The 144,179-nt window shown below is 37.5% G+C and overlaps 3 protein-coding genes across 5 annotated transcripts in view; 1 reads left to right on the top strand and 2 right to left on the bottom strand.

The window, feature by feature from the left end:
- LOC139710839 (potassium voltage-gated channel subfamily KQT member 1-like) overlaps positions 1–47,077 on the bottom strand; it is a 160,907-nt gene extending 113,830 nt beyond the window's left edge. Inside the window, exon 1 of the mRNA XM_071622759.1 lies at positions 46,583–47,077. Within this exon, the coding sequence (XP_071478860.1) occupies positions 46,583–46,935 (353 nt within the window). The 5' untranslated portion in view covers positions 46,936–47,077. The remainder of the gene's footprint in view (positions 1–46,582) is intronic.
- A 20,907-nt stretch (positions 47,078–67,984) lies between these two features.
- Positions 67,985–76,632, top strand: LOC139710820 (synaptotagmin-1-like). Its single transcript, XM_071622739.1, has 6 exons — positions 67,985–68,144; positions 68,673–68,812; positions 70,751–71,012; positions 71,564–71,808; positions 74,378–74,492; positions 76,301–76,632. The coding sequence occupies exons 1-6, from the start codon at positions 67,985–67,987 to the stop codon at positions 76,630–76,632; spliced, it is 1,254 nt and encodes a 417-aa protein (XP_071478840.1).
- Positions 76,633–86,131: 9,499 nt separating this feature from the next.
- LOC139710840 (cryptochrome-1-like) lies at positions 86,132–140,887 on the bottom strand. 3 transcript variants are annotated; one of them, XM_071622761.1, is made up of 12 exons: positions 140,493–140,887; positions 123,013–123,180; positions 120,848–120,987; positions 119,427–119,569; positions 113,092–113,267; positions 106,312–106,412; positions 104,176–104,316; positions 98,815–98,982; positions 97,358–97,498; positions 95,449–95,606; positions 89,274–89,467; positions 86,132–86,470 (listed from the first exon to the last, which is right to left on the bottom strand). In XM_071622761.1, exons 2-12 carry the CDS (start codon positions 123,140–123,142, stop codon positions 86,346–86,348), a joined length of 1,617 nt encoding a protein of 538 aa, XP_071478862.1. In that variant the 5' UTR covers positions 123,143–123,180; positions 140,493–140,887; the 3' UTR covers positions 86,132–86,345. The 3 variants fall into 3 exon arrangements, with proteins under 3 accessions (XP_071478862.1, XP_071478861.1, XP_071478863.1); XM_071622760.1 differs by lacking the exon at positions 140,493–140,887 and adding an exon at positions 140,379–140,399; XM_071622762.1 differs by lacking the exon at positions 140,493–140,887 and adding an exon at positions 140,379–140,399 and having other exon boundaries at positions 89,299–89,467.
- Positions 140,888–144,179: the final 3,292 nt, after the last annotated feature.

The raw sequence follows: 144,179 nt of genomic DNA, 5'->3' as shown, positions 1-144,179 counted from the left end.
TATATAGTAATAAATGCCACTGGCAATTCGCGAAAATTTCATGCCAAGAAATAGGTTGCCGGCTCTATTATGTGTTAAATTTCATGTCACGAAAATTTGTTTTACAGTATGCAGTTCATGTGTAGAAATGTATAGATGCTGTTTAGAGGTCAAACTATTCAGATTACAATGTGCATCCGGAACTGAGCAGAGCCTGATTTGGAAAACACCTCAGTCCGCAACTTGCATTTGCAAACTGAAATGCATGTCTTGGATAAAGAAAATTCAAGTTTGCTTTCAGGCAAATTTACAATGTAACTAATTAATCATGATGAATGTTGCTAAGATATTAGATGTGCTTTTTAAAATGTACCAGATCAAAGGGGCTCATACCCACTCAGTCTTTCTGTCTGCATATGTCTTTGTCTTTCAGTTATATCTATAGCACAAGCATAAAGACCTATTGTATATGTGGAACATGTTCTGGAAAAAAAAGAAATCTGCTATTGTTATGTCAAAATAAATAATGCTGAGAAGTATACTTATAGAAGTAGAATTCAAGAAAACCATGTCCGCTAGTTGTGAGCCACATGAATGAATTTATTTTCAATACACTGATAAATATCCTTAATAATAATTATACATCTTACTCATTAATCAGTCTTACACAATTTCTACATTTAAGGCCAAGTAAAAAAAATGAGTAGTTTCTCGTCCGGGTTTTTTGAGCAAGGCGATGAGGGAGGTCCTTACTATTTGATATCTTACTATTTTTTCGAGGATTGTCAAAATGAAAGTAATATGTGTTTCTCGTCCGGTAATTCTGAGAAAGGTAACGAGAGAGGGCTTTACTATTTTCTATATCCAATTTATGAAATGAAATATCACTCTGGTAGCTGTGTTATGAGAGACCTGGGGGGCATTTCATGAAGCATTTTGGTCGGATATTTTTCTGACAAACTGTTACAAGCTATCGAAATCCTTGCATCTGATTGGCTGAGAGCCCAATTTGTCCGACAACTTGTCAGACAAAATGCTTCATGAAATGCCCCCCAGGTCCCAAGTGTATGTCTTGCCTGCACTCTGTGCATTTTCAAACAAACAGATTATGTACCATACTTGAAATGAAACTTCATGCATGCAGAAATACATTTGCTTTTTCTTTCCACTACAGATGTCAAGGAAAAATGACCATCTTAATACTGGTATTTAGTGTTGTAATGGCATTTCTGATACCAGTGTACTTGCAATTCTGATGTATTGTGCTATTTAGAAACAGGTATAAAACATGTCTTTCAACAAACAATGTACGACTGAAATAAATTCCATGATATTCAAAACACTGCTTTATTCATCATTGGTGTTTGTGACTTTTTGTGTCCACACAGCTGGTATGTATCTGCATTTCTTCACAGTACGTAGCACATTTAACTGGAAACTGTTGTACAATTGCAGATGGATGTCAAAATGATACTGATATGGCATTATAGCATTAAACATTTAAAGATGTTTCTTCATGCTCTAAAAAGACATTTGAAAATCACTCATCATTTGGATGATGAATGATTGTATAGATAAGGTCTACCACACTACAGATGATACGACTCACGGCCGTGTCCGTGAATTTACATCGTAAAGAAAAGTATCCCGCAGAAATACGAGACAAACCAGAATCCGTGGAAAAGTTATTTATTTTGTAGATACACCCATTTGATAATTCTACATTTGCTGGAAAAGCGCATTCATTTTCTCATCAAAATAGAACAATAAATCGCCGTCAGCGATGCAATGTTACAGAGCAGAGTGTACGGGCTTCTACACATTCGAATGTGTTCATGCGTGCGTGCAGACAGCTGACAGACCAGGGGAGCTGATGGTACCGGTGACCGACCCTGGACAGCTACAGACACGCACACTTTGCCAATACGGTGCAGCACGGCCACTGCACCGGCACCGTACCTTCCGACACTGCACACACATGCACATACAATTGTAGTCACAATGACATGAAAATGTACATACAAACTCGATACAATCCTCACAAGCATTTGTACAGTACAATTCATCCGCTTGAAATATGAGAAACGGGGAAAAATACGAACAAGGCGCGAAATATGCGTGGAATATCAGCGATTGATCGCAAAAAATGTTGCCGCTATCGCGTTCACGACGTACCGAGTGCGCTGTACATCACAGCTAGCCCAGGCCCGCGCCCGCGCCCATCCAACTACAGTTCGACTGCTTTGTGGGTCATTCCTTCTTGCCGAGCTCGCAGTGTGAAATGCATGCGTTATACATACCAGAAGCTACAGCTGTACTACAGCTAAGTGGAGGACGCAAGGCGTAATTAGAAATGAGACATCACGATTGGTAGGTGAATTGTCGATTTTCTTTTCGGCGGCCGAAAAATTAGTAAATATCAAAAAAGTCGATGCGGCAACTGAAAATCGATGCGGGCGGGGAGCGGGCTGGGACGAGAATTATGAATTTCTTGGTATTTTCAGCGCCATTTTTAAAATAGTAAATAGTAAAAAAATCGATGCGGCGGCCAAAATCGATGCGCGCGAGGACGAGAAACTGGTTTCTTTTTTTACTTGGCCTAATCACTGCACATATTTCAATAAATCAAGACCTTTTCAACTGATTAGCAAATAAAAGACAAAAAAACATTCACATATTATGCTGGGTGACATAGTCACATTTATACCCTCATATAGCACGCATCTACAGTCTATATGAATGAAATAGTCATATTACACCAATGCACATAGTTGTTCCTTAGAAGAAATAGTCTTTGTAATAAAAATCATGTACTCTCTTTCAATACCTCCTAATCTTATCATTATTCTACATGAAGGGGAGAGAAAATGGTGGTCTGGTCTCATATGTTGCAAGTAGCTCCCTACAGCATAAGAATTAATGAAATAAACTTATGTCACCAAAGGCCTATAAACCATCTGAATACAGATGGAAAGTTTTATCAAAGAGAAGGAAAATACTCTTATGTACAATATAAGACTAGCAACACTAAAAAAAATAAAAAATGATTCCCTGCCTAGCTAATGCAAAAATCTATGTATGAAAGCATTTGAATTATAAATGGACCGTACATACTCCTGGTATTCTAGTTACCAATTTTGCTGTCATAAATCTTCTTAAATCCATTTAAATCACATACCTCTATATGTATTCATTAATTCAGCAGCAGCTTAAGTAAAAATCCATTGATTTGAAACCAATAGAAGGGAGCAGTTGCAGGCAAACACAGGTAGGAAAGAAAATAGATTTTAAAATAATGTGACAAAATTCAGCAATGTGGCTGTGTGTGAAAGCTGTCAAAAACACATATAACTCGAACCTTTGAAAAGCCTCAGAAGAAAGCTGGCACTCTCATCCATAATACCCATTCCAATTTCACAAATTGGAAAGTGTTACCTGGTCTTGAGACAAACGAATATGCCAGTGCACTATTGGAGGAGAAAAAAAAGGGAGGTTGGGGGAGAATGCAAAGCAATAAAGTGATGGTGATGGTTGCGCTTTCTGATCTCTTGTCCAGAACCAGAGCATGTACACATCCCCGCCACCTTTAAGCTCAGAAATATGGCCGGTGGCATATCGCTCAGAGCCGCATCCAATTACGCCACAATAGAAACTGGAATCATGTTCTCTGCCCAGCAATTGATCTCATAACAGACATCCTCCCTACCCCTCCCCCACCTTCTACTTCCCACACACACAAAAAGGTGTTGGCAGCCTGTGCTATTTAATATCAATGACAGTATGTGTGTGTTGACACAGCACCTTAGAAGCTAAGCTTAAAGGGTCCTTCAGCAAAGATAGGCTTGTGTTGTTCCCACACTGTAGCAGGCTCAAAATATCCCTACATTCACAAGAGGCATGAACATAAAGTTCTGAAACACACATCTGCTCATTGCACTGTAATTTTTGTTAACTCTTCAAAAGTGGTTAAATAAATCAAAATACATGTTCACATTTGTAGAAATAATGAATTTCAAGCAATTTTCTCAGATGGATACTATACAATTTAAAATAAGTAGTCTTCAATAGTTTATTTATTTCCATCATCACAAAGAAAAGAAAAGAAAAAGTTGACATAATCCAAAGTGATACAATTTTTTTTCATTTCTCTTACACTCGTCCGATAAAGGATTTTTTCAATACAATATAAAGTATATTATACACGAATGATGTCGTAAAAAAGAAACAATGCACTTTGTCATGGCAACAAAAATAGTAAATAATCACAATGATGGAAAACAGTGTTCCACTAAAAAAGCCACGCTTGTAAAATGTGGAACACTGGAACAAAATAACAACAGCACCAATTTGTTATACCAATAAGACATATTCATTTTAAATTCTTCTATATACTATTGTACATTTTACTCATTGATATAATGATGTTGATACTATGAACAATACTTACTAGGATTTTAGGATGCAAACGTATAAACTATATAACATATCACATTTGTGGCACAGACACTATGGGGCCAGGTGTGCCAGGAAAATTGAACGGAAAGGAAGATATGCAATCGGCCACAAAAAACATAACGACGACAACAACAACAACAATAACACAATACACAGAAATAACAGAATTTGAGGAAATGCACTCAGACAGATACTGGACAACGAAGAACGAGGAAAAAGGAGCAGGGAAGAATAGAGAAGGAAAAGGAGAGGGATGGAAAAGGTCTGTGGACACACTACAAAATCTCAAGGAAAAGTGAAACATGACGGGTTTTTTCATTGAACAGAATTAACTGGTATATTTAGAAAACAAATATTTTTTGAGTTTATACTTAAATGTAATTAACTTCACAGATTCTTTTAGATCTTTATCTAAGCTATTCCAAAATCTGGGTCCGGTATAAACAAATGTATTTTGAGTGTGTACAGTTCTAACTAAGGGAAGATGAAATTCTTTAGATTGTCTAGTGGGATAATTATGTACGTGACTGTTACGGTGAAATAAAGAATAAAATATTTTGGGTAGATGATTGCAGTTGTAATTAAACATAAATTGACCAAGTTGAAACAAATACAACTCTTTTATTTTCAGAATTTTGTGCTCAAGGAAAAGCTTGTCAGTATGTGCTCGGATATGAAGGTTAAAAACGATTCTGAGCGCCATCTTTTGCAGAAGAAAAAGTTTATCTAACAATGTCGAATATGTATTCCCCCAAGCAAGAATTCCGTAATTCAAGTACGGCAATACCAAACTTGAATAAAGCGTAATCAAAGCCGAAGAAGAAAGATAATATTTCAATCTATTCATTATGCCTATGTAACGTGCAATTACTTTACAAATATTGTTTATGTGACACTTCCATGATAACTTATTATCAACACAAACACCTAGTCTAGATTCCCTTAACCCGTTGAGGACAAGTCCCGAGTATACTCGGGCAGGTGTCTATGGAAAATGATTGTTGTAGCAAAATCAGTCTGTCCTCAACGGGTTAATTAACTTAATGATTTATAGTTTGTGCCAGTGACTCATCTTTCACAGTACTTCACGTATCTAGCATGAAATAAACAATAGAATGTGTGTGCACCACTCAACAGAACAATAAATGGAAATTTTGAAATGAGAATCAGGATAGTATAGAAATAATGCAGTCCAGAGTGAGTTAGTGCAAAGTCAGTGCACATGAGGTTCCTTTAGATTGGAGCTGCTTCTATGCACAAGTCACTAGTCGCTAGTAAACCAGTGATCCTGACTTTACACCAAATTCCATAAATTGCATTTCATATGAGTTTATTACAGTGTTCCAATAGTCTCATGAAACTTTGACTCTTCACTTTAATAATGCTGATTACTGAAAATCCAACATATACATGAACATCACATGAACATTTGCTGTAGATAGTTTGGTATAAATACCTTAGATTAAGTATAAATAGATATCAGATCAAGACTGCACTTACCTAATTGCAATAAAGATTACTCATTCTATGATTACCTGTGTAACACAGATCTCCATGTGCACATGGGTAAAAAATTACTATGAGAGGTCTCGATCTGTAGACATTCAATCTTTCTATTTATTCAGCTCTCTGGAAAAAAAAACACTGCACTCCAACAGTTAAATGTATATTGGCTGAAAGATGACTGTGTTTTTATTAAGTCTGTAAAAGTGCCTTGGACTCATCTAGACACAATTTTTTTTTTTAAATTAGGTAAGAGTGTGTGTTTTGAGTTTGTTTTTTTTTTTTTTAAATAAACCATGGCAGCCAGAGATTTAGTATTGGTATGTGCATGCATGCATACTGTATGTACAATTTATCATGTGCCTAAACCTCAAAAACTATACTGTATAACTGTGCCTTATTTGTGAGCATATCATTTTGTTGAAGAGAGACTTGTAAGACAACTTTACAAGTGGTTATTCTCACATTTTCACAAAACTATAACCTTACAGATGAGATACATAGCATGTTGTATTACATGAGGCAATATTTTGGCAATATTTTGCCAATTCAGAAAACTTGCAAATGTAAAATCATCTAGAATAATGTGTGGCAAACGGTATTGCACCTTAAGGTTTTATGTACTTGTGCAAGTATGTTCGTGGTTTAATAGAGTAAAAAAAAAACAAGCAAAAGGAGTATCCTCTCCTGTCGAGGCGGAAAATTTTGCTGAAACATCTTTTCAATGACAAATCATGCGCGAGAATTCCAACACGCAAAGATTCGGGTGAGACTATTAGTCTGTTACAGCTAGAAGGGCAACTGAACACAGAGCCTTTAACTGGCAGTAAACACCCTGGGAATTTGAAGTTCCATGCCTGCTAATTCAATTAGGGTTGCTCCCATCCTACAGAAACTTTCATCTCTGACTAAACTCTGACCGGCCCTAAGACAGTCACCTCATCAAAGAGTGTGACTCACAACCTAGACAGATTAGTGCAAATTTTTTCTGAACTTTTACTACAAAGGTTATAGGCAAGAAAGGCTTCAATATATATCTGATCAATGCAACCACAATCAACAGAATGAGGATATCTACTATAGACAGTAAACTATTTGCTCTTTTAACTCTTTATGTGCCACATTCACATGCCTAACTCAGTTTATGGTGTGCTTTTTTTTATTTCGCGTATTTTGCTCAAATGCACAAACCCACCCACACCGATTGATAAATCGTCAAATGCCACAGTGGGTGATTTCAAGTTCGGAGCTATTGCTATTGCTAGTGCTAGTGCTATCTCAGCACTAGCACCACTATGAAACCGAATTTGAAATCATGTTGGTGTTGGGAGTTGACCTCAAAATTATGACATATTTCCGGTTGCTGGTGCTGTATGGGCTTGGCGTTGAATGTTAACTGCTGAACCGAGCTCTGTCGTTTGTGTTAGCAATTGATGTGCTTTTTCCCCATCGACTAACACTAGCCCCTAGGGATAATCCTCTTCGTAATTTCAAGTTTGGTGCTGGTGTTAGCGTTGCGTGTGAGACCCGCATTCACTTCTATAACAGATGCATGTTTTACATGCAAAGTCTATGCTAATACAATGGTCACCCACGTAGCGTACATGAACGCTCTAGACGTGGCTACATAAATCTGAGACTGGGAGCAGAATTAAGATCGTTTTGTGTTGTTGAAGGGATGAAATTTGTGGCATTTTATACTGTCTTCCTCATTATGTATCTGTGACTAAGCAGTCATGGCTACATCTTGTAATATTTGACTGTGATCACGCGCAATAATTGTTTTTGTCGATGCTAGCACCTTGTGTTGAGATCGATGATTTTGATCGGTATCGCTTCGTTAATCTGGCCATCAGTGTTGAAGCTTGATTTAAGGCAGTTGGATGGGAGATGGCACTAGCACTAGCACCGAACTTGAAATCACCCAGTAAATGATAAAGATATAAAACATAATTTTTTCCGCAGCATGCCCGCATTGCCATCTAAGAATAATGTGGCACGTACACAGGGGGTCTACAACGTGGCGCATAAAGAGTTAACAAAAGCTTATTCACTGATTGCTTGACATTATTGTTGAGATTCACAATTGTAATAACATGCACAACATTTAATTTGGAAACTTGTATAAAGCATGTATGTCAGGCTAGCCTACATAACATGAACATATTGAGCTGCCAGTTTGCTGGTTTCTATGTTGTGCTCACAAGCTTCAGGTCATAAGAGTGTTGGTAATGTATTTACATAGGCTGCTAATATGCACCACAACGGGTATCCCTTATAAACAAGCTATCTATGACTAACTTCAAGAAATCTTGTAGTTAAAAAGTGTTGAGTTAACTTTAAAATAAGTCCAAGTTGGGAAACTACAAGAGGTATCACTCAGATACCAAGCTAATGCCAATCTCATTTGATGGTATCTTCTGCTGATATGTACACTGTAGGTCTTCACATCACAAATTAAGGAATTGTTTGATTAAAATGTGAACTGAAATTTTCAAATATCTAATTTGCCCTTTTTTCATTTTTTTCATGGAAACTTCTTTATGTCTTTTTCTATGCATGCTTACACTTGCAAAATTTGGGAAATGATTCTTTCTTTGACAAAGTGTTGAAGAAGAAGCAGTGAGTGGAAGAACCAATCAGGAAGGAATTGATGTGTGACAAGGGTTAGTCTTCCTCCCCTCTACAATGGCCAACCATACTTCAAAACTTTCTTGTAATTATCAAGAAAGTATGATGTGTCACACACCAACATATTCCTGTTCTTTCTGCAACTTTCATAAAACAACACAGAATGAAAACTTACCTGATTATTGCACGACATACGAATCTAATAGATGAGACCAGTGTTCCTTCTTAGAAAAGGTAATAAACCTGGTATTTGAGCCATATTACATGGCATGATATCTTCCTTTTTTTTGAAAGCCACAAAGAATACGATAAGGAGAGAGCTGATAAGATGATTTTCTTGTACTCTGGTCATGACTGGACCAATTGGAAGTAAAATAAATACTCTTGTACAGAATACCAGGAACAACTAATGGGCAAAACTGAACATAAAGAACAATTCAAATGACAGTGTTCTCAATGATGGCCATGAATCATTATGTAACATAGACATTTTATAAAATAGCACGCAGACTGCAATATGAACTGGGTGTTTGCAAAACAACATGCATTTGAAGTGTCAGAAATTACTTCAATCTTCTGCTCTCTCTCTTAATATAATAGATGAAGTAAAACAACATAAGGCCCCTTTTAAGAATTCATAATGTGATAAATCTGTTTTGATTTTTTGTCGATCAAAGTATGGTTTGAAAGCAGGCACAATACCACCAGTGAACTGATACTATGTTGCAATTTTGTGTGCTATACGCAACTTGTATGTCTTATTCTTCCTATTTTATGGGTTGTTTTTGTTTTTGTTTTGACTAATCTGATTTCAGCAGCTTCAGAGGAAATATGTAATGAATTAGTGCACTTTCTGCGTGGGTCACTAACTTGGGTAGATTAAAATTTAATCTTGTACCTGTGCATATCATTTAATATCAACATGTGATTAATACTTCATGTACTGTCCTTGGCTATTTGATATGAGTAGTAGGCCTACATTGTAATTCAACACTCAAGGTATATGAAGGCAGTCACATGAGAGCAATCTTTTACAAGGCATCATAAGGGGGAAGGCTGAAAAGCCTGGAGGGATGTGTGTTGCCAAGGAGAGATCTCCAACTTCAGCTGTTTATGAGGAATTTGCCATTTTTTTCCAAATGAATTTGACTTCTATTTATTATTGTTTGCATAGGAAATGATAATTAGTATAGGAGTATCCAACACATCGAACTGATAAGTATGCCATAATGTTTTCAGGTCGTCTTTTCCTACTTTTATCCATCCATCCATTCTACATCCCCTTATTACGTTTTTAGAAAGTTGGATTTTGTTGATACTTGATTCAGGTGGGCTACAAGAAAATATGTAGATGTGCTGATGAAATTATTGGGAAAAATCCCTCCAGGTCAAAGGTCAATGGACAGTGAGCTTTAGACAAAATGACATTTTTCAGTTGTGACCTCATCTGGAAATGTCCAGTGGTCATACAAGTAGGGAAGGAAAGATGCAAATAGATAAACAATCATTTTAAGCATGGACATGATATTGTTACTGGCTCAATATCAAGATAAATTGTCAATACACTTTGGTTTAAATGTCATTCTCAAGGTGTAACTTCAGATAGGAATGTTCACTTGGTAATGTCAACATGTAATTGCATGAAATGACACTGAGATAAAGACTTTGAATGCATGAATTGAATATTTCTGTTTTGCTGTCTAACTTCCCATTCATTGTGCAGAGAAATAGAATCTGACACCTGAACAAACCTAACACAAATTTCTCTATGGGTGGATCATAAAAATTTACTTAGCATACAAGTAAAAGCTTCTCCTTCTTTCCTTTTCTTTCTTCTTCTTCTCTTGAGCTCTCACTTCACTCCAGTAGCATGCACTTTATTCTGAGAGAGCAAATCTTTCATAAATGAAAGCTGACAATGTAACTGAGACAGGTCTTACGATGTAAGCTGGCAAATTCTTCTCCTGTCTTATCTATGCCGAAGTTCCAATCTACTCACTGAATAATGCATTGATTGGTTATGATAGGTTTTGACTCAATGAATTCTCCAACCACTACCTTTCAGGCCACTGGAGGATTTACCTGCCAAGGAGACTACAACGGGGGAGAGAATGGTTCTATCAGTGATCTCCTAAATTTGAGGTGATCAGAACATCTACACATACAGAGACACACTCTCCCCTATTCTTAAAGATGTGCTCCTCAATCCGCCATCTCTCATATGACACACAGCCGCACGCTAGAGCTCATCTCATCACTCAACAGCTATCACATTCCGGTCCACCTTGCATTTTGCTAACAGAAAAGATGAGTCCCTAAGCAAGACTGGAAGAAGTAAGACCCCTCCATCCTGTCTCTTTGCTCACTAGACACATGGAATATCGTGCTTGGTATCTTGGTATTTGACTCAATGTTAAAAGTTTACATGCCACATCATCTACAATGTATTACTATACCATCCATTAAAAAAATAGAAAAAAAAACCTACCATATGCTGGTATTTTTGTTTCAACTTGTCTCCTTTAGAATACTGCACATGCATTGCATGGTTTATACTTTTAGTACTTCAAGAATAATATACAAATAGTGAATGGTCACGAGTGCAATTCGCCTTGTTGAATAGAGCGCCTCTATCTTTCACCTCGTGCGAAATCTCGTTCCATTGCACGAGTAAAGACCATACACTGTTTGTTTTATACAACGTCCAAGTAGATCTTTTTGGTTGGAGGATTGTTAGGTAGGTCTAAGTAGGCCTAGAAGTATGAAAAATACAGCCACACGTACAATTTTTTACATGTGGATCCACTGCGATTCTCTTTCTGGCAGGCTTATGCAATCAGTGTAGATACAGGTCGCTCATACACATACACTAGCACTACGTAGGCCTACATACGTGCATGCATGTACCACACACGTACACTGCGCTAGCTGCATGCGATCCTCAATATGCAACACACAGTCATGCAGTACCGTAAAATTTCTCGAACCCTGGAATAGAACGAAAAAATCGAACCCAGTTGCACGCAAAAATAGAACCAAAATTGCACAGCGCGTTGAATGGAGTAGTTATTGAATATCACGTCACCAACAATCCTCCAATCAAATTACAAGGATCTACTTGGATGTTGCATAATATACAAGCTTTCAGCTTTCACCTGGCCAGTGATGTTTTCTGAAAGTGCGTCATAAGAGCCTGCCACATGTGACAACACAAGTCTAGATAATTTTACACAACTTTGCTTTGTGTTACAAGCTTAAACCAAGTAGTCATATTTTCAAAGACTCACAAGATAAATCACATGATCCCAAAGCACCAGGTGGATTAAATTGGCCTTCACATGTGCCAACCATTTTCTGCTAGATGACTACTGCAAGCATCTACTTTTCCTCAATATCAAGGCCTCTACTAAGACTGATATACCATATAGATGTCATCCCTGGGAATCAATCTCACAACCAATCAGGTATGGCAGAGGCCTCCAATAATGTCACTTTTGGGCTTATTCTGCTCCACTCAATTCATTTGGTTACATAAATGTGAGTCACAAATAAATCTTTCTCCACAAACAGAGAAAATCACCAGAAAGAGAGAGAGAGAAAAAAAAAGAAACAAACAAACAGTACAAGCACAAAGAAAATAGCAATCTATCTGTAATAAAAATAACGACTCAGATGTTGAGAAAGATGGAAATGAATCTAAGTGCTTTGACATACATATCACTAAAGAGATTACTCTCTTGTGCTATATGATTGAGTTAGAGGAGACGTGATTAGAATATTTATATAAAAAGAAAGATAATAGAACAGATATTTAGAATATATACTCCTGTAGTGACATGACAAGATTACATACATTTATATACAAATGATGCACAGGATAGAGTGCGTTCGCCGAGTGCATGTTGCACTACATTGTAAATACCCGAGAGTGAGCTACTCTCCACTAATGCCATGAAATAATCCTGTGGATCATTTGTTTTATAAAATGGGTCGAAAACTAACAGCATTTTTCACGTACCTTTGTGGGTCAATACCAGTCAGCTACATGTAGCACTCGCTCAAGTCAAAAAGTCAAGATGTCCGAAGATGTTTGTCCCAAACATTTACGCACGTCATACTCGGAAATCCCGCACATATAAGTACTGTACGTGTAAGAGTATACGTACGCCACATGTTATGCACAAGAAAGGCCGACCGGCAGCCCAAACTAGAAGTTCTATACAGGATTGACAGCGTGTATAGTAGCGCGCGACGCACTTGTAACAACTGATTGAGTGCGCACTGCTAGTGTAAACATTGCGACGCCAGGCTGTGCATGTTATTGAGAAATTAATGCACGCACACGTGACTCATTTCAGCGCTTCCAATTGGCTACATTCTTGAACCCATTTTATAACGTACATTAATGTACATTAGATGATTGATTACACCTGTTATCATGAGAATGACATGTACAATGTACTCTATATTGCAGGAAGAAATGCTTCCTGTTTTATTTTGTCTATCCTGTGATTGCATTTGTCACTTTTAACTTTGATGCCCCATCGGGACAGAGTCTCTGCAAATGTCACTATTTTCCCCACTGCTATACTGATGTAAGACCATTCCAAACTATAAACTGATGTACGATTTTTTTCTTCTTATTATTATTGTCATTTTAGATGTACATGTAAGACATCAAAATAGTGAAAGCCTGTGACTATTCAATCAAAGATAGCATTGACAAATCATCTAAAAAAATTGAAATTATACAAAATCTGAAACTGATGAAATTGATTTCAGGGTAGACATATTAATTACAAAGTAAAGGTACAAAAGTCAATCATTGCATGTGGACTTACTGTTTTAAATTCTGAAGATGGTTCACGTCCATTCCTGGATGCTTCATCAGTTTGTCAGACATGAAACCGTCTTTGAAATGTAAAACAAAAATTCTTTGCAAGTCCTGATGCAATGATTTATTAAATTTTGTACCTTCATTGAATGTTACCTGAATAAATCAGAACTTATATCAATTATAAAGTACCTATTTTGCACAAAGGAACTAAAAAAGGTCAATTTTCAAGAATTACTTTTATTGTGTTTGCTATCATTGCATTATATTGATTAACTTTCATTTCAAATATCATGAAAGGAATGAGAACTGTGAAAACTGCATGGCAAAAAACAAAAAAAAAAGATAAAAAGCTTCAGTATTATGCCAGCAATACATAACAGTTTAACTCCTATCGAGAAAACTAATTTCTCGTATGTATATGAAAAGAATAAATGAGAATTTGAATAATTGATATCAGCATTGCCACTTCCATATGAAGCTATGCCATTATGAATTCTCAAATTTTACCATGTTCAGTATGCCAATGAACAAAATTTCAAACATTTTCTTGAAGACCAAGCATCTCCTATGTGTAAGGAATAGATCTGAAATGTTCAGAAATAAAAAGACTGTGGATGTCTGCTAAAGATAATGCAGTTGTGACTTATGATTGTTTCTTACTACAAAGCAGTCAATGTCTTAATACTTTTATTGAAACTCAATACTACTTTAATAGCTATCATATGGTCAGGAATCCAATGGAAACAAAAACTATAACCTCCCCAAAGTCCATTGTTTTTATTTGTCACATTTGCTGCACATTGTATTGGTCTGCAAGTGTTAGATATTTGGTAGAGAACTGCCATTTGACCTCTGTGAATGTCTGCAGTCCCACTGGATGGCATTGATTAAACAGATTGCTGTAGCATGACTTCCCAATAAACTCTGGGAAGTTACCCTCAAAGTTACAACCCTGGGAAAGGAATTATAATGGGGCAGCTGTTAGCTTTATCCATCAAGATCATCTCCGCTGGGTGAACTTGGTTTCTCTGGGCAGTCTGGTGCAGCTGAGCTGTTAATACATGTCTGCAAACATAGCCTCTGGGCAGATCAGTGCAGAGTTGACACAGGTATCTTTATCTGGACTTAAAGGGCTTTTACATCTAAAAATATCTCATTTGTCCAGTTTAAAATCTGAATGCATTCCATTCTCATCAGGATTTTTTTTATTAAATCTGAATTCATATTTGAATTCCTATGTAATATGGGATATCAAATCAATACTGTCAACTGCTATCCCAAGATTCCAGAGATCCTTTTCTTTTTTTGCCCAATTGTAGATACTGTCCATATATCCTGAATTGTATAACCACTATAACTTAATTGGGGAGGAAGAACCTGGTAAGACCTAATAGTAACTTCAGTCATGGTAAAATGTACTCTTGCGTGTAAGCAAATCTAGATGTATTTGTTTGATTGACAGACTTTGGAGTTTGTGACACAACTGGTAAAATCAAATGTTGTTTGCAATAAGTCATCAGTGAGGAAAAATATCTTTGCATCAAAATCCTCAGCAATTCCTAGGCATTGTGAATTACACGTACTTTCAGGAACATGCTTACACGCTTGTAAAGTGTGAAACCCATTTGTGCTGCCACAATGATCGTTGGAGGGTATGACAACTTGCATCAGGTTTGCAGATACATTTTGCACAACAAAGGAGATTTTTTTTAAAATTCTCTTCCTGCCCTATGCCAGTGTGTATCCACCAAATATTTGCAATAATTCAGACCGCAAACAAGACTCTTTAGCTGCATTCACACACAACTAGGAGTCATTGGTTTTTTGCAACCCGACACAAAAATTGATTTTATTTGCCACCGTTCACACAAATTGTCAAGAGAGTTTATATTAAAAAAAAAAAAAATCAACAGTGATCAGAACATGACGGCATGGCATCCACAATCTACTGTGGCAAGTTGCATTATGGAATTAAAAAGATGAATAAAGTTTCTGCATGCATGCTGTTCACACAAACAAATCATGACTGATTTTTGCATCATCATATGGATTGGGATAATTAACAACTTTTGGAGTCCATACACACAAATCATGGTTTTTTAAATTGATTCTCAAAAACAATTGATTTTGAGTGTGTGTGATTGCGGCTTTTGTGTGAGTTTGAATGACATCATCAAAGAACACATGGAATTATCCAATTTATTGTATCATTAAAGGTAGTCAGCGCTACTTGGCAAGTATATTCAATGTCAATAATATTTGGTATATATCCACTCGTCATACATTTTAAATCACATTTCTCCTCCCTTGGCAAAAAGAAATTTGTAAAAATTCAGTGACTTTTGTAGGAATTTTTTTCATGAGGAGCCCTATTATCTTCGAATCACAATCGGGTTTGCGCCCACATGAACAAACTGAAATTCTATCATATTAGGGATGTTAGCTGCCAAGTTTGGTGAAAATCTGTCGTTTAATGAGGAAGTTGAATGTGTAAAAAGATTATGCACGACGTACAACAGGTGCAGGAAAATGACGTCAATAGCACCTTGAGTTTTTGGCTCTGGTGATCTAGCAATAACACCAAACAAGATAGGCCTACCTGGCAAGCTAAAGAAATTTACTACTACATCAGAATATTTTGTTGTTATTGTCATTGAGTATGTATTACCAAATTTCTTACAAAACACCAACGGTATTAACTTGTTTGATTAGTCTTTACATTACAAATGATGTTATCATCATTTATGGCTTACATTAACCCTTGTTAGAATTTGACACAGAGTGCTTGTTACAAAGGTAAAAAAATACAGATATGGCACACACAAAAAAAAAGAAAAGAAAAGAAAGGAAGCTTTAAAGCTATATTTGCTTATGACATACTTACAAAACAATGCAACATCACTGCATGCCTGACGTGGTGGTTGCTATTAAAGTGGTGTCAAAAAATGGAAAACAAAAATAGACAGGCACCAGCCTGTAGATAGACTGATAGACAGGCTCTAGCATGGGATTGCCTTCTAATCTCTCCAAAGGAGAGAAAAAAGTCAACTCAACAAAATGCAGCCATCAATCCCATACACACATCGAAGATAAAATGAAGGCGAGTGTTTTTCATCTATTTGTGTATATCAAGGCAACCCCCTCCAACTGCCTGGGTCCCATTAATGGGTTAATGAGCCATTTTAATGGCTTGGCTTGGATACTCTAGTGGTTACCACATGGCCTAGGAGGCATTCCCAGTAAGACAGGGGAAAAGGGAAGAAGGCATATGACCTTTTTCTGGTACAACTTACTGCCTTTTAACAGTCCATGTGGCCTTACTCTGCCCCTTTCAGTCATACAGAAATACTTTGCAAATGACACCAATTAGGCATTTCTGTCCAGACACCAACCCACTTCACACATTTCATCCTCACATTTTCCTTCCAAAGGAAAAGATGAACACAACTTCATACAAGAATCAGTTTTCTTATGGCAGCATTTGCTGAATGTGTGTCCAACTGAACATAAGAAGCAAACTGTGTATGAACACATGCTTTCTTAGATCAATGTAGGAGTGAACACTGACCACATGATGTGGTAGGTCATAGGTACATTGACCTTATGTGACATCCACAACTGGGATTGATACCAGATGGAAATAACTTGTGTCTATGTGTTCGAAATAACAATTGAATGAATATGCATGATTACACAATAAATCTATCACATTTCAGTCATATCTATGTCAAGTAGGGCAATTTGTACTCTTATCTAATCTCTTTCTGGTAATATTCACCTAATTACTCATCATAAATTTTCAACAGGATTTTTTTCCTAGTTTTAAGTCAGTATATTCTCTTGGGGCTTCATCCTGCAGTGGGCATTTACAAAAATGTCAAGGAAAGGTTTGGAAGTGAGAAAATGGAAATTTTTTTATATGGGTCGCTATATTTCATTTCTTTAGTCATAAGATGCATGCCTTTCATTGTGTAGGACATCTTTCTTTCATTATTTGTGATAATCCACATAATTTTGGCTACATCGTTGGTTCGTTTCTTTTTGTTTTATATCTGTTATAAACATACATAGAGATATATAAAGAATTCAAAAGGTACAAGGAAAATGATACATGCATCGTAAAAATGAAACATATAGCAAATGAAAAGTATCCTCGACACATCATTGATATACGAAAAAGAATAGAATGCAGGATTAGAAAATGATAATGGAAGGATAGCCCATACTGAGCTGCACTTTTCTCTTGCTGCTGGTCTTCCATGGGGTCCAGTTATAAAGGGGCAAGGAAGAAAATAGATTGTAAAGGTTACATATAAAAATAAAAAATTATAATATTCTCATGAAATATTTTTATTGCAATATTGTAGAAGATCTCAATGCAATATGACTAGCAGATCTTTGTTAGATATGAGTGTTGTGGTCAGATCATCACATGCATAATGACATTAAACATTTTACATTTAACAGACTAGATGGGATGGATTGAGTTCTAAATTGATATATCAACTACATGTTGAATTGAATAAACACACAGTCACAAAAACACACTTAGTCAGCACACATACTTACAAATCTTTAAGGCGAATGAAACCAAAGTATACATGACAATAGATACAGTGAATGTAGCAATATTAGTAAAGCACATCAATGGAATTTGAAGAAAATCAGACAATCCATTAAAAAGTTATGAATTTTTAGTTTTGATGCAACAATTGCTTTATGAAAAGACTACTACAGTTTGTGTGTATCTAAATGAAAATATAAAGTGAATTCCACAAAATTTAATTTCTTATCAAAAGTACACATCCCTTTGACTTGTCAGTAACATTTAATTGGGAAATATTATTCCCTCTGCTTCCTGATAGAAGAAAGTCAAGTGCTCTTTCACTATGCTAGAAAGGTGCAAATATGTGGAATTTTCTTCATGTTTTTTCTATATATTGTTGTACGTATGTGATTCATGAAACTGTAGTAGTCTTCTCATCCAGTGATGGCTGTATCAAATGTAAAATTATGACTTGTATGTTGTGTTCCACTAATATTGCTGCATTCCCTCACTTTACATACTGGTATATATTTGCTTTTCATTCTCCTTTAACTTTGTGGTCTTTCCTACTAGTGATGGGAGGATTACAAAGAGTGAATGGATAGAGGAAAATGCAAAAAGGGAAAATCTTTTCTTCAAAAGTACATTACTGAATTCCTCATTATGAAGACAAAGAAAATCAGGGGATAGATGAGTGCATATTGTGCTCATATCACTAGTACTCTAATTCCTAAGATTCAATCATACTGATCATTGAAACCAATCAGCTATCGAAGATATTTGTGGTTTTTTAACTGCGTTATATCAACAAGTAAGGATTTGATTTAGACAAAGAAACACACATACGGTTCAGAGAGAGAATTGGACAGAAGGCTAGATTCATGCTTGTGTGAATGTAAGTTAGTCTGCAATTAGAGAAAGGGGCTTGCAGGGTAGACTAGGCAGCTTTCAAGGTCCACACATGTCATTACTACTATTACTCTGTGTGTGTGTGTGTGTGTGTGTGTGTGTGTGTGTGTGTATTTGCATCTCTTCTCAACGAGCGAACAGTCAATTACTGTTACAAACATTCTGCACTCACACATAAGTGCGCACAAACACACAGACACACATAATACACAAACACATTCAACACTTCCTTACATTGGTTTTAACTGATTCATGATACACATTTCATTAACTACGCATTTAATCTAAATGCCTATGAGACAGGACACCTTTAGAAGCAGCGTTCATTTAGAAAGTAGATTCAACATGAAAGTCTTTTTTCTCGATAGTGGTTTTGGCATGCATGACTATTATACCATAATGTAAAAAAAAAAATGCTTCTCTGATTGTATAATCACAGAAAAATAGTTGATTATCCTTGCAAAATAAAGTAAATTTATGAACTTATGCAATTTGATCTTTATTGCCCTTTTATTCATTGAAGCAACATTGGAATAGATGGATCACTTTCATATATTACATTCAGTTGTCACTGATGAATGGCATACAGCCAATCCCCTTCACTATGGCAGTCCATCCTCTAGGGAGATCCACTCTGCTGTGGTGATTCCGAGCCCTCCTGAAAAACCCAGAAATGGATAGGTGGGACTAATGAGGCCTGACACTATTAGATTTGGCCACACTACAGAGGCTGGAGGGGCTATTAGCCTCTCAGGAAGAAAAAAAAAGTAAAGAGAGAGAGAAAAAATCCCCCTTGATCCTTGCACCTTGCACTGAAGAATTTATGGAGACATCCATTCTGCAGTCAAAGCAAGAGCCATGCCACTGAGAACAGCTGACCGAAAATAATCCCAATGACATTCTTTCAAACCCCTTGAATCAATTCAGATATATATTTGCTTCCCTAAAGACTCACACACAAATGGCTAGTGCGTGCCCAGTAAAGATGTAAGTTAATGTACAACTGTACATTGTAGATAAGGGCAGATTATTTGCATATGACATGAACAAGAGCCGATATTTTTGCACAATAAAATCTTTGCGATGAGCAGCTCAAAAGCATATTTGCGGGTTCTTGAATTCACACTGCACAACTCCTTTCTCATATGATTTCTGCCATATCACAGAAAGACAGAAATTGATATGACATAATTTCCATGCATGAATATCAGTGTTATGCACTGTGCACAATGCATTAACTCACTCTAGACAATTACATATTTAGTTGATTACATTGTACACACAAACGACCCATTGTACAGCCTGCACAGTGAAAGCTACTGGCAAACACACATGCTGTCAAATAGATATAGGACACAAACACACCCACACACAGAAACACACATGTGCTACTAATGAAGTACTTTATCAGCTGGTGAAGAACATGATTCAACCCATTCAAAATGTGTAAAAAATAAAGAAGATGTTTTGAATGCTTTAAAATTCACTACCGTGGTACATGCAAGTGTTAAGGTAGTGCGAAATTGGGAAAATGAATGTACCGCAAATATTTCTGTATTCACAGTACATGACAGTGCATAAGAGGTCAAAGGCTAGGGTCAGAGTTAACTGTACTTTGGTTAACAAGGTGATTTTCCAGCTGCAACTTCTGCTTTGACTGTCGAGTTGTTATTTTATCTTGTAAGAAGGTAAATCAATGAGTTTCCTGAAATGACTGGGCATGATAGGTTAGAAGTCAAGTTCAAATGTCAAAGGCCACCAATATTCAAAAAGCTGTTTTGCGGCTTCATATGCCATCAAGTAACCTCAATATTATATTACTTGGTGTAATGGATTAAAGTAAACTTGACACTGAGCCATTCATCAAGCGACCTTATTGTGATGTGCTAACTATAGGTTTCATATCACATGGCCACAAAAGTTTGAATTTATCTAATTCAACTTTCTTCCTATTGCTACATAAAAAGTAATTTATGATTACTTTTTAGATTCAGAAATCATATGGACCTACAATTGTAACTCTGTTTAATGTGTAGGCATGGTGTTTACATCACTTCTATTCATCTACACATCTATCAGATTTTCCAGGCACAAGCTCCAGCTTGTTACACAGTACAGTTTTTTCAGTGCTGCTATAAAACCAAATTTACCCAGGTTTAGAGCACTAATCAGTTCCACCTTGCAGAATAATATAATAGTCTATCAAAATACTTCATTAAAAAATCACATCCAAACCACCTTTCCAGTTATAAAATCAGTTATACAACTTAACAGCTTTTACAGATAATTTTCGGCATACCCGCTGCTAATTGTATGATACATGTAGATCTCAGAGATGTAGCACAGAATGGCACCAAAAAGAGAAAAGTAATTTTGCGAGTCACGCTGAACATCAGGGACAGAAAGGTTGTATATGAACAGCAAATTTTTAATTTCAGCAGCAACAACCCTGGCATTAGCGATACCTGCTTGCCAGACACTGATTAAGTACTTCTCAATAGAAGCCAAAGTGAGCTGTTTACATGATGCACAGGGAGAAGGCAAAGACGCTGTGATGGTGGCGAGTAGATTAGCGTGGAGATAAGCTCCAGCCGATTATTAATGATGATGATGAATGGAGCTGGTGAATTAAGACTGATTTTTTGATGGAGCTAAAACTCTGATGAGTAAATGTCGCTGGCTTTCCAGTTTCCTGCCTGAGAGGATATGACAAGGGTGGTAATATCACGGGAGGGAGGGAGAGAGGAGGGCTTCGGCAGTGAAGCAGAAGCAGAGAGGAGTTACACACCATCCAATCAAACAGTTGACAATCATGTGTTGGCAAGCTGGTTTTTGCATGTACCGCCAAAAGACTTACCAGTGAGAAGTAGTTGTATTAAAGGTTGCTTTCAGCTAAGCGTTTGACCTACATGCCACAATCAAAGTAAGACATGTGTCATATGGAGTGAGGGGGGGGGGGGGTGTGAGGGGAGAAAGAGAGTGAAAGAAAGAGAGGGAGAGAGAGAGATACCATAAGAGAATGTCAGAGCCTGGCAAAAGGAGAGGTGAGTGGGAGCAACAACAACAAAAAAAACCAACACAGTTTGGAATACCAGCAAAAAGCAGTACAAAAAGTAAACAGGGCACAGAATGCACCAATGATGTTTGTTTTTCCAAAGGTTCCATAATCTGAAAACAAATTAATGTTTGTTATTTTGAAGGTTTGTTTAGTATTCTCAAACAAAAAGTCTGTATTCCTAGAGGTTCCTTAATCCCAAAATGAAAAGAAGTTGCATACTAATGAACTTTTCACATTAAGAACCTCATCTAATTTTTCCTTATTTCAATTTCAGTTTAAAGAACCTTCACTATAATAAACTTTATATCATTTTCGGATTAAAGAACCTTCAGAATAAGAAACCTTGTTTATTTTTGGATTAACGAACCCTTGGAATAACAAACTGTAACCACTCATGTACATGTTGTGTGCAATTGTTTTGATCGCTTGTTGTTTTTATAATTGACATATAATATGTAAAATTAAATTAAACTTTCAGTGTGGTCATAAATATATTTTATAATATTTCTCTGGATATTGGAACAAATTATGGCCGACAATGACAAAGTAAATTGGAAACAAAGAGGTTTTGGTTTTGATCATCATTTGAAGGGATGAAGAGATTTTTCAGGGGGTGAGAAGAACTTCCAGATGGGAGAAGATAGTGTACAACAAGATCGTCTTGACTCTTGCAGATTTGGGATACACTACAACAGCAAACAAAGTGAAAATCAAAATCTACAGGCAGAAAGCACAATGCAAAGATTGTGTTGAGCAGTAACAAACCATCAGGAAGAGGGTCCCCCCCCCAAAAAAAAAAAAAAAAAAAAAATTGCACTGGTTGCAGTTGGCCGGAATGTTTTGACTTCGAAAAATAAATTACTTGAAACCTTTCAGTAAGTTGCAAGGTGTTTAAACTTTCAAACAATAACATAACTTCAATCAAATTTGTTCACATCTGTACTGTGAACATTACACAATTATAGCATACAGTCAAACCTCTCCATAGCGGCTACCCAAGGGAAACAACAAAAGTGGCAACTATAGACAGGTTGGTGGCCATTTTGAATTTCAACATTTGCATTGTATGATAGCATAAGATACCATATAATGCTATTCTTGAAAAAACAGCAAATAAGTTTGCATGACCAGCTATAACGATGGGATTTTTTTTGTACAATTTATTTCATTTTAAATTTCCTTTAAGCCTTCTTCTATTCTTTTGATTTTTAAAATAACATTTTGAGCCTGAGGAACTGGTTTGGTTTTGCATGAATGGGTTCACAAGCAAGTTCTAGGGAATCAATAATGTGCAAAGCTGACATAAACAACAAACAATACCCAGACAAGTATCCCATTGTCATTATTCAAAGGGATTTAAATCACCAATTATTCAGCATTTTGGTAAAATTCTAAGATGTCACTACAAGCTGTCTTTGCCTTTGTAGCATCTATTCAGAGCATCATTACTGAAGCCTACATTTAGTCAAGTCAGTGGTAAGACAGCTCTTCACAGCAAAGAACTGCATTTGTTAATCATGTCTGTGTGATTGTGACTGAGCTAGAACTCAGTAGAATTCACGCAAAAGGTAAAAGCCAACGTATTCATGGCTGGGTTAATGGTTCAGGTAAACTTTTGTGGCTGCTATACGCAGTTAGACAGTCACTATGGGATACAAAATGAGTGGCCGCTGGCCACATTAGACAGGTGATAGCTATATAAAGGGTCTATAATACAGAGATTTCATGCATGGGATTTTTCAGTGGCTGCTGTAAGCAGGCGACCACTATAGACATGTGGCTACTTAATAGCTGCAGACAAGTTTCAGGGGGATTTGTTTGATGAATTTAACAGCCTCTAAAGCTATGATTAGTTGGTTGATTTGCTGCAGGGGGGGGGGGGGGGTGTTGCTTTGTACCGTTCTGTTTGTTGTCAAAAGGAAACCAAAATCTGTGGTGGCCTTGTGCAAGGCAAGTGCTTGCTATCACAGGTCTTAAATACATATTTTCTTTGCATGGGATTTCCATGTGATCACTATGAACAGAAAATTGTGACAGGTGGTTGCTAGAACAGGTTTGACGGTATACGATATGCGACTGTCGGCATATTGTCTTACTGTTATTGCTATGCAGTTGAGCAGTGCAGTGGTTTGCTTTATAATCTCAATGCTTCTTTTTTTTTTCTTTTAAACACCAGTGGGAAGAGGGAGTACATAACACATCACCTATGTTTGTGGTTAAGGAAAAAATAGTGTTGTGAATCCCAATTTCTTTTATATAGGCCCTACTCTTACCAAAGTATACCTTATCAATGCATGTCAATAATTGTTTCACATCTTCTTATGATGTCTGGATTGTTAGCTGCTTTACTGGCAGTCAAATTCAAGAAGTGTTAAAACTGCTTAACACACATACCACATGATTAAGAGTTGTATTACTAATGGTGCCATATATGCTTCAGAGTGGCAAATATGTCTGCAAAGTAACACCAAAGAGGCTGAGGGTCATGAAAAGGGCTCAAGGTAATAGGATGGGAGAAAAGTATTTGATGAGAAATGACGAACCTTGAAGGCTATCTTAGCCTCTATCCAGTTCATGAGTGTCTCATCATTCTACCCTAGACCCAGGCCTCTTCTTCCTGGCCAAATGCTAATTTCACGCTGTGGAAGTCGTGAATCAATCAGCACCGACGAGAGGCTTGCAATAAAAAGGAAAATACGAGAATACGAGAGGAAGAGAGGGAAAGAGAGAGAAAAAGAAAGAAAAAGCGGGTCTAGTTTGCTTTCTCATGGAGGCCTTTATGCCACCACTCTTAATATGAGCCTGAGCGGATAAGTGTGCCCATCTCACTCACATCATTAGCAAATAATATGATAGCCACTTGCTAAATTCTGGCCTATTTTCAGCTTGTGCTGCTGTCTGTACACAACTATGACAATGTACAATGTAAGGGGCATGGAGTAATTCAATGTAGTACAAGTGACATCTCATTTTTTTTTTTTTTTTTTTTAGCAGCTGCAACATAACATTGCTTCTATACCATAAATAATTTTAGGACACATAGCCCTCTATAGATACCAAATTTCAACCTTGCACCAGTGCAAATGTGCCACGTGTATGAGCATAACACAGACATGCATAGACTCTCTCTTGTGATCAATTTTATTTCCTATGAACCTGAGCAGGGGTGTTATTGGAAGTGTTAAACATAACCACTTGCTTTGATTTCTGTTGCTACACTAGTCATTGTTCAAAGCCATATCAAATCTCTCTAGCTGCAAAAACACTTCCACTCTAAAATCTTACACCTGCTCATATGCATATTCTGATAGCTTAAATCTCTTGATGTGTGAACGATTGTGTGTCATATCACTGACTTAAAATTAAAATTTTAGAAAAGTACTGTATCCAACAACTGATGTGTTAATCATACAGAAATTTAATGAACATGATAAATGAAATGAAAATAAATGTGCACACACACACTCTATAAATCATTTGCACTGAAACACAAGCATGAAATAGATCTTGAGACTTGTTTTGGTTCAACACAATGGCACAAAGCAGTGGTAGTAGAATCATATCATGCAAATTAGGCAAGGGAACAATGTCATTGCCTCACAACTTTTCACATTGGTTTGTGTAAAAAGATTATACAATCTTTATACAATTATTTTGGTCAATAAACCAAGAACTATGAGGTAATTACTGCCACACCATTTCAAATCAAAAGATTGATGCGATGCATATGATATATACTCTTAATGCGGAGTGAATTTTGAGTGAAAATGTTCATTTTCACTCATTTTGGACTGACCTCAGGGATCACTCCACTCATTTTGGAGTGACCTCAGGGATCACTCCAAAATCTTTGAGTGATCCTTGTGGTCACTCTAAGATGTGTGAAAATGTCATAAAAGTGTTATTCTCATGACAACAAATTTGGGTCGTGATCAGGGTCAATCACCTTTTGGTATTAATGAACAGTACCATAATAGAGAATTGTACCTCATAGTGTTTTGTACAGATAGTAGATGAAACATGGTGCTTAGGGTGGAAAATATGGATATGCCTAATGACTAGTTAAACATGCAAGAGTTAAATGCAGGATCATATACAACATTTAGCTTACAATGGTTACATTAACATTTCAAAATCTACCAAATTAACTGTTACCCAAAGAGCGCCATCTTATGCTTGGCTACAAAAAGTGGATACAATTTTTATGTTTTATGTATTAAACCATAGCTTCCTTTCCAACTACAGTAAACCTCTACTGGGAAGTGTGACTTAAGACCCCTACCCTCTTGACCTCATGGCTACATCACATCTTTTTATATCCTCATTCAGACTTTCCAATTACTCCTCAAGGAGTCTGAGCAAAACCTCACTCTCTTTCTCTCCTGCTCTCTTACCCAAGGCATGGATACTTTCCCCCACTTACATGCAACACACAGCTACAGACATACAGGGCACCCTAAACAGCCACATGAAGCCAATATGTGCCAGGGACTCTTTCCTATCTCCCTGACCCTCCTCACCAAAATCTTTATTTCCAAACACTACAATCATGAGAATAACATACAAGTGGGGACTTTTGCAGAATTTCTCTCCCACAGTGATATGATTTAGTGAACTTTGTTTTTGTTGCATTTTTATAAATGGGAATTTTTGCATCATATAAAAAAGTAGTATGTGATACATGTGTAGTTCAGTGTAACACGAAGTTCATGGAAATTTCCACACTTCCATACATTTCACACTTACAGCACACTGCAGCCCAGCCTTGCCATGTATACTGATTGTATTTATTCATCATCAATTTATTCTGACTTAATGACATTTAACTTCAACTTTCCTTGAATTGCTTTGGGCTATCTAGAGACATTAAAGGCATGTGGGGGGGGGGGGGAATCAAGTTTTTTTGATCTCGTATGCAGCTACATTTTATATGAAAACATTCTGCATTATAAATTTATCAAGATTCTTCTGATATCAAATATCAGTCAGTCAATATTCATTTTTATAACAAATAATCCTTACAGTTTGCATGGAATAAAACTTCCCCTTCTGCAAGGGGGGGGGGGGGTTGCAAAGAGTGCATGGTATTGCAAATTTCCAATGGCTAAACTTCCTGAAAAACAACTGAAAGACAACAAAGTTCATCTGCAACACCTGCAGAATTGGGCAGCATGCATGTCTGGTGTTTGAGGTTGAAGAGAGTCATCTTCCTCAGCCTTTACTTCATTCCCTTCACTGGTTTCCTATTCAACAGCATATTATTTTCAAACTACTTCTATCCGACATGAAATCCTTCAGCAACTAGGCCCCTAAGTAACTGAATGCATAACTGTATGCATCCCTGGTAGAAATCTCAGATCCTCAAATGACAATCCTCAGCTCAGCTAAGCTACCCAATCACCCGTAATCTTGCTGGTGATAGTAGCTTTAAGGTTACTGCATTAAAGCTGAAAACATTTATTTCAAATCCAATCTCTAGCTCTGCACAGGTTTATGTGCATCTGTATGTGTACATACAGATGTAAAATATGTGTATGTGTATATGAATTGTGTACAGTTACCATATGTAGTGTGTATATGCCTGTGTGGACCTACCGTGTGGCATCCAAATGATGGATCTAAAGTTGATCAAAATGGCTTTTTAAAAATTAATTTACTATTCTGCATTCTCTTCATAAATGCTTCCATTTCTTTAATTCTGTAAGTGCTCTGAGCCTCATGGGAAGAGCATATTAAGTACTTCTATGTACGGACATCTTATTGAATTGCTGATTAACCCATTACTGCTTGTATTTTTGTTCGATTGATTTTTTAGTACATTTCAATGACATGTTAATATGCAATATGAATGGAAACTTATTACTAACTACTGGGTAAAAGCAGATATCTTAATATAAGGTTTAATAATGTCAAATATAGACAAAAGGAGGGGAATATAATAGTACAGGTATGCCAAAAGAGTCAACATGAGGAGTTTTCGATCAATACCATCACATTGTATACATGTACCTATCAAGTGAAACACACGTCATCTATAATCCTTGCCTGCTATCATCATAAGAGCCATAAAATGAAAATCACTTAGGCAGGGAGACATCATTCACAAATAAGCACAGCCATCCAAAAAGCACACCAAGCTCTACTTTCAAATGGTGATAGATGGCCTATCAATCCTGATGAACTACAACTCAAAATTGGACTCTGTCTGCTAATAAATTATCTTCCTTTTTAATTGATGAGAGGGGCTCAGGTATGAAGCAAAGAAACAACTGAGTTTGTCCCAAGTCCACTTCCCCCCAGTGCGTGTGGCTGAATTTCAATATATATAACAACATGCCTTTCCTCTGACAAGAATATGAGTTTAAACAAGTGCATCAATTCTGACAGACATTTCATGTAGATTACAGAAAGCAGGCAAGTTGAAGTAAAAAATTGCTCTCGTATTCTACTTACTTTTTTCCCCTTCCTCACACATAGTAAACCAGCAATGTATCAGAAAATATTTACAGTGCAAAGCCTTTGAACAGTTGATTTTCAGTTGACTTTTATAAACAGCTAAAACACACGATGATAGAGGTTTCATAAATTGGATAAGTGAAAACATTGCAAATTTTGGAAGTTTACATTTTCACAAAACAGTGATTATAGTCACATATGCAAATTAGTGGTAATGTCAGCCATCACATAACATATCTCCCACTGACCTACCTACAAATTTTGTACATTTCACCTTTAAATGAAAACAATGAAAACTGTACCATAATCAAATATGCTGAAATAAAGTGAAATAAAACAGATCATCAATTACACATTGTATGAGGCAATGTAGCAGTGCATTAACCCATTGAGGACGGTTTGCTCTTGCTAGAACACGCATTTCCCATAGACACCTGCTCAAGTATACTCGGGATTCGTCCCCAACGGGTTGAAAAGCATTTTTCTTCCCTGATTGATTTGCTTGTGTGATATCAGAGTATCAATGAAACAACAAATTCCCCATGCTAGTGTAGTAAAGTGGCCATGCAGTAATACCAGTATACATCATATTTTGTCTCATCTATCTGCTAAGTGTGTGAAGACTTTCTACGTTGTAAGTGAACATCTGTATGTATAAAAACTCTTGCTACATTAAGAGCAAGTCTGAACTTTGTGCAGTACAAATATTGTATATCAAATTCTAGTAACTGCTTTTTACAGTTGATGCCTTTTCTTGATAATGATAATAGATAACTATATCAAATTGCACTATTTCACGGATTATCAGGGAAAATTGCACTCCGCATTGGGCTAGTACGTACACCTGTCCTAATCTTGGATTTGTGCCACATTGGTCCTAAATTGTGCAATAATCATTGCCATCCAATGTAATTATTATCAATACAAGGCATTTTGGTCATGTAGGGTAAATGGGAATAGAACCCGAATCAATTTGATTGTGAGGCAGACACACTTCTGACTGAGCTGCATCACTGCACTGTAAAATGAAATGTAAATCTTCATCATGTTTTCAATATACAGACCAAATGAAGAGTAGCGAGGTGGTGACATCACCTCATCTAATCTGCATACATGTGTTTGCAACAAATGCTGTTTGATTTAAAATTGGCAGGCCTAAAACCATTTGATTTAACTGCTAATTCACTCCTTTCCTTTGATTATAATCTACATTACAGTTACAGTTGACTTGAATAAATAGACTAGTTTTTCATGGAAAATTTTCGGCATTATTAGTGAGGTGAGCTTTTTTCAATTCTTTCTTTCCTATCATGGACAAATATGTAGAAAACTACTCTCAAACTGTTAATAACAGCCAATTTGATGGGTTTGCTCCACGTAACTTTAATTCAAACTCTATGTACATTGAAATGACGTTCATCTGTTATTTAGTTGTATTTAGTGTCACACTGACTTCATAATGTCACATCATGGCCATATCTACATAGGTAGCTTGAAGAGAACCTTTTTTCTTTTTAAATTGTAAAAGTTTTCTTTTTCTCTCTCTCTCTCTAGATACTTCCTCCCAAAACTGCTTCAAATCTAGAATGTTAAATGGAGGGGCAAATCTACTGCTCCTGGTGAGGTTAACAACCTTCTATCCTGAGGTGGTGTCATTTCTCTTTAGTTATGATCATTATCATTATCGAAAAGTGTAATTTTACCATTCTAACGAAACTCTGACCTCTGTCCCAAAACTTCCAAAGAAAATTGGCAATATCAGGCAATACATGTTAAGTACTGTGTTTCATGATTACACAGTGAGCGATTTCCAAGATACAGAAGATAAAGGTGACATTTTGTCATTTTAACTTGACCTATGACCTTATGACCCACAATTGCACAAATGGTCCAATTTTCTTTAACTTCTCCGATGTGTTTGACTAATATTGCTGTATTTGCTCAATCCATAATGGTTTTATTCCACTAAGTATTAATAAATTTAAGCTGACTTAGGCTACCATGCATAAGGCTTTGCAGCTCCCTGTATAAGTTATATGTAACCACATTAATCCTCGTGACCCAGTGAGCTTTGACTACTGACCTTCTGATGGTCGCTCTTTGCATGGCCATGCATGCTTTAATGCCAAGTTGATTTCTATACCTCCAGTCATTTTCAAATCTCTCTGACAAGCAAATATAATTACAGGCAGAGAGAAGCACACTTTCATGTTTTTGACTGTGCTTTCATCTTGTGAGCATCACAATGACATTTAATTTATGCCTACTGGCAGGTAATTATTTCATGTAACATGCACACAATTTGGTGCAGAACATCTTGACAAGGGGGGGGGGGACAGGGAGTTTCAGTGAAATATTCAGAGCATATGGATTATTGATTTACAATATCCTCCCATTACTGACAGCTCAAGTGACATCATTAGTCATGGCTGTCTTATATCATTCAGTAGTCCCTGAATGCATGCAATAATCACTGAGAAATCATGCACTCAATATTTTATGACACTTTTCTCATATGACCTTTGGAACATTATGACACGCAGACCTGCATAAATGCAATAATGTAATATTTTCAGGATGATGTTGCATTGCCTAGTAACAAAGGAATTTGGGTAAAGAACACCTAAACAGACAGAAAACTCTATCACATAGGAATACAAATGTTATATTTCTCGGAGTGAGACACAATGCAATGCATACCGATAGTTAAGGATTTCAGAGTACCCATACTTCTGCTCCAAAGCATTACAACTGAGGCAGATGTAAAATTCAATTTGATGGAATATCTAGTTTAATGGAAAACACAAAATGGATAGAGAGTGACTTTGTCAAGGTGTTTTAAACCAGTGTCCCTCGTGTCATAAGCCATTCTAGTCCAGGCTAGGCTCCATAGAAAGTGCACCTAACCTTGTTTTTCGATATATACAAGGTTTTTTTTATGGTTTCTGGTCAATTCCATGGTGCTGATTCCAAATCCCATTGATGCCACTCGCGGAAACTTGAGCATTTTCAGCAAAATGCAAAAATCCAAAATGGCCACCAGATATGCTAATTTGGCCATGATAATCCCATTTATGTCAATTTCATGACCGATTATTCCATCAAACTTTTTAAAATTTTTGTTCCTTGAGTAATTCTATTTGCACATGCAAGACAATTTTCATTTAATGTAGGTACATTTAGTATTTTAAGCTTATTTTCTATTCAAAATGGCCACCATTCCTATACTCATGTACTTTATGAATGGCAAAAAAATATGCATAGAAATAGAAGACAAATTTGCTGTTTTTCCAGTCACATACCTACGCTGTTATCAAGTTTTGTATGTAATGCAAATCTGATAATTGCCACTTGCAACACAAGCAAACAAACAAATAAACAAACAGAAAATATATTCTTTGTAATCTTATATGTTCTTATTAACATAAAAATTCAAAATGAATGCCACTCATACACCCCTGTACAATATGAACGATAAAATGCGCACAGAAATAAACGAATTTTCTCTTTTTTTCTGTCATGCAGCAACACTGTTTATCAATTTGGATGCTGATTAGAAATCAGAAGAAATCAGAAGGTTGTTTAGGGCTGTTTTATTTGTGATGCAATCATCCAAATCTGGTTCCTCAATCTGGATTTTTCACAAGGAATTTGGGAAAAACCCCAACAAAACTTGAATTGATGCCAACATCACGATCGTTTATCAGGAATTATTAAACATGAACATTTGATACTTGAGATGTTCAACATCATAAAATTTACTCTGATTTACTAAAGCTAAATCTCAGATGATAACACAAATGAAATTTCCAAATAACTGTCTAAAATATCGAACTACCTAAAATAACTCTAATCTAAAAGTGATACTATACAAACTGTTCAATCCCCTCTTCCGAGAAAGAACATGAGGCAGGGGAAAGTTGAAGAAAGGACCACCTCACTTCCTTCCCTCAAATCTCTGATATTTAAAAAAAAAAATTTCATGTACACCCAGAGTATTTATTTGCATGAAATTACAAATGGCAAATGACCTTCTGTCTGATCTGTATGAAGTAGATCAGATTTACCACTGATTCTGTGATGGCGTGATTTTACACTTATTTGCTCAAGGTTGGTTAAAATGTAACAGCATGAACTTGTGTACTTGCCACTGTAAAACTGGTTACAGCTCGTTATTCCAAAGGTTTGTTATTCCGAAGGTTTGTTATTCCGAAGGCTCTTTAATCTGAAGATTTGTTAGTCCGAGATTCATTTTTCCGAATTTCATTTTCGGATTAATGAATCTTCAGAATGACGAACCTTCGGAATAACGCCACAAATGTTCGGATTAACGAACCCTTTTTCATTTTCGAATTAACAAACCTCTAGATATAGGGAATTTGTGTTTTGGATTGACGACCCTTTGGATTAACGAACCCTTTTTCATTTTCGGATAAACGAACCTCTAGGTATAGGGAATTTGTGTGTTTCGGATTGACGACCCTTCGGAATAACGAACCCTCGAAATAGCGAATCTTCGGAATAACGAACAGCACCCGTAAAATTGACACATTTTTGTGTCTATAGATGAGTACACTGCTCTTACCTTTCCTTCAGTGATGAATTGTGAAATTATTGAATATTTACCAATGTTAGTACAATGCAGGTGATTCATGATGAATATAATGGGATGAGTTCATATTAGTCAAGGGGCTTGTTTTACACCTGTTTGCCCCCACCTCTGCTGCTGCCCAGCCCTGCCCGACAGCGACCCCTGCAATCCTGCAATTGCCTTCAACAAGGTACTTAGCGGTCACTCGGTGATCTTGCCGTAGAAAGAAGGTAAAGACGTGGGGACTTGCTTGAGCACTCCTTTACAGAAGATCCAAAGCCCAACCTTATTGTCAGCAACCATCCACAGAGCTATCTGACAATAGACTCACTGACATTGATGCATAAATGTAGCCATGATGGGTGAAAGGTTTAACTGTTCTCACGATAGATGGATTTTATCACCAGTTTTCTCGGAGTGAATGTCTTTGCGTATGATGTCTAGGGATGCTCCAAGATTTCTAAAGTGCTGCCTCATTCTGAAAGCAGTGCTATAACAACTTCACACTGCTTGTCTTTAATCTTCAGCACTTGCAGCTTCAGGATGTCGCAGACCAACTGACTTAGGACTCTGAATGATGGCCTCCTCCAGGGTGGCTATAAACTAACTCCACTCCTTTTAACATGGTGACATGATAATAACCGGGGGGCCAAAAGCTAAAAACAGAGGTCGAGTTGCACTCTCTCTACAAACTAAGTAGACCATGCTTATTTTCAAGTTTTTATTGTAACAAACAACATTCCACTGGTCTACCTCAAAAAATTTGTTGCGAAAGCCTCCAAATCCAAGATGGCGTCCAAGATGGCCGCCATATTTACTGAATTTGTTATTTGAAAGATAGAATTTGATTGAAAGATCAGATTTCAACAAATGTGATGTCATATGAAAGAGAATAAAATTTTCTACAAGTTGATACCATTTTTGTGGGTTATTGTGATAAGTGGATTGAGATTTTAAGGAAAAAACACTCCTTTTTTGATATTTTTCTGAAAAAAGGAAAATCATGAAAATGCTTGATTCAGCATAAATCAGAGAAAGACTGAAGGATTATCTTGAAACGTTTCAAGAATTTTGTTTGACATATAATTAATATTTGGAGAAAATTAGGGGTCAGTACCGTTTTTGATTCAGGAGTTATAATGTCTCAAACTTCAAAACTCACTATGTAAAAATGGCCACTTTAGTTGTGACAATACCTTGTTGGTCGTAAAAAGAGCCTGCGCGCGCCAAGACTACTACACGCACCACTGACACTGGCGCTTGTAGTAGTGCCAGTGGTGCGTGTAGTAGTCTTGGCAAACGCAGACATTTTCTTTGACAAACAAGGGTTTGTGCCTGCAAACTAACTTTTCATACCAAGTGGTAGTTCAGGTGACGCTGATTGCTATTATTTCAAAGTAGATTGTTCTGAAGCAGATGAGATGAAGCAAAAATATCTTTCAAATAGAGGTAGAAGCTTGAAACAACCTTGCTATAGAAAGTTTAAAACAAAATCTGGATCAATCACTCAAAAAATTCAAGATTGCAGGCCATCAAAGCTGACATAGTGTATAAAATTGCGCCAAAGCAAATGTATTATTTCGTTTTTGATACAATTTTGTCTGTTGTGCTATCTTAAACCGTCTTAGGTTTTTATGGACACATTTTTAAAACCAGTGATATTCTACTCTCCGAGAAAGAAAAAAGAAACAAATCGAGTGGAAGTTTTTGCTTTTGATGTGAGGAGTGAATAACAAGAAAACGGTGAATTTAGAGTGAAATTGGAGTGACTTTTGAGTGAAAATGTTCATTTTAGAGTGACCTTAATAGGCAGGGCTCCAAACTAACTTTTATTTTTTGGTGGCCCAAAGGCAAATATCCGATCTTTTTTGGTGGCCCGATCAGGCCACCTATGTTCTTCATTTCTGACATTTTGGTGGCCCAACGTGCGTTTTTGGTGGCCCCGGGCCACCGGACCACCGTTAGTATCGAGCCCTGCCTTAGGGATCACTCGTCACTCTTCGAGTGATCCCCGAGGTCACTCTAAAATGAATGAAAATGAACATTTTCACTCTCGAGTGATCCTGATATCTAATATGGGAAAGCATCTACCAATGGCATAAGCTCAGATCAATTGTGACACTATAACCCACATGAAATCAGCCTAAAAACAATGTAAGAAAAATCTGGTAACAGAAAATACAGTTTCAGCATGCTTATTTGTAAATGTGAATATACAGCACGAATAATCAATTTGGACAATTTTATTCGAACAATATACTGAAAAGTAATTTTGCACAACACATTTCGCACAACAAAGTTGAGAAATTGCCGCCATGTCGGATTTTTTTTTTTTTTTTTGGGGGGGGGGGTTCGGATCAGAAGGGCTTTCAAGGACACCTACGGATCAGACATTATTACACATAATAATACCATCATCATTCAGGCGTTTCTACAACAGCAGAGTAACATACAAGTAAAAAAGCATATCTTTGATACAGAAGCATTTCTTTTTTATCAAAGATTGGGCCTTACCCTAACACTGGAATGAGCTCCACCTCCCCCCCCCCCCCCAAAAAAAAGAAAGGACCCTCAATATGGTTTACACTAGCACAATATCGTTCGGATGTATAGGAACATGTAATAGACAGCAATATAAGAAGATTAAAAAATATATATCAAATTATAAGTTATAAGTTGAGATTTAACTTTGACGCAACACACTAAAGGTATTCTACCATTGGGAGAGATATCACATTCGATTTATATGTGCAGGTTAGTTGTATTACAAAACATTCTACCATGTAAAAAAGATATAATAAAGCCTAAAACATACGGAGATATCACCATTGCTTTTCAAGAAACCATAGCCATAACTGTTGACAATTTAGTATATAAAAACATTCTTATCAGATCTATTTAGTATATCTAACAATATTTAGCATTAATTATACTGATTTCAGTTTGTACATTAGTTGTTCTATCCCTAACTCACAGTTTAGAACTACAATGTAGTTTGAGGAATTAATTAAAGCTGGGTTTTTGTTTTACGTGCACTAATGGTAAATAATGCCTTGAACGACAACCTCGATTAATTACCGGCACCTTGAATTTTGTGTGGATACTATTTTTATCGCTAAATATTACACATTGGCAAAATTTGTGCCAAATTCCAAGCTCATATCTCTTTTTGGAAAATACTTTCTGTTCAATTTTATCTGCCTCAGAACAATCTAATATGATGAAATGCTACAGTAATAGCGATCAGCGTCACCTACCACTTGGCATGAAAAGTTAGTTTGCAGGTACTTGCAAGTCACTAGACCGTTACAGTATTACATGTGACCATGTAAACACATTGTATGCAAAATTTATAATGTATAAATGTAATTTTTTCAAGTTTTAGGCGTTAACTTGTCAATAGTGTATGATATTGGCTGTAATTCCAGAAATATGAATTTTGTCCTCAATCTCAGTAAATCTCAATCTCAATCGCAGGTTTCAAAATAATTCTTCAGTTCTTCTTTGATAAATACTAAATCATGCATTTTCACATTTCTTCCTTTTTTCAAAACAATATAAAAATATGGATTCCCCCCCCCCCAATTTATCACAATACACAGATAAAGTGGTATCAACTTTTAGGAAGTTTTACTCTCCTTCATATGACATCAAATGTGTTGCAATCCAATGTCTATAAAGGGCTTTTCACACTTGTGTTTCTTAACCCCGGACTTTCTCTGACCCAGGACTATCATTAGTCCCGTACCATTTTTTTCAGCTTTTTACACTGGCCAATTAGTGCCGTACTATCTCTTGTCCGGGGCTAAGGAGAAAACTGACCTTTTTACACTCGTATTTCTTAGCCCCGGACTTTCCAAACCACATGAATATTCATGATTACGCTGTGCACTGTACACGTACACGCACGCACCGGCAGCACTTGATTACCTCATTTCTGATTGGTCAGTGGGGGTCGGACTTCGTCTCCGTCGCTTAGCCCCGGATTATTTTTTCGTTCTGTTTACACTCACTCGCTTGGCACCGCAATTGCGGTGCTAATCCTGCTATTTTGCAGGGCCAGATAGTACCGGACTATCGGTGGGGCTAGCCCACTTTGGCAAAAACGAGTGTAAACAGAAAGTGGGCTAAGGATAGTCCCGTACCAACGGTGGGGCTAAGGCCCCCCCCCCCTCCTCCCCCCCCCCCCCCCCCTTAGCACCACCGTTGGTACGGGACTAAGCAAAAATTTACAAGTGTAAAAAGACCTTATCAAATTTTATGTTTGAAATGTTAACTTCAATAAAAATTGCGGCCATATTGGACTGCATCTGTACTTTGGAGGTTTTTGCAACAAATCTATTGAGGTGTACTTACGGAACATTGCTTAGTATGCTTTGGTCTTATTTATAGAGAGAGTGGAACTCGAAAGTAAGCACGATCTTGGATTTGACCCTCTGTGACGTCTTTGGGAACAGATGCGTGTAAATGCATATTATGTAAAATGGGATTTCAAGTTTGAGACATTATAACTCCTGAACCAAATACAATACTGACCTCTAATTTTCTCCAAATATTGATTATATGGGAAAGATGTTAATTTCTGCATGGTTTTCATAAACATTTTTAATTTAATTTTTTTTTACTTTTTAGAGAAATATTCATGGTGCATTCTGAAAAAATGTCTCCGTAAAAACCTAAGATGGTTTGAAATAGCATGTTCAGAATATATAAAAACCATATAAATAGACAGCAAAACAGACAAAATTGTATCAAAAACGAAATAATACATTTACTTTGGCGCAATTTTATACACTATGTCAGCTTTGATGGCCTGCAATGTTGAATTTTTTGAGTGATTGATCCAGATTTTGTTTTAAACTTTCTATAGCAAGGTTGTTTCAAGCTCCTACCTCTATTTGAAAGATATTTTTGCTTCATCTCATCTGCTTCAGAACAATCTACTTTGAAATAATAGCAATCAGCGTCACCTGAGCTACCACTTGGTATGAAAAGTTAGTTTGCAGGCACAAACCCTTGTTCGTCAAAGAAAATGTCTGCGTTTGCCAAGACTACTACACGCACCACTGGCACTGCTACAAGCGCCAGTGTCAGTGGTGCGTGTAGTAGTCTTGGCGCGCGCAGGCTCTTTTTACGACCAACAAGGTATTCAATTCAATCATAGTTTATTTCCAATCAACGAAAATCAAAAACATAGTACAATGTATACATGTCATTAACTGATATTGTTCAAACGCTTGCAAAAGATTCATGTAATATACGAGACAAATTATAGAACAACATATATGTACAATAATAAAGAGGAACACTGTACAAATACTACGTGGGCGAGCGGAAAGTAAATTCGATCATGGAAAATAGTGATCCACTAAAAAGCAAAGCTTGTCGGACGTGGATCGCTAGATAAATAATGAGTGAATGATATACTATTCTATAACAATATATAGGTATTGTCACAACTAAAGTGGCCATTTTTACATAGTGAGTTTTGAAGTTTGAGACATTATAACTCCTGAACCAAAAACGGTACTGACCCCTAATTTTCTCCAAATATCAATTATATGTCAAACCAAATTCTTGAAACGTTTCAAGATAATCCTTCAGTCTTTCTCTGATTTATGCTGAATCAAGCATTTTCATGATTTTCCTTTTTTCAGAAAAATATCAAAAAATGAGTGTTTTTTCCTTAAAATCTCAATCCATTTATCACAATAACCCACAAAAAGGGTATCAACTTGTAGAAAATTTTATTCTCTTTCATATGACATCACATTTGTTGAAATCTGATCTTTCAATCAAATTCTATTTTTCAAATAACAAATTCAGTAAACATGGCGGCCATCTTGGACGCCATCTTGGATTTGGAGGTTTTCGCAACAAATTTTTTGAGGTAGACCAGTGGAATGTTGTTTGTTACGATAAAAACTTGAAAATAAGCATGGTCTACTTAGTTTGTAGAGAGAGTGCAACTCACTCGTTAAGTAAGCGACTTTTTGGGGTTTGGCCCTCCGGTTATAATCACTTCATGAAGGAAGTTTGCTCATGCAGATGATGTTACCCTTACTTCTCATAGAAGGTCCTTGGATGACATTAGCCGAGTACTGACCCATCTCGAGACAATAGAGGAGTAATTCTCCTTTTGGAGACTTTGCCTCAACCTTTACAAGATTACCATGAGGCCCATGCCTTCCATCTTAGCAACCATCTTGCAAACACTATATGTTCAAGGTAGCTTTCTGTGGCAGGCAGGCATACATTGTAGGCTAAGGAAGTCTACCCTCCTTAACTGGTGCTCAATCACTCTCCCTCCTTACGCTGGAAGGAAAGGATGACAAGTGTCCCCAGTGCTGTCTACGCATACCCTGATCTTGGCTTCCAATCATGTTAACCTGATAACCTGACCTGGGGGCATTTCATGAAGCGTTTTGTCTGACAGATTTGTTCTCAACCAATCAGATGCACTGGTTTTAGGCTTACAGCAGTTTGTCCAATCCCACAAACCAATCTAGATCTCCCTCAACCTCCCCCCCCCCCCCCCCCCCCCCCTCCCCCCATCACTGACAGCTTTGACCCCAAAACCGGATGGTGCAAATGCTGGTTTGAGGCCATGGACCATTCAAGTTACCAACAATACGGTCTCTGGCATGGCAACAAAACCAGACAGCTTCAACGGGCTTTCATCCTGGTCCTATGGCAAATAATCACCCTCTGACCCTTGAGGAAGTCATGGAAGTGCTGAACATCATTAGATGTGGTTGCAACTAAGGCAATTGCAGGACTGATTTGCATCTTTAGCCCTAGAAACCTGCAAATCTGTCGCCTGCTGCCAAACATCAAATTAAAGAGATCTTTGAAGACAATAAAAAAGAACAGTTTTGGTTTTAAGACGAGAATGAATGACCTCATGATGTTAAAGTATAATAATTAACACATGGGAAGTGTGACAAAACTGAAAGAGGTACTTCACATTGGTCCTTGGTTTTGAATAGTTTGAAAGGTATTGCATCTGGACAGTGTTGTTTATACCTTCACCAGTGTTTGTTGTTGTTTTAATTCAAGAAGAAAATCAAGTTTGTTCGATAACATCAAGGCGGTACTCTTAAATTATATCATATAAAAGTGATGAAAGTTATGATCCATTTCAGGCCCTATATATTGTACATGGCACCCAATATATTTGGATTGCACACGCAACACTTTATAACAGCGTAGGAACGGGACTGGAAATACAGTAAATTTGCTCTATATTTCCATGCATTTTTTTACCATTCATATTGTACATGATCATAGGAATGGTGGCCATTTTGAATTGAAAATGAGCTTTAAATACCAAATAAACCTATACGAAATGAAAATTCTCTTGCAAATACAGATGGAGTAACTCTAGGAAAGGAAATGTACAAAGTTTGGCAGAATAATTGGTAATAGAATGTGCCTTATTCTGATTATCACGGCCAAATTAGCATATTTGGTGGCCATTTGGATTTTTGCATTTTGCCGAAAATGCTCAAGGTTACGCAAGTGGCATCAATCGGATTTGGAATCAGCACCCTCGAATTGACAAGAAACCATCAAAAAACATTGTATATATCAAAAAACAAGGTTAGGTGCCTTCTAGCCTGGACTATTCCCCATGACTGGACGGCTTCTCAACCATTTCTACTTTCAGTAAACACAATTAGCTGCTGTCAATACACTGTCCTTGAAGCCCAATGTGAGTGGTAGTTATGTACATACTGTAAAAGTAGATATTTTCGCGCGACTAATTTTTCACACTTGGCCTGGTAAGAAGAGTTTCGCATGTTTTTAGTTCCGCGGAATCAAGACATCACGCACAGACATATGGCAAGCAAAAATATTTGTGTGCTTTTATTTTCGCACTAGTTTCTGGTTGCGCGAAATCGCGAAAATTTCAACACCGAGAAAATTTCCACTTTTACAGTAGTTAGACAGTGAGTCAGCTATAGGATTTCTGGAAAGGTCTTGAACTCACAATTACATTTTGTATACATGTACAAGTGTGTAGCCCCAGGTTGGAGCAAACTACAGAACATTCAAGAAGGGGTAAATGGACCTATATAAGCCACAGAAATTCTGAGGTAGGCAGAGTACCACGTCCAGTCACCTTTGCTCTGAGAGTTACGTCACTTATGGCCCTGAAGCGACTTGTTGTACAAGGGTAGTCAGTCCTGTGTTACTTGCTGACCTGCTATATTTGTGGAGATAAGGCCTGGGAGACATTTTGCCTGCAGAGAATTGATTTGCCTACATTGGTGACAGACTCCATTTTCATGTCAATGGACATTGCGACGTCAAAGCTGTGATGGGCTGGATTCCTAGCTGGATATTATTTGCTGGATTATCATTCACGCATTGACTGGACGTGGTCATCATAACGTCTGGATCCTACATGTGTCGCTGTGGATTTATATGGTGGATTTTACCTGGATAATACCTTGGATTATCGTAACCTGCGAGGTTCGTGGATTTGTGTGGCGCAGTGCTGGTCACCTGACTTACGATATAGCACACGTCACGTGATGCCTCGGGGGAAGATTCACCCCACGAGTGTCTTAACAGACACTATCGCCGGATAGCCTCCGGCGGTTCACCTGAGGCTAGTCCGCGTCTACCCTTGTCGATCGAAGGGTAAGGTTTCGCCCGAGGCTATTCCGTGGCTACCCCGAGGCTGTCCACTGTGTTGCGTCTTAACAGACACAGGGGAAGATTCTTCACCCGAGGCTACCCCGCGTTTTTAAAGACTTCGCCCGAGACTACCCCGCGGCTACCCCGAGCCTGTCCACTGTGTTGCGTCTTAAAAGGCACAATCTTCCCAGGGGAAGATTCTTCACCCGAGGCTACCCCGAGGCTACCCTGCGTTTTGTGGCCTGTTAAGACAGGGTACAAGAGTTACATACTTGAAATATCATTGTACAAAATCAAGGTCTAGTATTGGCTCCCTATAAAGTCAAAAGAAAAGAGTTTTAAACAATGGTAGGGGAGGGGGAACAGAAGTAGAAATACCAAAGTATGAGGAAAGGACGAAGTGTTCATCAGATGAAGATGTTAACATACTGTAAAACCAGAAATTTAGGGGATCTACTGAGTTACTATGCAGCAGGTATGGGCATTTTACACATTAATCTCAATCTACATTTTCCTTTTTTATCATGTATAAAACAGTTTTGGAGATAAAGATAGTGCTCAGTGCTCACATGCTATTTAAACCAAATACAGCTTGTGCTATATACCAGCACAACAATGCCAATTCAATATCATGGAAATTGTAGCTAATTACATCTTTATGCAATAGGGAGAATGCATTGCTGATTCACTGGCAACACCAAAATCTTACTTTCATTTTCTGTCAACAATACACTACATTATGATGTGCCTTATCTCACCGACTTTTCTTCAGTGTTGAGCAGTGTATAATGTGCTGCGGTGTCATTTCAGATTTTGTGTGCTGAGGCTCTTACAGTGCAATTACACGCTTGCATTCTGTAAAAGAGGAGCAGGGAGAAACAGTTCTGCCTAGTTTTATTAAGCATACAGGGGTATGATGCACTGTAGCACTTTCTCATTAACAGGCATCTGACAGAACTAACAGTGTGAGAAACTTAATCCTCACAGCTAATAAGACGAGATGGAGTTGAGGTATTGCAACTGGTAAGCAGCGCCACTAGGGTTTTCTGATTGGATACGGCTGCCAGAATGTTCTCAACAAGAAGTACTTCGTTAAAATTCGATACAAGAAGTGGTTGTGTGTTTTCTTTTTTTTTCCCCTGGTACCATTAAATAACTCTGATACACATCAGCTGAAATTGTGCTCTCATGGAACTGATTATTCAAACAATGTTTCTATTGTCAAATATTTACCTAGAATACAAAATATTGGTACAGTGTGTTCATGAAAACACACACACAAACACACACATGCACATTTCTACACACTTTCACTTCAATGTCAGAGAACAACAATTAGATTTGGACATTCTGATATGAAATGAAACCATCAGGCACTGATGTTTACTGATAATGCTCAATATCATTATATTGGTCTTTGGAATCAGTACTTTCACTTGCAGAGTATTTTGTCAAAAAAGACAGAACTTGTCTAGTTGCTTCTCCTTGGTAATTCTAGTTGACAAAGATGGAAAAACCAAGCAGATGAATCCAAATGAAAACTGAGGACAGGATACACCCTTTCTGGAAAGATTCCTGCTTATAAAGAGTTCCCTGCACTGTAAAGGGACAAAGCTCCTAACAACCAAATGCTTAAAGCTCAAATTCTGTTCCTTTTCTCTACATGGGTAACACATGAGGGTAAAAAACAAAGAGGCATGTTTAGTGCTACTTTGCCTCCTATATTGGAGGACCAGTAGACCCCCAAAAACCCTGACATTAATAGACACCATATTTATAAGTCTTCCCAAGGGTAATTTCCCCAGGGAAAAACTAATCAAATTTCACACAAAGGCAAGAAAGGTGTCAGGGAAATGGGTAATTCCTCTAATTGAATTAGACGTCTACGAACAGCAAAAAATTCCTCTCGGATAAGTACTGGAAATGTCAAACATCCTATTATATCACGGAACACAAATGGCACCCTTACGTTGTAAACAGTGCAAATAGGAGGTGGGGAAAAACAAAAATGTATTCATGATGTGGAGATCACTCTTCTACATCTAGAATTCAAGTGCATGAAAAGCATGTACCACACTGATTCCACTAGATAACTGATGTCTTTAGGAATAGTTGGGAAGGTACTTGTAGATTGAAGATGGCAGCTTGATCATTTTTCATTTATAACAGCACAGTAAATTGTGACAAATTATTTCAAGATTATTGACAAAGGTGTTAGAAACTGGTGTTGAAAGTAACACCAGTGTAAAGGTTAGAAGGAAAAAGAATCCATTCATATCTATATGGATGTGTACATGCATTTACTGCATTCTGAATGAAAAGAGTATTCTCTTCATCACACAAGGAAGAGTTCCATTTCAACACAATATTCAACTAAAAATACACTTACTAGACTATATGATTATGTTGACATGTATCACCAATTAAAGTAAATACTTCCAAACCACATGCCAGTCTGTTTTTAGTACCTGGCATTTGTGATCACAGGATACAGTACCCGTTGGTACTAAAAAAACATCATTCCACTTTTTCTATTTGTGCATTATGCGTGTTTCACTGAAGTAATGATTCATACATTGTGTATTACTTCTTATGTTTTATTATTTTTATCTTCATAGCATTATTAGTATTCAGACTGACAGCACATCATACCAAAATGGAATAAAGTAAGGACCTTGATGTGTTTTACAGTTCAGGTTACTTCTCCACAGGTCCTAACAGACCTGTCAGTTACATTGCGCGTACCGGTACTAAACAGCTATTTGGGTTTTCTTTTTCTACAAGGTCTACCTGTGGTCACTGAAAAACAAAAACAAACAAAGAAACAGATCCTTCCAATATCATTTAATTACTACACTTTGCAAAGAGGATAAATAACAATTATTTGGGGGATTGTGAGTTGGTCGTTTCATTATCTCATCTTAATTGATTGTATGGTATGACCAATACAGTCTATTCAAGAAAATTTATTATGAATGTGAAACATCGAAAACAACGTAAATATTTTTAAAAGATGCTTTTAATTCATGTCTGCCTTTTGATGGAACTTGTACTATTTTGTTTTTATGACTTTACTCTATATGTGACCATGCATCAGAAAACTAAGCAAAAAGTTGCACACCCTTATTTTACATGCTGACTCAAAATAGGTAAAATGGGCCACCCTAGTTAATTTTCTAAACTTTAGAGCCATTCTTCTAGAGTTCTAAAATTTGGGATCATAAAATGAATGAGATATTGTTTTGGGGTTTTTTCAGTTTTTCTAGAACATTTAGAAAAAGTGTGCTTAAATTATATTATATCATATAGGCACCTATTCATTTCTTAAGTGCCATTTACTCCGCAATTTCACCTCCTACATGTATGATAAATTCTGAGAGGATTGTGCTACTGTATTTACTGTTGGTATCAGATATTGATATGATGTACTTAATGAGTGTGAAAATTTTCAGCTAAATCTGATTCTTTATTGTGTTTTTACAGGATTTTACATTCCTGTTTTTGTCCCTTTCATTGCATACGGCAGCACAGTGAGATTAAGCACTTAAATAGGTCTACCCTTAACTTCAAGGCCTACTTTCTCAGCAAACACTTTTTCAGAATGTGTACTTTCTTTTCATTACTTATAATAGGCTAGGAATGTTTAGTTGTATTGATTATACATGTACGGTATATCATTTTAAAGCTAAGAGTCTGCTCTTTCAGAATCTGTCCTTAACGAAAAATCCATGTCTGCTAACTTTTTGGTACCGGTACCGGTAGTTTCGTGGTGCAGGGGCATAAAGTTGAGGATGTGGAATTGCACCCTCAGTTGGATAGATGCTATGCACGACTTAGATACAATGATCTATCGCGATCAAAATATAAGTCCTATAGTAGTGCTTTCATCTTTAATTTAGCCTATTTCAAAATGACATTAAAAACTGCTATGCAACATGCAAGTCATGATTGATACAAAGAAAGTACGGAAATGAAAAAAATCCACTGTTATTATGACTGAATTTAAAGAAAAAGTTTCAAAAAATTTATGATCCTTTCTTGTTTGCTATGCGATCAGTCTTGAATGGAGTTTACCAAATCTTATTCATTATTATCAACTGCTGTGGTAGTCATCATTAAATTGCTTTACACGTAGGCCTACATACATGTACTCTTGGCATAGGCCTAAATGTGCCTGAGCGTGCATGCTCTTACACACAGAGAGTCCGACTACTAGTAGTACCTGGTACTAGAACTCTATACTAAATGGGTTAGTCAAATACCAGTTAGTGATTGGCTAAACACAGTCACATGATGGAGGCACATTGGTCATGTTCGCCCATGGGCAGAACATTTTTGTAATGTTCTCCCATGGGAAAGCATTTTCACATAACAAATGACAAACGATACCATATGATTGAACTATCATATTTTTCATGCAATCGATAGGATACATTTGCCTATTCCATACAATATGAAAAAGCAGATTCAATGACTAACTCATAAAATATAACAGATGATGACTTTTGTTGTTCGGGAACATGTATCAAATTTTCCACCCTCAGGGTTTGAAATGCTATTTTGGGGGGCTATCTAAGTCCCTCGACTTCGTCTCGGGACTTATAACCTCCCTCAATAGCATTTCAAACCCTTCGGGTGGAACATTCGGTATGTTCCCTCCCCCGCCAGTCATCATCTATAGGCCCTATAATGTACCTCTCTAGTCTAGCTGTAACACTGTCACTGAGTGCTAAATATTTTTTTCCCCCCCCCAAAGGACATGTCTACCACACTAGTCGGTAAAGGAAAGCAATCAAGCAACAACCAATTGTAAGTGTTGCAACCATAATTTTCATCACTGCATCTTATATCGATTAAAAATGGTTACTGACACCATCATGGGTAAAGTTACTCTTTAGGAGGATTAGATCTAACATTGCAATACACACAGCTCAAGCGAAAAAAACAAAAACAAACAACACAACAACTTACACTGCAAAATGGTAGGCAAAGCATTTCCATCCTGACGGTCTCTCCAGAAAGTTGTAGACTCTTCCCTGAAAACTCATTCGGACTGACGGTCTCTTGCTAACATGCTCCGAGTACTTTCTTTCAAACTCCTTGTCAGTTTGTACGCTGTTGTTCAGGTTTATGTTCTGAACGTTCTGAACCAGCGGATTGCGCGACGAGCTATCGGCCTGCTGGGTGTACACGGCGGGAGCAGTCCCGGCGCTGCTCCCCATGTCCGATGAAGTGCTGACTGGATCCATTTCAACAACGCTGGAGTATGAATACGTTTTACTCGTCGTTTGATTTCGGGATTTTACACTGTCCTTTTCTGCCATTTTCTACTACACAACTGCAGCTTTCAGTATATCCTATACATATTTAACGAACGTGCCTTGCTTTATCTTTTTTCCTCCTTGGCGTTATAAGATAAGGACTCATCAGTCACAGGTGGACAGATGGAATACACGACCCGACGCGTTCGTGTTCTACTATGCAAGTGCGTTTATGTCGCAGTTGACTGAGTGAGCTACGCCTCGATCAACTCGTCAAACAGTCTCTCTTGTTCTGGCAATCGGCTATTAGGAATGCACGTGTAGATGGGCCCTCGAACTCTTCAGTCAACAATTGTTGCTCATTAGCCAGTATATCGTTGCTTTTTAATATTGTCTTGGACTACCCGCGCTAGACATGAGTTTGCTTTAATACTCTCGGTATAAATATTAGAGTACACTGCTGACCCAATCCCATCACTGATCCATTCAGCGTTATAGCGGAGCTAGCTAGCTACCTAGCAGCCCACACTCGACTAGCGACTCCGTAGAGGGCATGAATCAGCGCAGCATACCAGAACCTTGCTGTAAAAGTGGAATTTTTCGCGGTGTTGAAATTTTCGCGCATTTCGCGCAACCAGAAACTAGCGCGAAAATTAAAGCACGCGAATTATTTTTGCTTGCCATATGTTCCTGTGCGTCATGTCTTAATTCCGCGGAATTAAAAACACGCGAAACTCTTCTTACCCGGCCAAGCGCGAAAAATTACTCGCGCGAAAATATCCACTTTTACAGTAGAAGGCTCTGCAGCATACCAAGTTTGACGCCGCAATAATATTTATGAAAACGTAGATGGCGAGATAGCAAAACTTGCGCTATCCACATCATGTCATAAGAGAAGATAATGATTTTGGTGTCTGATGCTTCAAAAGAACTATGCTAACCCACAAACCAAGCAGCCATGGTCTTATAACGAAAATGGTCAACAATGAAAGATAAATTCGATTCGACTATTATGGTGTACAGAATCATGAACGACCTTGTTGCAATTCATCCAGATATACATTTTTTACAATCAACTCGTTTAAAACCAGGAAAAATCACGACACGTGCCTCCAAACATACCGCCCCAGGGGCATCATCGACAAATTTGCATGTGCCCAGAGATCCATACCTGAATGGAACAAACTTCCAAGCTCTGTAGTTTGTGCAGTCTCACCTGAGCAGTCCAAGGAGCTTTTAATGACCCACCTTAAAATCACACCTTGTGATTATAGTAAGCCCACACCCCTCCTCTCATCGTGCACATAAGTTGTATTCATCTTCGTGATAGGCTGCATTTTATAGCCCTTTGAAGATTATAGAAGAAGAAGAAGAAGAAGAAGAAGAAGAAGAAGAAGAAGAAGACGAAGAAGAAGAAGAAGACGAAGAAGAAGAAGAAGAAGAAGAAGAAGAATTGCAAAAGAAGAAGAAGAAATTGTATAGGTTCTATTGACCCCATTTTTGTGTGTGGGTATATTATCAATACTCTGAAAGTCGCATTGTTGAACTCTGACTTTTCCTGTGCGGTGGTTAGGCATAGATTGTTTCTCTTCTTTTTCCTTTTTTTTTTCCAGGCAAGATACAGTTCCAGAGAAACGAGATCCCGTGTAATTTCGTTTTGAATCAACTTTAATACTTTTGTATGTGTGTATATGTGTGTGTGTGTTTGTGTGTGTGTGTGTGTGTGTGTGTGTGTGTGTGTGTGTGTGAGTGTGTTGTGTGCTTGTGTATATATGCTTATTAATTCATATTGTTAAAATGACTGGCCTCGACTATATAGCCTGCACGCTATGCCGGTTCTTGTTTTACCAACAGTATTCTTTCACTTCTTAATATTTTTATTATACATGTATTGAAATTTTTATTATGTTATTGTTAAGTGATTAAATTTTATATAGAGGGTTCCGTCACACCTTTACATAAAAAATAATGCAGCACCCGGGCCCACTTCACGATCGTATGTCCCACAACATTACAACGGGACCCTCCGCAATGATAACTTTAAAAATAGTGAATCAGTCCAAATGGAACTTCAGGGTATGAGACTATAACTCATTGCCCACATCTTGCAGAAAACCCCATTCGTTTTATTTAAGTGGTCGAAAAGAAATGAGGAGTTTTGTAGAGCGTGTCAGGAATCCCTTCCCTCCAAGTTCTGTCCAACGGTGTTCACACATAATTTATGCAGTTCCAAGAGCATCCAAGTGCTAAACCTGGAAGAATCAGACTCATGACAACAATGCACATTGAATGGGGTTTTCTGACCCTGAAGTAGCATTTAGACAGTTTAATCACATTGGGAGTGACATGTACCAATACGAAAAACTGATTGTATTTTTTTTTTACATGGACTGTACATGGGATTACGTCTGTCACAAGTCAGTCACAGCCACATCTATACAAATAAGGTGAGGTGATTTCAATGCCTTGCTTGTGTCCAACTGGTCTATACAATATTTTTGTGTACATGTCAAAAATAACAAAGAAAGCATGTTTTTGTCAATTATCCAACAAATAAAGCCACCTCCATATACTTTTGTGCATGTCATCCTTCCTAAAGCTGTCAAAACTTGTAACTAATTCGAGGTGAAGTGTTCTTTTTTTTTTTGGACACGCTGTTTATATGTATATATATATATATATATATATATATATATATATATATATATATGTATAACTCTCAAAATGATTAAACTGTCCAAATGCTACTTCATGGTCTTAAGAGTTAAGATATAATATCTTAAGTCTATTTTGCAGAAAAACCCATTCAATTCGGTTAAGTTTTCTCGAGCAGGCGTAGATCATTTTTTTTTTTTAACGCATGAGATGTCATATGGAAGGAAAAGGAATGGATATTAAGGCTATGATTTTATTTTTTTTTTGCAAAGGATTGCCGTAAAAGCCTGAAAAACTCATTCAAGGTTGCCATTTGCTCGTGCAAATGAAAATTTAGTAGCATTACTGTCTATTGTTCTAACTCAGTCATCCATGCGTGTATTATGAACTATGAGATGTGCATGAAATGAAAGAAGAGAGGTATGTCTTTCCATTCTTGCATATCTCATAAAGCAAATACATGATTATGATCTCAAAGAATTGCAATGAAACTCGGTTTAGTTTTTTTTTCTGGGACACGCTATATATATATATATATATATATATATATATATATATATATATTAATGTAGGATGATGCTGATATTTGTACCTAACGCTTCTGTCATCTTGGGAAGAATGACCTCAGGTCTTCGTCAGCTTTATTGTCCGTTTATACGAAATGGAATAGAAGTTTTAAGCATAGCAAATCATAATGGAGTAATGAACATCATACATTGAGTATACAGTTTCAGCATGAGTCTGCCTAGCAGGTTACTACATTATTAAGTTTAGTTATATGCTTATTTCTGTTTATTATTTTTCATTGTTGGATATGCCTGTATCTAATATATATCCATTGTACTTACAGTAATATCTTGTGAATTTTTGTAATATTGCTAAATTATGTTGCCAAGTATGCTCTGAAGTTGTTAACTCATGCTATTCATGTATGTGGAACAGAAGAAACCCATTTGCCTTACATGAAAATATCAATTTAATTAACTTTATTGTCCACATTATTTACACATTGTGTTTTCAGCAAAATAGTTTATTCAATAGATTTTATATTCTGCTGGAAATGAATCATTTTGTATATAAATGATATAACAAATGCTTCTAATATCTTATCTTTTGTACTGTTTGCTGATGACTCAAATGTTTTTCTTTTTCATTCACATCCTCATAATTCGAGAATTGTTATGTCGGATAAGTTCATATGAGTTGGCTATAAATCTTCTTAAAACTAAATGTATATTATTTAGCAATATTTTGAATAGCCTCCCCAATAATATAAAAATAGATGATATAGTTGTAGATGAAGTTTCATCAATGAAGTTTTTAGGTTTGGTTATTGATAATAAACTTTCTTGGAAGTCAGTGTGCATATTGATAATATTTGTCACACAATATCTCGAAATATTGGTGTTATTAATAGAGTTAAATATTATTTCCCCACTCCCATCCTTTTAATGTTATATTCAGCTTTAATTTTATCTTATCTTAATTATGGTATTATATAGCTGGGGGGAACACTCATCCAACCTATCACGACAGACTGTCCCGTCTCCAAAAAATGCTCTTCGAATAATTTGCAATGTATCTTGGAGAGCTCAGACCGATGTTTTATTTTCTGAAAACAAAATTTTAGAATTAACCGACATTTATTATTATTGTCTTGGCCAAATTATGTACAAACTCAGTAATGATTTGTTGCCGTCTGTTTTCACCAGCATGTTTGCGAGAAACCGCTCGCTCCATAAATAACCTACTCGTCACTCTAATGAATCCCATCTGCCTTTAACTAAGTCTATGTGTACACAATCTATATTTACATTTGCTGGACCTAAATATTGGAACAACCTCTGTAATAATTTAAAGGCATCCCCAAGTCTAAGTTCTTTTAAGAGTAATCTGAAGAAAAGAAATTGAACAGTTACAATAATTTATCTAAATATCATTATGAAAATTAATATTTTGTATATTAATTTGATGAAATCGTAAAATTGTGTTGATCAAATTGTTGGTTGCGAAGAATTGGAAAATCCAACTTTATATTCTGTTAAAATCACGGCTAAGCGGCTCCATTCATCCACTTCCTCTGGTCTTGTGTTATAGTCTTCTTCTATCTCTTTTTTTTTTTTGGTCTTTTCACTCCACGTTATAAGTTTCTCTCTCCCTCTCTCTCTCCGTCACACACACACACACACACACACACACACACACACACTCTCTCTCTCTCTCTCTCTCTCTCTCTCTTTCTTTCCTTTCTCTTCCGGCATGACAGAGACTTAGTTTAGGGATTTGTTCAGGGTTTTTGTTTTGGATTATAGGCTGGCTATAGGTCTTTTCGTCTTACTTTCTTTGTTTCTTCCACTTTTTATATATCAGTCATCGATCATACAATTTCTTGTATTACGTGTGTGGGAATGCACTTTACAAGCCCAGATTTTTAGCATTCCTCTCCATTTCCAACATTTCCGTATAATATACTTGCAATTTTCGTAAACTTATCCTTTATTTTGTATTATGATGAAATCTATTTATTCAATTTTTGTAATATATTTATATGTTTCTGTTGGAAATGAAAAAAAAAAATAAATGAATGATTGAATGAATCAAAGTCGAAAATTTACCAAAAATGTGGGAAAGCTTGCATTCTATTGAGACATACAGGTGCAGTTTATGATATCACTGGATACAAAGAACATAGTTGAACGTTACCAACATCACAAACCATCGACGATCCTGACCGCTGTGTGGCGCTCTAATCCGATTTCTTACAGAGCCGTAATAGACGGCTCTGATTTCTTCGTTACTGAATCAGCATACACTATACTAGTAGGCCTACATGCACAGTGGCGGATCCAGAGGGGGGGGGGGCGCAACCGGCGCACGCCCCCCTTTAATTTTCGTTAAAAACAAAGAAAATAAAAAGAAAAAAAATGAAATGAAACCCGGAAGTGGCACCAGAAATATTAGTCACGCCCCCCCTTTACAGAATTCCTGGATCCGCCCCTGCATGCATGTATTGTACACGTTTCATCGTTGCTCCCACTCAGAGTTATTAATGACGGAGTAGGCCTATATTCTTTTTGGAAGTCGAGGAATGCGCCTGAGGTGCATTCTTTGGTTTATTGATGACTCCCTCACACACAGTACCAAAACTCTTCTGGTTATGAGACACACGCTTTACAACTATAGGGGGAACCCGGGGCAAAGTGGACCAAAAAACTTTTGTCCAGCCAAAACAGGAATTCAAAGAAGAGTAAAGCAAGATTTTTGGTTTGTAATAATACCTTAGGACTACCGTAATGGCAGTAAAGTTTCTTTTGAAATTATCAGTTTTATCAATACTGTAAACTTGGAAAAAGTATGAAAATTCCATTTTGCCCCAGACCACTGGGGCAAAGTGGAATACGAAACGGGGCAGAGTGTACGTAAAAACCAATACCTTCAGCTAAATTGCTCTTCTTTGGCCTTGTACATTCTTGTATAGTTTTGAATGTCCTGTTCCCTTAAAGACCTACTCTAGTTTCACAATTAAAGAGTATCTAGGCCCCTTTCCAAATGACCTTTTGTATTTGTGGTAATTTTCCACTACAGAATTTGAAGCCTTTACTAAGACTTTAATTGAAAAACATATGCGTTGATATTTCGAGGAATAATTGTATGCAATTTTTGTGTACTGTCATGTCACGTGACCAACCTTAGAATACTAGCAGTGATTAACGAGGTGTTAACAACGGAATCGGGATCAGATTATGCTATAGCAATTCAATCTAGCAACCTGCTATAGCGGAGTATGCAGCAAGGCATGCGGCGAGCAGCCCTGCATGCTGCGCTGCCTCGAGCGTGGAAACGTACCAAACTTCATTCTACCCACAAGCCCATTACCAGTATAGTTAACATGTTCCACTTTGCCCCGTCCACTTTGCCCCAACCATTTATAATTTTTTCGCGACATGCATTATTAGGCCTACTGCGACGTCGGCCAATATTCCTATAGCCCTGATACCTTGATTAATGGAAGCTTAGACCCATGCATCGTTACCACGGTTTTCGGGATATTTCAGATAAGCACGATAATTTGGCATAAAACATATAGTTATCAATATTCATTGATTTTGAGGTTTAAAAAACAGACATTTTCCCAAAAACACACATACAAATCATTTATTTGCACGGCTCTGCATATCAAAAGATGTAGCTTCCCGAGAGGGTTCTTGATGCACGAGCTTTAGATTTAAGACTGAATATACAAAGATTTAATGGAGGTGTTTCACTTTACCCTATGTTCCTATTCGCCCCGGGTTCCCTCCACATAGCGCAAAGCGAAATAGCAAAACTTTTCCGTATATGCACTGCAGCAAACAGGTAAATTGCCGATATGAAAATAAACACGTACACTATAAATATCACTTAAAAAAAAGAACCGACTTTACTTCAAGACGTACAAGGAGAAGATGGAGTGACGTCAAAATGAGAGAATTCGTACGGAAACATGTGTCAGAAAGGGTATGCACTCAGGCGGACAAAAAGGATGTCAATCGGAGGCAACGATACTTTATTTACTTGCAGAGGAGTTGTTACTGGGTGTACCGCCACCCTCGGAAAGAAAGACAAGTTCTGAAATAACTGGTGATCAGACCTGTACAAAACAAGCATTACAACTGACGCGAATGCAATATATTATTCTCAGCTTACATACTTTTAAAAGCCGTCCAAACCGTATAGCAAACACATAGGTAATGTTAATATTAAACAAGTGAATAATATTAAATTTCTTGGTGTGATAGTTGATGATGGTTTAATATGGAAAGACCATATAAATGATGTTTGTATTAAGATAAGCAGAATTATAGGTGTTATGAGTTATTTGAAATATGCACTTCCTTCAAAGATTCTTTTAACCATATATCACACAATGATTTCCCCCCATTTAACTTATTGTGCAATAGTATGGGGTCACACTGTCTTCATTATACTTATTAAACCATGTGTTATTATTACAAAAGCGTGCAATAAGAATAGTCTGTGACGTAAGCCCTTTTGAGCACACTGCAACATTATTCAAGAAAATGAAAGTTTTAAAAATTGATCAAATAGTGCAATTACAAGTGGCCATATTCATGTTTTCATATCTTAAAGGCATCTTACCTGTAACCTTCCATAAGTTATTCGTTCAAAATAGTGCAGTCAATAGTTATAATACAAGATGTGCTAATATGTTTACCTTTTTTTCCAATATAAGTTTTCAGAGACTACAATTAGATATATTGGAGCTAAGTCCTGGAATGAGTTACCTGCTATTATCAAAGAATGTACTACATTATCATCTTTTAAACGTAGATATAGAATGTTTTTAATCCAAAGTGCAGCTGAATAATTATTGGGATATTTGCCTTTTTATTTTGTTTTGTTTTGTTTTGTCTTTTGTGTGTATTTTGTCCTTTTTGCAATTTTGTGTATAAGTTCTAATGGTATAGATTCATTCTAAAAATGAATATCTTTGATTGCAATTTGTAGCCTCATTTGTAAGGGAATCGGCCTTGATAAGTCCTATATGGTCTTTTTCTGGTTCCCACACATGCTAATTATAGCTGTTTGCATCATTCCTTTTGTTTCTTATGTAAACCTAATGTGCAATATATGTTATGCCCGTGTACGTGTATTTGTGTTTTTTATACTTTTTAGCATGTGGAATAAAATTGAATTGAATTGAATTGAATTGAACTTTCATTTTCATGAAGTGTAATGAAATGAAATTGATGAAGGAGACATTGCTCTATACAACCTATATTGAAAACGTTACACTTTCAAAGGTGCCTAAAGTTACCCCACCCCTACTTTCCCCGAACAGACATGAATTAATGCAACTGTTCTACATGATTTTCCTCAAAGTTTCCCTGAGTTTTTCACAAGTATGCTATGAATACATTCAATTAATCCGCACATCATATACGTCGTCCCTTTCGGGAACTCTCCTCTCAAAGTTGCTCATTTGCATATTTGGCTGCGACATGCAAATGAAAAAATATATTGCAAATCGTACAATATTTTTTCTTGTAACCTGTTACTGTAGTTAATTAGTCCCTGAAACAGTTTTGTAACATAATTAAGTCTTAGACAAAATGATGCATGCAAAATAGGCAGAATGGTACATAGAATCAGTATGCATGTACAAACAGTTTTTTTTTTAAATTGGCTGTCAAAGGAATCATGAGAGATGTTTTGTGTGCGTGTGTGTGTGTGTGTGTGTGTGTGTGTGTACGTGCGTTTTCTTTGTTTTGTTTTGGGCGGGGGGGGGGGGTGTCCATAATCTGATTTGTCCAGATTATGTAGATTAAAGATATCACCATTGTAGTAAGACCCCACAAAATCAGACACGGAGTTCACAAAACATTTCATATGTAATTGGGAGAACTCGGTCTTGCCTATAAAAAGTAATGATAATGACACTACTACTGCTATACTATAGGCCTATACTGAGGATAATAATAATACTTAAAATAATAATAATAATAATAGTGATGATAATGATGATGATGATAATGGTAATAATAGTAGTAGTAGTAGTAGTACTAGTAGTAGCAGTAGTAGTAGTAGTAATAATAATAATAATAGTAACAATAACAATAATAATGAAAGTAATAATCACGATAATGTGATAGAAATATAGGTTTTCCGGCCAATTTCACACTTTTGCCAGTCCAATTCCTTATTGCTGCATTCAATTTAGCAAAACTTACAGCGTAGAAGACATGTTCGGTATTTCAATTTTATGATCTCTTCATTCAAATTCATTTTGGAGCATTCAAATTACCTTTAACCTCATTCCATTTGACACTTTTTCAATTTAAATTCGTAAAACAAGCACCATTTCGTTATTCGTTCATTCAATTTAGAATGATATGGTCACGTGATCACGCAATGCGTGCGCTCGTTCATTCGAATTCATTTTTGGGCATCCAATTTATCGTCTTTTGCAGTCAATTTAGCGCACAGGTTTATGCTTTGGTTTTTCTTATTTTTTTTCAACATAACATAGTTATTGTTTTATAGGCATCGTTACATTTTATATTTTCGTATTCATTTTAGAGATTTTGGCAACAATGTTTTTTTTGAATGTGCTAATTGAGTCTCCCAGTCCGAAGATCTGGCCGTTATCTGGCCGTTGAGCGCTTTATTCTGAGTGTGTCGGCCAGTTCTATAGAAAGTAAAGGTGGTGATCATTAATGTTCCTACAATTCTTTCTCTGCCTTATTATACGTCTGTATCTAACTTGTGCTGTCATGACTGTAAGAATATGAAGTTAATATGTAGTATTGGTACATGTATGCCTACTATGACATGTTTGAATGAAAAGGGGCGTTACTGAACAACAAATTCGAGTTATATAGGGTCAAAATATGATACTTTTACTGCTTAATAGTGTGTGGATGAAACAAAAAGTCACATAGAAATACACGTTTAAATGATCTCGGCCTATTCAATGAAAAAATAAAATGATGTTAATTTGAATGAAAATTTTTGGAATTTGACTACCCATTGGCGAAATTGAATGACTCAAATACCCATTTCGGTGAGTGATGGCGAATTTGAATAAACGTATAGGGTACCAGCTAATTTGAATGCCTTTTTTACGAATTCGAAAGCCACATGTGCAAATTTCATTGATCGAAATGCCAAATTGAAGGCACAAGTTGCAATTTTGAACGACAAACTGCGCGATAACGAGGGGTTTTGCTAAATTGAATAAACATTCTATCAAATGGACTGACAAAAGTACAAAAAAATGGCCGGAAAAACCTATAGTCTTCTTTACCCAGGATAGCCTCTTCAGTGTTGCCACTGAATTACCAGTGGGTCCTACTATCATTATTGCCCCAATACATACCTGGGTCAAGAGGTACACGGTGGGTAAAACGAGTCTTATCCGCCAGAGCCTTGAAGGCTCTGTTATCCGCTATGCCACAGTGCCCTCTCGAGGCTACACTTTGTAACGTGAACGACTCGCCATCTATTGAAGAGCAGTAGGGCATGAGTACATGATATAATGGGAGTACTGGTATTATGCTGGTGTATGGGGAAGAGTACAGACTATAATATACTGGAGACGTATATCTGTCATGCTCAAAACATCTATTTCATTTCATAAACAGACAATAAAGCTGAAGAAGACCAAGGTCGAAGGCTTCCCACCAGCCGGCTTCCTGCACCATCTTTTGTCATCATTATTGTCTCGACTATATAAATTATATATATATATATATGTATATATATATATATAATATATATATATATATATATATATACACACATATATATATATATATATATATATATATATATATATGTGTGTGTGTGTGTGTGTGTGTGTGTGTGTGTGTGTGTGTGTGTGTGTGTGTATATACATGAACATTTTGTCAGTAATAATTTTGGTATGCATTCTATGTGTATATTGTATATTTCTGTGTTATGTGCCTAGGGACAAGTGGCAACACATCATCTACTCTTTATCTGTACCCGCGGGTTCCATGCCTGTTATTGTAATTGTTTGTAAACCAGCTGTATGAGTTAAAGACCGGCAATGACCACGAGAATGCTCATTGTATCGCATCTTTAAACAATCCTCCGCTGACACACTTGTATGAACACTGAACCTAATTCTTTATACCATCGGACCCTACCCTACTCCTGCCTGACATACACCACCGCACACACACCTTCCCTCCCAATATATCACATGATCACTCTCATCCCGCCACAAGACAGCCACAAGACACCCAAGTAACACACATGTCTGCTTAGCAGGTAACTACATTACTAAGTTTAGTTATGATATGTGTTTGATATTTTTTATTGTATGATGGGGGTATTATGTCTGTATGTTACATATGCCCATTATATATCTACTTACAGTTATACATTGTTGACTGTTTTGCAAATGCCAAATATGTTGCCAAGTATGCTATATGAAGCTGTTAACTCATGCTGAACTTGTATTTGATGTATTATATTCATTACTGCATAATATGATCTGTCATGTTCAAAACATCTATTTCATTTCATAAACAGACAATAAAGCTGAAGAAGACCAAGGTCGAAAGCTTCCCACCAGCCGGCATCCTGCAACATCTTTTGTCATCATTACATTGTCTCGACTATAATTCTTCCTAAGATGACAGAGGCGTATGGTTTGAATATCAGCATCATCGCACTATATATATATATATATATATATATATATATATATATATATATATATATATATATTTATTTATGTTCATTTTGGAACTTTCCACGTGTTGGACTTCGAATGTTGTAATTATCAGAAGAAAGAGTCTCAAGTACGCCATGGATCCAACGATTACAAAAAATTAAAAAAAAAATTGTAATCGTTGGATCCATGGCGTACTTGAGACTCTTTCTTCTAATAATTTATATATATATATATATATATATATATATATATATATATATATATATATATATATATATAATATACTAGCGTCATCATAAGAATTTATATTTCGAGCCAAAACGTCAGCCGCGACTTGAGTGATGTCCTAAAAAGAAGAAAGAAAGAAAGAAAAAGAAACAGCAGCCTGGTCGTCGAGCAGTCTAATTTTGAGGTTGTGACCACAGTTTTACGGAGGGAGAATTCAAAATCTAGCAAGTAATTCGGTTGCGTAATTGCCTGCGATGTGAAGACAACAACAATTAACAACCAAATGAGTAAAGTTTGAAAGTGTTGATAATCAATGGAGTGAATGAGAAAGATTTCATAATGCATGGAATTGTAGTGACAAGTAGATTTTCTGAGCAATTTATCTCGAAGACAAACATGTCGAATTCAACCGGCAGAAAATTAATCGACTCACTCACTTAGAAGGTATAGCATATACATTTCCAAAGAGACGCTTTAACGTATAATATCATCGAGATCAAGCTGAAAAGTAATAGATACTATGATGATTGCTATGATACATTAATTTTCAGTGTTGCGGTCAATGAAATGAATTGGAAAATTACACAAAATAGAACTCATGTGATTACCGGGTGCTGCATGTCGTATATTGGTAAATTACACGTGCTCCCTTTCTGAACTCACGTCTGAGATGCGCACAAGCTCCTCAAAGTTGGTGAGCCCCTGATTGCTCATGCTAAAAACCGATGGGTCATTGATACCCATGCATGTAATATTTTATGTGGTTTACTTTACCTCATTTTCCATTACTTTATTGTATAATATTGGATGAGGAAAGCAGAGTTCTACTGGTGAATTGATGTCTGTCAGACCTATTCGAATAATGGGATGCATTGCAACAGCGATCACCAAAGTTACCTTCAGTAACTGGCAATGGTTAATTGTTCATGTGTTTGAATCACAGAATTTGCCTTTAATGTTTGCAGACTTCCCACACGTCACAAGCGATCACAGTCAACTGCCTAAGTTGACTTTAGTGTTTCGCTGCTGTATGGGGAGTGCTTCGGGCCAGTCACGGTTTGGCGGATTTAGATAATAATCACATGACCGAGATAGTCGGTTGTTTTTATTGAATTTACCCGACCGTATAACGAATCAAATTCTTGTACGAGACAAAAGGTGAAAAAATGAAAAGAAAAGGCGAATTTCGCTACAATTGTCGTCTGTAAGCAGTTCGTACAAACACGTATCTATCTGAACATACGTCAATTGCTGTAACCTGATGTATACCCTATATGATAGTAAAGTTTATATCTGAGAAGAAAATACCCATAATTTTCTTTCTTTTCTTTCTTCTGTTATCAATGGGTAAACGTATCAAACAGTGATATATCAGAGTCACGAGCATACTAAACTATGATGTTTGCGTGCTCCGAACAGAATTACATATGGGATCAACTGGTTTGCTGTGCTGGTTAACAAACTTGGTACATCATAAATATGACCTAAATCAAGATTCTGACATGGTGAAAAAAAAATATGTTGTTCAAGTTCAGGTTTTTTTCTTCCATCTCCAACAAAGTCAATAGCGCATACGTACAATTATATAGATACAAGGAAAGAGATGTTATCATGTTTTCGTATATGAACATAATTCGAAAGATTTTCATATCACTGCAACACATGCGTCTGGGGTGTTTTGTTCTGATGAGTGATAATGATTAACCCAGCAAGGGCGAAGGACTCCGGTATCCACTATAAGTACGAAAACGCATCGAGCCGTAGACAACAGAGAGAGAGAGAGAGAGAGAGAGAGAGAGAGAAGGAGAGAGAGAGAGAAGGAGAGAGAGAGAGAGAGAGAGAGAGAGAGAGGGAGAGGGAGGGGGGGGGGATGGAGAGAGAAAGAATTGTCAGACCGACAATGGTAAATACATAACGTTATACCGCATGCAGACCATCGTTCTTTATCAACTGTCACGCACAATGTTCCAGAGTTTAGGCAAAGGAAAAACAACTTTAATCGAACCGTAACGACACACAATGAAGCAGTCCTGAGGTTAATCACGAGATGTGTGCCTACCAGTCAAAAGAACTCCTCTTTGGCGAAGTCTCAACTTACCATTGCAACTTCTACCAGCATATTTCATACTTTGTTCACTTTCCGTACTGCGCGAAATAATAGTATAGGGCATGCAACCCTTACATGTTTGATACGATTTCCGCCCGTCTTTTACCACGTCTATTGAGATCAAGTCATTGGTAATGAACGTGCACTGTGGGCACATACAGGACGGCACCTACTCCGAACAGACGGTGGTAACTGAGTATTCATATTTTTCTCTGTGATACCGTATCACATAGAAAAGGGAACCGTGATAAATGTTGGCAGTCTGTGCTACTTCATCGGATGAATGAATTACGCCGAATGGGGAGGAAACCGCCTGTCATATAGGATCTGGAAGAAACTACCACAGGTAAGATCACAATGTATAGTGATATCTAATATCCCTTCACGACTGAAATTTGAACACCAGTGCCAACCTTATTCAATATCACCACTGGGCAGTTTTTTCTTCTATTAACTTTGATAACTAATAGAAAATATTCATTATTCATTAACCAGGCGCCATTTCAAAGCAGGTATACTTGTCCTAAAATTTCATCAACAACAACAAAATGGCTTTTCGCTTATACATAGATTAATGTGATCGTGGGTACTGTTGTTACACAGTGTGCGACGACACACACAAATGAAAAGTATCCTTTCAATATGAGTCAAATGTCAATGTGGTCTGAAACAATAGTCAGAACTGAGGCAGATATAAAAGCATTAAGGTGTGTGTGTGTGTGTATGTGCTTTGTTTAACGGCTTAAGGTCCCGCTATAGACCAATCATGTAACTGTAATAAGATTTTTTTCCATAGTGGTGTCTGTCCGACTTCCCCTATGAGTATCATAATGGGCATTTTTACACTGTGCATGTAGCACTTTGTGTAGTTTAGTTTGAAGTGATACATGTACAGTCGTAGAGCCATAATTATAGTAATACGACGAAGAAGACCAGAAGCTCCACTTCTTTTTTCCAGTGGATTACAAGAAATCTCCATTTTGAAGCTTCTATGAATATCCCACCTTATTTCCACAACACGCAGCATTGTGGAAGAGAAAAGAATGCTTGGGCTTTTAAGTTGATGCTCTTATTAACACGTTTTATAAATACGCGACATTTCTACACACTTTCATGGTACCTTTTTTTCTCTCTTTTTCAATTTTCCCTCTGTGTTTATAGCAGTCTTCATGGATTCTCTCCCTTGGGTGTATACACGCCTTCCTTCTAGAACGTTCCTCTTTCTTCTACTCGATGGAGTGAAGAACAGACGAAATTGAATCAATGAGATACTCTGACTCATTTCAACGCTCCATACATTGATACGAGCTAATTGTGATGATCTAACGAGAATGATGCTACTCGCATATCATTCTGAATTAGCAATGAATGAGACATTAGTGACGAATATGCTTATGTCTTAAAACGACTGATCTGCCGTTTTCGTCTTCACTTCGTTCTACAATTTCGTTCTTCTTAAATAAAATGATTTCATCCTATATTTCATTTCCTCTCTAATTCTGTGTTTCAGTGAAGAGGCAGCTCCCATGTAACTTGGTAATGAACACTGGCGTAGCCAAGGGGGGGGGGGGGGCGATGGGCCCCCCCCCCCCCCAAGATTTGGACCGGGGATTTGGAAGGCGGAAAAAAATGAGTGTATACTGTATGCATGTACATGAAGCGGGTCTCCCTTTCAACCTTTCATCAAGTAAGATCATAATTTTTTCAATATTTCACTCAAAGTGTGCACCAGATCGTTGAATTTCAATTAAAAAAAAAAAAAAATCCAGAATCTCTCTTGCTTGGGAGAGGGATACCCCCTCCCAAACCCTCCCCTTCTGTGCCCCTTTAGCCTTAGTACACTTTTCAGATTTACAAAAAAAAAATCTGTATAATTCTGAGTGCACAAGACTTATCGCTTATATTTCGAAAACTCAGAAGTTCCCTCATGTACAACGGGAATATTCCCTTTTGATCAACCCTTTCCTCGCTCAGTTCCCCCAGATCAGTTATATTTTTGATAATTTTCCAAATATTCCATCAAATATGCGTGTACGAGATATCTCAATTTCAACTTTAGAAAGGCAAAAGCTCCATCATACGGGAAGGGTGGTAATAGCATTCTCCCACGCCTTCTCCCTGCTCGCCCTCCCCCCCCACCCCCATCATGTATACAAGTAGACTGTGGCCACACTTTGAACATAGACAATTTTCAATATATGCCACAAAATGTGTGCACCAAAACGTTTAACTGCAATCAGAAAATACATGAATCTCCCTTGTGTATCCAAGGAGGGGGAATAGGGCTTATCCCCTCCCACATCCTCCTGCTTTGTCCCCTTCCACGGACTTGCTGCACTTCCATTATTGACAAATTTCCAGATATTCCAACAAAAGTGTGCGCCAGATTGTTGAATTTCGGTTCTAAAACTGAAAAAAGGGCCCTCGAATATGGAAGAGGTATCTTGCCACCCTCCCATTGTTTGGTCCCCTCTATATAACAGACTTAGTACACTTTGGGGAATGACAATTTCCGAATTTTCCACAAAAGGTGTGCTTCACATCGCTTTATTTCAATGCTATAAACGCAAAAGCTCCGTCGACCTCCCCCTAAGCTCTACCTCACTAGACTTTGTACATACACAGAGAGGATGCATGAATAGGAGCTAAATTCCGTGATTTTAACACTTCCCTGAAAAAGCCCTATTTATTTCCATTATTATTATTTTTTTTTTGTATTGCACCAAGAGTTTGCACCAGATCGCTGAATTTCAGGTCTGAAAATGCAAAATCACCTTCATGTGGGAGGAAAAGTGCCCCTTATCTACATCCTTGTGTGCATGCTTTTTCTGTTTGATTGCTTAACAGACAGCGTTCATAATATTCATTTTTGGAATTAATACAAGAAGTTTATTTAAATGATACCATTTTATAGGCAAATTGTTCAATGATAATCTACATCAAAATATACTGCTACCTTAAACAAGTGGGACTGTTTCAAGTCAATAAAACACCCCAAACATGCATCAAAATGCAAAAAGTTCTCATGCACCGTGGGAGGGGGAACCCCCCTCCCACACGCTCCCCCTCCCCCCTCGCTCGCTCCGCTTGCTCGGGCTCGGTCGCGTTCATGATATTCAGTGTAAGAAATGATACAAGAAGTTTATTTAAATGATACCATTTTATAGGCAATTGTTCAATAATAATCCACTTCAAAATAAACTGCTATACCTTAAAGGAGACCTCAGGATGATTTTCAGATTTTTACATTTGAACAACTATTAATCATTAGTTATACTGAGGACAGAGTTTCAGAATTTGTGATAATTAGGATGAAGAATAAGAATATTTTTTAGAATTTAGAACAAATTGCAATGAACAAGGATGATGACATGGCAGAGTCACCATAAGAATGCATGAGTTGGGGCTCAAGGAAGCAGAACAAAAGAAGAAGGCATGCATATATTATAAACAGGTGAACTCGCAAGCAAGCGGCATTGTAATGGAATTACACTGCTACATTTCTGAAATATGTGGACCTCCTATGTCATCATCCTTGTTCAGTGTAATTTGTTTTAAGGTTTTTCAAAGTATTGTTTCTCTGCTCAAGAACCACAATAAATTCCATAAATCTATACATGGAGTTGTCGATTTATGTACTACATGATGTGACATTATGAAAATCGTCTGGAATGTCCCTTTAAACAAGTGGGACTGTTTCAAGTCGATAAAACACGCAAAAACATGCATCAAATTGCACCATTTACAGCATCAAAATGCAAAAAGTTCTCACCGTGGGAGGGGGGACACCCACCTCCCACACCCTCCACCTCGCTCGCTCCGCTCGCTCGGGCTCGGTCGCTTCGCTCCCTCGCACACTAACCGCCCCCTCCTCCCCAACATCAAATCATGGCTACTCCGGTGGTAATGAATTCCATACATCAGGACCATTTGCCGTGGTGTGTGTGTGTGTGTGTGTGTGTGTGTGTATTATATTGTTTATTGGTTTGTTTGTATGTTGTTGTTGTGGTTTGGGTGCTGGAGTAGTATGAGGTTGTCTCAGTGAATATCAGAAGAATGACGAGTTGGATAAGAACGGACACAGAGAAATTGTGTCCAAAATATATAGATCACCGTTCAAAAGACACGGATAACATTAAATTTAAACGTTCTAGATTATCAAAATAGTGTATCAGTTTTTGGGAAATAATGCGGAGACTCCCAAGTCTGCATTTATTTATCTATTTATTTTTGTATGGGGGGGGGGGGGGATGTTTATTTTTCTTGTATTACCAGAATTTCCTGTATGCTTAATTGCAGCATAAGAACAATGAGGATACATTCTATGTCTTAGGTTGTGTAATGATATTCCTATATACTCCTTTTGAGACATCGGAAGAGATGTTGACAAAATGATTCCTGATATCAAAATATTTGTCTGTTTAACATCCGAACAAAATGTCAATTTGTGTGTGACTGAAGAAATAAAAAAATATATAAATATATATAATGTATACATATAAAACACTGAACATAATATACACCATAAAGACAACAAACACACACACTCTCACACACATCAATCAAACGACCATCACACACTGTCACTCAACCTTATAAAACTAAGGAAAACTTAGATTGACATCATGCATTCACTTCGAAATTCCCAATATCGAAACGAATGCACTTATTTAAAAACACACCTTACATTGTATGTATCACTTATTGGAAAATAGGCCTACTTGCACATTATGCCGAATCTGAAGAGATGTCGGACCTGACAGGAATTGAATATAAATATTCAATAGTGAAACAAAGGCCTTTGTTTACACATGAATGAGTGGGTATAAAACGTGAATGACGCATGATAAAGTGCTGTCAGCAAGAGCCTCGTGAAATTGATTCTTCGAATATCGAATTGAAGGAAAGTTATGAAAATGACCTGGGAATCCTACGAATGCCTATCAGATGTTTACCAAATAAGGAAGGAGATGAACTAAAATGACAAAAGTGTGATTGCTCTTAAAACACGATACAATGCAAGACGTAGACGATGCTTTCCAAGACTATAGCACTGAACTAATACTAAGTAAATAAAGGCCAAATAACATTTCGATGATTTCTGTGATCTTTTGCCTTACCATATAAACAAAGGAACTTTGAAATAAAACCACCCGGACATTCGTTGATTAAATGGCGAGATAATCAACTTGATTAAATATTGGAGGCTATGATCACATTCATATAAAGGATATTTTATTCTGTGCCTCACATTAGATATTGTTGTAATTACTTTTATTCCCAGGGGTAAGTTAACTTGTTATTCAACGTTGTACACAAAACAACTGCAACATGAACTTCATTTTATTCATTCATTCATTCACTCATTCATTCATTCATTCACTCATTCATTCATTCATTCATTCATTCATTCTTTATTGGTCTATGTCAGACGTAGAAATTTGGCTTCCATTGACATTACATTGTGCCAAAATGATCATGACAACACAAACACATTTTGCATCACAATTACATAATTACGTCTATGATAAGCACAATGAATACAAACAACACCCTACAAATCTATTACACAATTATACGTACATACAATATCAGTTCTTTATAACCCTTCATATATAACTCAAATTACTTCAACCCTTCATAGACCCCAAATGTTAAATTTACACAATAATGATATAATACTACAAACAAAACCGGTGTCAGAAAATTCAAAATAACACACACACACACACACACACACACACACACACACACACACACACAATGACTAACATGGGTCTCAGTTAGCAATTGTCACAACATAACTAAGTAAAACCCCCTGGGGTTCCCTATAAAGTTAAATAAGTACATCAAATCACTTCCAACATATATATAATACTATTTTCTGGCAGAGTTTTTACATTCCTTTTGTACACCAAATGGTATGATTGTGTATCTAATCTTACATCATTTTATTCACTGTTTAAATGTATTCTTTTGTATCATATTGTTTCATTATATCATACTTAGACTGGTTACTACTGATTTCAATTTAACGTATTGCTCCTTTCAGCTCTAATTGCTTGTTTAATTGTAGTGGTTTTTATGCTTATATTTATGTAACATGATTTTTGTATTTATATAGTTGGATTGTACAGGACCTTGATGTAAAACAGCATTCACTTGCTGATCTTGTTATCCTGTCAAAATATGTTGAAATAAAATAAAATAAAATAAAATAAAATTTCAACATTTATACTTGCAATATTGTCCCCAAAACCTTGGCTCCATAACCCACACTAGAGAGAGAGAGAGAGAGAGAGAGAGAGAGAGAGATAGGCAGAGAGGGAGAGAGGGGGAGAGAGGAATGTGAAATTTGTCCGTGGCCCATAATCCTGTTCCTTGGAGCATGTATCAGATGAAACAAAATCTCCATCCCTCCCCCCCCCCCCCCACAATTCAAAAATTCAAAAACTACCAACATACCGGTAAACATTTCAATCAGAACAATAATGTCAGGCACTGCCAAGTATACAAAATGTAAACAGCAGATATAATAGAACTGTTTCTTAAACAAATTATCCACAGCCAGGTCTCACTGACAATATTTCATTCCTCAGGCCCTATACTGCAAAACTCCCAAATAACAGAATACAGAATACTTTATAACACAACTGACCCAAAAAAATCAATATGATCATTTAAAGATCCCTCCAATAGTCACTCCCATTGACAAACAATACTTTCAGTCAGCGCAGCCTCGTCCACTCATACGAACATAAACCCATTCTGTAATTGTTGCGAGTTGCGCTTTCTTTGAACACAAATTGTAACATAAGAGTTATTGAACCATCTTACATGAGATGACGCATCATATTGCCTGCTCTAAAGTAATGTAAAAATTTTCATCATTTTGCTCCTCTATGATAGATGGCAAAATGGCCGAACCCTTTAAGCCCGACGATGATCCACGGACAACTCCGTCTCCGCAGACTACAGACTTGTTGCTATGGTTAATAATTCCAGCAGCCATTTTGGTTGCTGTCCTCGTCTTTCTTTTAGGCTACTTAACCTGGCGGTGTTGTCGTCATCGACAAGGTGAGAGACTCAAGGTCGCAGATCATTAACTCAAAACTTCAGAATCTTGCGATCGAACGTCAGAACAGCAGATATGTAGGCTCCTATATGTCTATGAATAAGCCCGAGGTCCAACTTCGATACCTTAAATGACAAAAGTCAACATATCAATACAATTGACCATAAGACTTTGTAGACTTGGTATCTCCATTATCCCCATGTCGACTATAGCGAACTTAAACAAAATGAAAAATCCTTTCAAAACCTTGCGCATACCTTCCACACTCTCCTTTGCAGCGGCATTGTAAAAAATCGTTGGAGTTTTGCCAATACCAATACGAGGATTAAACGAGAGGTGGAGGGGTATACCGTGTACGCGTGCCGTTGAGGTACTACATTTAGGGAAAAACACCCAATAAGTTTAAATAGAATATTTCCTTTTTCTATCTTAAACTCTCCCTATATGGTGATATCGTAAATGATATGTACATAAAGTATAAATATTCCGAAATTCATTTTCTTTCTGTCCTTCCCACCCTCTACTTAAAGATTCCAAAGGTGTCGAACGTTCTCCAGGTGGAAGAAAACTCCGACGTTTCCCACCGTCCAGCAGTAACTACGAGAGACTTTCTATCACGCCTAGTGTCTCCTCCACGTCTAGCGGGTCTGAGGGCTACGGGTCGCTACAGGTAAACTCCCGGGGTACAGCTAATTAAGGCACTCCTTTTGTGGATTCTCTCTCCATCTGTAAGGTCATGATTTCCATCTTACTCTTTCCTTTCACAGCGCTTCTATACACGTGTCCCTCTTTCTTCTCCTTCTCTTAGTATCGTTATTCGCTATTTTTATTTCGCTAGATTTATCTGCGCAGCGAAATAGCAGATTTAGACTTTCTAGACTGGTAGAGTGATAATGATACTGATGACATTTCCTTGAGCAATTTTGATGCAAAATAAAGAAAGAAAGAAGAAATCATTACCTAAATCATTACCTTCTCATCTTTAAATTGGCAACTCTTAATATCACTATATATCCTATATTGGAGGAAGTTTAAATGGAACTGGTCATTTCTATAATCTGTCCCCCCCCCCCAAAAAAAAAAAAAAAAAAAACAGAAATAAATGATAAAAAAAAATTATGCGACAAAATCAGGAATTTTGATTTTCTATTGTAGTGTATTGCAAATGTAAGAATCAGTCAAAAATTTGGCGATACGAAAGTAACGCTTTTGGAAAATGTGCAACCTAAAAAAAATTGTTAACAACAAAGAGTTAAAAAGGAGAGAAAGTGCTTACACGAAAGAACACAAATGACGACTAGTAAAATAATGATAGAAAGATACATCAAATCAAAGAAGTAAGTGTCTTGGACAGCATCAAAATAATGATAGAAAGATACATCAAATCAAAGAAGTAAGTGTCTTGGACAGCATCAAAATAATGATAGAAAGATACATCAAATCAAAGAAGTAGGTGTCTTGGACAGCATGAGTTATCAAAGAATTTAAACTAGAAAAAAAAAAGGTTTATGTGTACGGAAATCTATATTTCTGACGTTTCGAGGAATAACTGAATTAGTGTACTGGTCGAAATATGGCCGTATTGTTATTGCGAAACGCTGCTCAAGTAGTATAGGGGATGCACGGACTGGATATTTTATGCTAGATTATAGAATGTGCTTTAGAATCCCTGCAATCTGATTGGTCAATTGCAATGCATTGAATTTTACTGATCCAAATTGAGCCATGCGTCCGGTAAAATCCGAATGCATGTCCATGAGTCCGGTAAAATCTGAACGCATGGCTCAAGTCAGGTATAGTGTTGTGGTGTACCGGACGCATGATGGGGGAAATGGTTTTATTTAATGAATTTACGGGCCCATTTTATAACACAAATGATGCACAGGTCTATTTCGTGGATCAGTGACAACTGAATGCTCTCGTTTAACTTTGGAACAGTCTAAAACCCACGAGCGCAGCGAGTGGGTTTATTAAACTCGCGCATCCAATTCTCACCAATCCACTGTGTCCTGTGCATCAACTTGTATACTATAATTATCTCGACGGATTTTTGAAAGCAGATAAAAAATGGCAGCTGAGATTAACAAGCCTCTCTGCAATCCGTCATAACTCACGTTGTTCACCCTTTGTCTGTGTTCTTATAGTAGTTTTTTTTGCGACATTTCTATATTCTCAAAGAGAAATAAGATATGTGATGGCAAGAATTTAAGTGAACCCTTTCAGGAATAATTTGATATAAAACATTATTCGTACTTAAAATGGAGCAGGTTTCAGTAATGATTATCAAATATCCCCGTGGATTTACGATATCAACATAGTAGACATAATAGAAAAACCTGTGTTTCCCACCTGACTTTCTCATTACAATGGATTTGATGTAACACGAACATGACAAAGTTTTGACGCAAAGCAGAATTGGCTCTGTGTTCCACATCTTTCTCTTTGTGAACACTATGTGTTTACAAGCATAATAATCAACACGTATAAATCTTATGAATTTACCCTTTTAATCCCGCTGTAGACCAAGTTAAATGTAAAATAACACAGTCTTAAGACATAAAAAGCCCTCCATCACTTGCGAGTTTTATTTCCATCTTCCTGGACACAGCATTACGGCCTTGTGCTCGGACGCAACGCGACTTCAATGCATGAGATCAAGACACCCGAGGAGATCCATTTTCTCGACTTTGAGGGCGACGGCGATGGCAGTGCGATGGCGGGATCTCGAGGTCAAATTCTCGTCACATTCAAAATAAGTCAATCTGGTGGACTGTCTGTCACCATCCACGGGATTACAGATCTTCCATCATATTCCCACTCACCAGACTTAGACACCTATGTGCAATTACGACTTCTGCCGGCCGAACGAGGTAAGAGAGATGCGCCGTGGCCTCCATCAGCACAGGGTGACAACTCTTTTAAGATGGACTATTGGAATATCGTGGACAGTACATAAGGCAGTTTATGAAGGCTAATATCAGCAGTTTATAAGAGCGATAGACTCGTTATGGAATAGAGTACGCGTTTTGCTATTTTCTCTGAGAGATGGTACTGATTATTTGGTTTGTTTTTCCACTGACAAAGAGCAAATGTTTTCTGTGTGATTTATCAATTCAAAACCCCAAATATCCTCTGTCTGATATGCATATATATATATATATATATATATATATATATATGTATACATACATATATTCTGATCTCTCTCTCTCTCTCTCTCTCTCTCTTTTTTTTTTTTTGGGGGGGGTACCTAAAGGTTCTTGCTCGGCATTGTCACCTATACTCTATACAATAAGTATGTAATTAGGTCTTATAGGTCAAATCATTTAATATTTACACACACATTATAAGAGGGTTACACCCTATATTTCAGATTAGCAAGTTAGATCCTTCTTGTTTCCCCCTCTTATCATCAACGCAGGAGAAGTGCAGGAATTAAGCTATCGGACAACCATCAGGAGGAAAACACGTAACCCGGTGTTTGAAGAAACGTTCTCGTTTGATATTGAGGTCCAAGACATTTTTCGCTGTGATATTCAGTTCGTCGTGATCAGCCATCCGAAATTTTCGCCGAAGAGGGTTATAGGCGAACGCCAAGTGTCACTCCAGAACGTACCGACTGCCAAGGAGTTCACAGAATCATATTCACTTCAGTCGAGTGTACAAGTAAGACTGATAAATTGTACGTAATACTGTATTTAACGGCGTCATACCAATATCCGTACGGGAACACACTCTAAATAGGGGTAGGCCGGCAGAGTTGATACACAGTAACAGAAAAATCATACCAGCAAAACAGTCTCTCTTTTAAGGAGATTGTCCCAATGAAACGAAATATCCTAATAACTGAGTAGGGTATCGCAATCTTAATTCTTAACATGCATACGCCTAGAATGGCGAAAGTCACCTTCAAAATCCCCCGGAGCTCCTGAATACTGCATACTATGCCGTGATAACTAACACTCAGCTAACTAAACATAGGGATGCAAAAATAGTAAAAAAAAATAATGAAAGAAAATAGTAAAAGAAGAAGAAAAAAGCTAAATTACCCGACTGTACATGTTCGGGCACTGATCTGACATAATTAAACAAATGTTAGAATATAAAAAACTATATATACTTAAAGATTATTATCGGTTTTTATTTGTCGGCATCAACACAAGATGTGATAAAATCGGCTTTCCATGCAGGAAGAATGTTGTTCAAAATACTTTCTCAGCAGACAGCTCTGATTAACACGTTACAGTTGCACATATTTCTTGACACGATTAACTTTTATTTAAATGCTTTATCATTAGATGAATTTCATTTCATTTAATGGATAAATAAACAAAAACACACCCGACATTATCATAAGATTGTAAAATGAATCGTCAAATTGCTCAGAAAGATGGTGGCATCAACCCCAAACATCAGAGACACACATGCAGCCATTGAATTCTTTCGTTCACACCTAGAAAAAAAACAACAACTGACAGCTGTTTGGATTATATAATATCAGGTGGAACTCCGCGTTTGAGTCTTTGGTTTTACTCCTGCAAATAACGTATCCACTGGGCTTGCATCGTAGAGCACCACCGAACATTCGTATTTCTATGTTTTCATGACTTGATCACGAGTTGACACTTGCAGCAAGCTCACCAAATTATTTTTGACCTCAACTTGGCTAAGTGGCAGCTTTGCTTATACGGCTTTACTACTACTCCTGTTACGAAGCCCATTAATCGCTCCCTTTTCATACAGGCAGGGGCGCTATAAATTCACATAATGAAGCGGAAAACTTGGTTTCACAACAATCGAAATAACCAAATCTCTACATGCAGCGTGTCGCCCGTTATCGCCGGTCGTTATTTGTTACTTTTATTTGGAAGGCGCCGCGAGTCGAATCGAAGGAACAAACGAACAAAGTGCATTCATCACGAGAAATATCAGCTGCCAGTTGGCTGGATTATAGAAAGGTAAAAGCTTATGCGCTGGTGCACCTCAGGTACCATAGTTGATCCTTGGGAACAATGGCTAATGGTACGCGCGTGCATGAGTGTTAAGAGCTTGTGTGTTTTATATGCCATGCAGTCACGTTCGTCAGTCACGTTTTGACCAACGAACGCTGCGAATGCGATACTGGAGGAGAATACGACCACACAATCCTTCGCTACTGCCCCCAACATTATCAGGCAAATTATGCGTCTTACCTATAGTCATGAATTTCACCCATACTTGTAACCAATACCGTAACCCTACACACAAACCCCTACCAGAAATAGAATGTCAATTTCAATTTATTATCATATATCTCGATAAAAAAACACATCAAATATAACAAAAATAAATCATACATGATATCTAGCTAGGAGGCATAACATTACAGAATTAAATAATAAATAATATCAAGCTAGAAGGCATCATAGAATATTGCAAACATAACGCATAGTGCTCGATCTATGAAAGCTGGAATCTGAGAATGAATGCTGAAGAAACTAGATGGAACCTATACTTAGAAGCAAGCTTGTGAATGAGCAATACCGTCGCAACTACAACGCTGTTAGTACAGATCACCATGATTAATTTAGATATTATACGCTCGTTAAGTGTTAGAAAGGAATACCAAATACATGGTCAAGTATAGTAATTGCAGCAATAACAGCTTAACACAATGTGAAAAATCGAGAGAAATCAAACAATTTGTTGAAAAGTTGTGAACATTAAAATTTCGGTGGATGAGAAAACTAACCCTTAAGCATTTTGTGACGTCACGTATGGACCACGATACATATATAAATTGTACTCTCAATTTTTTTAAAGTGTTGTCACTCTTCAATTCTTTTGTTAATATTAAATCCAGCATGGTGGATGCTAAATTTAATGTTAAGGTTCGAGGAGTTACAACAAATAAAATGTCGGATTTGCCATTTCATTTTTTTTTTTTTTTAGAGTCGTATAAAGAGCACTTGCCGTACCTCTTTCAGAAAGCAGGGGGTAATGACATTACCCTTTTTTATCCTGTGAATGATGTTACCCTTCACAAAAATTATTATGTCGAATGTGTCATTGCTTTATTTTGCCCATTCCTCTGAGCGGACGTTTTTTTTGACAAGAATATTATGATACATCAGATCTACACTAAAGTAACTGTGTTATAAAAGTCTTACCATTTTTTTTTCAACATAGCATTACACTGTGTGGCGAGGTTTTAAACAAGCTTAATATGTATATCTCTCTCCCCCTCTTTCGATAGAAGTCTCGAGGCCAAATTCTCCTTTCTCTCAGCTACTTACCAACCTCCCAAAGACTTCTCCTCGGAGTGGTGCGGGCCAGAGATCTCAGCTGTGGAGACGAGTCCAGGGAGATCGGTAAGACCGCATAGGCATTATATATTGTTCGATCCCTGCTGATGTGTGCGTGACGGGCGTTAGGCACCCTATTATTATAATATGGTATTTGTAGTGTTGCAAACTGTGACGCATTCCCGGGGACGCATTTGAATGCATGCATGTGCCAGATTGATCTCATGCACGAGTAAGAGTTCATCATTTTATCTCATTTCGTCCAACAAAAGCATTGTACACCTATTTTCTGATTATCTGATGAAAATAAAAAGCCAAATTTCGAAACTTCTGCGCATAATGTTGCCAAGGAAACACAGACAGTTTATCTATTAATTGTACTTTCCAGCAGCTAAAATCATTTTAATTAGTCATAATTCAGAACTGATATAATTCCTGGACTGGAAATGTATGTTGTATGTCATTCATTTATTTCATCAGCAGACCGAATGCCCATTGTAATGACTCTTATTTTCCATGAATGGTCGAGGTTCCAAAGAAGGCTGGCATTCAGCGGCTTGGGATTATGATTAATGTTATCAAAAACATACCAGAAAATACCCCACAGCCCATCATCCTTCAATTCTATTCTTATGTGATCTCTCGTTTTATCTTAGTCTGAAGAGAAGTCGAAGAAAAAAAAAGACCCTTATACATATAAACAAATGCGCTTTAAAGTGCGTTATCTGACTTCTTATTTGTCGTGTAAACTGAACTCTGAGCAAGTGAATAAGGCCGAAATATTCGTTACTTATCACAATGACGAGGAACAGTTGCAAGAATTCGCTATTTCGAAAAGGACAAAAATCATAGTCCTATCTCCATATTACAGTTTTAAGGCTCACGTATTGACGATAATGTTAAATCAAGTTTTGCGTGTAAAACAATACATTCATCGAATGGATACGCAGCAGCAAAATGAAATTCCGATATGATAGGTGTCTCTTATTGACATATCAACAAAATATGCTGATGTCATTATGTCGCCGTGGCATATATATATATATATATATATATATATATATATATATATAACACAGTGCTTATATAGCGCATATCACTACCGTGGTGTCTCTACGCGCTTTAAGGAGAGGAATGAAGTAGAAAGAAGAAATGCAGTGTACAATATGTGTACCATAAATGCAGAACCAAACTCATTCATAATACTTATGGCATAGTGGATAAGACTCCAGACTCCCAATCGGAGGACCCGAGTTCGATTCCTGGCTTTTGTTTGTTTGTTTGTTTGTTCATTTTCCATCTGAGAAGATGGCGGGATAGCCCATATTCAGCTATATTAAGCTGGTCTTCCATGGGGTCCAGTTGGATGTGACCACAACGTCCCTCTCGACTTGCGTGTATAAATTTTGGTACCTGGCAAAGCTAGGGTATATAGTATGGCAGGACCCAGCTCTGGTAGAATGCAGGGCACTGAAGAAACTACCCCGGGTAAAGAAGACCTTATTATTATTATTATCATTATTATAATTATTATCATTATTATAACTATTATAATTATTATCATTATTATTGTTATTATTATCATCATTATTATTATGATAATTATCATTATCATTATTATTATTATTATTATCATCATCATTATTATAATTATTATTATTATTATTGTTATTATTATCATCATCATTATAATTATCATTATCATTATGATTATTATCATTATTATTATCATTATTATTATTATTATTATTATTATTATTACACGTGTGCTACGACTACTATTACTACTACTATACGCTGTAATTGTAGATGCAGCAGAGAAGTCAATACTATTAATGGGAATATGTGACGTGCTTTTCTCCTTTTTTTCGTAGATCCTTGTGTTCGAGCAAGTCTCATATTAGGAGGTAGGAAATTCAGGAGAAAGAAGACAGCAGTAAAGGAGTCTGAGCAGAACCCAGTCTTCAACGACAAATTTTTCTTTGCCATTGAACACGAAAAACTTCATCGCGTGCAGATACTGGTGTCCGTGACAAACGAACGAGATTCCGGACAAGACTCGGACACGGATACTGGTTCGCTCGATCATGAAGTTGGACAGGTGCTTCTGGGCTATCGCAGCGCGCCCCGCGCTCATCATCACTGGCAGAAGACACTTGAGAATCCGCGCGAGACTTATGCGCAGTGGTATGAACTTACGGCTTGAGTATCTGGAAATCAGAACGCCCGAACAGGATTTCGAATGCATTGTTACTGTATATGGAATGGTGACAGCAAAATGACTGAAAGGTGATAAGCCGAGATAACTGGGGGAGAGAGAGAGAGCTAAAACTCGTTGACAATAAGATTATCATGCAACTATTTCTTTTTCTCTTGCCAAAGTGTGCATTAATAAATCTTAAATTTATCAAGTACATTGTATTTTGATATTCGGCAGTAGATCTGTAGATGCCTGATTATCGTTGTTATACACTTATATAAACACAAGGGCTGCATAACGCGGGGGGGGGGGGAGGGGAATTGCCTCTTGCCCTTTACCCTCACCATGATCATCTTAAACAGGAAGTCCCCCAAATACATGTGGATTGAGTGAATGCAGCAGTATTAATAAGTGATGTTGAGGAAAATCTGACCATCCGTTCAAAAGTTATTTCGTTTCGAAGTTTTGATGTATCGCTGGATTTGAAGACTAATCACTTTGTGACGTCATTGCAGAATAACTATGTTAAGAAAATGTTAAGATAATTTCTTAAAATTTCATTTTAAAGTGCACATTCCTTTGACTAGTAACTGACATAAAATCAAGTAATATCACCCCACCTTCTTTCTGAAAGCTTCCAGTCCATTGCTCTTTCATTACGTTAGAAAAAAGAATTTGGAGAATTCTCTTTATAAAGTGCACTCCCATTATGAGGAGCACAGCTATAACAAAGTAAAAATTCAGGTCAAAAATTTCTCATCAGTATATCTTTGCGTAATATTTTGTTCGGCTATAATGGAATTTTGAGTGAACAAAAGAAAATTAATTGCTCGTCCCCAGAACTCTGTTTTAACGGGAGTCACCTGTTCTGAATAAAACAAATGGCATGCAGGACAATCCAATGTGCAGTTTTGAAGGCTGATTGCTTACCTGAAATTTACTAGACTTGCATATCTAGTCATGACTTTTGTAATGGATAGCATGCAGTCTAGAATGATGTATAACAATCATGCCATAGTTTTATTACCAGGTATCTGAAATCTAGGCCCAAATTCATAAAGGTAGCCTATTAGAAAAGTGTGAACAGACAGACCTTTCACATGCACGTACAGATATTCAATGTTGGATGCCTATTGGTGTATGGAAAATCAATGTTCTACATTCATGCTACCTTTGTGAATTATAGCCAGAGCTTGAAGGCTAATTCATATCAATTCCTGCATATAAAAGCAGTCATACTGTTCAACCCTTTATATGATGAGAGCAATAAATATAATGTGGTGCTAAGTCAACTCTTTCTACACGAGTCATCATTTTGAAATGCGCTATACATGTGCAGAATTTTGCTAAACATTTAGATACTAGATACTTAGATATATTCCTCATATATATAAAGAAATAAATGAATATATATATATATATATACATATGTATTCATATATATTCATTTATATATGTGACCGTGCACCTCAAAACGAACATAAAGTTGCACACACTGATTTTGCGTGAGGACTGAAAATAAGTGAAATGGGTCAACCTAGCTGAACTTCACTTTTTCATATTTTCTTAAAAAACGGGTCTTCTTTTACATTATGGTAACATTTGGTATCATAAAACGGGCAGGAAAGTGTGTTTTTTAGCAGTTTATCTCGAACATTTTTGGTAGAATAGTGTGATTAGGTGTGTCTTTAGAATCCTTTTTTCATTTTTGGAAAACCTTGTCCACACTCTTCACTTTAAACTCTAATAACTTTTGAAAGGATAGTGCTACTGCTTTGAAAGTTGGCATTAATTTGGACAGAATGTGTTAATGAGACATGTTTAATTTCAGTTTATTCTAATAATCCCTTCATTGTTGTTACTCCAGTGGTTTACTTCCTGTTTTTTGTCCCATTCATCGCACAGCCAGCACGGTTTGGTAAAGATTAAGTGCTTGAATGGACACTGTACTTCAGAGCCTCTTTTCTCAGTTCACACTTTTCCTGAGTTTGTGCTTTCTTTCCAATATTTAGATAGGCTTAATAGGAGAGTCCATTTGATTTGAGTTATACATCATTTTAAAGCTTAAAGTCTGCTCTTTCAGAATATGGTCTTAACTAAAAATTCATGTCTGGCGAATTTTTGTTTGTTTTGAGGTGCAGGGTCACATATATATATATATATACACACACACACACACACACACACACACACACATATATATATATATATATGTAATATATATATACACACACACATACATATACATGATGGGGGAATTTTGATAAAAAAGCATAATATTCAGAACTAGAAATGTCGCTATGGCGACTGGTATGCCTCCGCCATAATGCATGATTCTCCTAATAGGTCTATAGTACATGTGGACAATGTGTGATTACATTTTCACAAAACTGGCAAAATATTAAAATGACATGTTTGTCACAAATGTATCGAATGTTCACCTTCCTTGACCTAAATTTAATTGGATGAATAGGAGAGCATGTATTTGGGGATTTAAGAACTTTAACTTCGACTTTGACCCTTTCATAAGTTTACGCACTTGAGTAATTGTCAAGGTATAAATTGTATGGAGAAAAAGTGCAATTTCTGTATTGAACAGTAAATTGTTATCATTTTCATCTGGCCTTTGATTCATAAGAGAATCACTGTCAGGCAGAACATACATAAATATGTACTAAGTTTAAAGATAACTTGAGCCACTTCCGAGATATGGAGAAAGAAGTAAGTTCAGCACTTTCACTTGATCTTTGACCTTTTGACCTTTGACCTTCTTGGCAAAAAAAAGAAGAAAATCCCAGAGAATCTCTAGTGGGTTATACATGCATACATCAAGTTTTTAAAAAAATAATCCTGCTGGCATTGCATAAATATAAGGAAAACAGTAAAATTTTGAAGTATTGCCCTTGACCTTTGACCCCTGACCTTTGACCACATGAACCCCAAATTCCCTAGATAACCACTGCCAGTCAGTACATGCATATATACTTTGTTCCATAAAGATACCTTGAACAATTTCCAAGATACAGAGAAAAAAGTGCAATTTTAACATTTTACTTGACCTTTTGACCTTTTGACCTCATGACCCCAAACTTTCACCAGAGAATCTTAATTGGGTAATACATGTATACACTAAGTTTCAAGAAAATATCTTCAGGCATTGCATAGATATGGGGGGAAAAGTGAAATTTTAAGCATTTGACCTTGACCTTTTGACCTTTGACCTTCAGCATGAGCACCCAAAAGTTGATAGGCAGAACTTCACCTCCTAATACACATACATGCCAAGTTTCATTAGGATACCTCAAAAGGTTTTGGTAGTTACCCTGTCCACAAAATTCATTACGGACGGACGGAAGGACGGACGGACGGACGGACGGACGGACGGACGGACGGACGGACAACCCGAAAACATAATGCCTCCGGCACCACTTCGTGGCGGAGGCATAAAAAATGCAAATATTCCCCTTTTGAAAAATTATGCATTAATACAGGCTCAGTGAAGCACTGAATTGATAAGCATAAAATGTATCTTATACCACTTAGTTCTGTATGTTAATGAGATTATACAACTTTTTTTTTTGGAGAAAAAAACAGATATACCTACATTCCCCTAATAACTCGTTGATGATACAGTCCTCAATCTACATGCACTATGCCACCCTTGTTCTACTGTGGAGCAGCCTGAGGCCGCAGATCCATGATAAGGCATTTAAAAACTTTACCAAAACTGTAAGGGGAATAAGAAAGTTCCCCTTTGGATGCTTATATATAATATACACAATATGTATGGGGGGGGGGGGGGGGGGGGAGAAGGAGTACACAAATTCATGCATCCATAGATCACCGTCAGAAAACTTTCACATTTCCTTACTGACAGTGTCACATACCAAGTAAAGCAATCAACATAAGATCTGGCGCCATATGACATTTATTAAACCTGTTACATCAACAAATTGACTTTTTGATACAATTTGCAATGACAATATGTTTACTTTCAGACAACCACAATCCACATACCAGGGTACTGATTGTACACATAAGCACCATGTTTGGCACAATGTCAAAATAGCCAATGACCATATATACATTTTTGGGGCAGGCTTGGAATACAATGACAATTATGAAGGATAGAGTAAGAACAATTCAAGCAACAAAATCTACATACTCTGCAACACCAAAGAAGCTACTGAATAAGATTTTATCCAATTGTGGCAGTATCTGTTCTTGACGTAATGTTTTCTAGTGTACATGCCTGTTTGAGGAGGGGTAAGAGATATTTAAAAAAGAAAAGGCTTGTAGTAAACTGCCTTGACATTTTACATCATTAAAAACAACCTAATATTCTAATTTTGTGGAGAACATTATAGGTACTTTATCAAAATGCATGACATAAAAATACATTAATCCAGCATTAATTTCAAAATAAGGCATAGAAGAAATGTTATCTTCTATATAACTCTGTTACCAATATGCATTAATCGGCTCATTAGTAATTGCACTTGTTCTCTTGTCAACAGAAACATCAAACAGTAAAAGGTACTATGGGCTAATCAATTCTACACATTTAATAGTTACACACATACAATTACATTGTCATCTTATTAACATGATTCTACTGTTGACCCCAGTTTCCCACTGACAACTGCAGTTATAAACCTTCAAAAATATGGCTTGTGATAATTATTCTTACCAAAAAACCCAACCAAACAAACAAGACAAACCAAACCCATACAACAAATCAAACAAACAAGACCTATGCCACCCATTTCAAATTCTCATCACATTCAGAGAAAAAGTTCCAGTCTTCCTCCAGGGGTGTGTCAATGGCTCACACATGGGTTGTGACAAGCACATGGGTTGTAGTGTTGCCTGGCTAGTATGAGGAGGAGCAGAGTATACAGAGTGTCTAAATTATCAACGCTGCAAATGCTGGCACCTGGACATTGCTGTACGGGATTTGATAGAAACTGCAAAATATTACTGTTTATGCAGTCACAGTATTCAACAATCTCACATACACAGAATCTTCAAAATTTCACCTCCATCCTGAAATGTAAGAAAGATTGTACAAGAAATTTAGTTCACTTAAATTTTTTGTCAACTTCTATGAAATTTGATTTGACTCATGATTTATTGACCCACCTCCCCCTTACCAGTTCATCAGAAACCTGAAACATAAAATAAAAAAAGAAAAAGAAAGTAATACAGGGCCAAAAAGATAAATTCTCGCTCAGAGAGAGTGTTAACATCATGAAAACCCTGTAACACATGACTGAGATTTGAAGCAGTCAGTATCACAATACTTATTTTGACCACCTTTTCAGGCAGTCTGTGTTCTTCCCATTCCAGTGCATTGTTTCGTTTCATAAAGGAGGGGTTTTCTTAAAGCAATTAGTTATGGCCAAGTGAAGCATATTATGCACTGCTGGCTAATGCATACCACTATTTACAAAGGAAAATGTAATGATGCATGTATGCTAATTAACACATTATACAAATATACTTTGCCTTGAGAGTTTATTGTTAGAACTATGGGCAGAGGTGACTCCTAAAGAACTATTCACTGAGGGGCGCAGCCCCGAAGTGGATAGTTCTTTTTGAGGCACCGAGGCCTATAGTTTTAACAAGAAACTCAAAATTGGGCAAAGTATATTTGTTTTATATTTTGGATCAAAAATTCAAACAAAAGAAGGGGAATGGGGGAAAATGCAAAGCGAGAAGTCGTATGATGGATGCCATGTTATGAGGGGATCCTACATTGATCCTACACGAAGAAGCATGTCGCTGCGCACGATGTGACCTGCTTTGTGATGTCTGTTAAAAATGTTACATTTAACAAGTGCGACGCCCGGTGTGAAACAATGTGCAATTTCAGAATTGTTTTTCTGACGTCACAGTTGTTTTGTTAGAAATTGATACATTTCACAGAGTGACAGTACCAGCAGTGCGCAATGCCAGAATTGCTTTGTGGCGTGACAATTGTTTTGCTAAAAATTGTTACATTTCACAGAGTGACCGTGCAAAGCTGCGCACAATTTCAGAATTGCTTTGTGACATCATTTTGCAAATAGTATACTATTTGCAAAATGTCGTCATAGAAGTGACGTCATTTTGCAAATAGTACTTTAATGGAGTGTCAACTTTCTGAAATAGCTGAAAATATCTATGATCATGTGAAGCTCTTTCAACCAATCATCAGAGGATACATTTTTTATCCAAAATATAATACTGTATATACACACGCACTAAATTTGCATTGAAATTGAAGTTAGCTACTATTGATGAATAACAGAACATATTTAGATTTTTGTATGCATTCCTCTCAAAACTGATGTACCAATATATACTAGAAAAGCACTCAGTCCACCAAGTCAGCAACTCATTTCCATGTCCTCATCCTTACACGCATGCAATTTCCCAAAATAGAAGCATTTTGTTTACGTCATTGCATGGCACCTTGTCCAAGCAGAGCAGGCCCTTTAGTGTGCGTATGTAAACCTCCAGTAAGCACAGCTTGAACCTGAAGTTCATTGACCTTATATGCCGAAAGATGAAAAATCCTTCAAGATTCCATAAAGATTCCTGGATTACGACCAAAATTGAATGAAGTGTTCCTTGTGTCAATATTGACTTTTTAGGCAAGTTTTATTTTAATATCGCACACAGCTTTTTGAGTTATTTTGCAAACAGACGAATCAACGATGATGATCACTTAACCTCCTCCTTCCTTGGCGGAGGTAAATATAACATATAACATATAACATATAATCATTGCAACAAACACTCATATTCTTCTGATAAAATTGCTGACCCTCCTTTGTTTAATCTGGAAATACTTGCTATGCAGGTGTCAAAAATTTCCAACACACTCCAAAGAAGTACATGACAATAATTAATACAATACCGTTTGTATGTACACAGTTCCTCCCATACAGGTCACTGTGAGTATAACAAGCAAATGCAATAAACCACAGCACTGGTAGTAAATGACATTTTTTTTTACTTGACTTGATCACACTTCAATGTCAATGAAGTGAATGTATCTCTTGTTCTCATCAGCGGCTCAGTGTGAATCACAAAAATTTATCAGTTTGACAAAAACTAGATCAGCATTACATTGGATATATATGTACAGTGTACTTCCAAATAAGATATCACAGCTAAATGTACTATTGATGCAGTGGTGTCATGGCATCCAAAAGACAACTTGCATTTCATTGTTTGTACAAGTTTTACTATTCCATGTACATACATTACCTGTAAAGACAACAACTGTAACTCTTTAACATGAGGCCAAAATCGCAGTCTGACACAAGAAATTAAAAATCACATCTTTAAAAACAGAGACTGTTGCCAAATATCAAATTTCATCTGCAGGATGAAGACAAAGATTGGATCTCGTCAATGCACTTGAATATCAAAAGCTTAGCTTTTCACTTCATCTTTATTCTTCTCTGGGTTGAACATATTTTGCAGTATTTATAATTTATTCACAGATTTTTATATTGGTATTTGTGACTTCAAATAATACTGCCTTATCATTTGCCTTCAACTAAATACAGGTATTCATTAATATGTATGATGTGCATGTAGTAGGGAATCTTCATTGAAAAAAAAAAAATCCTGGAAAATATCAAGTGTCCACAAAGAAAGTAATGTTTTTAAGAAAGAAAAAATAACAGAACAGATTGTTCCTATTCAATTTACCTGCTGGGTGCTGGGTAATTTGAGCTTTCAGCCAAAACATTCAAAGTGCTCACCCAGGATTAAGCCTGGCAGAAATTAGCCAGAAAACAAGTTATTACATGAAAGTGTGAGGTCCATCCCAATGAGAAGGTAACACCCTGACATCACATCACTTCACTGTTATTTTCATGGTAAGTGCATTATACTCATAATGTACAAATATTTCACAAGCATTCTACATGTACTTATATAAATTGTGAGATTGACAAGACATTAAAAGAAAACCTTTTGAGACTTATACTACTTTGGCGTGTGCTTGAAGAATATTAGTGAAAAATCTGGTGTGCTTGTACTATTCTACCACGATGCTCTCCTTGCCATTATCAAAGAGTATTTCAAATAACACGCTATCAGATCTCGGATTTGACAGCATAGTGAAAGCTCATACCTCAGGCCTGTCTATTCACACACAGAAACAGAAGTAACAATTCTGTCATCAGTAATGCTTATCACAAGCTCATTCACTTGGGCTATGATGCTGCACACACACATCAAGAAAAACACCAGATGGACTTGATTTCAACACCATGACGATTTAAGAATATCTTACGGCATGGTTCTCTGTCAATACAATACATGGATAAAAATTGAAATCAGGTGAATAACTCATTCAGTACAAAGCTGATAGGAAAAATAAGGTTAACTTCGCATCCCATAAAGCTGTTGGTCTCACAGGAAAAACAAAACAAAACAAATAAAAACTGTGCATTTACATATTGTATACATGCACAAAACACTGACATAAAGATCTTTGCAATTGTACTGAATTTTCATCACCTCTTCCCCTCACAAAACTGTATTTATGATTAATATTCCTTTACTTTGAAAATAAATTCTGGTCTTTACTATTTAAAACACCACCAAAAAATTCCATGTTATGCTTATGATTATTCCAATGTTGGGACATATGCTGAAATTAATTGGTTCTACTGAGAAAATTACCTGGGTGTTGTGTAGCATTTTGTCTTGTTTGGTCACCACCACAAATGCTACTAGCAACAACAAAAAAGTCAAGTCTCCAATTAAAAACTTAATAAGATTGAATTCACGAAGTAACACTTTTACATCTTCATTGCCACATACATGTAATTACAAGAAGCAACATTTACATTTATCTGCAAGACCCACAATAAAAGTTTGAAAATGACAACATCAGTTCACATTTGGGATTGCCATCAATACTAAAAACAAGGCAAATGCCCTGCATATCACAATTTGTGACTACAGTGTTTTTTTTTCAATGTAAGTTCATTGACCTTTTGACTTTTGACCTTGTCTGACTTGACTAATATTCAAACTTGACCAGAACCTTTAGGTGATGTACTCAGTGGTATGAGTTTGGTGGTCATAGTTCAATGCTGTCCATAGTTAAAGAGAGTACATAAGATCGCTGATGACGCCACCGCCACCACTGCAGGTGATAATGAAAAGTGACACCTATGTCTCACTTTTGGTGCATGGGCAAAACAACAACAACAACAACAACAACAACAACAACAACAACAACAACAACAACAGCAAAACACCCTCAAATATACTCATGATAATGCATGTTGAACAGCTATTTGTTTCATGATAAAATGCCCTATTCCCACAACATCATAACTGGAATATTGCTGCCCATATTCTGCTTCCATGTAAACAGTTGCCCTTATGTTAATAGACTTCTACTACAAGTATCTGTTTACCATATAAATGCTAGTACAAATAGACACGTGAATAGCATGGAAAAAGAATAAGAGCAAAGCAATGCCTAATACTGTACATCGACAAAGTTGTGTTATCAGCCTTGTGCAGCAAACTTTTGTGAGCAGTGCAATGTAATATAATCAAGAAAAATATGCAGGTGCACTACATCTTGAAGAAAAGCTACATATTGATGAACTCAGTTTCTGTAGTGATTTCTCATGTATGATGAAACTGGCAACAAACACATGCCACAACAAGTTCAGCATGTAATGAAAGAGGCTCAACTAGAGTCCCAGAATACCTTCGCACAAAGAGTTAGCCTGACATGAATCACCTCCAGCCATCTTCTCTGGAAGCCAGACAAACTCCCGCACTTCCTTCCGTGTTGATGGGGCACAGTGCACAATACCTGTAAGGAGTCACACCAAACAGGCATAGATGATTAGGACAGTATACCTCTGACATTCTTTGAGTCATCTTTTGCAAGCTATTTTGCTAGTATGTACTTTGCTAAGTACATGGAGCTTTTGTTACTTGTCAATATCACAATAATAATAACCATGTGTCATTAGAAATCTACAGTACTTAACCCTAACCAGGCCGGGCTTTTTGGGGTGTTCTGTGGCTGGGGGAGGGCTGATTCAACCCCCTCCCCCCCCCCCCCCCCCCCCCCCCCCCCCGAGATCTCGGCCATCGATCGCGCCATCGCCCTGAAAATTGGCACATACATTACCTGTCACGTAATCTACCAAACTATACAAGAAAAAAATTGAATTTTTCATTTTTTAAATTTCATATTAATCAATGTGTGAAATCATAAATTTTACTCTAATTCAGAAAATAAAGCTATTGGCATCCCAATTTTTGGTGACATTATTCCTTGTAGCATTCCTAACAATGTACTTGAAAAATAAATCTGGTATCAAAACTAATTTCTTATGTATTTTATTGTTTTATGAATTTCTTATGTATTTCATTGTTTTTCGACCTTTTGTTTTATCTTTTTTTTTCACAAAATTTATGAAAGACCCTATTTCAAGCATAATCATGCTGAAAATAATTGATTTCAGCATGTATCATAATAAAATCATTTTTATGCATTGTTTACAACAATTGACCACCCAAGCCTGGCATAACATATTACCTTATAACCAAGTAATCCATACAAAGTCTAAATTACGATGGTCACATGACCCGTTGCTATGGTAACGGCGGCTATCTTGGATGGTCAATTTTGGTACATAGAGAATTTGAAAATCAAATATCTCAAAAACTATTAATGATAAACTGTTGGAATAAAAAGTATATTAAAGCTTGATACTTTCTCTATGAAATGAACCAAAATCAAGCAATTTCAACACCCTATAATAGGTGAAGTATGAAATGATGAATGATTTAATGAAACTCATAACTATGACTTAAAAAATTTAAAAAAATACAAAGAATCATAGTTTAAGCAAGATTTTGGTTCACTTCACAGGACATAACATAAGAAACACTTTGGCCAAGTTTCAAGGTTCTAGCCCCTGTAGTTTTTGAGATATGGTTGTGGAGGCTCGGCCATATTGCCGAAATCACGTTTTTAAGATATCATCACTTAAAGTTTTTAGTATTCAAAATCAATTCACAAAATTGGGGAAATGAACTAATAATTCGGTAAATTACTTTAATTTATGAGTTTTTAAGAGCAAATCAATGCATTTTGTGCACTTACTATTCAATGAGGATACAATTTAGCAATACTAATGCACAAACCATCAAAACATAATTAATTCCAGAGGTAATGTGACATGGTCACATGACCCGTTGCTATGGCAATGGCGGCCATCTTGGAACCTAATTTTTTGTGCAAGAAAAGCTTGCCAATCAAATATCTAAAAAACTATACATGATAAATTGCTGGAATAAAAAGCATTTTTAACATTAAAAATACCTTTGTAAACTAAATTCAGAATCACATAATTTGTACAATTTATAGGTATGCTAAATGTCTGTTGTGTAGAAGCACTTGGAACACCATTCTGATCCATTTTTTGATCCTCAATTTCGATAGTAATTTCTGCAGGTTTTTTCATGGGAGCTGCCATTTTGATTGGTAATAAAGTGATGTAACAGGGCAGCAGAGCTATTTTACACACAGCCTTGTTAGGCTGGGCCAAGGGGGTGCAGGGGATGTGATGGTTAGTAGATCAAAAATAGGTTGAAATATGTTTCAAAAATTGGTTAAAATCCACTTCCGGTTTACTTCCGGGTTCATTATGATATTGAATTGCCATCATATTTTAATTTTAAAAAAATATTTCCTGATGAAATTAGGTAAAATCATTTTGGTATTTCATTATCTAGATACCAAACTATTGTTTAAAGCAAAAACCTCATTTTTGATTTTTGCAACCCCTCAAGGGGGTATTGCTACCTTAAGAGCTGGGGGAATGGTGTCTTTTTGCATATTCCATCACACTAGTAAAAATACCTGCCAAGTACACTGTACTTAGAAAGTTGGACTATGCAGTTTGAAAAAAAAAAAGTCTGAAGGCTCTATCATTTCTGATTCTACAAAAGAATATGATTGAACAGCCTGTTATTTAGGAGGTTTGGGCCCCCTTGGGCCCCCAAGGAGAGAATGGTGCTCATTTGAACACAATGAGATCCTATCCCCCCTAGAGATGCTACTTGCCAAGTTTGGTGAAAATCCATTATGCTGTTTTCAAGATGAAGAATTTTAGATTGAAATGTACAATTAAGGCCTGCATTTGGACCCCCCCCCCCCCCCCCTCCACTCCAAAGGGGGGCACCCCTGGATCTACAATGAACAAACTTGGAACAACAGTACTACAGTCATCAACGTACTAACTCATGGTATGAACTTTGCTTATCACTTCTGGTTCTATAGAAGAAGATTTGTAAATATTCTTCAAGGGGGTTGTTGAGCCACCTAGGGGCCCCCTAGGGGGCCCCCAAGGTGACCATGGTGCCCAGTTGAACAAATTGAGATCATAACCCCCTAAGCATACTACCTGCCAAGTTTGGTGAAAATTGGTCACATGGTTTTCAAGAAGACGATGAAAATGTAATATGTTTATGCATGACCGACGACGCACAATGCACGATGGACCATGGACAAAGAGTGATTGCAATAGCTCACTTGAACCTTTGGCTCAGGTGAGCTAAAACTCACTTATGAGGAAGAATTGAAATAGGGACAAATTTACCCGAATCTCGAAGTCTGTTAATCACTTTCTCCATCTGCTCATTGTTAGCTGCAGATGCTGTCTTGTGCTCAACAATGGGCTCTGGGTAGTCCCTTCCCACAACGCAATTAGCCTTCTCTTGGACAGCCCTGGGAGCCTTCCATGGTTCAAAGAGATAGCGTATTGGCATGTCCTTCAGGACCGGTAGATATCGCCTGTAGCAGACATAACAGAAGGATTCAAGTTGAGAAAGTCAGAAGACAAAACAAAATTGGCACTAGATGCAGACACGCCATATGACTTGCTGATCTCTATCTTGGTATAGCTACTGTCCCATATTGGAATTGAACATCGGAAAAGTCAACCTCTCACCTCAATGAATTGGTGTCATATTCATCGGATGCAAAACTAGAACTATCACTCATTGTGATTAATATACCCCCACCCACAAATGAGGGAATAAGCTCAACCAGGATTATTATTTTTTTTTAACTTTTTAATGAAAAAACAATATTGTTACCGTGGCAATGCACTGTTCAACAGTGTATAAATGTATTGCTCACTGTTAGTCACATGTCCCACATCTCAAGTCAAGTGCTCAAAAACTGAGTGAGCAAGATAAATAAACTGATGATTTCTATGATTTTCATTCAAAATTGGGTTACCATGGCAACACAATGTTGGACACTAAGAAATTATAGAAGTTTACACAATTTATACCATAGCCGTCACATGTGCCAAATTTCAAGCCAAATGCTCAAAGGCTGAGGGGCTTAGTTGAGTTAACAAAATTAATGTATAATTTTCATTCAAAATATACTGTTACCATGGCAACACATTTTCAACACTGACAAAAGATAATTTTTGCACATCTAGGTAATGTAGAGGTAACATGTGCCAAATTTGAAGCCAAAACACTCTAAAACTGACAGAGTTAGTTGAATCGAAATGTTTGTCTGAATTTCATGCACAATACACTGTTACCATGGCAACAAATTGTTCAACAATGATGAAATATGAAGTTTGCGCATCTATGCTGTATTATCATGATCGTATGTGCCAAAGTTCAAGCCAAATACTCAAAGACTGAGGGAATTACCTGAATCCACAATATGATTGGTTTGATATGATATGGTTTGGTGTGGTCACAATAATGTCATGCTAAATCCACACAAGTGCCACATTATGCGTGTCAGTTTCCGCAAAACGCCACCCCCTGATCTTGATCTCATTCTGTGCAACGATGTTCTGAAGGAAGTGTCAGTCATGACATTGCTCGGTGTGGCTATCCAAAGCGACCTTAAATGGAATCACCATGTGTCCTCCATTACGTAACGCGCAGCCTCTCGCCTGTACATGCTCCGCAGACTGAAACAATTCCGACTTCCTCCTGCTGACCTTGTGACAGTATACACTGGATACATCAGATCCCTCCTGGAATATGCCTCCCCTGTCTGGCACTCCGGGCTTACTGTCGCTCAGTCATCCGCCATCGAACGTATCCAGAAACGAGCACTGAGAATTATCTTCCCTGGAAATTCCTATTGGACTTCACTCGAGCTAGCGGGGATTCAGGACTTGGCCTCAAGGCGTGTCAAACTCTGCCTCTCCTTTGCAAAGTCTTCCACTAAACTAGAGATTGGAAAAAACTGGTTCATGCTCAACGAGTGCGCAAGATCTTCAAGACATACAAAGTTGTACAAGGAACCTAGGTGCCGCACCAACCATTACAAAAATAGCCCAGTACCGTTCATGACTAAACTACTGAATTCCAAATGATGTTATACAGGTCTTACGTTTGTTTTGCATCATGTTCATCGGCAAATATTACTTCCTTGTAATGTTTCCTTGTATTGTGAGCAAAAGTCGTCTCTTAGGCTCGGAAGTTGTTATCCTAATTGTACCTTTACTCATGATGGTATTTTACGCAGCCCCTTGTGCTTTACTGTAACATTGCTTTCTTTGTACTATACTGTATACAGCATTTTCATGTCACGAGAAGTATAATAATCTCACGCTAAACAATCTTTGGTGCACGTGTATTTGGATGACGAACCAACGATATTTTGATCAAGTTTTATGACCATTGACTGGTTGTCCCCCTTTTATCTACACGTCTGTACTGCGTCGATGATTTGTTTATACAATGATGTGGGGTTTATATGACATTTCATTTTGTAGCTTTTGATTTGCAATGGGTGGGTTTTTATTTCCCGTTGTGTGTATGTTACGATGTATACTCCTATTTCCCGTTTTCTCTTGGCCTTTCCGGCTTCTCTCATATTCGGCTTTAAGCAGTGCTTTTTGTACTGTACGATTGTAATATGGTTTTTTTTTAATGCAATGATAATCACATTCAACTGTATACACTTATGTTACGAGAAGAAGAACTAGTTTACCCAACATTACGTCGCATGTCGTATTCGGATAATGAGTTTCGTGTCACTTTGATCAATTTTATGCTCATTGATGTGATTCCTCTTATTTCTTCCTATTTACACCACAAAGATGATATCTTTTGTGTAAAGAGGTATAATGTACGCGTGTAGAGTCTGTGGCTTACACTTATGAAAGCGTTAATTTTGCATGTTATTTTAATTATTGGATAATCTGTTTGTTATGATACACAATGTACAGGTGTCACGTGCCTCGCAAGAACTGTGTAATACTTGCTGCAGCCGACACTCCGATTCCTATTTCTCTCTTAACCTCCCTTGGTTCTCGCATGCATGTATATCCCACCCAATATTGTATAGGCGCTCTGTTGGTGTACACCTTCTTATTTCCTTCTTTTTTATCCTCTCTGTTTCTTCCGCCCTATCTCTCCTTCCCACCCATGCCCCTCTTTCCTCATTCTTCTATTTATCTCTACTCAATTACACCAATTCATTGTCTGGAACATGTTTTGCTGTTTTTCACCCTATTTGTTTGGGAGTGGAATTATATATACTTTGCACATTTTAGAATCCCCCGTAATTAATTCAGTGCAATATATTTCAATAGGCATTCATTGTGCATATCTCCCGAGAATAATCTCATTGATCAGTATAGGCTTTGATGATCTGGTGCACGAGAGTGATCACTGGGGTGTAACGAGAATAGGAAATCAGCAGGTCTGATAATGTACTAATGTGAGCGTAGCGGTGCGTATGCAAAACATGAGAGAAAGAGCGAGTGAAAGTGACAAAGAGCGAAAGGGCGTGTGATAGTGTGTGAGGCAGGTGTCGAAAGTGAGTGTGTGAATACTGAACCCTGATCATCTGTGTTTTTGTTATGATGTTATGTTTACGGCTTGCCCAGTCTGTATGTCTACATGTCCTGTCGTATGACCTCGTTTCTTGATGTCAGTATTTTACGTGTTTCATTTGTATGAATACCTTTTTTGTAATATCTATTGTCTCTTTTACGATGTAATTCTATGTGCAATTCAGTCGTATGACTGCGAGACATGAATACTTCAATAAAATACCATTTATCTATCTATCTATGATGCATCACGCGTTATCCGGGGTACCACGTTGTGTAGCACCACCTCACGTCCACTCGAGGACAGCCACAGAGAAATGCACGCACTGTGTGTGCGTCTACATTGTCATTCCCACGCCACTGCATGTTATACTGGGTGCTATGCATGCATGGTATGCTGTGCTAGCAATAGCGTGTGCTTCAGTGCAGTGCAGTGCAGAGCAGTGCAGTGGCTAGCGCGCACTAGCTCCAGGTAGCTATCAAGTGTGGCTCATCAAAATAATTTCCCACTTTTTGGCAACCCAGGGTACAGCCTTAATAAAAAAATAAATAATCCAACAAAATGGCTGATTTTTATTTGGTACCCCAGGGTACCATTTATGTTATCATATTTGTGAATGATTTTCAATCAAAATATGCTGTTACCATGGCAACACATTGCTCAACAATGATGAAATATGAAGTTTGCGCATCTCTGTATTATCGTGATCGTATGTGCTAAATTTCAAGCCAAATGCTCAAAGACTGAGGGAATTACCTGAATCCACAATATTTGTGAATGATTTTCATTCAAAATATGCGGCTACCATGAAAACGCATTGATCAACGATAACAAAAGATTAAGTTTGCACATCTACGTACCATAGTGGTCAGGTGTGCCAAATTTCAGGCTAAATGCTCAAAGACTGAGGGAGTTAGCTGAATCCACAAGATCTTTGTATGCTTTACATGGTGAAATAATGCTGTTACCATGGCAAGGCTTGTTCAACCACTGATGAAAGATTAAGTTTGCACATCTTTATGCTATAGTGGTCACATGTGCCAAATTTCAAGCTAAATGGCAACATATTGATCAACACTGAAGAAAGATTAAGTATGCACGTACAGTGGTCACATAGGGAAAAAAAATGCTGTTACCATGTCAACGCTTTGTTCAACCTTGACAAAAGAGTAAGTCTGCCCATCCATATGCTACAGTGGTCACACGTGCCAAATTTCAAGTTAAATGCTCAAAGACTGAAGGAGTATTGAATCCACAATATTTTTGTATAATTTACATTCAAAATATGCCATTACCATGGCAACGCACTGATCAACAAAAACGACATATTACGTTTGCACATCTACTTACCACAGTCGTCATGTGTGCCAAATTTCAATCTAAATGCTCAAAAGGCGCAGTCAGACTGGCAAAAGATCGAGAAGTTTAAGATCGCGAAGTCTTCCCGATCTTTTGTTGTGCAGTCACACTGGCCCCAATGGTGCACACGCGCAAGAAAGAAGAAAGAGCGTGCCTTCTAGTGGCTGGTGATTGTGATGTAACAATGCAGGTCTGTACACGACAATGGCCTCGCGCTTCAGAGACACTGCCCGTAAGCAGGTGGTGGACTGGTCACGTGACAAAGATCGCACAGTTTCGAGGGGGTGGGGGAAAAATGCCTAGTTGATGTGGGAAGTTTCGCGAGAAGTTTTGCAGGAAGTTTTGTGGGAAGTTTGCGGTCACACTGGCAAAACTTCGAGGGTAAACTTCTCGATTTTTTGCCAGTCTGGCCACCTAAAGACTGAGGGAGTTAACTGAATCCACAATACTTTTGTATGATTTTCATTCAAAATGTATGCCGTTTACCATGGCAACACATTGATCAACAATAATGATAGATTGCGTTTGCACATCTACTTACCACAGTGGTCATTTGGGCCAAATTTTAATCTAAATGCTCAAAGACTGAGGGAGTTAGCTAAATCCACAATATTTTTGTATGCTTTTTAGTCAAAAAAGGCTGTTACCATGGCAACTAAGTTTGCACATGTATATACTGTAGTGGTCATGTGTGCCAAATTTCAAGCCAAATGCTCAAAGACTGAGGGACATTACATTACATTGATCACATATCCCAAATTCAAACTGAATTGCTACAAAACTGAGAGAGTAGTTCAACCCACAACATTTTGTAAGATTTTTATGAAAATTTATCGTTGTTATGGCAATGCATTATGCAACACTAATGAAAAAGGTGTCTTACACATCTGCCTGTGATAGCGGTCACACATGCCAATTTTGGAGTTAATTGCTCAAAAAATGAGAAAGTACTTCGATCCACAAATTTTTACGAAAATTTGCCATTGCCATGGCAACGCATTATGCAATATTAACGAAAAAGGTGTCTTGCACATCTATCTTTGATAGCAGTCACACATGCCAAATTTGGGGTCAATTCCTCAAAAAATGAGAGAGTAGTTCGATCCACAAGATTTTGCAACGGACTGACCGCCCGACTGCTCGACTCACCGACCGACAGCCCGGACACCCGACCTCGGAGTGATTCCTATATACCCCCATACACAATATGTGTGGGTGGGGGTTTAATAATGAGAAACATCAGAGGAACACTAAAAGTGGAAGCAGGTAGACTGTGTTTGTGCACGCATATTGTCAATGTTACCAGAATTCCATGATGTAGCCAAATCAAATGAAACCTTAAAACTGTTGAGGATGTGTCCTGAGTTTACTCCGGCAAGTGTCAATGGGAAATGCGTGTTGTAGCAAAATCAGCACATCCCAATGGGTTAAAGTTTGCTGCATAAACCAGTTCAAAACTGCCTTAGCTCACACAAAGGCCAGTAGGATTCGAATTACCATGTAAACTGGAGAAAGATGCTGCTATAAAAAGGGTTTAATTTTTCTTAAGACTGGCAAGTTGCAATGCTTGATACTCCACCATACACGTACCTCACATACTCTCCATTAGGGTCCATGCGCCGCCCATAGCGAACAGGGCAAAAGCAGTTGGGACACTGCAAGAACTTCTCAAAAGCAGAGCTTGAGATCCACATCCAGTTACCCGCACAGATACTCCAGTCTGCATCAAGGAGGAGCTTGTCAAACACCTTCAAACAAACCAAAACAGTTTATACACACAGTGTTTTCAAGCTTTAACCCACTGCAGACTAGCCCTGATTATACTTGGGCAGGTGTCTATGGGAAATGTGTGGTAAAGCAAGTCAGCTCATCCTCAACAGGTTAATTGGCACATGTGCTACGTAAAGTAGACCAATATAATGAACACTGACAGAATATTTCACAGACACGTGTAGTTACTGAAAGCTTTTTAAACTCATAATAGTCCTTTTCATCTGTTGTTCATATACAGATATTTTTTCCTGCGAAGTGACTATGAAGAGTGAAAGTTACCCTAGAGGCTTTATCAAAGAGGAATATAAGTATTACGCATTGCATGTTGTTCATTGAAGAGAATTCACATAATTATGCATTGCATATGATATGTCTCTGCCATAGACTTCCCACAGGTATGACTACCAGTGCTACGAGATAATAAGACAAAATTTATCAGCACAGTTTGCCCACCTTTATTTCTCATAAAAAATTAAGAAATTATCAATGAAACTCGGCTGTCAGGTGTAAGAACTTGTAGAAAAATTCAACAGAAACCAACGCTGTGCCTGTGCTCAGTGCAAGCTCTATTTGATCGTACATGATAAATATAGCACTATCTCTATTTCCAAACTATCATAATTTTGCAGATTTTCTCAGCAATTGTTACATGTTGGGAAATGAAAAATGAAATTATAAGCTCAGAAAATGCATTGTGAAGTGACAATATTTTAGTCATGATAAACGGGAAAAAATAGATACGATTACTGCACATGTACCCTCTGCCTGTGCCTGCCGCATAGTAAATACGGATTACCCGAAGTGCACAAGTTAACACTGAAAGTGCGACCCCACTTGACCTCTGTGGGCTGTACGTGGGCATGTAAGATCACCTCATTCACTTGCACCATGGACCTAATATACAAGGACATTCATCGTATTATTAATTAATTCATGCACCTGTACATCCCAAAAGCGCCACAAAGACATTTTTATCATGCTTCACTGCTTTGATCCCATCATCGTCACTGCCAGCAAGCCGGGAGAAGAACAAGATCGAGAATAGAGAAATCTAAAACTATATGCGCAGAAGAAAATAACTCACAAAAATCAAGTAAAATGAAAGTGCAGTTGTGGTGTATGTTAGGAAATCATGCCTCAAACAATTTTGCTTGGGAAAAGTAGGCAGTTTTTAAAAGAAAGCTAACATTTTGGCAGAATGATTGCCATTTGTGATCTCAATATTTCACTTTTCCGCAGCTTATTCCAGAGCAAAAAGGGACGGTAATGGTAGAAAACAGGTATATCTTGCCATTAGGCAAGGTCTTATGCATGTGCGAAAATGTGCGAATTAACAATTACCCATCTTTTGACACAAAATTTGTCATGATCTCAGGTTTTGCTGCTCATCACCTGTATTTATTCAAAGACATTTTCGTCTGAAAAAGGCACATCAGCGAAACAAGACTGAAATGAACGATTCTTTCGTTAGTGACAATACATGATCACACAATCGTTATTGTCCAGACACCTGAATGTACTCATTAAGATACACATAATGATGTGTCGGCGACGATGATTACATCAAAGAAAGACTGCTGTGAACAGTCCATGTATATTAGGTCCATGCTTGCACGTATGGCTAGATCTGACTGCTAGTGATCACAAAAAGTGTTTGCATTTATATGTCATAGGGAGAATTGTAAATCAAAGTAATGCGTATGCGTATGCCTGTCCTATTCCCTACCTTAAGACCTTCCTCCCAGCTAATCCAGAGGTCTCCACGAGTCAGGAAGCAGGCTGTGGCATGGCGGCACACCTGGTGTATCCAGCCCTCATTTAGCAGCTGCACCATACAGGCATCAATCCATGGGTAACCTGTTTGGCCCTGCATTCATTCATAGGCAAATGACTGTGGCCATTAATCACACATATTAGATGATTTTAATTGTCCTCATAATTTGTTTCAATTGGATAATCATCATCAATCAACAGTCTTAAGCATTGTGGTAGCAGCATAGTAGAGGCAATAGTCGTGGTAACAATAGCATATATTTAAAGCTGCTTAAGCATTATCTTTATACAGCGTGTATAAAAAATAGGTAATCCAATTTACGTCGTAAGAGGGATACTGTTTCATGATTGTTAACCATGGAGTGCACAATGTTGGTTGTGAGAAAAGGGAACTCTTCTTCTTTCCATTAGTATCTGTAATTGTGCTGGTAAATGTCATGCATGACTGAGCACATCAACTTTAAAGACAACAATGATAAGTTGCACTTTTTCCAAGTCTCACTGATATGTATGAGATCCGTCAATGAAAGTGGTCAAATAAACAGACCAGCCTGCACGACTGCAGGTTTATGTTTAAGGTTTCCTCTTAATTATACATGTACCTTTCATGGCCCATAACCTTCAAAATGGGCACCTGTCAAAAAACCTGGTTTCTGTTCGGACCAGTAAAAAAAGGTCAAACGGGGCATTTGCTGGTCCGACAGAGACAGGTCGGACCGGCAGAAAAAATGGGTTAGTGTGCAGCCCTGCCATAGGTGTTGTGTTGAGCAAAGAAAAATGGACTGGGTGGGATGGCCTTTGTCCGAGTAACCAGGTTATCGGACAGGTGACTATGCTGATGGTTATGGACCATAAAAAAGGGGGAGACCCTAAAACCAAACCTGTAGTCGTGCAGGTGGGTATGTTTATTTGACCACTTTCATTGACAAATCCCATCCACTACAGCAAGACATTCATTGTTCCTTCATGATAATGCTAAAACTTATTACTGTTATCCTTTAGGTTGATATGCTCAGTCATGGATGACATTTATCAACATAATGAGGTACCAATGGAAAGAAGAAGAGTTTTCTTTTCCTCACAACCAACATTATGCTAGCCATAATTGACAAAATGAAACAGTAGCTCTCTAAAGTTGTATTTGATACCCTTTTTCTTAATATGCACTGTATACCATCGTAATTACCCTTCTGTTACAACATTTGCGTATAATTACATCTATGTACATGCTATCAATCTATAAAAGACATTTTGCTACATTTCTATTGCATGCAAATAACAGTTCACTGGAAAGCCAATAACATATCATAATTTTGTATTTTGTCAGCAGTCAGTGTGGGGCTATTAGACACTAGCAATAGTGTCTCCACTGCCTCAGTATCTAAAGTCACATGTAAAGTTTTAATGTACCTTAGTCCATTTTTCTAGCTTTTCCTCATCTTCCCGCCAGTCAATGTCAAGACAGATGGGGTTCTCTTTCATTTTGTTGAAGTGGATGTTGCCTATCGACATGGTGTAGAAGTATTCTCTCCATATCAGCTGTGCAGTTAGGTGTGATGGAGACACATCATTGGTTAGCTGTAGGCAGAGGAGTAAGAATGATGATATGAATACAAAATGCACGGCAATAATGTGAGGTTTTAACAGTCTCATCATAACTAGTTTCTGGATGGGAAAAATCAGACATCCTCAGACAGACCAAATGCAAGTCTTGCTTGTCCATGTTGCATATATGTTACACACTAAGTCTAGAAATGCTACTGTAAGAAAAAAAATTAGAGTTGTTATTATCTTTTTTAATTGAATAGGCCATTCAGTTGAAAAACAGCAAAACTTTCAATGACCATTCATTATTTCACCTTTATACATTAGTACGTAATGTCTGTCCAGCATTACATTCGTTACCCCCAAATTTTTCATTTTGGCAAAAATTCCAACAGGTTGCTTCTTAGAAGCAATTTAAGGGCAAAGTTATCTCTCTTTTACGGTAAGTGTTCTAAAACATGGTATTGTACTGAGGGGCAATACACAATGGAAACAGAAAATAAAGCGACATCCCTGAAATGTACCCATTTACTGTGAAAATGCCCAAATACAAAGTAGTGTAGAGCCTATGTAGCCACACACATGTGTCAGTACCATCCAACCACATGCATGTAATTGCATTCACGGCCTGAGGGGCTGGTCCAGCCAGCCACATGAACACTCTATTGGAGGCCTAAATCATACATGTACATCACCATCACCATAACTATCACAAAGAAAATAATTTCATTTTTCTTCCATTCTAGACAACTTTATTTTCTTACAACTGTTTTCATTTGATTGCCACTGTCTTTTCTAATTGTTTTTGTTGTCTTGTCACAAAGGTGAAATGTCTTGTTAACCAGGGAGATGTTTTAAGAATAAGCTTCTAGCAAGTGATCAATGTCAGTCCCACAGGTGTGTTCCAGTATGTTCTCTGTGGACGGAGCTTTGAAATTTTGCCTTTTTAGTGATACATGTTTTGACCTACGTGCAGCACAACCGTAAATGGTGATTTCAGCAGTGTTTAAGTGGGGCTCCCACTTAAACGGTGGCTGATATTAGTCATTGGTTTAAGCTGGAGTACCACTAAAACCCTCCCAATTAACCTGTTCCTTACGGGAACCTGGTATACCAGGTTCCCAAAATGAAGACAAGAGTGCCTACTTATCTCATTTGGGGGTATTAAGGAACTCAGAGAATCGGGTTAAGCTGTGAGCACCATGAACGACCTTGACAATACAGTCAAGAATAATGTATCTCCAATGGGGGGTTCTGGTGTCCTCGTATTAAACGTATTACAGCCGCATGCACACAGGTATAAGCTGTTATTTTCGTGAGGGTTTAATTTTTGCGAATTTCGCGGATCACAGTTGGATACCTTCTCATTCGCGAAAATATTTGCATGCATAAATAACAGTGTATACAGTAGCGGGATGGCGAGCATGATCCGAATCACAAGTTTTTATGCAAACGTTCAAAAGCTCAGAATTAATGGGTTAGCGATCCCGCACCGAATCTTGACTTTATTGCTGTCGTGTGCCAAAGAGGTTTGTTGTTGTGACGTGTGCTTTGAATGATTGGATGAAAAATTTCGAGCTTCTTCAGTCGAATGTTCACATTGTTATCGCATCATGCTCTAATTCAGAAATAAGCAAGAGGTTGCTTGGGTTTAGCATCATGCTGCTGATCACGTTAATTTGTGCCTGTTTTTGTGTCCACACATGAAAAAACATTCAAGCTTGCGATCATGCTTGAAATCTCAAGATTTGTAACCTGCTAGTTTGTGTACATGTGAATCCCCCTATTGTAACCCACCCTAGTGATATTTCCTGCCATGTTTGGTAACTAGTTCTATAGGAAAGAAGTGTAAAATTTCCTCTTTTTTTTTTGGGGGGGGGGGGAATTTGTCACAATCCCCCTCCCTTTGTGCCCACCTGTACAAGGGTTAGGGTTTGCAGTTGTTTGATGATACATCTAGATACTCTTTTCTGTGCTGGGAGTAGATATACATATTCTGCGATAGTTATTGTCTCTTGATATTCTTCCTGCTCTGCTCATCACACTTCTAGTAATCTTGGCTACATACCAGACAGCTTTGTTTTCTATGCTAGTAGATAACCAATACTGTAAAAGTGAATATTTTTGTATGAGTAACTTTCAGATTCAGGCCGGAAGATGAAATTTGTGTGTTTTGAATTCTGCAGGATCAAGACATTAACTACTAGAAGGTACAGTGTATGGCAAGCAGAAATATCTGGGTGCTTTTATCATCCCGCTAGTTTCTGGTTGAAAATTTTCATGTCATGAAAATGTAAACTCCTACACTATACAAAATACTGTGTGCAGATTGGAGCATACACACACAGAGACACAAATCCAAGTCAGTCTCTTCTCCTGCACATTCTCATCTAGTGGGGCAGATATGTGAAAAAGATGCTCACATCCGGCGGAAAGTATGAAATTTTGCATATAGGGGTATTTTTGGGCGCTGATTTCAAAAATTGCCGGATCCAAGAAATCTGGCCACGGGGTCGGCCGCCATTTTGAATTCCAATATGGCCGACGTCAAAGATCCCTATCTTCGGTTCTGAATGACATAAGCCATTGAAATGTGATACATTAAAAGCGTGGTGATACGATGACTTCAGAAACATACTTATTTGATATGTCTGACAAGCTGCATGGCAGCCAATTTGAATTTTCCTACATAGTTGCCATGTTGGAGTGTTGAAAATCTCTATCTCGGGTTTGTAAATAAGGCCACCTGATTGAGCGTGTGTTTGTAACTGATTGAGTGCGCGCTGCTGTATTTACATTGTGACGTCAGTGAAAGGTGCATTATGCTTCATTTTTGCTACACTTTTTGGCATGCCCGTGAATGTTAGTCGTGATGTTTGTCTTCGCAGCCATATTGGAATTCAAAATAGCGGGCATTGCGTTTGTCAGACACATCACACTAGTCCATTTTTTAACTCAGTATGTTAAAATACTTGTTTGCACCTAATTTCAGCGTCACTCACCACTTAGAACTCGAGATAGGGACTTTGAACATTTCGTCGAGGCGGCCATATTGGAATTCAAAATGGCGGCCATTTGATGTTTGTCAGACACTTCAAATTAATTTGTCATCAAATTCAATATGTCCAAATGCTCTTGTGTACCAAATTTTGGTACCACAGGTCATTCAGAACTGAAGATAGGGACATTTAAATTTGTTTTGTGATGGTGGCCATATTGGAATTCAAAACGGCGGCCGACCCCGTGGTCAGATATCTTGGATCTGGCAATTTTTGAAATCAGCACCCCAAAATACCCCTATATGCAAAATTTCATACTTTCCGCCGGATGTGAGCATCTTGACCAATTTTTGCTACATATCTGCCCTACTAATCAGTTTCCTTTCATACGATCATGTCAATGCCCTCATATTCCTCCAGACGTACGAGCAATTAAAATAACATACATGCTATAAAAGAGAAAACCACATCAAGTATGCTGTTTCGACATCTATTATTCATCACTTGGAACTGTGAGGGGAACAATTTTCTTGTTTTTTCTTTCCCTTGTTATTAACAAAAAAAAACTAGAAATGTCGCTTTGGCGACTGGTATGCCTCCGCCATAATGAATGATTTTCCTAATAGGTGTAGATAGTACATGTGGACAATGTGTGATTACATTTTCACAAAATTGGCAAAATATTGAAATGACAAGTTTGTCACAAATGTGTTGAATGTTCACCTTCCTTGACCTAGGTTTAATTGGGTGAATAGGAGAGCATGTATCTAGGGATTTAAGGACTTTAACTTGACTTTGACCCATTCATACATTTAGGCATTGAGTAATTTTCAAGGTACAGGTGTGGAGAAAAAGTGCAATTTCTGAATAGAATAGTAAATTGTTACCATTTTCATCTGGCCCTTGACCCTAAAATTCATAAGATAATCACTTTCAGGTAGAACATGCATAATATGTACTAAGTTTCAAGAGAACTTGAGCCACTTCCGAGATATGGAGGAAAAAGTTAGTTCAGCACTTTCACTTGATCTTTGACCTTTTGACCTTTGAGGCAAAAAAAGAAGAAAAAAAAAACTTTCCAGAGAATTTCTATTAGGTTACACAAGCATACACCAAATGTAAAAAAAAAAAATAACCCTGCTGGCATTGCATAAATATGAGGGAAATAGTAAAATTTTGAAGTGTTGCACTTGACCTTTGACCCCTGACCTTTGACCCCATGAACCCTACATTCTCTAGATAATCACTTCCAGTCAGTACAAGTATATACTAGGTTCCATGAAGATACCTTGAACAATTTTCCAAGGTACGGAGAAAAAATAGAAGTTTTAATATCTTTACTTGACCTTTTGACCTTTGACCTTTGACCTCATGACCCAAACTTTCACCAGAGAATCTTAATTGGGTAATACATGTATACACTAAGTTTCAAGAAAACATCTTCAGGCATTCAATAGATATGGTGGAAATAGTGAAATTTTATGTATTTGACCCTGACCTTTTGACCTTTGACCTTTGACCTCATGACCCAAACTTTCACCAGAGAATCTTAATTGGGTAATACATGTATACACTAAGTTTCAAGAAAATATCTTCAGGCATTCAATAGATATGGTGGAAATAGTGAAATTTTATGTATTTGACCTTGACCTTTTGACCTTTGACCTTCAGCATGTGCATCAAAAAGTTGATAGGCACAACTTCACCCCCTAATACACAAACATGCTAAGTTTCATTAGGATACCTCAACAGGTTTTGATAGTTACCTTGTCCACAAAATTCATTACGGACGGACGGACGGACGGAAGGACGGACGGACGGACAACCCGAAAACATAATGCCTCCGGCACCACTTCGTGGCGGAGGCATAAAAACAGCTTTAACCATCCACCATGTTTTAGCATATGACATCCTAATCACACCTTTGTTGTGCACAGATTTGTACACTAAATTATGTAAAATTTGTAATAAAATGTATGAACATGAAAACATGTACTACTCTAAAAAAGGCTCTTCAAAATGTGTAGTTCTGCAAAGATTAGAAGTGGCAAGATGCTACATGAGGCAAAGGCAGCATAACAAATGAATGCATGTGCTTAGAAAGAAGAAAAAAAAATCTTTAAATGGATTTTTTCCTTTTATTTGGTACTGACAGGTACGTAGTAAAGCATCCACAGATACAGTACTGACATGTTACAGCACGCACCAAATTACATGAATGCCTCACCTCAGAATATGTGTCATGAATCTTCCAGTAGAACTTGCGGACAGAGAGGCAACCAAAGCGGAGGAAGGCACTGAGGCTCTTTGGGGTACCAAGTAAATCAGGCATGTATTGGTTGGGCAGACAGTAGCCTCCTCTGAAGGCCTGAGGGAAATGAGGAAGTGCCATTGTATCAACTAAGATTTGTTCTGGGCAGGAAAATACAGCTGATTTGTCAGAATACTCATGAACAACACATAATGATTGAAATGAGAGAGAGAGAAAAAAAGCTGCATGAAAATCTTCATCTCCCCTTTTTTTTTATGGTAGTGTATCATTCATGTACGGTACTTATAAACAGTGCAAGAACGGAATATTTCCCCGAAAATACCAAGGATGTATCATACCTTGATGAAAATGCTGTTTGCCTTGCCTATCAACTGACAAACCTTTATCACTTTCACTTTCCCTGCTGTACTAACATTTTACATACGGCATAGAATGATAAAAAGATCAACAATACTAATCAAAACAATTATCACAGAGACATACTTCAATAGTAATTTTTTCCCTACTGTACCAACATTTTTAACATAAGGCATAGAATGATAAAAAAGATCAACAATACTAACCAAAACAATTGTCACAGAGACATACATCAATAGCAATTTTCCAGGACCTGACATGTAAACTCACTACCATTTTGACTGTGAAAAGTAAAAATGATCTAGTGAAATCCCCTAAATGGTCTGTTTATACATTAACCTTCAATAATGAAGAGAGTTGGAACCCCCCCCCCACCTGATCATAGGGAGTATTCTTTGAAATCAACCCCCCCCCAAAAAAAAAAAAAAAAAAAAAAAAAAAGGACAGCCATGGCCTTGTTGGATCTTACAGCTTAAAGTGAACACTCAAAGAAAATCAACATTTGGCACAAATCTGTGTTTATGCTAAAATCTTGGAAAGGACATAATGTAAGATAATTGCTCACTTCACAATGGTGAATACGACAAGAATAAAGAGAAAATTCATAAGATATAATAAATGCAAGCACTTCGGATGAATTCAGGAAAATCCGGCAAAGGTTGTACTGAAGTCATAAAATGGACCAATCTAACGGCAGCAAATGACATGTCACTGCTAAAATAAAACCATATGTGCATTCATTGCTACTGAATTACTTTGAATTATGCTAACTCTGATATTCTTTGAAAGAAAAGGTGGCACATAATGCAACTATACCAGTGCCCAGTTTAGAAACCATCACTGGAAAGGCATATTTAAGACTTTAGAATGCACTGGCCATCGCATTTTCGAGCTTGAAAAGCTTGTCTAACAACAGTGAATGTGAATGAACAGCAAACCACTACCGGCTAGGCAGTGCGGCTGAATGCATAACTCAAACAGCAGCAAGACCAAGCGAACGCTGACAATGACTTTTGCTGAAGTGTTCAGGCTGGGAAAGTACATGAGAGACATGAATGTCACCTTCTATATGAAAGACTGCTGTTACTGTTGATTGTTTTTTTTTTTAAGCACATCATTCAAATAACACAAAAAAGCCTTAGATTCACTTTGCATTGGTATGGCATTTATCCCAGCTAAATACCAATATAACGCTCACCACGGAAAACAGTTACAACCTTGAAACTGTGCTTTGTCTGTAGGATGTACTTAGTACACTTTTGCTTGCTGATTCAATCCAGTGATGTGACATTGTCTAATATATCAGGTGTGTTTGGTGAATTTTGGTAGGTTTCCGAAACATAAAGGAAATGGTATTCTCCTCCCTTTATGTTGCACAAATCTTTTCCATGAGGTCAGGTATTGTAATTAATGGGGCTGGCTTAAACTCTACATGTACAATTTTTTATGTGCAATTTCATGAAATATTATTCATGTTTAACATCTTTGAATTTTTAAGTTTAACATTCTGTCAGGCCAGTGATATCAGTCAGTTATCTATAATAGCTGAAGTGATGAAGTCAAAGTTACAAAAGTCTCAAATCTAATACAAACAAATTATATCCCAATTAAAACTTGTAGATAAAACTACTCATGAACAGAAATTCAGCAACGATAGCATTGTAAAGGGGAACATGAGAAGCATGAATGAAATCATTTCACACAAACATCAATGAAGGAGTTTAACTAGCATACCTCTTCCTCATGAAGGATTCGGATGCGGAATAGTTCCATGGCTCTGGTCTCTCCACCTTTCCAAATCTTCTTTTGCTGTGCCTCACATTCCGGAAAAACACCTGCATCACAGGTATAACACCTACATAGTATCATTTGCTGCATTGAAATTCATTGAATTGTTACATGAAAGCACAGATAAAAATCCTCTCTTCTTTCTGCAAAGGATATATCCTCACTGGGGTGATGAGACCTTGCACACTGTATCTCGTATTTTGGTTAAAATAAATTCTTTTAAATTACTTATTAAATCAGATATTCCTTGATGTCCTGTCCAAATCCTACAGCTCTGTATTACTCCCAAAATGATGTATCACAGCATGTCAAAGCAAAGGTGATCCCAACTGAAACAGTGGTGGAATAGGTTGCCAATCATTGTATTTTTATTATTTTTATTTTGCTTTTGCTCTCCTGAGCATTTGACATTTTTGAGATAAGAGGTTTTGTGGCCCCAACAGCGATACATCAATATTATGTCTAGTTAATGCATTATTTCAATACCCTTTCCCAAGCCCATCCCCCTCCTCCATAAAGGAACATATTCAAGGTGTGCACCATCAATTTGAAATGCACATTGCATTTCAGCTGGAAAGAAACAATATGTCAATATCACTCCTGTCTCTATAACAACAGAGGGAACACGTACACAGTAAGTTTACATACACTGGAGATGTACAATGATATGGCCATCACATGGTAAAAGGGTCTACAATGTACAATATTGTATCTTGATAATTGTGACTTTTTGTGAAAACTTCAATATTTACTCAATTCTAGGTGCTCTTTCAATTGGTGACATCAGCTTGTCTCAAAAACGTTTCTTTTTAAGGTATTTCCAATCCTTTTTCTATCTTAAGATAGAGATAACTGATCAGCACTATTGGCGATGTTTTACATGGCAAAACGGGCTACAATATTCTTCGAGTTAGACCGTTTTACTAGAGAAATCTTCCCACCGCACATCAAGGGTTTCTATGGTAAAGTTGGTTAACTTCAAGTGAGACCCTTTTACTGTAAAATATCAGTCAACATACTGTCTAACTCGTAGTTAGCTGGTTTCAACACGTATGTAACAATGTGACCTACCACGGTCGCCGCATGTCTTGAATTAGATTCTTATAAGTTAGCAGATTTTCAGGCCCCATGTTTTACATGGCAAAACGGGCTACAATATTCTTCGAGTTAGACCGTTTTACTAGAGAAATCTTCCCATCGCACATCAAGGGTTTCTATGGTAAAGTTGGTTAACTTCAAGTGAGACCCTTTTACTGTAAAATATCAGTCAACATACTGTCTAACTCGTAGTTAGCTGGTTTCAACACGTTTGTAACAATGTGACCTACCATGGTCGCCGCATGTCTTGAATTAGATTCTTATAAGTTAGCAGATTTTCAGGCCCCGCGCGGCCAACACGCGCACCTGGGGCTCACATGTATATACAGTCTATACTACCGGTACTGCATCCTAGACTAAGGTCCATATTCTGCTAAAAATTTAACTGAGTTTAAATCAGTGTTCGGTCTATAAAAGTAGCTGTGAAGTGGGATTAAAATGGCTTTAAAACACTAAGTTTAAACCCACTGTTTTCTGAGGTTTAAATTGTATTCTACTAAGTCTAGCTTTGGACTAGATTGGGTTTAAATTAAACCTACCCAGGAGGAGGTTTATTTCAAGTTTAATTCGCGTCTAACGATGGCTGAACAAGGCAGCATAATACCTAGCACACAAAACATGCTGGATGCAGCTAGCCGACCATACGTGTGTGTGCAAGATACGTAAATAATTGTAGGGAATCTATTATACTAGCTTTCTAGACCTACAAAGAGAATGCTACCTTTAAAAGAGTCTACTGCAGTCTAGTATTGGGTAGTATAAGTGCCGGTAGGCTTAGGATTTGGTTTAGGCCTATGCCTATCCTATCATCAATGATAGATTAAAGGTCATATGTGACCATGCATCACAAAGCCAACAAAAAGGCACACCCCTTGATTTCATGTGAGGACTAGAAAAAAAAAAATGAAATGGGTAAACCAAGCATTTTCTGAAAATGCTACTCTTCTTCTTCTTTGAGCAGTTTTCCTATGCCCTTTTTATTTTGGTAAAGTACTGAGATCAGGTATGTCTTAGATGCCCCTTTTCATTTCTTGAAAATCCTTTTCACATTCTTCACTTTCAACTCTAATAACTTTTGATAGGATAATGCTACTGCTTTGAAAGTTGGCATTAAACATGGACAGAATGTGTTAATAGAGCATGCTCAATTTCAGCTTAATCTGATAATCTTTCATTGTTGTTGCTACACAGTGATCTGAATTATGGTAGAGTGTATTGATGGGACTGGAATGCAGAATGCAGTCATTGAACAAGCAAATACCTGTACCTTGCCTTTTGACAAGGCCTAAAGGCTGAAAATGAGACTAACTGCCACGGAATGAGTGAATGCAGGACAAGTGGTACAGCAAGGGCCTTTCTTAACCTGACATGAATTTCTTATCTTCAGCAATGTTTCTGTTGATTCTACTACCAAAATGGTAGCGGCCAATTAGCAACGGCAGTGCTTGCAAAGATGTCGTAAGGTGATAGGGAAAAAACGCAAGTTTAAATAGGCCTCGTGGCTGTGCCACTCGGTCTCGCGTTCACTCATTTCTCGTAATGCTTGGTGTGGCGAGTTAGTCTCATTCCTCAGCCACGAGACCTTGTCAAAAGGTTAGCAAATACCCTAAAGAGACAATACCTTGAAGAAGAAGAAGAAAAAAAAAAAAGAACTTGTAAGCATATATTATATGAACAAAGTGAAGTACAAAGCAAAAGGGAAGCCAGGGTATCCATTATTCTGGCATTGGATTGTGATTTTATTTGAATGGTTTATATCATATAATGACTTTTGTATGCACAAACTATAAAACTCTTTTTCACATCCTAAACCACTTGCATCTCAGGCACAGCGATACGGTGCAATCAACTCGCCAAAAGCATATGACCTGGAAGCCTGGAAGTAAACAGCTTGTGTATGCAAAACCGCTGTGGAAGTGTTGCAGGACAATCGCAATATCTCACGTCAGAAGCCATCAAATGATTAAATCAAATTGAAGGAGAAACTTTTCTCTAACTTGTAATGTTAGTTATTTGGGGTTTTCTCAAGGATAAACCTGTCAAAAAACGTCAAATCTTAGCTTTCAAAACAGAAAATTTGTCTCGACACAAGTGTTATTTTCTCACATTTTCCTTCATGGCCCAAAAATGAAATTTCAGTATATGACTTTAATATGGTAATATATCGATACTGTGTTCCAAATATCTTTTCTGTATCATTTGGCGCACGGTTATGTCGGGGAAAAAAAAAATCGAGATTACTGTCACTTGTGACCCACGTAAAATCCATAGCGCAAACAGTACACAGTCCGATGTATCGGTTTTCGTGCTGCATGAAACGGTTGAAGCACATTACAGGGTTCGTCTCTCACCAACTTACCACCCTGTGGATCGAAAACTGAACCCTGTCACCTTGCGCCGAACCTGACACCGCTGACTGGCTAAGTGTGCACTAACCAGTAGAGAACGCATGCGCAGGAGGATGATCGAGTTGTGCATGTCCAGTATTTTCTCTTAAATTCTGTTGTCTTTTTGCTCTTATTTTCACTTAACTACAAATTGCGCAAACATGAAATTTCACAGGTAGTGAGTCTAGTGTTTACAGACAAGCAATATGTTACTCCAATGCATATTCATGCAGGTGCAGACTTATGTCGGGAAAAAATCATAACCCTTTCCCACGGTCGACTCAAACAGAAAAATACACATATCTCAAAAGATTCAGCATTTTTGCCCAAAAATCATATGAAGGATGATATATCCACATTAGATATGTATGTGTGAAGCTTCAAGGGATTTGGTGGTAAAACCAAAACTATCTCTGAAGGTGATTAATACCCCCGCCCTAGTGTTGCTTAATAGTATGTGATGTCGTGAGGGCAATGACGTTAATGCCAAGTTTGTGCACTTGTTGAATTGGAAACAGAATAACTTTAGTTTACTGTACAATTACAGAGTTGACACTGAGTATAAAACTTACAGCAAATGGAAACATGCTTTCCCCCAGCATCACTACACTTAAAGACCATCATACACACCAAATTTGACCTTCATAGCTTGAATGGTTTATTTTGATACAAAAATGAGTGGTTACCATGGCAACACATTTTCCTTCAAGTAACACATTGGTGTCTTGCAAAACTACACTTTTAGATCATGATACATACTAAATTTGACTTTAATTGCTTGAATGATGGAAAAGTTATTCGATCTGCAAGGTTTTGGTAAAATTGTGGTTACCATGGTAACGGTTTGTGTGACAAACACAAAAATTATGTTTTCCACATCTATACCTCAGGGCCATAATGCCTAACAAATTTGGTTTCAATTGCTTGAAAACTGTGAAAGAAGTTCACTCCACAGGATTAAAAAAAAGACATGCGGTTACCATGGCATCGCATTGTCCGATACAAATACAAAGGCCATTTTGCAAAACTACACTTAAAGAGCATCATACACACCAAATTTCACCTTCAGATTAAATGGTTCAATTTGATACAAAAATGAGTGGTTACCATGGCAACACATTTTTTCTTATATTAACACATTGGTGTCTTGCATTTAACTATGACACCTCCCGATCATCATACATACTATATTAAATTGACCTTAATTGCTTGAATGATGTGGAAGTTATTCAAGCCACAAGGTTTTGGTAAAATTATGGTTACCATGGCAACACTTTGTCTGACAAACACAAAAATTATGTGTTCCACATCTATGCCTCAAGGCCATAATGCCTACCAAATTTGATTTCAATTGCTTTAAAACTGTGGAAGTTGTTCACTCCACAAGATTTCGAAGAAAACATGTGGTTACCATGGCAATGCTTCATCAAGTACAAACACTAAGAGTGTCTTGCACAACTACACCTATAGATCATCATAGATACCAACTTTGAAATTGACTGCTTAGATACTATGGAAGTTATTCAATCCACAAGGTTTTGGTAAAATTATGGTTACCATGGCAACGCATTGTCCGACAAATACAAAAAACATGTCTTGCACATCTATACCTCAATATCATCATTTACCCTAAGTTTCATTTAAATTGCTTCAAAACTGTAGGAGGAGTTCACGACGCAAGATTGTGCAACAGACCGCCCGACCGACTGACCACCCACCCGCCCGACCAACATCACGGTGATTCCTATATACCCCCTTCACACTATGTGTGGTGGGGGTATAATAAGGGAGATATGAGGAGGTGAACTTTCAAGATTTTTTGTCCTTCCCTCTGCACAGTGCTTCGATGACCGTTAAGAATTCAAAAACTTTGGCCTCTTCTCAGTGAGTTAACTGCACCGTATTGCTGGGCCTGATCTGAGTTTCCAAAGTTGGGTAAAAGCTGAATATCTATCACTTATTTTCTAATGCTTCCTACATATTTCAGAATGACTTCACAGGACTGTTGTGTGTATGTACATATCATACCACTGACCGCTGCACTATCATGTATGTGCAGTATTAGAACCAACTACTGACTGCTCAAGTACAGCACAGAGCATAATTCAAGCAATCAAATTATTCCATAATGTGTAAAAGTGTTCTGAAAATATCTCCTACCTGACTTTGGAGACTCAACTTAAGCAGACTTTTTTTTTTTTGGGGGGGGGGGGGTGCGAAATATTCAGGGCGAGTTTGTGCATGTTTAATAAAAAAATTTCATGTTGCAAAACAGCACTAGCATCCTAGGCATGGTAGCAGCACACAAGTAGGGCCTACATACTTTTATAGTTGAAACCGAGCACAAACCAAGCTCATGCAGCATACTACGTATGAGTGTGTGCAGGGCAGAGACTTGTCCATTGTAATATGACGTTTTGATGTTCTCAACAGCACATCCAAGCCTACAATATTACATATACCTAGAGACTAGATTGTAGGATTCTTGGGTAGCAATTTAACAAGAGTGAATAGGCACTATCAGAGATTCTTATGCAACCATGCATGACATCCTGATCGACAGACCAATTTCCAATGTTTTTTCAGCGGCCCTAAAGTATTAAAAAAAAAAAGAAAAAAAGATGTGGAAACTCAAAATAGATGCAACTGGTAATGTAAAAACCAAATATCTGACGTGACATGTATCATTGGCATTTTGAAAAATACACTGTAGTCAATATTAAAAAAGATATTGATGAGGTGCCAAAATTGATTGCATGTGAGGGCAAGAAACTATTTTCTTTTTTTACTTGGCCTAATAGTTTAGCATACAAGGTAAATACATCTTCATCTCTGAAAATTTAGAATCTCATGCAACAGACATTCTTATGTACACTACTGAACTTCTCACACATTGAGATCTTTTTTACATTGATGAATTTTGGAAGAACAGTATCATGAGTTTTTATTTGTGAGCAAGCAGAATTAAGATTTGCACTTCCAAACGTGGTGACAACACACTGCACTTGTAGATTTTTTTTTTTTTTTTTTTTGCAGGAAGACCATCTGAATAATATGCATGAAATAAAATCCTTTCTCTCAACTGCATATCACATTCACTAGAGCCAAAGATGATAATAATTCAGAGGATCGTTATTCAGTACCAGAGCCAAAATTTTGTCACGCTATAAATGAAACAACAGCAATGTCTCTTTCTCTCAGAGATTGAATAGGAATCAACCATCACTGTACACACTCTTACCTAGCTTCTCCAGGCTAGGTAGAGCAAAGCGTTGTTCAAAGTCTTCAGGCACAACCATATTGACCTTTTCAAAGATTGGGTCAGGCATAGGTCGTGGTGGCAGCCCGATGACATTCACTACTTCCATGAAGGCTGAGTAGGTAATGGGTGGAGAGCCACCATTCTTCTTGATGATTCTGGAAAAGGATGAACAAAAAGTTTTCAAAGATGCAAAGACTTCTCTCCTGTAAGAATTTGTCAGTTGTACATGTATGTGAGTATACACTTGTACTAATTCTGAATTTGTAGAAAAAAATGTCTGGCAATATTGCAAACTTCTGGAGCTGTAATAAATGCAACAAATGAAATAAGAGGTTAAACGATTTAGAAATACAATGTATGTGGCTATGTTGATGATCAATTTGCCTTAATTCCACAAATACCAAAATCATACTTGTATGTTGTGTATACATGTGAACATACATGTACATGTACATGTACAAATGTATGCGTATGTTTGTATGTTCAGGGTCCTGTTTCATAAAGATGTGCATAAACGTAAAGTTTTGCTTAAGCGCCTTGACTTCTGCAAAAAGTTGCACATTAAGTTACGCACAACTTGGGAAGTTTCATAAAAAAATCATGAACAAGTGCCAGAATTTGTGTATAACTTTATTCAAGGTCTTAATATACTGCACTAAAGACCAAATGTGTAAAAGTGCTTCATAGTAACAGCAATCTTAATGTAAACTTGCTGCAAGAGAGAGAGGAGGGCTGTACAGCCACACATGTGGCTGTAAACACTGCCAGTTTATACATGTTGTTGCTACTGTAACTTTACACTTTTTACATCTATACATGCTTGACTGATAAATTTTTATTCTCCAGTCAAAATACAAGTCACAGCATAAACACAGAATTAAATTCATAAGAACTATATCAATACACTATAAAGTTTTTGGACATATACTGTAAACGTGGAAATTTTCGCGGTACATTAATTTTCGTGGATTTCGCGCTACGCTCGGCTAGCGCGAATTCAAAAACGCGCGAATACATCTTCACAATTTTCTACGCACATTTTGAACGGGATGAATTGTGTGCGCTTCATCGATGATACTGCTACGTAGTACAATGTACAGGCATGTTTACGCTACTTGTACTGTGCGAAGAGACGATACCCTAGATTGCTGTGTACTGTAGCATGCATGTGTGCACCGCACGCATCGATGCTACAGTCCCCCGTGACTACGGTACTAGAGTCACAGCTGTACTACGTATTTGAGTGCTTGTACTCGCAGTCGAGCCGCTCGCTACGTCGCTTGTCGTACGCTGGCATAGCAAGCTATGTAGCAGAGGCTTTGGATGAAAGCAGTGAATGTGTACTACAGTAAAGTAACCTGCTGCGGAGCGCGAATTTAAGAACCCGCGAATACGTTTTCGAGCCGCTCAGCGCGAAAAATTAATCGCGCGAAAATATTGACGTTTACAGTAACATGATCAACAAAATACTGGTAACCCACAGTGACATTGCAAGATATTAAGGCATGGATCATTGTGCAATTGAGCAAAATTCCTTTTGAAGGCACTCCAGAAAAGTTTTAAATTCTAACAGTTAACTTTAAACATAGGCTGCTTTCAGACAAAGGCAGTTTTGGTCGAAGTAACTTCGGAGGAAGGGTCAGAGGAAGCTTGGTTGGAGGAAGGTCGGAGGAAAGGTAGGAGTAGTGCCCGTCTGAACAAGGTTGTGGTAACTTCCTCCGGTCGGCGAAACTTACCACAACCTCTTCCTCCGACCAAGATACTCCCAAGTTTTTTCAGGAGTATCTCGCTACCACGACTACCCGGTCGCAGTAAATTGCCCGTGCGGACAAGCCCTCAAAGTATCTATGATCTCACGAACCTTACGACCTAGGTAAAACTTCCGGGGTCAAATCGCAATATTGACATTTTGCGAGTACACATGCATGTGCAGTACTATTCTAACCTATCTGATTGTGACGAAGAAGCTAGTGCTTAGAAATTCTCATCAACAAGAATGGAGAAGACAAAGGGCGCTGGTAAAAAAACAATCGTATGGTCGACATGCGTGTGCTACCACTTCCGGAAGTTACACCGACCCTCCACAGTGATCACCGCGAAGGTCATGGTAAATTGGTCAGAGTTTCTTCTCACAACCGTCGTGATAAGTATCAATTGGAATTTTAATTGCTGTGCCATAAAATTTTACTCTGACAAGAAATACGTCTGAACATGGCTATTTAAAGAACTGTGAGTGAATATTAAAGCATCTTTCATTTAAATAATTAGGTGAAATTTATCCCAAATACATTTATATAAGGCATGGTTAAGGTTTAATGAATACATTGCACGTCACATTCTTTTCCCTTCTGTGTAAGTTTCAATTTAATTCCTACTGAAAAAAGGTATCAGTATGTTGTATTTATAAAAAAAATGAAAAATTAGCAATATTTCAGTGTGGAAGTTGACCTGTTCCTTTTGCAATTCTCAGAAAACCATTAATGCCCCAAAACAAGGATATTTTGTCCATTGACAAAGAATGGAGACGTTGTTAATCCGCCTTTGTGAAAGTAGTCCATGTGCCATCAAACAATGCATATCGATCAGACGTGGGATATGAATAGAGTGTGCACTGGGCTTGCAAAGTCCGTTGCTATACACTGTAAGGGCAAGTGAATGAGGTCAGTGATATTCAAAATCTATCGGGCTCAGTCTTGATTGCTACATGTATACAGCTGTACACACATACTGTATATATTCATACAAGTTTTATGGCAAAGCAAGTATACCACTACATTAGAATTTGAGGTTAATTATGCAAAAATACATGCAATTCTGAGAGAGAAAAAGAACAGATATTGGTAGCAGAAACTCTAATCTTTTCAATACAAGTAATTTTTCTACTCAGTATTATTAAACAGAGTAGGACAATTACTTGTATCGAAAATAAACTACAACAACGTGAATTAACACTATCAATGCAAGACACTCTTGTGTACATTTTGGGAACCTGGTATGCCTGGTTTCCATCTACAAGAACATGTGTATGAGTTGATGTCGAGGGAACCGGGTATATACCAGGTTCCAGTATTAAGGGGTGGATTAAGTTTGTATCTTGGGCCACATACAGTACATAATGTATGCATATGTGCTGCATGCAGACGGTGATCTCCATACTGTAATAAGTACATATAAATTGCATGTGGCTTTAATATCTGAAAGCATGGGGCCTTTGGCACACTGACCAATTTTGAATTTTATTCAATCAGGTGTCTTGGTAACAAAGGCTGTAGAGCTGTTATACGTTCCTGAGAGACAGTTAACCTGAATTCATGTGTGTTTCTGACAAGTTTATGAATGAACGTGAGTTGTATGACATCATGATTCTTATATACATTTGTGTATGAATATACTTCAGAATAAGCAGTATACATGTAGAGAGCTCTGTCTGAAGGTACCAAATAGAGATCAATAAAGAATATCTATGACAAGATGTGTATGATAAAGGTCATTTTGTCTGTCAGAGAGCATGGTTTCATATTTCCACTCACAATTTCAACCCATTTTTCAACAGTGCATTCCTATTTCATACTGGTCAAAATTTCTCTTTCTGAACTCTCTATTGTGAATTTTTTGGGCTGTTATGCAAATTCACATTTACTGATAAGCTTAGGGTTTTGCCAGAGCAGGTGTCATATTTGACTGCAAGTGACACATGTAAAGTATGCATTTATGTGCAAATGGATTGCAAAAATATCCTCGGAATATACTGTACAATGAGGAATGTTCACGTGCCTTTTAATTTCACGAATTTCGCCAAGTTTGGTCACAAACGGACAGATTAGAATTTATGAGCCATAATCGAATCGTGCCTTAAAAACTTAACAATGGGCCCTAAAAGTTTGCTTACCCCTGTCTGTGACCTTTGACCTTGTGATGACCTGCAACTCCTCAAGGGACATCTACCACCCAAGTTTGGTCACAAACGGACATAGGGATCAAAATTTATGAGCCATAATCAAAATGAGCCGTAAAAACAGGAAACCTCCGGATGATTTTTAGATTTGTACATTTGAACACCTATAAATTAGTTATAATGAGGACAGAGTTTCAGAATTTGTGATAATTGGGATGAAAAATAAGAACATTTTCAAAATTTAGAACAAACTGCAATGAACAAGGATGATGACATGGCAGAGTCACCATAAGAATGAATGAGTTGGGGCTCAAGGAAGCAGAACAAAAGAAGAAGGCATGCATAGATTATACACAGGTGAACACGTAAGCAAGCGGTATTGTAATGAAATCACACTGCTACATTTCTGAAATATGTGAACCTCCTGTGTCACATCCTTGTTCAGTGTAATTTGTTTAAGGTTTTTCAAAGTATTGTTTCTCTGCTCAAGAACCACAATAAATTCCACAAATCTATACATGGAGTTGTCTATTTGTGTACTACATGATGTGAAATTATGAAAATTGTTTGGAATGTCCCTTTAACATTGGGCCCTAAAAGTTTGTTGACCCCTGTGTGTGAGCTTTGACCTTGTGGTGACCTTGAACTCCCCAAGGAACATCTACCATCCAAGTTTGGTCACAAACAGAGATATGGATTAAAAGTTTTGAGCAACAATCAAAACGCGCCGTAAAAACTTAACATTGGGCCCTAAAAGTTTGTTGACCCCTGTCTGTGACCTTTGACCTTGTGGTGACCTTCAACTCCCCAAGGGACATCTACCATCCAAGTTTGGCCACAAACTGACATATACTGTCTACGCCGAATATTTCGCGAGGTTTTTATTTTCACGAATTTCGCAAGTCAGGTGCTATTGGCGAAATTAAAGACACGCAAAAATATTCACTCTGATCCCGATGTGAATGTGACGTACAATGTATGTGTGTTCACTTCTCTGTTCAGTACATGACTCCACGATTGTGAATTTAACACTCCCAGAATCATCGGGAATTCCTGATTCGCAAAAATTTACACTCGCGAAATATATGGCGTATACAGTACATCAAAAGTTATGAGCCATAATCGAAACGCGCCGTAAAAACTTAAAATTTGGCCCTAAAGTTTATTGACCCCTGCCTGTGACCTTTGACATGACCTTCAGGCTGCGTTCACATAGAAGTATACTATTTGGGTATTCGGGCTCGTTTTTCGAGGGCACGCGAATAGCTTGAATCGGACGATAGGATTTCCTCACACCGGTTCACATAGGAGGGCACTATTCGAAAGTACCGAATAGCTGCGAAAGTATAGCAAAGTGGGAATCGAGCTTGTTCGATTTTCTTGCAGTGTATACCGTCTCTCGTTTATGAAATAATGACACTTTTGGTCTGGATTTGCCCTTTAGCAAAAATATGCATGTAGACTGACATTTTGATGCAGTTTAGAAATTGTTATTAAGATTTGCTGGGATGTAGGAGGAAGAAATCCTCACTGCATGGGATGGTGAGTTGACGGTGCGGGTGATGGTGTATTCGGTGCCCGAATAGCGAATAGCAAATAGCAAATAGTGAATAGCGAATAGCGAATAGCGAATACCGAATACTTCTATGTGAACGCAGCCTCACGTTTGGTAAAATGTGTAACCACTCTTCCCTCCAAGTTCGATTGAAATTGAAGCCTTCCGCAGAGTTATTCAAGTTTTTGTAGCGTTACAGACGGACCACGGACGCCGCAGGCGATCCCTTAGTCACACACTGCTCTTAAGTTAAAAGGGGCATTCGAGACGATTTTCATACTTTTACATTATATAGTACATAAATCAACAGCTCCATGTATAGACTTGTGGAATTTATTGTGGCCCTTGAGCAGAGAAAAAAATAATCTGAAAATCTTAAACAAACTACACGGAACAGTGTTGATGACATAGGAGCCTCACATACATGTATAGGATTTTAGAAATGTAGCAGTGTAATTCATTACAATACTGCTTGCTTGACAAGTTCACCTGTGTAGAATCTATGCATGTCTTCTTCTTTTGTTCTGCTTCCTTGAGCCCCAACTCATGCATTCTTATGGGGAGGCTGCCATGTCACCATCCTTGTTCATTGCAATTTGTTATATATTTTGAACACATTATTCCTCATCCCAGTCACTACAACTTCTGAAACTCTGTTCTCAGTATAACTTATTTACAGTTGTTCAAATGTAAAAGTCTGAAAATCCTCTGGAGGTTTCCTTTAAAGAGTTCACAGTCATGACCTTATTCCCTAAATATATCTGCTTCAATATGACTTTAAAAAAATTTAAATAAATGCAAGAAACTGTCAAAAATGAGTGACTAACAAATGCATGAAAGCATGTTCTTTATTGTACAACTCACATCTCAGGATTCCATAGTGTGTGTGATATTCGCTCAATCCATTCCACGCCCATCTCCTCACAGAGTGCTCGCACCCGGTTGTCTCGTTCTGCCCAAATGGGCTCGGGGTCATTTTCAAAAGTTAGGTACTTGATACCCCATTCCTATTATAAATGAAATTGAAATCCAGAGTGACCATTAGAAAATGACAATGCAAACATGTATGTACATGTATGTCAAACATTACGTACATGTAATATTCCCTTGAACTGGACAAATGATATTCAGTTCTCCTATGCACAATTACAGTTGAAATAATCATACTATTTCAACAGAGTACAGTTTATCGAAGAGGATCTGTGAGTTCTAAACATGTGACCGTGCATCACAAAACATACAAAAAGTTGCACCCCTTGATTTTTCGACAGGACTAAAAAAAGGTCAAATGGTTCAAACAAGTCAATCTTGAGTTTTTCATATTTTCTGAAAGAGCTATCCTTCTTCTACATTATTCTTCAGTTTGGGATCTTAACATCAATGGAAAAGTGGGTTTTTAGCAGTTTTTCTACAACCCATTTTTGGGGGAGAGTAGAATGATGAAGTATGTCTTAGAGGCCGCTTTTCATTTCTTGAATTCCTTTGCACACTCTTACTTTCAACTCTAATAACTTTTGGAAGGATGACACCATTGCTTTGAAAGTTAGCATTAATCATGGGCAGAATGTGTTAATAGAACATGCTCAATTTCAGCTTAATCTGATAATCCATTCATTGTTGTTGCTCCAGTGGTTTACATCCTGTGTTTTGTCCCTTTCATAGCACAGCTGACACGGCTTGGTAATGATTAAGCACTTGAATAGACAGTGTACATTGTACTTCAGAGCCTCTTTTCTCTTTACATAGTTCACACTTTTCCAGAGTGTGTACTTTCTTTCCATTATTTAGGTAGGTTAGGGGAGTTCATTTGAATTGAGTTACACATCATTTTACAGTTTAGAGTCTGCTCTTCCAGTATCTGCCCTTAACTAAAAATCCATATCCAGCAAATTTTTGTCGGTTTTGTGATGCAGTGTTTATATAATATCTGAATATCTTGGTTCCCCTTTAACCAAAAAAAAAAGAAAAAAAAAAGAAAAAGAAAAGGAAAAAAAAAAGATAAATAATCTTAATCTTCTGATCGTGATGGCAGACAGAAGGTTGCATGATAACTAGTGTATAGTTATTTGTTCAAGCTTTAAAAATAATTGTGTGCCTCTGTTTTTATTAGATATGAATTCATACATATTATCATTGTAAAGTATGACAAGATTATGATGCACTACAGCACATCTGTACAAATGTAAGGGTATCATTTTATTTCTGCCTTGCTAGTTTGCCTACATATAATTTTGTGTGTTTTCTTAAACACTTTTTATCTTTACAAAGCAAAGTGGCAAACTTACTACAAATAACTCTCGAAAGATGTCACAAGGGTCTCCTTTGAACACAAACAGCCTTCCTCCATGATTTTTGAACTGTTGGTCGAGATCTTCTAAGCTGTCATGCAGAAATCTCCAGCGGTTGAAACCTGATGTCTTGGTGCCTACAATAGAATATATTGTAAACAAAGTTGTAAATGATGCCAAGTTCAATAATATGGCATGACAAAAAAGTTGGCATTAACTGTTACAAATTTAGACTAAAGCATTCAAAACACAAGCAATATAAACAGTGAGTTGTTTAACATAGCTCAAAATTAAAGAAAAGATATTCAATAACAGCTTTTTTATATTGGTGAATCTTAAGAGTACATAGCCTTTAGTATACTATGACACTACATGTACACCTTTTTTTTTGGGTGGAGGGGGGGGGGGGAGGCAGTTGTCTGATCTACTGAGTTTAGAGATCTACAGTGTAAAAGGTTTAGTTTTTCATGGCAAACACTTATCACACACAATTTGGTTTCCCCTTGCCCGCTCCTATATAGATCTGCCATTGAACAAACATGCACCTACAGTCATCAATCTAAGTCGTAGCAGTACACTGTAAAGTTGATCACTTCTGGTTCTAGAAAAGAAGACTGCTCAAGAGTCCCTGATCTGGGGTTTTGTCCCACTCCCTTCCCCTTTCGCTCAGGTGCATTAATATTCCCTTTGTACAACAGACAAGTAGCATAGATTTAACAATTTGCTTGACTTAGAAAATTACAGTGTGTATAAAACCACAATACTTGTTCAGCTGAATCTCCTCTCACAATCTTGGCAAGTCCCAATACTTTCAATTACACACTATAGTATTATCTGCAGAATTCTGCACAACATGTGGGCAATAAGCAGTGAGCTATTTTTGTACATACAGTATATTGGGCTGTATGCATAAAAACTAGCAATTGCTTGTGCTAGGCTTTTGCTTGAATCTGTAGGCATACAATCAAGCAATTGCTTGTGAGCAAAAGCTGAATTTGCTAGCAGGCACAAGCAATTATTGCCTGCTGCCCACAAGCAATGGCTTAGAGACCAAATGTTTACTTTAAAATGTCTGCATAAAACAAACCTCTTATTTGTTCTTGCTAGCAATTACGATTTTCCAAGCTCTGTAAAATGAGCTTGAGCTTTGGCTGAACTGGAGCGTTCTCTTTTATGCATCATTTTCATATCCATATTACGTATAAAGACCAAAGTTCTGCAGGAGTGGTAGGGTATGATTGCACAAGCAATAGCTCATGTATACAGATTCTATAAGCAATTGCTTGAGCTAGACCTTTTGCTTGTACTTCAAGCAATTGCTAACATTTACATGTATACATATGGCCCATTGTATCGATATATTATCTCAATCTGTCCTAAGATCTTCATGGGATGTCTACATTGTATATAAGATCCTGTCTCCATGAATTCTTGTGTCAAAGAAGGTGAGAAGTTATTAAAGTGATCGGATCTCGACTTCTTGAACTCAAGAAGAAGAGAAGGCAAGTTGCGAGATCTTGTCTTTTGACTTCCTGGGTCCAAAAAAGGGAGATGGTGCGATGTAAGATCTCATTCTCTCAACATCTCATTTTGCCTTCTTGCCTTTACGGACAAACGGAAATAAGATGACAAGATCTAAGTTCGCGAAAGTAAGGAGACATGATCTTGTATACCTCACCTTCTTAGACATAAAAGGTTGAAACAAGGCAAATGCCAAAATGTGTCTCTCCCATTCGCGTAGAAGAAATTAATGTTTTTCTAACTCAAGGAAGTTCATTGACCCTGTCTATGACCTTTGACCTTGTGGTGACTTTCAACTCCCCAAGGGACATTTACCTGCTGGACAACGGATGGACGACAGACGGACGGACAACGGACGGACAGACGCGTAGGCGATCCCTTAGTCTCCCCTCACCTCCGGTGGGCTCGCAAAAATGATAACTCATATCTCCCTTTTTGCCTTCTTGGACCTGAGAAGTTGCGATCTCGGATCTTGCCTTTCTGGACTCTAACAGCTCGAGTTGTATTTATAACCTGCTGCATGTTGAAGCCCCAAGTCAGAACACAAAGAGTGACTTTGATATACTGAGCTGATATGGATCAATGCCTTTACATGAAGCTAATACAGTTGTACAAGCACATTTGTAAAACCCAAACTGTACCTGCCACTTCTCCATCAAATATGAAGACGGGATAAAACTCGCTCCCTAATGTCATTCCCTCCAAAAGGGCTGGGTTGTCATGGAGACGCAGACCAAGACGAAACCAATGAATAGTAGCTCCACCAGGCATTTTGTCTTCTGCACTTGTAAAATTGATTGGGAATAAACCTGGGATGGAAAAAAAATATAAAGGAAAACAAATATATCATGTGTTGTGTAGTCACCAGTCTTTGGGTCTTAAGGGAATGAAATATAGCTCACTATTAATCATCACTACAAACAAGAAAACAATTATCATCATGGTAATAGTTTTCCAAATCACTATCATCATTGTCATGAGTTATTGTACAATTGCAAATGACAACTAACAACATTATCATCATTACTTTTAAACTGACCGTAAAAGTGAAAGAATATGACTGTGATTATCTTGAAAACTGCTGTAATGAGACTGCATGAAGAAATTGGCAGTCAGCTGCACAAATTACTTTTATTTCTTTCTTTTTATTTCTTGCAGCCCCAAATACAGTCAAACCTGTCTATAGCGGCCACCCAAGGGAAAAAACAAAATTGGCCGCTATAGACAGGTTGGTGGCCATTTTGAATTTCAATACTTGCCTTTCATAATACAATGCATCAGAAAATATGGCATATTATTAAAACTAGAAATGTCGCTATGGCGACTGATGCCTCCGCCATAATGCATGATTCTCCCAATAGGCGTATAGTACAATGTCTTCACAATGTGTGATCCATGACAGTTTCACGTAACTGGCAAAATATTGAAATGACAGGTTTGTCAGAAATGTCTTGAACTGGGTTTGCTTTAATTTTCTAAGAGTGCAGGTACACATATTTGGGGAATTGAGAATTTTTACTTGAATTCTGACAGACCGTTTTATAAGTTTATGCATTGAGTAATTTCCAAGGTATGAAGAAAGAGTGTAATGACGGTACAAAATTGATTTTTTTTTTTTTTTTTTTTTTTTTTTTTGGGGGGGGGGCATTGAAACCTGGCCTTTGACCCTTAACCTTTGACCTTTGACCTTCTGGCTGGAAATTTCCAAGAGAATCTCCATTAGGTAATGCATGTAATAAGTTTTGAAACTAATAATGCAAGCATTGCATATACTAGTATATGAGGGAAATAGTAAAATTTTGAGGAGTTGACCTTGACCTTTGACCCCTGACTATTAACCCATGACCCCTAAATTCCCTAGATAATCCCTGCCAGTCAGTACATGCGTATGTACCAAGTTCCACGAAGATACATTAAAACCATTTGCAAGAAAAGTGATATTGCAACATTTTCACCTAATCTTTGACCTTTTGACCTTTGACCTTATGACATGAAACTCTCTCTGGAGAATCTTTACGCAGTAGTACATGTCCACACCAAGTTTCAAGAAAATACCTTTGGGCATTGCATAGATATGGGGGGAATTGCAACATTTGTAGCATTTGACCTTGACCTTTTGACCTTTGACCTCTTGCCAATGTCACTAAAATCATATCAACTAATTGTCCCATCATACATCATCCTCCAACAAAGTTTGGTGAAATTTACTCCATCCAGTCTTGAGTTATCGCGTAAACGGATACAATTTCATGATTTGACCTTGACCTTTGACCTTTGACCTTTTGCCGATTTCACCCAAAATCTAATCAAATAATTGCCTCATCATACTTCATACTTGGACCAAGTTTGGTAAAATTCCAGTGAATATTACTCAAGTTATCGCGTAAACGAAAGCGGACGGACGGACGTACGGACGTATTTTGTACGGACGTACGGACGTACAGACGTACGGACGTACGGACGTACGGACGGACGGACAACCCGAAAACATAATGCCTCCGGCACCACTTCGTGGCGGAGGCATAAAAACAACAACAACCAGCAAATAAGTTTGCATGTTCAGCTATTATGGGGATTTTTGTTGTACAATTCACTTCATTTTATGTTTTTTTTTTCTTTGCCTCTTCTGTTCTTTTGATTTAAAAAACATAAACTTTCGGGCCCGAGACCGGAACTGCATGCTCTGGTTCGTACCGGATTGCATGAACTGGACTCAAGAATGCCGAGTTCGATGGAGATTCATGATCATGTGTGAAGCTTATGTTAACAACAAGCAACACCCAGACAAGTATCAATATTGTCCTAACTCAAAGGGATTTAAACACTAACTAGCCAGCATTTTAGTAAAATTCTACGATGTTATTAGGAGTTGTCTAATTTGCCTTTGTAGCATCTATTCAGGGCAGCATTACTGAATCCCATATCTAATCAAGGGTCTATACTAGTCAAAATAGTGGTAAGATGGCTTTTCATGGCAAAGAGCTGCATTAATTTTGTCAATCGTGTCTGTGTGATTGTGACTGAGCTAGTAATGGCTCCTCAGCTTTGATCCTTCATTACATCACTCAGATTGCCCCATGCCAAAGCAGACCAGTACATTTTTCTTGTGTTACAGGTCACATGAATGCTGTTCAAGGCTGCAGCATGTTTACCATTCTGAGTGAGTGTGTAATAAAGAGACATTTAATGGTATTTTGGAGTACATAAAGTATGCACATTGTACATACAATGTACATACAAGTACAGTGTATCTACTCCAAAATTTAAGTGAAAACTGTAACATTTATGTTGTGAACATGTATAATTTCTTCAACATGCACAGCATGCAGTGTTTTTAATTTTTTCCCTCCCAAACTCAAATGTTTTCTAATAAGGGCTGATTTTTTGATTCACAAAAAAAAAAAAAATAAATAAATAAATATGAGGGAATAGAATAAGTTTTTAACAAGTGAATATTCCAGAATTTTTCTTTCTACTGAAAACTCAGAAATTTTCACAAGCAGATCCAGGGACATGTGATGGGGTGGGGGGGGGGGGAGGGGAATGGAGGGAACCAAATTGGGCCTAATTTTCACATCAATGAGCAATTTTGTCATAAAATTTGGCAGTCATCATTACCAAGATGACAAGATACCGTTATAAAAATTAGACACCATGCCCCAATCTCCCTTGGGACTTTCAGAGGACCTAAGAATCTCCAAATTAGAGAATCCTGAAAAAAAAAAACATTAAAAAGCCTTCTTCTTTCGAACCTGAGGTACAGTGTACTCTGAGTAAATACAGCAACTTTATAGTCAATGGTAGATCAAGGGTTGGCTACATTTTAGAAAAGCATGGTGCCCATTCAAACACATTGAGATTCTATTAATGGTTTGGTGAAAATCCATTACAGTATGTTGTTTGCAGCAAAAAGATAAAAATGTACAATTTACACTGTAGGTCCGTATTTGGATCCGTATTTGGATCCCTTCCCAGCCATGGATCTGCAATGAACAAACTTGGAACTAAAGTCATCAATGTACAAACTCACAGTATCAACTTTGCTTCATCACATCTGGTTCTAGAGAAGATTTGTTAATATTCCTTAATGGTGGAGGGGGATGGTATTTGTAAATATTCCTAAATGGTGGAGGGGGATGGGGATTAGGCCCCTTAATGGCCCCCAAGGGGAGCATGGTGCCCAGTTGAACAAACTGAGATGTCAACCCCCTGGAATGCTATCTGCTTAGTTTGGTGGACATTCATCAAGGGGTTTTCAAAAAGAATATGAACGTGTACAACGTACGTCCCCATTTGGACCCATCCCACCTCACTCCTGCTGGGTCGGGGGGGGGGGGGGGGGGGAGGGGGGCACCCTTGAGTCTGCCATGAACAAACTTGAAACACCAGTCATCAATATACTGACTCATTGTATTAAAGGGAAAATCCAGTCCAAATAAACGTTAGTCTGATAAGAAAGAGTAAAATATTACGAGTTCAACTGTATAAATTTGATGGAAATCGGATGAAAAATAAGGAAGATATGAAATTTCGCTATTTTGGGGGGAAACAGTTCCTGAACAGTCAATATGAATATCAAATGGCAAAGTGAGCAAGTCATTCCCTCACAACTTACCATATGATACATAAGTTTGTACGTAAAATTGTGAAATTTCCTGTTTTTAATTGAAACACAATCATGCCCAAGGCTCATATCTTCAATACACCCAACTGATCACTATTCTGAAGTGATTCAACCAGGAATAACATCATGTTTCAGACTTCAATAACAGAAACATTGAATTTTTGTAATATTTTTGTACACGATCAATGCAAAATTGTGAGGGTATGACATGATTAGCTCACTCATTTGCATAATGCAAACCCACTGTACAAGAACTGTTTTGGAGAAATTATCAAAACTTCAATGTTTCATACATTGCAACTTCCTTATTTTTCATCTGATTTTGGTCAATTTCTTACCATTGAACTTGTATTTTTTTTTTCTTTTTTATCAGACTAACTTATACTTGGACTGGATTTCCTCTTTAACTTTATACATGTACAACGCGTGTAGCTCAATCACTTCTGGTTCTAGAGAAAATCTTTAAAGATTCCGTACTGGGGAGTGTGTTGGGCCCCCCTTGGGCCCCCCTTGGGACCCCCAAGTGGGGCATGGTGCCCATTTGAAGGAATTGAGATTCTATCCAACTAAGGGTGTGTTTATGCTCAATTTGCGAAGGCAGAATCTGCGTTTTGAAACGCTGATTCAAAACGCCGTTCATGGGAGCACTGTTTATGCTCACTTTCTTCCAGTCTTGGAAAGAGCGTTTGCGATTGCTTCGCTGACCTCAGCAGAGGCAGGTCAAATTGGGGCCCACGCTGCGATCGGTGGCCTGGCCTGGAGAGAGCAGCTAGGAAAGACATGCGTATGCACAGTACATGGGAAAACTGCACAGGCCAGGGTAGCTGGCTGGCCGGGCGTGCGCTTTTTCACCTGAACCGGAAAGGCGTTTAGATGACGTCACTCTAAACGTGTTTAGAATTGCTGTTGCAGGCTTTCAAGCGGGATAATGTAAAAAAGTAGGAATAAAGTAGGAACAGAATCTCTAAGAAAGTAGGAAAAAGTAGGACATGAGAGGGAAAAAGTAGGACATTTGAGAAAAAAAGTAGGAATAAATCAGGACATGTGCAGGCAATTTGGAGTAGTTTTCGTCGAGACTCACCAGAACCCTTGATGTTACATGTAAATCTGAATTTGTACTCACAACCCTGCTGCCTCAGCCTCACTTTTGCTCCTGGGAGAGCCTGAAAAATACAACAAAGGCAGACATTCCTTAGAACAATGTCAGGAAACAAACAGAAATGCATGTTCAATCGTACAGGCAATATGAATCTGCATAGAAAAGACATCATTCTGTGATTGACATGAACACCTACCATTGTGACCCTGCATAGCAACACCAACAAAAGTCACTCGACATGGATTTTTAGTTAAGGGAAGATTCTAAAAGAGCAAACTTTAAGCTTAAAAATGATGTATAACTCGATATAAATGGACTCTCCTAACCTATCCTAATATTGGAATGAAGCACACACTCTGGAAAATGTGAACTGAGTAAAGGGGCTCTGAAGTATAGCGTCTATTCAAGCGCTTAATCTTCATTAAGCAGTGCTAGCTCTGCAATGAATGGAACAAATACTTAGTAACAGGATGTTAACCGATGGAGCAGCAACAATGAAGAGATTAACAGATTAAGCTTTGCATGCTTTATTAACACATTCTGTAGATGATCAATGCCAACTTTCAGAGCAGTAGCATCATCCTTCCTAAAGTTATTGCAGTTGAAAGTTAAGAGTATGGACAGTTTTTTTTTAAAGAAATGAAAAGAGGCCTCTATGAGAAACACCTAATCACACTATTCTACCAAAAAAGTGTTCCAGAAAAAGATTGCTAAAAACACAATTTCCTTTTTGTTTTATGATCCTAAACTTTAGTATAATATAGAAGAAGACTTGCTCTTTCAGAAAATATGAAAAACTCGAGATTGGCTGGGTTGGCCCATATCACCTATTTTCAGTCCTAACACAAAATCAGTGTGTAAGACTTATTGTTGGTTTTGTGATGCACGGTCACATAATCTTATCATCCCACAAAATATGTCATAAACATTCCATGATGTGTAAGTTATACACTAATGCCAAAGGTATGTTGTATACTTCCATAATTAAAAGATGGCATCTTTTATCTACAGTTATTTGAATGTTTTGAAGTTGTGAAGACATGTGCTTCATTTCAAAATGTGAAAAAGAGTGGAGATAAGGATATTTGACAAAATCAATTAAAAAAAAGATGACACTTTTATCTCCATTCATTTAAAGTTGTAAAGATATGTTTCACTTCAAAGTGTGAAGAAGACTGGAAATAAGGATGTTTGACAAAGCTATTCAAGTAATGCTCAAGACTACTATGCTTTCAAGTTCCAGCTGAATGACCATGAGATAAGCAATAGATTAACTTTCCAAGAGACCTTCAATTTCAAATCCATGTAAGCATGTAACATGTGTTCAAACATTTTAAAATAACAGGAGAATTTAAACTACTTATATGTGGCAGTCAGTATTAGTCTCTGAGAGCATGTGTTATCATAATTTCTGGCAAGACATGCATGAAGAATGGATTGTCTCATGACAGTGAGGCCTTACAAAGTGAAATTAATAGTGGGGTAGCTTAGTGAAATTATCGTGACACGGCGGACAAAAGCATGATTTTTTCACCAAAGGTACTTCATGATGTACCTTCTCAAAAAATAGGGTGCTCCAAAAAAATTGATGCCGGGAAGGAGGTCACAGGTCAAAGGTCAATGACCTTTATTTGTGAAATAGGTTTTTTGGCTATTTCTCACGTCAGGAATATCCAATCTGGATAAAACTTGGCAGGTAGAATATTGAGAACAAGTGAAATATTTTGACTGAATTTGGAGTGAATTTTCCTAAGGTCAAAGGTCAAAGGTCAATGAACTTTTTCTAAAAATCATGTTTTTGTTTAGTTCTCCAGGTAGGAAGATTCAATTTTCACAAAATTTGATATGAACGTTATATAGAAGGTACCAAGAGTATAAAGCAGGGGTCAAATATAATTGTTGATTTGTACGTTGCCATGGCAACCAAAAACTAGGGTTTTTAGTTGAAGTTAGTTACAGGAGGCTATTTTTCAGTTTGGAAGAGATTCCATTTGAATAGGTACAACTGATCGACGGGATGTATAGAGGTTTGAAATACTTTTGATTAGTGTTAAGTGGTATGTTGCCATGGCAACTACATATATAGATTTTGGTTAAACTTAAAGAAAACTTTAGAACGTCCGTGAATTTGAAGAGATTTCCATCACGGTTGGTATAATTGATAAACAAAAAGTCGCCAGACAAAGATTTTTCACCTTCATAGCATGTGGGTTGAGTGAATGCAGCAACAATAAAAGAACACATCAGTGAGAGTTTGAGGAAAATTGGACAATCCGTTCTAAAGTTATGAATTTTTGAAGTTTCTGCTCAGTCGAGGCTGGATGAGAAGACTACTGTACCTTGTAATGTCACATGTGTACAACGATATAAAGAATGAATAAAGAAAATTCAACATATTTTCACTTTAAAAAGGATACTCGACTTCTTTTTCAGAAGGCAGGGGGATTAATATTACCCTTAATATATGTCAGTAGCAAGTCAAAGAAATGTGAACTTTATAAAAAAAAAAGTATGGTTTTGTGAAATTCTCTTTTTATTTTCCTTACAATGTGCACATGTGACATCATACACTGCAGTAGTCTTTTCATCCAGCCGCGACTGTGCAGACATTTTAAAAAATCTTAACTTTTGAACGGATTGTACGATTTTTTCCAAGCTTTCTGTGATGTGTCCTACTTATATTGTTGTATTCACTCAATCCACGTGCGCATGAAGGTGGACTTGTCCTTGAAGGACAGATTCTGAAAGAGCAGACTCTAAGCTTTAAAATGATGTATCACTCAATTCAATGGATTCCCCTAACCTATCTGAATGATAATACCGGTTCTGAAAAGAAAGCACACACTCTGGATAAGTATGAACTGAGAAAAGAGGCTGCATTGTCTATTTTAGCGTTTAATCTTTACCAAGCTGTCTCATGTCATTATGTTCGTCTTTTCTTCCCCCCTCATATTTTCATTCGAGTTTGTCATTATTAATTTTGATGATAAGAATGATGCCACAAGGCATTGTTTCGTAAAAATGCTTCAACTGCTCCTTCAGGTCCAAAATCTACATCAATATATATAATTTTCCTGATCTCCTCAACATTTTTCCAAAAATAAAGCATACACCTTTTATGCATTGAGTGCTCCTTTTTGTGGACAATTAAAGGCAAAAACCCAGAATTAGTGCTTGAAAATTATTCTTAAGTGTGAGTTACGGATAGAAAGAACCTCTGTAAAAAAAATGAATCTGTATAATCAATGTTAAGTATTGTTAATAACACAAAATGTGAACAATATTTTTTATAATAACATGTTTCCAGACTAAACTATCCGCATTTATGCTTTAATGAGAAAAATACTGATATCTCCTTATATGTTTGCTTTGATTGCAAAAACTGTATATGGTAGGATGTCTTGTGATACAACAGGGGGGGGGGGGGGTATTTCATGAAGCAGTTTGGTCGGATATTTTTCTGACAAACTGTTACAAACTACAGAAATCCTTGCATCTGATTGGCAGAGAGCAAATTTGTCCGACAACTTGTCGGACAAAATGCTTCATGAAATGCCCCCAGACCTACACATATTATTCATGAAATGTGATATCCTGAAATTTTTTTTCAAGTCACTCTCCCAAAAGTATACATAGGACCTTTAAGTTTTTCTTGTGTTTGTTCCTGGCAGATTACTAGTACACTAACGCTCCAATCCATGGTGACCTAACGGGAATTAAGGAAATTAAAATAAATATACTGAAAACCAAAACTACAGATACCGATAACTTTCTTCTCTCCCCACCCCACCCCTTCTTTTTGGTTTCTTGATATACTAGTAGATCTAGCTGACTTTGATAATTGTCATTATGTAACATCATCTTCAATTGACAAGGCGATAAAACTTAACAATCATAATTATGCTGCTGGATTAATGGGGTTAGTTAAACTATTGTTGTTTTTAATGTACCATACTTTTTCCTCCTATCAATCACAATATGTATTTTGGGTGGAATGTATTTTGACATAAAGCATCATTGAATCAACCGCCTTTGGGGTCGGGAATTTTGTCATTATATTGTGATTTAGATTCTGCTCTATGCCGATTTTGTTTTATTTTTATCAACTTTGTAAACTTCCCCATAGACTTCGTTCACCAGCCAACTACATCCCACCCCCTTTGGATAATGTGCACCAATCAAACATTGCTTTTACTTTTGAATAACATGTCTATACATAGCTATCAGACCAAAAATATTCAAACGCTTTGATTCTTTATGAGTGAAATTACAAATATTAACATATATTCAAAAATATTCAAATTGTCTAAATTCAACTTCATCTGTAAAAACAAACTTTTACCCTTTTTGAACATTTGAATAACCCCCATAAGAAATAAGAAACATATAGAGAGGGGAAGTGCGGACTATAAAAAATTCTTACGGGATCCGGGTAATCCCTGCGCTAATATGGAATTCACACAATCTTGGAGGAAATGGGTTAAATTTGTTTGGAAATATGTAGGGCAATACCCAAAAAACCTAAGTTCTCAATGGAATGTGCAGCTCTTCTACTGGTAAACTAGTGGTACTGGGAGAAAAAATGAGCTGTGACATATGTCCTACACCTGGTTCAGTCATTGCCCAAGATTTAAAGTATGTGAGCCAGAGTCACATTTCACTCTTTGCCATTTCTCTACAGGAGGTAGACAGTACTAAAAAAAATCCTTTACCAGAAATAATATCAAATCATTTAATGAAAAGATGCTTAAGAAAACTGGACTGTTCCAACACACCTCCCTCAGGTCTGCAACACAGACTAAACCACCTGTTACCATAGGAAAACCAGTAAAAACGGTGTATTATTGTAAACATGCACATAATATGTCGTATTGAGGGTCTGAATTTTAAGACTAGCAACCATGTACATCGCATTGCATTGTACAGAAACCTGGCGAATGCCCTGTGTATAGTCTTTGAATTCAGACATTATTGTTATGTACAAATTAAGGGTATTTTCTCATTTTTTCTGTTAGCAGATTTCTTGGAGCACCCCCTAATTTTGATCCTCATATATATACAAATGTCTGAGGAAAAAATCACACTTTTGTCCGGCGTGTCACGATTATCAGTATATTTGTCACTAAGCCACCCCACTATAATACCTACCAATGCATTAACATCCCTATTTTGCAAATCCTGGCCCACTACAAATCTACACACTCAAATACTGTGAGTTCATGGCACAGTGTCCACCACTGAATTTCCAGAGATATCATCTTGGTATTATCATATGATATAGATGGAAGCATATTAAAGGCAAGCTCAATTTGAAACACTTTAACCAATAGGACACAAAACATCCAAAGAGAGAGACAGAAAAAAAATCAAATACTTTACATTTCAGTATCAATCAGGGAAATGTAGTACTGTCACATGTAGAGTAACAGAAGACTAAATATAACCAAATTACTCCACTTTATAAAAGTGAGGAGCATATATGCATATCTGCTTTTTGTTTCTTATTGTCTGTAGTCTTACTGACTTTATATGTAGCAAACACGACTATTTTTGATAATTTTCTGTAGATAACGAATATAAATCAGTTTTCATTTCTTTGGTGTTCTGTAGATGATAGATTCCATGTATTCTTGAATGAACTTACATTTGTTAATCTAGAAAGAATGGTAGAAACTTATCATTCTGTACTTTCCAATGATTTCTTACTGTTTGCAATTTCTGCCAAATTCACCGCGGATAGTTAATAATTTTTTACATTCAACTTCTTTTCAGCTCATCATGACCCTTTTTGTTGAATATTCATACAGCTGTTTGATCTTTTTAGGAAGTTTCTCCATTTTGCAATATCATTCCAGGCACTTTTAAGCTCATTCAATATTCTTGAAATCAAATTTCTTCATATAATTTTGAGAATATCATATCCTTCAGCCTTTGAAATTTTACAAGGTTGAGGTTCTGCTTTTCATTCTCCAGATATTTTGCTGGCTCAGTATTTCAGCTTGTCAATTTTATAAACTACTCTTTACAAGATCTGGGGAATAAACAGTGACTGTCATTATCATTTAAGTCCTTGCCAGCTTCTCTGATTTCTCAGAAAATTCCAAAATTAACAAACTGTTTTGGTCATTTAAGCAAATACACAATAGATGATCTGTATATTTACCATGCAGTTCTCATCCCCCCTTAAATAGAGTGTATTTGTGTCCTTTCAATTTTGATATTCTCCACTGTTCTTTTGGTTTTCACCTTCAACTTACAGCTTTGTATGTTGACACAACTGACATGTTACACATCCATCCATTCACTTTTTGTAAGAAGTTTCCTTGTCTCACATTTTACCAAGACTCTTTCACATGGTTCAATATTTTGGGTGTGTCACTTCAAACGATACATCACACTTTAATCACTTTCATTAAGGGATTTCTGTTCTACCATTTTCTTGCATCTTGTTCAAACTAGCTGGATAATAAAAAGATGTTCAGCCTTAACTAAAATTTGCAAGATCTGTGGAATAAAAAGTCGTCATGGCTTCTAATTTTTCTGCAAGTTGCTTCCTCCAAACTTAACAAACTGTTCTTGGCGGTTCAATTTAAAACATTCACACACTTGCTCTTGTTTGGGTTTTTTCAGGTATGCTTCAGATGGCTTTTCTCTCTATATATTCCTGATAGTTCTGTGTCTTCAGGAAGTGGACTTCAACGTCTCATGGTTTCAACTTCAATCAATCTTTAAACGATAGTGAAATATTGTTTTTGTGTTTGTTTTCCTTGAAGTTCCTCCATCCCCTGCTTACTTCTAAGTTCTTTGAGGTAATGTATGTCTTACCTGTGATACAATTCAACCTCTTAAACAATACTTCTAAGATGTAAAAAGCCATCAACTTTTAAGATTGTCCATAAAGAGGTTTCAGCTCTCCTATTAGTCTTTATCTTTCAAGATGGCTAAGTAATTACTGTTGTTCTCATTCCTTGTTCACAATTTGTGGGATCTGTTAAATACACATTTCTCCCTGTTTATCTGATTTGACGTCAAATTCTACTTTTAAGTGTATGGCAAGCTTACCTGGTAATTTTGAGCGATGATGAGAGCTGGTTCAGCACTGCTCCAAGTCCTAGGCTGCAATATCAGTGGTATCAATCACATAAAGGTCTTCACAGGAGCAAAAGCTGAGGCTGGCAGCAGTCTTGTGGTTGATTGGATTGTGTTGTCCCTCTTTCATGTTGAAGATAGAGGCTCTCCCCATCGGTAAGAATCTGCAACTAGAGTCTACTCATCATTTCTGAATATCAATTATTCAAGTAGCCTTGCACCATTTTTTTTTTTGCGGGTTTTTTCACCAAAAAAGTAGGAAAAAGTAGGAAAAAGTAGGATTTTGAGCAAAAAAGTAGGAAAAGTAGGACAAGCAGTAAAAAAGTAGGAAAAAGTAGGAAAAGTAGGAACACTTGAAAGCCTGCTGTTGCGTTTATGCTTCCCCGTCAAAAGTGATTAGTCAGAAGCGCCAATCGTAAACGAACCTTTTTGTGCGTTTTGGATCGGCGTTTTGAATCAGCGTTTCTATCGAAGTGAGCATGAACGCAACAGCGTTTTGCACTAATCACGTTTCAAAACGCTGATTCTGGCCCGAAAAGGGGAAGCATAAACACAGCCTTAGGATGCTACATTTGTACCTGCTAAGTTTAGTGAGACGATTCATCATGGGGTATCCACGAAGAAGATGAAAATGTACAATTTAGGCCCCAGGAGCCAAAAACACTACGCTCATTACCTTCACATCAATTTCAAGACAATGACCTTTCTTTTCTTTTCTTTTTTGTTTTGTTTAAAGGCTAAGGACTGGATCATTTCTTGTTCTAGTCGCATCTCACTTATAATTCAATCCCTCATTAAGAGCTTTTGCAATACTCAAAATATAAAATTATGTCAAGTCATTGTTTTAGTTACCAGTTGAGTACTTTACTGCAAAAGGTAAACTATTTGTTTGAAATGAGAAATTTTGACCACCAACATAATGCATTGATTGTCAAAATACAGAACAAGGGAGTGCATTTCAGCATTAATACAAGTACTCTATGTTTTTCAGTGAGTAACCTGAAAGCAAGTACCCTCCCACATGACCCTCATTTCAGAAACAAGGGCACAGGATTTCTTTTGAACACGCTGCATACTGTTATGCATGTACATGTATAAATACTGTATCTTCAGAATACACATGTTCTACACAAAACTGACTGTACAATGTAGATTGCCTCATGCAACACAATAAACTAAAAGAATAAATGTTAATAACCCTTTATATACATGTATTTTTATGTTTTTTAATTTATTTCATTTTTCATCTTTTATTCTTTTACTATTATAATTTTTGTTTTTACCAGGGGGAGATCATAAAATGTATACAGTAAGATGTCTACATGTACTCCCTCTAACTGTACGAACATTACATGTAGATACACATATTTGCTTGACATCAACAAGCACAAGGTTTACAAATCTCACAACACAAACTTGCATCACACCACACCAAACATAAAATACAATTCTCTAATATGGGCTTTTTGTTTAACAAGTTTTTTCTTTTGCATCTACATTGTAGGTGTATGTACATGTACATACATGTGTATGTTTTGCATGCGATGAGTTCATGACTTTGGTGATCACTGGTGAATTTTGAAAACTGCCTACAGACGTAGTTATGCGTAGCCCAATGTCTAAATCTTATGGCCAAATAATGTAATTTGCAGTATTGCTAATGACCCAGGATTGAAATGCAATGACACGCACTTGCACATCATACACAGATCACATTTCACAACCTAAACTACAGCTGCATTTATATACCGCATGTATACTGTACAATGTGAGTGGGTCTCCAAAGTCAGGTAAAAGTTGCATAATTACTGTTAGTTTTCAAATTTTCTACAAATTTTGGAATAACTTTACGGCAGTGCTGTGTGCATACAGGTCGTACATATTGAACTGATAGCTGCACTACTGATACTCAGTGTACATGTACATTGTATTTCTTGTAAGATTGTATGTGTACAGTGTACCTGTACATTTTGTGATATCATGTGCAACAGACTACCATGTACACTGTAGGTACAGTAGGAACTGTAAGTCTGCTTGAGTACAGCTTGGCTCTGAGAGCTTCAATTCAATCAATGGAGTTATTCCGTAGTATTTACGGTAGTGTGTCTCAAAGTGTCTTGTACTATACTTTGGAGACTCAAATGTAAGATTGTTTGGATTGTGGAATATTAACATGTACATGTAGGTTGAGTTTGCACATGTTTGAATATCATTTGCAGTGCGAATCAGCAATGGCATCCTAGTGCGCTAGCAGCGCACGAGTACAATACATTTAAGAATTCACTTTATTTTATAATGAAACCAAGCAACGGCCATGATCAGGCATATTATAATGCAAACTTATAACAAGTGTGAGCAGACACTTGTCCATTCACAATGAATGATCAGCTGATGTTCTCAACAGTGCGGCATCCAAGCCAACAATATTACATGTACATACATACATAGTAGCAACTGGTTTCTTGGCTAGTAGTTTGAAAGTAAATACACACTGAATCAGAGATTCCTATGCAATGCTAGCATGAAATCACAACCGGAAGGCGAATTTCCGATGTTATTTTGGCCGCAAAAAAGTGGTTAATATAAAAAAAGTATTTAAATTTTGTAACTCAGAAAAATGTGAATGGGGACACAAAACACATTTTTTTTTTTCCACTGGAATTTTGAATTAATAGTAAAGAGTAAAAAAAAAAAGAATTGACACAGCATCAAAATTGAATGTTCGTGAGGACAAGAAATTGCTTTTCTTCTTTTACTTGGCCAAATGACCAATGACTTTATTGTATGGGGGAAGCATAATTACTGTTACATTGTATGTACCATGGACACTGTACAGTCCATGGAATACAGAAAAAAAAATAGAAAAAAAAAAAGCATCTAGATTTCGACTATTTTATGCAGACTATCGAGACAACATGGTGGGCTGTCAAGTGCATCCTTAAAGAGGAAATCCAGTCCAAATATAAGTTAGTCTGATAAGCAAAAATAAAATATTACGAGTTCAATTGTAAAATTTTGATCAAAATCGGGAGAAAATAAGGAAGTTATGACATTTTGAAGTTTCATTAGGTTTTCAGGAAACAGTTCTTGAACGGTCAATATGAATACAATGTGTACATGTGCAAATGGCAAAGTGAGCATGTCATCCCCTCACAACTTGCCATATGCCTAGTTTAGTACAAAATTCTGAAATTTCCAGTGTTTCATTCAAACGCAATTACCCACGAGGCTCAAATCCTGGTATATCTCAGAACTGATCACTATTCTCAAGCTATTCAACCAGGAATGATTAACATCATGTTTCAGACTTCAATGACAGAAATATTTGATTTTTGTCATTTTGTTGTACATGATCAATGGAAAATTGTAAGGTTATGACATGTTAGCTCACTCATAATTGCATATATTCATATCCACTGTTCAAGAACTGTTTTGCAGAAATGAGCAAAACTTCAAAATGTCATAACTTCCTTGTTTTTCATCTGATTTCAAATTTTTACGGTTGCACTTGTAAGATTTTACTCTTTTTATCAGTCCAACTTACAATGTATGTTTGGACTGTATTTCCCCTTTAAGAGTTAAACCAAGAGCATTATTGTGACAAGACCTTATATTTTGAATTTTAGTGAAAATCACACTGTTGGGTAATACCCTTTAAAGTGATGTCCTGTCCAAATCCTAGCTGTCATATAGAATATGCCCGAAATGAAGCCACACTAGCATACCAAAGGAAAGGCGATCCCATTGAATTTATTTGAAAAAAAAAGAAAAAGAAAAAGAAAAAGAAAAAGAAAAAGAAAAAAAACCTGTATCAAGGTTCGACCTCCCATGCCAAAATTTGACCACATGCAAAAGTATAGGTTTCTACAATATATAGACACCCCGTTTGCGGCAGGCTTTGTACAGGGTCCCTATAGCTGTATGTGAAGCAGGGGCCATTTCATTCATCAATGAAAACGCCCAGTCAGGTAACACTTCCCATAACACTTGCGACTAACTCCTGCTTGTGCTCTAAAAGTGGGACTAAGCACACATGACCTTTATGCTGTTTTATTGATGAATGAAAGAGCCATTGCCAGAAAAAAGGCACCCTGCCGCATACTGGTTTATTACTTGTACTCATGTACATTGTGAATTCACAGTATGCAAAAACTGTTTTACTTTGCACATGAAAACCCAAACTATAAATCCAATTAAATTTATTCTTTTATTCATTATATTAAATAGAAATTAAAATCAAATGCAGGCTTACCTGAAATCCCGTCTCTCGAGTACCGGTACTTTAAAACATGCTTGTACAATGTACCTACATTGCGCAGTATCGCTGTGTGTGTGTTGACCATCACGACACTCAATGCGCGGAATCTTCATGTGTGCATGTGCGCAATAGCGTTGTAACAAGCGACGAGTTCAAAACATTTCCTTGCGTGGTTAATTTTGCGCGACTTTTCATAACATTTTTGCGTGATGTCAAATTCGCGGTTCAACCTCAAAGCGTGAAAATAAAACCACTGCCAAAGAAACCACTTTTACAGTAGGCGATTATTGACAGAGAGCTAGCTGCAGCCACGGCAGACTGTACAATTGTACGTGGAATGGGTCTATCCAACCGTGGTAAAAATCGGCAAAAAAATTAGTTAGATCTAGGCCTACCGGTAATCTGGATCTGGATCTGGATCTGGATCAATACTTGTAAAACGAGGAATTTTCGCGTGCACTTTAATTTCGCGAATTTCGCGAGCGCCAAAATTCGCGAAATTAAAATGCACGCGAAAGCTTTTGTCTACACTACATACATGCATTGAATGCCAGTAGCAATTCGCGAAAATTTCATGCCACGAAAAAGGCTGTCGGCTCCAATTCGCGAAAATTTCATGCCGCGAATATATCATGTTTTACAGTACACTGCTGGACCAGGTGCAGGTGGTATAGTGCAGCAGGGAGTTTATTTTAATTTGTTTTAATTACTTTTATGGAATGTAAGACAAAGAGAAATGAGGCTATTTTCTTCATGATAATCATGATAATGATGGCAGGTGGCAGGGTCTACGTTACAAAGTAGATCTTAAGTTTTACACTGCGTGAATATGTGATTGTTGTTATTGTTATGTAGCTGCATCCATTTGTAATTTAGATAACATTACAATTGTACATCATGATCGAGTCAGTGCAGTGCTAATAATGCCTGGGCTTACCTGTAACTATCGTACGTAGATCTACTGCAGTTTACAGTGCCAGTAAGAGCTGCTTCTATTGCTGAAGAACAAATTGTGAAGCTTGCTGATTTAGAGTCTAGTAAATTTACTAACGTTAGTAGTCAGTGCACACAGACTTCCAACTGAACGATAATGTTGATTGATGCCATGGTGAATCGAACGGTGAAACCGAAAATGGGCCTCTCCACTGCACTTGAGCTTGGCCACTTCACTTGTTCTTCTCCTCGCGGGGCAAGGCAGGGAAGGGTCCTGGATCGCGTCCTGGGAGGAGCTGGGCCGCCGAAGCTAGTTTTATACAGAACGAACTTCTGGTGCATTTAATGGCGAGTGGATTACGCTCTCGAGATCGAGTCTGCAGGTCAACTCAGCTCGTAGTCATAGACAGAAAAATCCGTCCGTCCAGAGAAGTCTTTTCTTTTTTTGCGGCTCTCCAGAACCGGGGATTCCGCGAAGCCAGGAAGCAGTCTCCGCGGAACATAATCTCCGTGTTGTACTTGTATGTAGTGTTCTATACAATCCCCGAAGACAGGTGGATGCTAAGCCGATCTTTCGGTCAACCTCCAGCTCACGCTCCCTCAGTACATCACAACACTGCATAGCTAGTGCGCTATGCAAGTGATCCAGTCGTCGCGACGCGCTTAACGCGTCGTCGGTGTGTCATCTTTGCAGTGTTGTGTGCGAGATACTGCGCTGCACGTACCGTGCGTGCGTGGAGATATGGCGCAGATTGTAACCAGCGAGCCGACGCGAGCCGACCCTAACATAACATGACCCTGATCACCACGACCCGAACCCTCGACAGCTCGACCGGCTCCAGAGCCAGGTCGGGCTTCCGATCACCCCATGCAGTACAGGGGCCGCGGAACGTTTTTCAGTTGGGGGGGGGGGGGGGGGGGGGCTGCGAAGCCCGGGGGGGGGGGGGGGGGTATCGAGGTCAAACACCCCCCTCCCCCCCCCCCCCCGCTTAGACGCACCGGCGTAGCCTGGATAATGATCTTGTGATATTGGGAGGGCGGCGGTTACCAGTACTATGCGAGGGAGCCAAGCGACCGAGCCCGAGCAAGCGGAGGGAAGGGGGTGGGGGAAGGGTGTGGGTGGGGGATGTTCTCCCTCCCACGGGGAGAACTTTTTGCATTTTTGATGTTGTAAATGGTGCAATTTTATGATTTTTTTTTTTGCGTCTTTTATCGACTTGAAACCCCCCGCTTACACGCACCGGCGTAGCCTAGATAATGATCTTGTGATATGGGGAGGGGCGGTAGTTACTATGCGAGGGAGCGAAGCGACCGAGCCCGAGCGAGCGGAAGGAACGGGGGAGGGTGTGTTCCCCCTCCCACGGTGAGAACATTTTGCATTTTGATGTTGTAAATGGTGCAATTTGATGCATGTTTTACCGTCTTTTATCGACTTGAAACCCCCCGCTTACACGCACCGGCGTAGCCTGGATAATGATCTTGTGATATTGGGAGGGGCGGTGGTTACTATGCGAGGGAGCGAGGCGACCGAACTTTTTGCATTTTTATGTTGTAAATGGTGCAATTTAATGCATGTTTTTCCGTCTTTTATCGACTTGAAACGGCCCACTTGTTTAAGGTAGCAGGATATATTGATGTGGATTATTATTGAACAATTTGCCTATAAAGTGGTAGCATATAAATAAACTTCTTGAATTAAATTATTGTTACAATTAATTTCATGAACGTTGTCTGTTAAGCAATCAAACAGAAAAGGCATGCTCACGAGGGTGTATATACAAAAGGGATATTTCTCCTCCCACACGAAGGTGATTTTACATTTTCAGACCTGAAATTCAGCGATCTGGTGCAAACTTTTGGTGCAATACTTGGATTTTTTTTTCTAGCTCCCCCAGCCCCCCCCCAAAAAAAAAATATTTATGGAAATAATTTCGACTTTTTTCAGGAAAGTGTTAATAGCAAAATCACGGCATTTAGCTCTTATTCCGCGTGTGCATCATCTGTGTGTCTGTACAAAGTCTAATGAGGTGGGGGGGGGGGGGGGTGTGGTGATCGAGGGGAATGCCCCCTCCCACTCGACGGAGCTTTTGCGTTTTTAAAATCAAGATAAAGCGATCTGAAGCACATTTTTTTTGTGAGAAATTCGGGTAGTGTGATTTTCCCCCGATTTTTCCCCTTGCTTTTTTTCTTTTTTTTTTCACGATCCAAAAGTGTGTGTGTGTGTGTGGGGGGGGGGGGGCTGCAGCCCCCCCCCCCCCCCCAGCCCCCGGTTCCGCGGCCCCTGCAGTATAACAGTTTCAATTTATTTTTACAAACATTTTCATGAATTTTAGTTAGCATTTACTACAGCGGATCCTGAGGGGAGCGCAACGAGCGTGTGCCTTCCTTTACTTTGTGTTAAAACAAAATAAATTAAAAACTAGAAATGTCGCTATGGCGACCGATGCCTCCGCCATAATGCACGATTCTCCCAACAGGTGTATAGTACAATGTCTTCACAATGTGTGACGACAGTTTCACATAACTGGCAAAATATTGAAATGACACGTTTGTCAGAAATATCTTGAATGATCACTTTCCTTGAACTGGGTTTGATATAATTGTCTAAGAGTGCAGGTACACATATTCGGGGAATTGAGAATTTTTACTTGACTTCTGACCGACCCTTTTATAAGTTTATGTATTGAGTAATTTCAAAGGTATTCAAGAAAGAGTGTAATTACAGTACAAAATAGAATTGTTGGGGGGCATTGAAACCTGGCCTTTGACCTTTGATCTTCTGGCTGGAAATTTTCCCAGAGAATCTCCATTCCTTATAGGTAATGCATATATCAAGTTTTAAAACTAATAATGCAAGCATTGCATATACTAGTATATGAGGGAAATAGTAACATTTTGAGGAGTTGACCTTGACCTTTGACCCCCTGACTATTGACCCATGACCCCTAAATTCCCTAGATAATCCCTGCCAGTCAGCACATGCGTATGTACCAAGCTCCATGAAGATACATTGAACCATTTGCGAGAAAAGTGATATTGCAACATTTTCACCTAACCTTTGACCTTTTGACCTTTGACCTTATGACATGAAACTCTCTGGAGAATCTTTACGCAGTAGTACATGTCTACACTAAGTTTCAAGAAAATACCTTTGGGCATTGCATAGATATGGGGGAAATAGCAACATTTTTAGCATTTGACCTTGAACTTTTGACCTTTTACCTCTAGCCAATGTCACTAAAATCTACTCAACTAATTGCCCCATCATACACCATCCGTGGACCAAGTTTGGTGAAAGCTGCTTCATCAACTTTTGAGTTATCACGTAAACAGATAAATTTTAGGATTTGACCTTGTTCATTGACCTTTGACCTCTGTCCGATTTCACTAAAAATTTAATCAAGTAATTGCCCCTTCATGCATCATCCTCCGACAAAGTTTGATGAAATTTGCTCAATCAAGTCTTGAGTTATCGCGTAAACGGATACAATTTCTTCTTTAATAGATAATATATTTGTTAACAATTAAGTTGTTCTCTGATATTACATCTGGTATTGTTGTTACGGATATCTCTGATCATTTCCTGTGTATGCACTCATTGGTAGTATCCACCCTCTTGCTGACAGTGTGCACAAAAATTCCGGTTTTCGTGTTATGTCAGACTCAAACATCAATAGTTTTAGAGAAAGGTTGAAACTCGTTGATTGGTCGATTGTATATAATCAAAATGACGTAAATTTATCTTTATATATTTTTATAGATATTTTGATAACTGAGATTAATATTGCTATCCCTTGTCGTAAAT

The sequence above is a fragment of the Diadema antillarum genome, unplaced genomic scaffold (assembly GCF_040938485.1).
Source record: "Diadema antillarum isolate AM-2024a unplaced genomic scaffold, OU_Dant_1.0 seq00001573_RagTag, whole genome shotgun sequence".
NCBI classification, from domain to species: domain Eukaryota; kingdom Metazoa; phylum Echinodermata; class Echinoidea; order Diadematoida; family Diadematidae; genus Diadema; species Diadema antillarum.
This window is presented reverse-complemented; position numbering and strand designations above follow the sequence as displayed.

Excerpts from the sequence above, each read along its gene's own strand:
- LOC139710840 (XM_071622761.1), bottom strand. The coding sequence starts at position 123,142 with ATGCCTGGTGGAGCTACTATTCATTGGTTTCGTCTTGGTCTGCGTCTC. Across the intron at positions 120,988-123,012 it reads ATTTGATGGAGAAGTGGCAG|GCACCAAGACATCAGGTTTC; the intron begins GTACAGTTTGGG and ends ATTCTATTGTAG. Across the intron at positions 95,607-97,357 it reads GCTGGGAGGAAGGTCTTAAG|GTGTTTGACAAGCTCCTCCT; the intron begins GTAGGGAATAGG and ends GTTTGTTTGAAG.
- LOC139710820 (XM_071622739.1), top strand. The coding sequence starts at position 67,985 with ATGGCCGAACCCTTTAAGCCCGACGATGATCCACGGACAACTCCGTCT. Across the intron at positions 68,145-68,672 it reads GTGTTGTCGTCATCGACAAG|ATTCCAAAGGTGTCGAACGT; the intron begins GTGAGAGACTCA and ends CTCTACTTAAAG. Across the intron at positions 71,809-74,377 it reads CACTTCAGTCGAGTGTACAA|AAGTCTCGAGGCCAAATTCT; the intron begins GTAAGACTGATA and ends CTCTTTCGATAG.